The sequence below is a fragment of the Echiichthys vipera genome (genome assembly GCF_963691815.1).
Source record: "Echiichthys vipera genome assembly, chromosome: 3".
Lineage (NCBI taxonomy): Eukaryota > Metazoa > Chordata > Actinopteri > Perciformes > Trachinidae > Echiichthys > Echiichthys vipera.
The window spans coordinates 12,259,410-12,403,588 of NC_139828.1; the positions used below are offsets into that span (position 1 = coordinate 12,259,410).

The 144,179-nt window shown below is 41.2% G+C and overlaps 3 protein-coding genes across 7 annotated transcripts; 1 reads left to right on the top strand and 2 right to left on the bottom strand.

The window, feature by feature from the left end:
• Positions 1–1,927: 1,927 nt before the first annotated feature.
• tle5 (TLE family member 5, transcriptional modulator) lies at positions 1,928–41,774 on the bottom strand. Of its 4 annotated transcripts, none has more exons than XM_083940147.1 (7): positions 40,874–41,774; positions 22,697–22,785; positions 18,144–18,207; positions 13,514–13,558; positions 7,161–7,223; positions 6,358–6,432; positions 1,928–4,933 (listed from the first exon to the last, which is right to left on the bottom strand). In XM_083940147.1, the coding sequence occupies exons 1-7, from the start codon at positions 40,898–40,900 to the stop codon at positions 4,709–4,711; spliced, it is 588 nt and encodes a 195-aa protein (XP_083796273.1). In that variant the 5' UTR covers positions 40,901–41,774; the 3' UTR covers positions 1,928–4,708. The 4 variants fall into 4 exon arrangements, with proteins under 4 accessions (XP_083796273.1, XP_083796272.1, XP_083796275.1 ...); XM_083940146.1 differs by having other exon boundaries at positions 1,928–4,936; XM_083940149.1 differs by lacking the exon at positions 6,358–6,432.
• A 2,707-nt stretch (positions 41,775–44,481) lies between these two features.
• Positions 44,482–84,858, bottom strand: LOC310966687 (guanine nucleotide-binding protein subunit alpha-11-like). The gene is given in 8 exon segments (XM_083940508.1): positions 44,482–49,268; positions 50,451–50,552; positions 50,555–50,603; positions 54,868–54,997; positions 59,471–59,599; positions 60,155–60,309; positions 61,020–61,204; positions 83,692–84,858. Coding segments are annotated over 8 exon segments (1,077 nt in total). The 5' UTR covers positions 83,828–84,858; the 3' UTR covers positions 44,482–49,077.
• A 9,532-nt stretch (positions 84,859–94,390) lies between these two features.
• On the top strand, positions 94,391–115,424 carry LOC310966668 (guanine nucleotide-binding protein subunit alpha-14-like). Of its 2 annotated transcripts, none has more exons than XM_083940481.1 (8): positions 94,391–94,635; positions 94,918–95,084; positions 101,273–101,457; positions 102,153–102,307; positions 104,348–104,476; positions 105,809–105,938; positions 106,880–107,033; positions 112,884–115,424. In XM_083940481.1, the coding sequence occupies exons 2-8, from the start codon at positions 94,943–94,945 to the stop codon at positions 113,087–113,089; spliced, it is 1,101 nt and encodes a 366-aa protein (XP_083796607.1). In that variant the 5' UTR covers positions 94,391–94,635; positions 94,918–94,942; the 3' UTR covers positions 113,090–115,424. The 2 variants fall into 2 exon arrangements, with proteins under 2 accessions (XP_083796607.1, XP_083796606.1); XM_083940480.1 differs by having other exon boundaries at positions 94,929–95,084; positions 112,884–115,423.
• The last annotated feature ends 28,755 nt before the right edge of the window (positions 115,425–144,179 follow it).

Genomic DNA, 144,179 nt, shown 5'->3' on the forward strand with positions numbered 1-144,179 from the left:
TGTTTTCCCACCTTTCAGACAGCCTTTGGTTTCCAATCATTTTCAGTCGGCTACAAAAACCCACCTGCAACCGAGCAGAGTTTTTTTTCAAGGCATATCCAGAAAAGGACACGCAGGTTTAAATAATGAATGAATGGACGGACAGATGTGTTATCATGCAGCTGAACGGTGACGCAAATGTGGAAAGGACCATTTAGAAAGCTCTATTGTAGATCCTAAATTTGAAATTTGGCTGCCATAAAGGTTTGTATCGATCATTGATGAAAAAAAACAAGATGAAACATTAGAAGTTTACCTACTGTAGATGTCAGAATGAACTTGGTTGGTTCAAGCATCATAGAGACTGGAGATGTGGGACTGTTTCTCTGCTGTCTCTAGAAACTAAATCACCATGTACTTATTTACCATCAAGTATAAGACATGTTTACTGTGATGAATAACTTTACTCAAGTTTTAGACCTCTGGAAGTTGACGTTTCAAGTCAATCAGCTGGAACCAACACCTGCCTAAAAGGTTGGATATTTCACAAACTCTTATTTGGCTCTCTTTGTAAAAAAGTGATGAGTTAAAAACATGCAGAGGCAGCAGGGCTCATCTTTAATAACAGGAGCCTTCTGCTTGAACGGTGACCCTGATAAAGTTCACCTGTCTGCAGTAACCAGCAAGTTAGTAAAAGCTTTCTAGCCACCAAACATGGAGACATTCAAAAAGAGTCACAGAAGAACAGAGAAGTTTCTTATGATTTGATTGACTTTATTTGTAAGGCACCAGAAGTCCTTCCTTACTGCAGAACATTTCATATTATTTATAGTAAATGTTTGTTGTACTTTTTTTTTAATAGTTCCTTTTTTTTGTTTCAATGAAGCTATGATTTCAGACACAAAACATTTTTTTTTTTGCCAAAGTACACACTTTCAGGTTTTACATTATGCACAAAATAAGTATTTAAAAAAAGACCTTTACAAAGCTCAAAACGCTTACAATGCTTCACGCTATGGGGGCAAAAAGTTGGGAGGGTGGGATGTGGCATTGGAGTAAAGGGGATTGGAGGGGGACGAGGGAAGAGAGAAGGGGTCAAAGGTCAAAAGGTCGACGTACTGCAGTTTCCCCCCTGGTGTCACCATCGGTTTTGTAACACAATAGCACAAGAATCATCCAGGACAGACAAGAAAAGATGCAGCTATATACACATAAAGCTTTCTATGTATAACTGTATACGGAGGCGAGCGCCTCCAACTACTTTAACAAATACATAGAATTTCATTTGTATGTTTATAACGTCAGCTTTGTAACTCTCGTTCTAGTTCATATCGATTAATATTTAAAAACAAAGAGGGAAAAACAAACAAAAAAAACAAGTGCATTGATCACACAAAGTTTGGACCAAACATTCTTTTGAAAAAAAAACGTCTCCACTAGAAAGAAATCAATCTCGGTTCCCCCGCAGACATGCATTGATGCGTTAGTGTGTGTGTGTGTGTGTGTGTGTATGTGTGTGTGTGTGGCTTTGTCAACACGCTCTGCATATCACTACGAGGAGTACAGTATGAGACACATACAGTATGTGGGAGGATGATGTGCTGTGAGCTTAATTCACAAGCTCAATAGCATGTTAGCTTCAGTTGTTGTTTTAAACACCAACGCATTTCATCTGTGTGTGTGTATGGTAGGTGTTCATACACACCTTGTTTAAGGATTCACACACATACACAACAACGGGCATCATCGAAGGAGTCATCCCACCCAATGTCCGTCATCTGAACTTTCAAGGGTTTTATTCTGAATGCTGTGATGTACAATTTCTTACACTTTTGCTTTCAGAATGACTTCAACAATAAAATGTGCTTTATCATCATCATGCCAAAGATCATTTAGAGGGGCGTTTTTCAAAAAATGTTCACACTTTCAATTCATTCTCACAGTGTGGCCTTAAGTCAGACAGAGAAGGCTGAGAAAGTGTGTGTGTGTTTCTGAATGTGTGTGTGGGGTTTGTATAAAACAACTTCATGCACAGACTGTCTTTAAATTAACAAAAACAAACATGTGACGCCTCCAAATAATCTTTGTAGGTCGACAGTGCCAAAATCAGGGGCCTGACTACCACTGAGGCTACCTCTGCTGGAAATGTATGTTTGCAAAACACACTAAAGAGGGGTACATGTTAAATTTAATCTCATCCTGTCAAAAAAAAGACTTTGACTTGGGCCACTAGACCCATTAAAACCCCTACAGCCCCATATGCCACCCGCACAGGTGTTTACACTTGTTGCCTGATTAGACCTCCTCTTCCTCACACTTCTGCTCCTGTTAGGTCGCGTTTGTGTCTGATCAAAGTTACAGTTTCTAGGGATGCACAGATCCAACTTTTTCAGTCCCAATGCGATACCTGGGCTTTTGGTTTTGACCAAGATCGTTACAGATACCAGTGTTTAGTTAATAAGCTGTAGGCCTCGCTGTGTGGAAGTGACTCTGGGATATTTTTTTTATGTCGCGGGCAACATCGGGCTTGACTTAAAAAGGGATCCTTTATCCATTTGAATCAAGGGTCTGCATCATGACAATGTGGCCATTGTGTTCAGATGAACTGTGTTCAGCTGGAGAATGCCCACATTGCCATGACAGACGTGAATTAGCATCAGCAAAATAACCCTTTAAACATTGCTTTTCTAACTGCGTAAAACAAGATGTCGCCGATAAATACATAGATATAAATTTCAGCATCAGATCGGTGCATCCTTAAAAGTTTCCGACCTAAAAAGTGTTACATAAACATCCAAATTGTAGTTGGGACAGAGGAGATTGTTCTCTGATAAAACAAGTGCCTGAAAGTGAAACAAACATGGATGCCTCGCGTCAGCCACAGTTCAGAGTTAGCTAATTAAACCCAAATGTAATTGAAATAGCACTGTCTATAGTCAGTTCACAGAGTTTTTTAACCTTCACGCGGGCATTTCAACCATACAACTGTCTTAATGGTTCCCTGTGAAGTTTCTCCCGAATGTGGGAAATTTCGAGGGCGCTATGAAGTTCTGATACACACGGTCAGAGTTATTCCCTGCATACTTTGAGCCAACTTCCTCCTGACGAGAGGCCTAATCAGACAAGCTAATTGAAAACAGGGCCTGTGAGGCTGAGGGGGAGTTTTTACTCTTCGGAGCAGCTGTGGAGGACGCTTGTGCTTCATCTGTGTGATGTAATTTTGTTGGGTCATGGAGATTTCCCACTCAGTTGTACGTAGGTGTTAAATCTCCTGTATAATGTAGTGTTAGTCTGTATATGTACAGTGAATCAAAATGTGCGGCCTTTAAATTTACAGAGGGATTAAAACCTTGGGTCCCCATGTGTTTCTGTTTCACGCTGAGATGTTTCCTTATAACAGACCAAAGAAGACTATTTCTCAAGAACTGGATCATGACAGAGACTGGGACTGACTGCATGCAGAGATTAATGTCACTAGTCCAGTGTCTGTATATTAAGTTTGTACACAGAGTGGATAAATAAGCCATTCCCCCTTGTGACACAGCCTGTACTCTGTCATTGTCCTGTCCTTGTTTTGCTCTGAACCCGGTTAGGAAGACACACACTGCCCTCTGCTGTCAAACACACAACATGCACCACCCCCCTCCCCCACGCCTGCTGTAATATTAGTGCACATTAAAGATGCAAAAGATGGTGGAAGGGTGCAGGAGTCAAGCTGCATCTCTGCTCATTTAACTACTGAAGATAATGTTGCCTTTCAGTTAAGGTGCTCGGCGTATATATCTAATGTACCTCACAGGGTCAGGCAAGGAAAACAGGAGGGAATTACCTTCTAAGGTGGGGTTGTTATCTACTGCATGAAGTTTTCCCTCAAAAGGTGCTTTTCCTTTCTCAATATTAGTTTAGGACAAAAAACCTCTAGTTTATCAACTGGAGATGTCATCTCAATACGATTCTGCTCTAAAAGGGTATTTGAAATGTTTTCTCCCTTTAGCCGGGGCACGAGATAATAGTGTTTAAATGGTCCATAACAATCCACCATTTAAACTCAAAGCCAACTGGAGCTTGGAATGAATACATGCAATCTGTACTGCCAAAAATATCAACACTACTGTTCTCTGTCAGGCTCCTTTCTTCAGAAAAGGAAGTTTGTAGGAATCCTGTGTTGTGTCTGACAAGTGTTAGAGCTTGCCAAAGAATCCCTGTGTTTAATGTTTAGCCTGTTTTAACACCTACAGAACGGTGCGTTCAGTCTCACGGATCAGTCCTGCACAACAAGGACTTGCTTAGAACAGAGGCAAGAGGTGGGTGAGAATGGGAGGAAGAGAGGCATGGAGAAAAAACCTAAACTAAACAGGAATAAGAACTGAGAGACAGAGCGACAGGAAGGCAGGAAGGAACAGAAATAGAAAACCATCCTGATAAACCCCCCTCCCCCCCAAAAAAGCACACTATAACTGAAGCTTAATCGCATACTAAAAAAGAGACAGTATTTTGTGAAAAGACAAAGGAGAGAAACAACCCACATATGGGAAATATGAAGGACTAGTCTGACATAAGGGGCAGGTGCCAAAGCCCTCCACACAACGGGAGTTGGGTCTGTAGGGATTGAAGCACATGTTAGCTAAGGTCAGAGAAAGGGAGACCAGGGGAGAGGCTGTAGGCCAAGGGGGCTCAGATCTGGGGATTCAGGTCTCTGGACAAAAACAGAGCTGAATGGGGACACCATCTAATCAGACTTGTCTCCGTCCTCCTCACGGTGGCTGTCTACTCCGTCACGCGATGCTTTCTCCTCCTTGGCCAGCTGGGCTTGGGAGGCCAGCAGGGAGGAGAGGGAGAAGAGACCGGAGGAGGTGGTGACGGCGGGGAGGGTTGGCTGGCTCAGGCCCAGCGGCAGGGGGGTCATGGGCAGGGCCAGGCCCTGGAGCTGAGACAGCTGGTGAGCCTGGAGCTGCTGCTACATGGAAGACAACCAGACACAACTTAGGCACAGCAGGATAGACCCAACAAAAAAATCACTGCAAAACACTGAGGGAAATGCAAAATCTGCAGTGCACAGACCTATTACACATCGCAAATGAGGTTTAATATAGAACCCCCGAGGCACAGCGCTAATAGCTCACGTACAATAGGATAGATGGAAGGCACATATCATGGCTAAAATACATGCTCAGTAGGAGATGGAAAGTCTGCAGCATACATAACTTATTTATAACAGATACAATTTTCAATCTACAGTATATAGCTCCAAGAAAACAAGTAAGAGGGGACAACACTGTACAAAAATGGAAAAACTGTCTCACAAATGGTCCACAATACTGGAAAAACTGTCTCATAAATGGTCCACAATACAACACATTAAAATACACATTAAAAATACCATGGGATACATGTGTGTTTCATTTTAACGTATAGAAATGCACATTGTTATTGCCACGCCTGTTCTTTTTCAGCGCTCCCAGTTGTACACACACTCGACGCCGTGACACATCAGTGGGTAGATTTTAGGACAATCCTGACTGATTTCGCAAACTGTAACTAAAAGCCCCACTGTGCACAGGCTACACCTACAAAGTCAACAGCTCTGCTTTATACTCAGAACCAGAGCTCAAATGCTCCATGTGCTTTAAACATATATGAAGTATTACAGTAACCATAATATTAGCGGCTATGAAACTAAGATATTGATAGGCTTTATAATCAAATTTTGTGGCTGTGCTAAGAAGAGCAGGACCAGTCCTAAAAAACTGCCGTTTGCAAACCAGTATCCTCTGCATCCAAATGCAGCAGACACAAAGACAAAGGCAAGGCGCCTCTTTGAATCGTGCTTCACAGTGATGGAGTGGCTAAGCTAGCTAACACTGAGCCCACAGTAAAGTGATGGAGTGGCTAAGCTAGCTAACACTAGGCCCATAGTAAAGTGATGGAGTGGCTCGGCTAGCTAATACTAAACCTCTGGTAAAATGATGGAGTAGCTAAGCTAGCTCCTACAAGGCTTATATTGATAAAGTGTAGTTGGCTAACATTAAAAGGCACAGAGATGAAGGATTGTAGCTAGCTGGATAATGCCCCATCCATATTGATTCAGTATTTTAGCTAGCTAGCTAATCTTACAACTCTAATGATCAAAATCGTGCCCATGTATTGTAGGGTGGAAGGTTGCACCCCATTTGAATCCAACTAACTTAATTATTAAAGCTAAAAGGTAGGAAAAACGTACATTATCCAACTCATTTAAATATACAGATGTTAAATATTTCATAAACATTAAGCCAATAAATAAAGGTAATTAAAGAAAACAATGGAATTAGAGGTCATGATTCATAATTGTGCTTTTTAGTCATCATAAGACCTTCAAGCTGGGCTGGAACATCGTACCCTTATGATAGAGTTCATCTCTGGGGGGGTGACCTGCTTGGCCCTCTCTATGGCTGCCAGGACCTGCTGCTGGTGCTGGAGATGATGGGTGGGTGGGGGTGAGGGTGGCGGGTGAAGACAAGGGAAGGAAAGCGAGAGAGACAATAAGAGCGAGACAGAAACAAGGAGGGGAGCGTTTGGGGGGAGAGAGGTGGAGAGGTTAGATCAATATCAATAGTCCCAACAGAGACCCGACAACCCTCTCTGGTGATGTACCCCCCCACCCTCGGCCATTCAACTATTCATGCAGACACACACACACACACGCATGCACACGCACGCCTTGTGTGACACCGGTGAATGGATGGTTGTGCTGTAATGGGAGGAGGTCAACGCCCTGGTGGGCAGATAAGAGCATGGCTTATCTGAATCACACAACCATTTATTACGCTGACACACACACAAACATATATAAAGGAAAAGAGGGGTGGGATGGAGGAGGGACGGATGAAGGGAAGGAGGGGAGTGGAGGAGGAGGTCAGAAAAGGGAGGGGGAGGGAAAACTGGGAGGACAGATTGAATATGGCAGAGGAGAGTGGGGGAGGGAGAAATAAAGTGAAAGTGAGTTGGAAAGGAACACAGGAAGCGAGTGATGATGAATGACGGGAGGAGAGACGTAGAAGGGAGGGATGCTGAGCGAGGGGTCATGCAGGTGGCGAGGTAATGAGGCGGGAATGAGGATGATCTCATTCCAGGATGTAAGGAATAGCGCTGAGGGTCAGAGGGTTACTGACGTCTTCGTGTCGGTGTGTGTGTGTGCTTACCTCCTGAGACAGGTAGGGGAGGACTTGTGCGCAGATCCCGTTCAATCTCTTCACGATCTCAGCCTGCGGAAGGAGAGATATTTGAGTTAAATGCTAATACATGCGTTACTCTAAATTTATTTATACATAATAAAAGACCAAAACCACATCTCTTGCTATGACCTTCTCAAACTGGGGCATACATAAGACTGGACGATATGGTCTATAAATAATATTGTGATCGTTTTTGGCTAAATCGCGATATACAAAATGTATCTTGATATTTTGAAAGATCCTCCAAAGACCTTCATTAATGTTCAGTTTAACCCTTTAATGCAAAGAAATAATTCAATTCAATTTTATTTATAGTGCCAAATCCTAACAAAAGTTATCTCAGGACACTTTACAGAGTAGGTAAAGACCACACTCTATGACTTATTTAAGATTTACATAGATCCAACAATTCCCCCGTAGAGTACGGTGGCAACGAAAACCTTCCCTATAACAGACAGGAACGTGGGACAGACCCAGCTCTGTGGAGGACGGACATCTGTCTTGACCGGTAGTAAATAGTAGGCTATCGATTCAAAAAAGGCAATTGCATGCACATAGGCTTTTAAATGCTGTTAAAATAATTTGCAAAATGTTAAGTTATCTGCCTGTTTTTTATATATTATACAATCGACAGGAACTTTTGCTCGTCAGATCTTGCAATCCTGTGAACATACATATTGGTAATCTCCGACTCACTCTCGCCAAGACGACGTGGGCTACCAATCCAGCCGACCTGGAAGTGCGTGCAGGCCGGGTTGAGACTGTAAAAAAATCTGAGCGGAGGCTTTACCACCAATCGTCTCTGGCTAACAAAATGGATGAACTACAGCTGCTGATCACTGCTCAAAATGGATTATGGAACATCGTAACAGGAACATGGCTCAACTGCAGCGTTTCTGATTCACTGAGCCAACGCGACGATAGTGTCCTCCAGGATGCAACAGCTGTTGACTCTGGTAGCCACGTATAAACTTGCTTTGGTGTTTGTATCTGGATGGCTGAAGGAAATCGGGAAAGAGTCTGGAGAGTGAAATAAACACACGCCCAAGAAAGCAGTCTGGATGGCAGTCGGAGTGTGTATGCCAGTCGGCACAACACCGGCCCTTAAAAAAATGACATGACAATATATACTTGATGTCTGCGATTGTCATTTGATACATCCTGCATTGAACAAGCTGTGATACATCAAGTATACTCAATATATCGAGTATATTTTTGATATATCGGCCAACCCATGACACGCATCTTGCATCACACACACGTGATATATCGGAATACCATTATTAACCTCATTAATTAAGTCGCTTGTAAGTAATATTCTTTCTCAAACTGTCTGACGCAAATGCAAACACATACACAGGGAAACAATCACACATGCAAGCGCATATATACACACACCCTTTCCTCTTTCTCATCTTGCACATTCCATATCTTTCTCACATGAAGGTCTATTATCACATTTGGTTGGTAATCATCCAATCCGTCTGAGATATGCAAAGCAGCAGTAATTGTGTTAGAGCCTAATTCCTGGCACGATGAGGAGAGAGGGGCCCTCCTAACAATCATTAGGCATGCAGAGCACAGCTCCCCATCAAGCGCTTCCCTCCTATTCGCTCATTATTACACATACACACTCCCTGACATCTCTAAAATGTCTCTGCGGGCCTCGCTCCATGCTAACTATGGCTCTTCCTCTTTTTCAGTGCCCTTTATGCTGCCTCTCCCTGTTTTTTTTTTCCAACCCTGCCTCTGTTTCTTCTTTTATCTGTGCTCTCTGGTATCCTCTTCTCTCTCAGCTTTTATCTGTCTGAACGCTTCTTCCTCTCCTTTGTCCCCTCTTTACATTTTACTCTGCTTCTTTCTAGCTCTTTTTCTATTGCTACTGAAGCACACATTCAGTGACAAAAGTGTGTGTGGAAATAAAGCATTCCTAGTCATAAAACTGGGCTAGGACACCAGACAAATACATCAAGGATGTGCAACAGACGGATTTCATTGCTGTTTGGAGATGTCTTTGCTCCTTTTTGCCAATTTAAATAAGCTTTATCTTTTGTCATTTGAAAGTGTAGACTCAAAGGGAAAAGCAAACAGATATAAAAATGTGTTCAAGTTGATTTAAAATGTGTTTCAAGAAAGCATGGAAGGCAGCCTAAACAAACCTAGCATTTCACAGACTTCCTGAGGTTCAGTATTTGAGTGTCTTGTGCTACTGCCTTCTGCCAGGAACACAACCAGTCATGAAACTTGCTCATCATGTTTTAAATACCTCAAAAGGACTGAAAACCTTAACCTTATCTTCTATTGTGTGCAGTCAAAATCTGACAAGCAGAAGTAGAACTGCAGTTTCCCGGATTAAAATACAGAGGAGCCGATGAGCACCTCCGCAAACTCCAGTGCTAACATAGAGAGTCTATGGTTACTATTCTTGCGGCTGTTAAACAGTGGATAAACTGTTTTTAACATTGCAACCGCCATGAAATTACTAATTACACTTTCAGAATTGGATCGATTCGGTGACATTTTGGAAAGTAGTGCTAAACAGGAAGTTAGTCAGCTTGGACCGGACCTATCTTGTGATTGGTTATGCAAATTTGAATTGTCGAATGGAATCGAAACAGCCTTAAGATGGAAAGGGAGTGTTACTAGCTGACAATTCTGTCTGATATCAGGCTTTAAAATATCTGAAAATAGTGAAAAATACCATTTAAATTTGCTGTAGTCCAAAAATGGTTTTGCTAGTCAAGAATCTGTAATAAAAATTGTGTTTTATCCTGGTTTAGAATGTATAAGGCAGATTTCACTATGGGCACATCAAAGGCAAGACACTCACAGGTCTGAATATGTAAACGGTTGTGTCGGGCATTTAATATAACAAAATATGTCTTGATGTAAAAGCAAAATAATTAATTTTGTTCTTGCCCATATTTCTCATGTAGCCTTAATAATTTCTTTCTTCACACATAATTTTCCTGCTGCATTTGGTTCCAATATATTTGTGAAACCAGAGCTCGCTCAAGCTTCTTAAAGACGGGAATGTCGGCCGGTTAGTTAGTGCTTCCGCAGGTCTAATAATCATTCATCAAAATAGTGAATTTTTCAATTAATGGACATTATATCAGCTCTACTGCTTTTAATTATATGAAGGATCTAGATATTTACAAGAGTAACTAGCCCAGAGATTTTCAACAGTTCAACCTTCACAAGACCCCTCATTAGAGAGGAATATGCTGGAAATTGGGAATACTGTACAATGTGAGTAATGACGACTACCTGTACATTAGACACACAATGAAAGTGGCTACACTATATACAACATACACAAAATATAAGTAAAGGTTTATGTTGCCAGGGAGGAAACACATTCACGACTACACACAGAGGAAAAAAATCATGTTGAGAAAACAGAACAATAGAAAGACAAAGAGGGAGCCAGCAACAATGCGGCTACATTCGGCATATTCCCAGTTCAATCCACAACACAACCTTGCTTCTCCACACAAAGGCAAAACAGGGAGAAACAGAGAGAGAGAGAGAGAGAGAGAGAGAGAGAGAGAGAGAGAGAGAGAGAGAGAGAGAGAGATAGAGAGAGAGAGACGGAGAGAGAGAGAGAGAGAGAGAGAGAGAGAGAGAGAGAGAGAGTGAACAGACAGAGTGAAGAGGCATTTTGTGAATTGAGTGGGACAGAGTGATCAAGAGGGAGCAATTGAATGTGTGAGAGTGCGAGAGAGAAAGAAAGAGAGGGAAATAGAGACATAGGTGGAAAGAGAGGAGGAGCAGAGGAGGGGGGAGACTGGCTGTGCACAATAGGACCAGACATGAATGCTCCTCAACACTCGTTTCCACACATCCCCTTCAATTTCAACTCTCTAATGGAACTAGTGATTCTCTGCACCCACTCATACTGTGCACAAAGAAAGCATGCACACACACACACACACACACACACAAGCAGGATAACAGGAGCACACATCTACAGGAACACATAACTGCTTATGAACACGTGCCACCAACACACACAAAAGATGAGGGTCTGCGCTAATACACACACACACACACACACACACACACACACACACACACGCGCACACAAATAGACATGAATGTCACACACACACAATAGGAAAGTGCATGAGCAAATGCACAATATCACACAATATGTGGGTACACTAACAAACACACACACAACCACACTGTGACTGTGAATTTTATCCCTGTCAGATAAAGAAAAAGGGTGGGATGAACTGCACACATAAGGCTGTGTGTGTGTGTGCGTGCGTGCGTGCGTGCGTGCGTGTGTGTGTTCAGCATGCATCACAGCCGTCTTGTGCTTCCTACCTCAGTTTGTGTGGGTGCATATATGTGAAGGTCTTTAAATCATAGAAGCTGCTACTTCTGTGTGTGTCCATTTGTCAAAACATACTCGTTTCTCCCAATATGGCTGTCAGCGCGCGCCGTCAATCATAAGACAGTGTGCGTGTTTGTGTGTGTAGACGGGACAGCGCCAGATGAGGTCACCGATAAGGGCTGGCCCTTTGGAGGCCCATCGCTCTCTCCCTCCCACAGGCTGAGCATAAATTACTCCCTCAGCTTCGTCCCCACAAACTGATGTATGGATACCGGCTTCTCGATTCTCCCCTGCCTTTTCTTTTTCAAAATCACCAACTGATTCTAGCTGCACTGTCTTCACTGGATTTGAACCGTTTTGGAGGCTGCTCTTATGTTTTCCACAATATCCACATACTAAAATAAAATTTCCAAGACTTGGAAATATTAAAAATTCACTTCCTTATAGAGATTTCTATGCTTGCCATCACTAACCCCCACCCCCCGGCGCCTGCATTTCTACACACAGCCTCAGGTGACATCATTCAAACGTCGCTGAACACTCCCAAAGTGAAGGGAGATTATCTCGGTAATTCACACCTGCCAATCAGTGAGCTGCAGGTGTACAGTGGGGGGGATGGTGTTGGGAATGCACAGCTGTGTCTGCATCAACAGAATAACAAGTGAGACGAGTTATTTTGGATGTTCAAAGGTTGTTGTTTTTTTTACATAGGCATGTTAGGTTACTGGAACACCTCCAAGGTATGATATCTATGGACAGCTTCTGCACAAAAATGCATATATCTTACAAATGTACGCTCGCTCGGGTAAAAGTCCTGTGTTTTAGAACCTATCCACCACCCCAACCTGCCTCTTTCGAAGAAGATCAGCAGTGTTATACTACATCCCCTGATTTAAATATCGAACCAACACTGTGTTTGGTGAAAGTGCTTTTAAATATTTAGCACCCCTATCTTGGAATAAACTACAGGATCATTTCAAACTGGAATCCCTCATCAGCATGGACCATTTCAAAAGCAGGACTAAGGACTTTTTAAATACAATTTGCTGTCTCTGAGCAGTGATCTGCTTTTTTTTAAGCAGTTTTAGCAGTTTTATGTTTTATTTTGTTGATTTATCATGTTAAGCTGTGTGTCATGTTTTAGTTGTGTGCTGTTTTGGTTTTAAATGTGAAACTTTATGCTGCTGTCTTGGCCAGGACTCCCTTGGAAAAGAGTTTTAAATCTCAATGGGAATATTCCTGGTTAAATAAAGGGTAATGAAATGAAATGAAAAATATGTGGAATATTAGTATATTAATAGTTTTATATATGAAAAGTGAAACAGAACAGCCTGAAGGTTTGGATGGCCATGAAACTCTCCCATCACTACGAACTGCAATGATAGACTGCGATGAAGGACTGGTAGCCCTCGACACTTTTCCATCATCAAGTTTAAAATGATGCAGTCTGCACCACTAATGGCAAAAAAAAAGAAAAACACACTTCTGTATTAGATGAAATCAGTTCTTTGTTCCTGATTCCAACAACAAATCCTTCTGAAATTGCTGCAGCTCTAATCTGTGGCTCTTGCTGGTTTCAAAATTATAGATGCAAAAGTTGAAAATACTTCAGAGGAAGAACAGCAACAGTGCAAAGTAAGACCAGATATTTATTTTCATGGACAGATGACGAAGTGGAACTGTGACTGAACGTAGAACATGAGTATTGGGCGGTAACGGTGACAGTGATTAGGAGTTGTTGCAAAGCAAAAATGGTGACATATTAGAGCGGTAACTGGAGCTTTATCCATCACCAGAGTAAGCCATGTCAAAGGGAAAGGAGCACCCACACAAGAGGCATGAAATCATGAGGTATGCATCTTTGTCATTTTTAAACTGATCCTACTCGTTATTTATTTAGGTACACATCAGGTTTATGTGTTGTGGGTTGGAAACAGAAGAGTTTTTTTCTCATAAGGATTAGATGTAGACTGACCTGTTTGTGCATCTCAATATTGAGCCCGTAGGACATCTCGTAGTACTGAAAAGGAAGAGAGAGGAAGACAAAAAGAAAAAGTAAGACCTACAACCTTCTGCACAGAAGCTCCGTGCTAAAACTTCATTACATTTCACAACATTTAATGTGAGTGATAAATCATCAGACAACAAAAACAGCCCCTGGATGTGGAGTGGAGAGTAGTGCTCCCTGCGAAATACAACTTAAAATACATGCTACAATTTAGAAGATTTTCAATCCTAAAGCTAAAATCTAGGTAATAAAAGCCAAGACTGAAGATAAAATATCCTTCAACACAACGTAGACCCTCAACGAAACATGAAACATGTTTGACATATTAATAACGTATTCTCAATCACAAATACACAATAATGCACACATACAAAGAGAAGAGAAGACACACAGCTACAAACAGGAAAAAGAACCGAGAGAGAAAAGGCAGGAGTAGAAAAAAAGCCTCTGTGTGTGTGTGTGTGTGTGTGTGTGTGTGTGTGTGTGTGTGTGTGTGTGTGTGTGTGTGTGTGTGTGTGTGTTCAGTGTTAATGAGAGGGCCACCCTCTAGGCGTCAACCCTGTTAATCACCCACTCTGTCTGCAGGGGGGACTGGCTCTGTCACTGGAAAACAAACAACACAGATCGCTCACACATAAAATGTGCACACACACACACGCGCACACTCACACACACACATTTCTGTCACTCGCTTGCTCTCACTCCCAAGCCATTGTTTTTTTTTCAGTTCGATCTCACACTGGCACTATCTTGTTGGTGAATGCTCGTGCAGGTGCATGTATGGACACACTAAACACTACAAACACACACACACACACACTCTTTTTCCTCTGTAGCTGCTCGCGCCCACGTGGAAGCTCCCTAAAGTAATTACAGCGCTGGGGAAATGGAGGTGCTGCCGCTGGCCTGAGGAGTGGGGCAACCTGATATGCTATTAGAGAAGGAGCGGGGGGAGGGGAGTGTTCGTTGTGGGGATACAAGGCCAGGCTTGCCACTGATGGAGTGGACGTGCGATTGAAAGTGTGTGTGTGTGTGTGTGTGTGTGTGTGTGTGTGTGTGTGTGTGTGTGTGTGTGTGTGTGTGTGTGTGTGTGTGTGTGTGTGTGTGTGTGTGTGTGTGTGTGTGCGCGCGCCTGTATTTGTGCGCGCATTGGGAGTGTGCGAGTGAAGGAGGAGGATAAGTCATAGCGCATTCATAGTTCAATCTTATCCCTACAGTTTGAGCTAAATCTGAGGACAGTTTCGCCCGAGGAAAATCCCTTTGTACTTCAGAGGAAAAAATAAATAACATTTAATATCAAAGATTTGACGACCCAAACTTACTACTAGAGTAAAATCTGGTTTATATTGCTGTGTCACACAAGTATCACATTCCCAATTATGGATGTCACTATGAAGGCATGTTAATATAACATCATCTATCATCTCATCTTCATCCGCTTATCCGGGGTCGGGTCGGATAAGCTGTTAATATAACCAGCTGGTACAATGTTTTAAATGATTCATTTATTTTGATAACTTCACTTGAAACTGTTTGCACCAAAGTTCTTCATTAAAGTGTACAAAAATAGGCTTTACCACGTGGTTATCATTAGACTATTTATTGAATAACCAAAACACATGCTATATAGTGACATATATCATTATGGAGACATGAAATGACCTGTATCGAGACAAGAGATTTTGGCTATATAGTCCAGCCCTAACATGCGCCCATTACGTTACGTAAAACAGTGTTTATTACAGTCATATTACGGCTAGCAGTCATAGAAAAGACTATTTTTTTGGGCAAAAACAAAACAGGAGCCAGCCTCAGTGCCGTTGCCAGTACACTACAAATCAATACAAATACCAAACCATGATGAAAAACCTTAATTTTCCGTTCCTTACTGATAATATCAGCCTGTAGGCTAGCAAACATCCTGGCAGACATTTACCCAAACATCAAAGAAACGGCGTTGGGAAGCTGGGTTTCTGCAAACCATGTAAACGCTCAATTCAACTATTAACTTGATCTAGATTATTTACAGTAATTAAACATTCTACTGCAAAAGTAAATACATTTAATTGTAAATGTCGTTCAATTTGGTGATGGAAAAAAATGTTGTTATTTTTTTATTACATCTGCCTGTGCTTTCCTATCCGAATGTGTGTGTACAGCTGCTATCAGGCAGAGTGTGCGTGTATGTGTGCGTGTGTGCGTGTGTGTGTGTGTATGAGTGAAATAGTAAGCACTCACACCTGTCTGAAACAGAGAAGAAGTGCGCATGTGAGTGTGTACATATGTGTGTGGCTGCTGGCTGGCTGATGGTGGAGAGAGCAGTGTGGCGGCACAGATTAGATGAGATTAAAGCCAGTCAGAGGATCAATTAGAGGCAAAACATCAGACGGCAACACAGCCACGGCCAGCAACAATGAGATTAGCCCTGAGGTGGAGCAGAGAGCGCGCAAGCACATCTGTGTGTGTGTGCGCTTGTGTGTGAATGTGTATGTGCGGAGAGAGATGGGGGAAAGAGAGGAAATGAAGGGGGTGGGGGGAGAGAGAAAGCACATATACAGTTTCATCCAGACACAAAAAAGGAGTGACTAATAAAGGAAAATTCCAATTTATTGTAACCAAGGTCTTTTTTTATAGTTTTAGCTAACAGTGGTTATATCATTGTCCTAACCAAATTAACTACCGAGGCTCCTTGCTATGTTGATGGAACGGGAGAAAGGTTTAACCAACAAGTCCTCTAAGTCAAATGACAAAATATTTCATTGTTGGAAAAATAATTCGGTTTTATGAGGAAACATTTTGGTTATGGTGAGGTTTAAGCATGGAAAACGACTTGGTTAGGGTGAAACGACCAGCATGGCAAAGTCCCACATTTTGTTCAACCATCCAGCCCGATCTTTTCCCCCACAAACTTTCTGTCTCTATAATAACGGCACCTGACTTCCTTCTTTGTTCCTGATGGACATACCTCGTGTCACTTAAGCATAAACTATCGGCATACGTGACTATCACAGGACCGTGGTGCATCTTAAAGGCACCAGAATCTTTCTAGAGTTATTCTTCAAATTAAACTGCCTAGCCTGCTCCATTTAAAAAGATCTGCGCCAATGTAGTGTGGTGGATGACAATGGGTTTGCTTGATACACAGAGGATATCCTCCCCTGCGGGAGTTGTGACATTAGTAACAGCACAACACTCTCACTCCACATCCTGTCGATTAACTTCTGTTTAAAAAAAAAAGAAGCAAGACATTCCAGGCGGCGGAGGTGGGTGTCAGTTAATTATTCACACACTGGCAGAGGCCTATATACTCTACTTCCAAATGATTATGAACTTTTTAAAATAAAAAATATGCGTACTCCCACACGCTTTTCTCTGCTTTGTCTGGTCGACAGAGACAAGGCCGGTTGGTTTGGCTGCCAGTAAACTCTTCATATTACAATTCAGTGAACTAAATATATAAGTGAATGGTCTGGGACACAGTGAACTGAAGCATGAGGGCTCCCTTTTCTATTTGTTGATTATCAAATCAATAATTGTCAAAATGACCAAGGATAATTATTATTGAATTGAGAGATTATGACCACATTGGATTTGTTTAAAACTTGTATGATTCTCTGACAGCTTTTGTTTCCTGCCTAGTCTGACTGGTGTTGAGCAGCATTCATGCCCGGGTATCGTTCAAAAACGTACAATACCAATACCCTTACCCTTAAATTTTAAACCTTTTACCACTTTATTAGATACCCATGTTGTGAAGCATCTCACCTAGCTGAAATGCTAACTCAAATACCCCATATTCGACTTCACACAACAGACTGTATGGGTTGTAGCTAGCGTAGTAGGTCAACCATACATCACATTAATTCACAGAACACAACAAGTGATTAGCTGCAAGAAAAAATTAAAAATACTCTTTTTCCGAGATCTAGGTAAAAAAAAATGTATGCAGGTATTGTTTGACTGGAGATGTTTCTATTGATCAGGGGTGCCCAATTCCTGGCACTGCCCTGGTTGTTTTAGCTTTCTCCCTGGGCTCATGTACTCGATTCTAACGATGTGCTCGTTATCAAGTAGCTGAAGCTTGTCACAGGTTTGTTAAACGTTAGACTCGGGTGTGTTAGAGCAGGGAGATACCTAAAACATGCAGGACAGTGGCCAGATACTACTGGGTTATTTTGGTTGATACCATATGAAAAAGTACTAGGAGTACCAATGCCCAGCCCTAGAGGAAGTGATTTTCTTTTTTATTTGTGCAGTTTTTGTGAGTACATAGAACACACAGCCAAAGCTGTAAAAATAAGATCCAACTTGTAATGAAAAACAATGACCTTTTAAAACAAGACATTTTTTAAAGGAGCAGCAAGAAGAAAGACATATGAGAACAATTGCACTAGGAGGAGAAGGTGGTGGAGGAAGTTAGAGGGGAAGAGAGAACGGAAACACAAGAACCACAGTTAATCATTTCTTTGCATACAAACAACAACAGCTTTATGTTAAAGTCAAACATTACAATGGTCAAACACACTGTGGCAAAATGACACTAATCATTATCTCTGGTGCAAAACACACACACACAGACACACACAGCTTCACTCACCATGATATAATGGCGCTGCATCTCCGACTTCTCACTGGCCAACTTGTCACACTCAAGCTTCAAACTGGGGAAAGAGAGAGAGGAGAGTCAGATCTTGTTAGTCAGCTCGACAGTCTTCTCTCCAAAGTGCTGACACCAGGTGACTTCTACCCCCTTTATCATCATCTCCAAAGGCACCATCATCACCTTCATCATCTCTTTAAGCCTCATCACTGCCTCCCACCTTCATCCTTATCAGCACCACCTCCATTGTCATCATCTCAGCTAACACTGCCAACTTGATCACCATCAGCGCCTCCATCATCATCATTACCACCGTCATCATCCTCACCTATACTAGTTGCGGTGGCATCATTTTCATCGAGCTCACTAAGGTGTCGATTAACAGAAGGAGGTCAAACTGAACTCCAGATATGGTGTCTAGCCAAATGTCTGCTTTCTGAATCAGAAAAGAGGCAGTGAAGCAAAAAGTCTAAATATAGTGTTGGGAGCGTTCCCTGCGACCCAGTCCTCGCGACAGCCATTAGCTGTAATCATGTCAAAGCTGATGTCACGCAAGGCGACAGGACAAAGGAGGACGCGTCAACAAGTCACCCTGATCGCCAAATGAAAAAGACAGAGGAGGAAAAAAAGTTCCCCTCGATGCCTTTTGACTGAAGCAGCCAGTTACAACGTGCCAGTCTCAGAAGGCATCATCTGATGTGAGGACAGGATAAGACTCAGATCAAATAAAGATATGCGCAGGCACACGGTGGATAGTTCCAGATTTAGGATAAGTCTGAAACCTGTTTGATGGTGTGTGTATATTTATGCTGGGGTGTTCTTCTCAGCTGTCTGCAGGAATGACAGCTCGATTACAGTGAGCGCTGGCTAAATCTTCATCGTTGTTAGACTTAACTGGCAGACTGAACACAGTATTACACAGGGCCAATAGTGTGAGCTGACATATACACATTATTGTTCTTCTTCTATAATTATCGCATCAGTTGCACTGTTGGCTGGAGTCAACTTCAGTTTTGGTTGAGTGTAACACTAACATATAAACTAGATATGTTATTTGATATTTAAAAGAGTTAAGTCTATGCTTGTGCTCATGTTTTATATATATATGCATTTTAAGGCCCATCTGATATGGAATTTTTAGGCCAAATAAAGAATTTTGAGGGGAAAAATTTGACAATTATTGTTACGCGCTCAATATAGAAAATGTTTGGGCTGGAATGAAATGTCGACGTCTATGTCGGCTGTCCCCATCAATTCAAAAATATGTGTTTTTCTTACATTAAGTCCCCTAAAATGTCTATACGGACTCATATCTGTGCAAAGTTGGTCCCCCAAAGCATCGTTTTCTGCGTTATATGTTCTTTAAAAAGGGTTTCATATCAGCGCATATTGGAAAAAATACCTTACATGCCAATACCAATAGATAGTAAAATATTTGTGATAAGCCAATATCGAATATTGGTCGCCTGATATATCAGCATGGCTATAATTCATTTTGTGTTATTAGTTCTTCAGTTCATACTGAAATAATTAATCCATCTATTTCTAATCCTCACAGAGGAACTGCAGGCTGTTCAGCATGTATTGGGGACACATGTTGTGGGCTAACGCAACATAAACACACATTTCACGGGACAATTTCTCAAAGAACCCAAGAATCCCTCCAAACTCCGTTCAGAAAAGACAAGAGTGTACATTTAAACTTAGAAACTACTTGCTGTATGTTGACAGCCCCACCATAAAACCTCCTGCTTGAAATATCTATCCAGAAAAAGAGCACACAGAAATCCTATAATGACCCAGAATCTGTCAGTCTGTCTGCTCTCATTGTGCTCCCAAAAGCTCTCATTATTCAATACACAAACACAGAATATCTTTCCAAACGTAAAAGGCAGTAGACTTATATCAGCATCCTGATGTGTTCTGAATTTTGCAAAATGCAACTGTCGGTTACTCATTCGCTGTGATCAATTACATTCACAGAAGTCTCCAAATAAAGACAACTCCTGTTTTTGGACCTTATGAAATTGAATGAGGAAATGCAATGGCCTCATGTGCCATTATCATTATTTGAAAAAATTGTTAATTGCAGCACATTAAAGTTAAAAAGGCTTTTACCAATTTCAAATCATGCTGTAATTAGTCTGCCTCACAGTAATACACCAGATACTTTTAACAGTGGTGACGTCATTGTTTTTACAGATATTTCTGCTATCTGCGCTGCATTTACCAGAGATCGTGACCAGTTTATATACACATTTATATATTTTACTTGTGTATTCCTGAAGCTATGGCCACTGATGCTAACTGTTTTTCCATCAAACTTTTTGATATTTCTGAAAACGAGGCAATCGCTTTATAAGCATAAGAATGTTTTCTAAGATATAACTAAAGCCCCTTTCACACACACAAACCTGAAATTATGTAGACAGGAACCGGCAGGGAAGTAAGTGTGAACCTAAATATCTTATCTTAGGCTAATCTCTGTGGGCTCATGGGGGAATACAGCAGCCCATTCTCCGGTCTGTTGTCGGAGAGACTGAATGGGGCATCTAGATGACGTTTATATCATGCGTCGGTAAACATTGGAACAAAACAAACATTCAACGGTAAAGAAGGGTGATGGAATGGAAAAAAATGGTATTGGAACATCTGTAGAACAGTTGCAGTCAGAACCACTGCGTACTGTCACAGGTGCTTGGACGAGGCCTTAAGACCCAACACACAAATAAAAGGCGAGGATGTGTTCTGCTGTATGGGAAAACAGTCAGTCCACTACAAGATGATCACAGTTGCTCATGCCATGGCACGCAACAGATTTCCAACCTGATCAACAGTCATGGGGGATGGGGCAGTCTTATTCTGCCACCTCTTCCCCTGTGTATATAAGCAGCCTCCACTTATCAAAACCACCCCCCTTCCCTCCTACATAAAACCCTCCCTGCTATCCCTGTGTAGGCTGTGTGGTGGGTTGTCATGACGACAGGCCTCCCCGCTGCCAGCCTACCTGGGATTGGCTTTGTGCCTCCTCTGACTGGTGCTCAGCAGCCCCCAGGCCTGCACTGCTGCTCTCAAACGACACTTTGATGGAGTTTTATTGCAGATTCTTCCGTCTCTAAATCGCTCCTGCTGTCATCTTTATTTTGATTTATGTATTCCCTGATCTATTTATGCATGTGAACGAGGGGAGGGGAGAAGAGATGGGAGAAGAGGAGGGGGGTGGGAAGAGGAAGACAGCTACAATGCTTGCTACTATACCCATGGGAACGCCTGCGGTACATTTGCCTTTTAAAGGCTTCGGCAACAGACAAGCACGGCACAGCAGCAAAACGCTACAAAGCCTTGTCTGTGGCTCCGGAGCCCCCCACCCCATCCCAGTCCTCCTCCTGAGTCAATAGGCACTGTATGCATGTTCTGTATGCTCAGACAAAAAAGGTATTCTTTCAACTGCGCCCTGGCTCTCTGAAGAGGGTTAAACGGTGCTGCTCACCGTTGTGGGAATTACAAAGACCAAAGGCGAGGAAAAAGACGTGCCGGGTGTTATTGCCGCTTCAGAATCCTCTGCAAACAAGAGCGATCAGACCAGAGCAGGGATTTTGCACACAATTTGTCAGGCTTTCATCTGCCTTCGCCTGTCTCTGTAACTGGCAGAGGCAAGCCTCTGGAAGGTTCTGGGAGAACAGGTAGAGAGGAACAAACCAACCTCCTCAGGAAGGAAGGCGGGCTTCAAAGACCCTCACAAAAAGAGGATCTCTCGCTGCGATGCAGACCCTGTGGCGTCCCCCCTCTTTATAACTGCTATCAAACAGATCAGCTGAGGTCGAACCAGGCACTTTGGAAGTGCCTCAGACTTCTGGCACTGTAGCAGTATTTAAGCAGTAAAGGGAGATCAATGACTGAGGGTAAACGAGATTGATTTAGGTATGAGTCAATAAAGGATATTGCCTCAGTGTGGTAGAGTTGGGGAATAATGGAAGAAAGGCCGACTTTAAAAGATTTTCTGCAAACGCTTTATTTTACGATTTTTATGTTATTTCAAAATAATTTGTTTACAGCTTTCTAGAAAGAACTAATGGCATTTGTAATAAAAAGTGGGACGTGACAGAGAGCTAAAAGCTACAGTACCTCAGCATTTAATAGGAATTTATTAACTGGAAGTGAACAAACTGAACACAGTCTCTATTTAACCTAGAATTAGTGTCAAATTCTAGATTTCTTTCCAAGGAAATTCCTATGAAAGATCTCTAAAGTAAAAAGAAGGCTAGTTTCCGAGTGTATGTGACAGCATTGACACATTTGAAATTAAGTGTTGAAAAAGGCCATATAATCACGTTAAAACCCATTCATGGCCAAGATATTGCAGCTCACTTTTGCAGTTTAACATTGTGGCTCTTACAAAAAACATGCGCAAAGAAAAACACTAAGTGACACATGTATAGCCTGGAGATATGCTCCTTATTTCAAAGAGCTGCTCTCATCAGACTATGGTATGCAACTGCTTTTCCTTTGTATTTGTGTGTTTGTTTGCGTGCAAGTATTTCTGTTAGCACCTGTGGTATTGTGCTTGGAGGAACTGGAACTCATCCTTGATCCTGTCACAGGAGTCAGAGGTTGTGAATTTCAGCTGCTGCGATGAAGCCTGCCAAAGAGAAAAGCACAAGAGAAGAAAAAGTTAAAAAAACCCAAAAAATGAAAAGAGAGAGTGAGGACGATGGGAAAGAGAGCAGAGTGAGCGAAATAATTAAAAACATGAACATGAAATCAAGCAGTTTTCAATTTGACGCAGTCCAATGGGTACGTCTTTACTAAGAAATGGGTTGCCAAGTGTGTTTCCACACACAAGGGGCATAATGCATAAAACCTGTGTAGATTCAGGACTAAAACGGTGCATGCACAAAGCAGAAACATGCATACCCATTGTTTCTGCCAGATTGTTTAAACCCCTGTGTATGCACTGTTCTGTTATACATCTCAATCACTAAATTATGCGTCTGCACACAAGCCTAACCCACACGCAGACAGAATTAGCCATAAATGGATGTCGACACACCCCTATTTAACCTTCTATAGACATAACCCAGACTCTTTCTGTCCTTGGTCTGTCTCCGACAGCGTCTTTAAAGTGCAGAGGCAACCTTAAGAGTTATTACCCATGGCCATTACGAACAAAAGCATATGTTGTGAGCCACAACAATCTATTGATTTATGACACATGAGTGAGTCGGTTATAGTGCAGTGTGTGTTTTTATTCCAACATTGCTATACCAATTTGGACGAGGAAACTTACTTGCTCATGCTAGTATATCTTGGTAGTATAAATAATGATGCCAACACACAATTATAAATATTATCATAGGGAACTTTGTTGAGACCGTGTTGAGTCCTTTGAGGTGTTAAAAAGATTTAGCTCCAAATAAAAAGTCTCTTAAATTCCAGCGTTGACGTAATCCTTCTCTTTTCCAAGTCATCAAACTCAACTGTTCACTCACATAGACGTGCTTGTACACATCTTGTAAAGCATTAGTGCAGTAGGTGTAGGTCATAAGGATAAAATCTTTTATAACTATGCTATGAAAATTAAATTGTGGTAGCGATATGCAGTGTATTATATTTGAAGTCAATTGAAACATTTTACATCTGCATAGATTCAACCCTAAATGTTTGCGTACGAACAAATGAGGGGTTCATACAGCAAATAATATTGCAATTTATAAAGATTTGCAAACGCCTGCCAGTGCGCATTTTCCTTTTATGAATCCCAAATCAACTTTAGCCTCATATCCTGCCCTCTACACACTCATTCAAACATAAATGGTGAATGCAAAGCACTAAACGAATGCCGATGCACAGAAATTAGCCTGATCAATGTTGTTGATGGTGAATCACGGCAACAACATGAGGAAGACCAAGAAAAGGAATGTTTCTGACAGAAATCCAGGCGTTTGGGAGTGAGGTGGTTAGAAAACCCATAGTTTGGTGGCTGCAGCAGTGAGGTCACAAACAAAAGGCAATCGAGTGGCAACATGTTGCAGCTGTGATTAATGCAGTGAGTTCATCAGACAAATAGTACCTGAAATTAAAAAAGGAGGGTCAGATCTAAAACTGGAGGAAAAAAAATAATAACTGTATCCAACCATCAGAGTGTGTCTGCTACAGGGCTGGGCACACCCGAGCTCACACTGCTGGATTGCTACCAGATTATTTTGGTAATGATTGCCGTGATGTGGCCTTGTGTAACCTAGCACTAGCCAAGTGAGGGTTAGTGGTTAATTTGATGGATTGCTATACTCTCAATGTTAGCTGAAAGGCAGATTGGATATAACTGTGTACCAAATGACACCCATGTCATGTCAAAAAGACTTTTGGGTCTCACACAGCAAGCTACATCATCGCTCTTTCTCCTAGCCTGGTTGTTGCTATTAGCCCTTATTGTAATTCTGTCCACACTATATTCCCCAGGCAGCGGTGGATGGCCTGGTTGTGTGTTAGAGCACAGCAAGCATCAAACCCAAATAGGAACTAAATCTCATTATTTCTCAGCAGGCTGCATAATGGGTCAGGTGGGGAAAGAAAAAAAAAAATCGACATTTTCCCACTACGATTGAGCAGGCACAAAAAACCATCAGAAATCTGATTGCAGCACTTACGGGAAGCTAGCCCGCTGCTGTTAGGAATGACCTGACGCTTTGTACCCTGCTCCCCACGGCATGTCGCTCGGCTTCATTTTTAACTACAAATAGGCTGCTTCGCATTCACAGAACCATGGCCAGAAAATATCCTAAGCAACAGGATTGCTTCAGGTTGTAGAAATGAACCTGCTTGCTTCAAAGGCTGAATTATTTTTTGCTTTGTGGCTCAGTAGGCAGTGCTTGGCTCTAACATGGTTAAGGACTGGGGATTAATTCTTACTAAGACCTCCTGGGGTAAATAAAGTATATATATACACGGCATTATATCAGTGTGGACATTAAATTAAATATTTAAGATTATGTTAAATTAACAATTAAGTTTGGACGAGACAGACTGACAGGAGGTCTTTAAAAACACTGCAGAACAGGAATGAGCACACACATTGAACTGAGTCATTACACTTTCAAATGTCACGAGAAGTGCTGACATTATCATGCTGCCGCCACAAACAGACACCCCCAATCCACACAAAACCAAGCCGCTGCTCGGAGACAGAGGCTGCGTCTGTAAAGCAGAATAACCTTTTCCATTATCTATCCGGCCGATATGGCATGGACCAAACTTGGCAAACAACAGCTCGGCTATATGGGTCCGTGCCACACAGAGCCTGTGTCAACACAAGGCACTTAGCTACAGGCAGCCATGTAACTTACACTGCAATAACTGTTTGCTGCACTGGTGTGGTTTCTGAACACTGTGTGCGTGCGTGTGTGTGTGTGTGTCTGCCTACAGGTTACCCCCTGTGCCTGAGGGTAGAGTTGTTGCCCTAGATCCAATTTCCTCCCTGTGTAGCGCAGTACGCAAACGTTTAAAACACCAAAGTTTCTCTCGGTTAACAGCTCCAGGTAGTGAATCTGTTCCACAGGGAATACAGAGGTGGACTAAGTTACCAGAATTTTAAATCTACATACAATACTGGCATTAAAAAACAATACTCTATACCTCTTTCGATGCCACGGCAAAAATAGGATCACCCCCTAAGTGGTGGACCAACTGACACTGGCATCCCCAGATCAAATTTCAGTCAGAAGAATTTGTAAACTTACTGCAGCGTTGGCTTTGTTTTCAGGGGATCTTATCACTGATATCATGACAGTGTGAGCTCGAGAATAACAACCCTTTGTATTAGTTGGTAAAAGGCCTGATATCATGAGAAGTTCTATAAACCATAACATTAGGTGGGGCCCAACAAGTTTTACAACTGGCTACCGCGCCATGAGCTTTTGTTTGTCTAAAGGGGATGAAATGGTTATTAAATGTTTAATTATGTTAACTGCAGCAATGATAGACCAGTGTATATAACCAAACATAGGTTATATAATGAAATGGTTACAGGGCATGTTTTAATGTGGGTTAAACCAGACCCAGGAAAGTAGTTGGCTGTGGTCAACATCTGGCTGCCTTGGGCAACAAGATAACTGTCCCACTTTGCCTTCTACTTGAAATGCCTCACATTTCTAACATAGATCACAAAATGATGTATTTACTGACCCTAGATCAAATGTGGCCATATTTGCCTTGTGGCTGGCAATAATTTGAAAGCTTGGCTGGAGGTGCTGTTGATGTAGCTCAATGCTACCTCACAACTAGGGCTGTTGCAATAGCAGCAATATTACTATTAAGTGCCAACTGCAGGGGATGCCAAGCAACCGCCATAACTAATATGTTAACTTTTTACTTATTGCACTTCTGCTAATAGGACAAGAAGGGAACCGGGATGATTTAAGCCACAGTTTTGTTGTTAATTTTATTTGTTGTTAAAAATCACATCAAAGACGGGGACCGTACACCTATAGGAGAAATCCTCGCACCACAATCTTGCTTAGTGTAAAGCCCGGTTCGGACCAAAGATTTGCGACGAGATGAGATTAAACTTGCAACTACTTGCAATGTGCATGTCCGCAACGTCTGAAACCTTCCAGTTCACACCAGTGAGACGAGACGGTGCGTCATCTCCAAAGCAACGACTCTCTGTACCTCCGTTGAAACTTTTAAGGCTTTTTTCCAAGCTGGATATCATTTGTAGCATCTTAAAATATGAATGAGGACTGAGATAGCGAGCTACTTGCTACAGCTGCATTTCTAGTTGTGATGAAATGGAGAAAATACCTTTCTCAATTACGGCCCTTTCTCTCCATATTTATTATAAAGCTCACTCGTCTCTTTTTCTTTCTCTTGCTAGCTGCCATTTCACCAGCTGACAGTTTGCAACTTGCTACGTTAAGCATAAATCTTGGGTCTGAACTGGGCCCAACAAGCAGCACACAAGTATTATAATAGGACATTGTTTGGTTTTGCTAATGATGTAACATATGTTGCGAAGTACATTCTACCATTCTCAATCAAGGTCAGCGTTAAACAGCCTAAATCCTGGATAAAACGTCTACCAAAGCGCACAAGTTTGAGAACAATTCTCCCAGTGCTGCCCTGATACTTTTGCCACACCACAACCAGACTTCGTAGGTTTCTCCTGTCTCCATGCAATATACACAGCTAACAATGTTTATTATCCCGCTCTGTCAGTGACCAAAACAAGGTGCTCTGTGGGGGCCCAAGAGCCCACAACAGATGGATGCCCATAATGTTAATGAAATACTGCCGTAATATTGTGACACATGCCATCTGCTGTGACAAAAAAAAGGTGCCTGCGCGCTGTGTGAGTGAAAATGTGTTTGTGCAAGAGAGAGGCTAGGCTAACGTGTGTGTTTGTGCGTGTGTGTTTACGCTTTTGTTTGTGTTACAGAGGAATAGCCTAGACAGTGTGAATGTGACTGAGAAGGATGTGTGTGTTCGCTCAAAACAAGAGAGCCTTAACATTGAATAGGTGTATGTGTGTGCATCTGTGTGTGTGGGGTGTGATAAGCCTCTATGTATGATGCTTGGCTGCCAGAGGAACAAATATTCACTTCAATGAATCATACGCAAGATACAACAGCCCACACACACTATCCCTCACATGAAAAATTTGCATAGCACACACACACAGCACCTAAATGTAGGACAATCTCTAATTTGATTCTGCCCTGCTCCTTTGAGACGTAATTAAAGCATTAAAAAGCTTTGTGCGCTGGTGAGGCAATTGAGACAGTCTTCAGCGAATAAATGGGATTCATCGTTTCAGGAAATTGCTGCCCCACCCCCATCCCCCACCCACCAACCCAAAGCCCACTCATCGTTACCGCACACACGCACACACACACGTCCTGGCCTCATCATCTGGTCCAATCCATGTGAAATCTACTGTGAAACATAATGTCTATTTTAAATAAGAATCAGGCTAAGGCTGTTTCTGCTCCATAGATCAGTCGACAAAGGCGATGGGAAGAGATGGAGATTACAGGGGGGGCTTGGGGGGCGCACACACACACACACACACACACACACACGCACACACAAACACACACACACACACACACACGCCACACTACACTGATTAGACACACCAACAATGAATACAGTACATCCAGTAGAGTATTTGGACACACAAGCAGAGCACATACACAATTACAATGCACACAGACAATAACAGCAGGACACATTGGAAAACATCCTCCTCAGTATAAATCCTGCCTGAGGGAAAAGGCAGTGTGGGGATTGTATTTCCTGGAGCACTGCCTAACTGTTTACATCTCAGTTGGAGTGTGTTTGTGTGTGTCTGTGATGGGGGCAGGGATGGTGCCTTGGCATTGTAATCACCCACTAATGACTAGATGTTATCTCACTCCCACTTTTAAATGAATGCAGAAGATCTACAATGACGAGTAGTAGGCCTATTTCTCAACACCAGGCTGTCCGTTTGCTCCTTAGCGACAGTCCCACTGCTGCCATTTAAGCCATCCACCTCCTCTGTCCATCTCTGACACAGACACGTTATTATTCAAAGATAACGCAATGACTGAGAAGATGAGAAAGTATAAACACAGGGGTAGGTTAAAATCTCGATGTGAGTGCAGCGTGTGTGTGGTTTGGTAAAATGTCTGTGAAAAGTGCTGAGAGCAGGTTAAAAAAAGTGGTGTTTAGATGGGATGCATTACATTTGGAGTAATTCAACACAACTCTGCAATCCAAAGATATCCCCATTTTCTGGGCCCATTTCCTCTCAAATAAGTGTCTTCATGTAGCATTCAACCTACTGAAGGGGATAATTATGTCTGGCTCTGTGTATTGGCGAATACAACACGTGGGGTATGTGTTTAACATGTAGGCAAACCTGACATGATTCACTGAGCCAGACTTTGAGGGCTTAAGCCTTTTGCTAATACACCAGCACCAAACAAGATCACATCCTCCATCTAAGAATAGCTCCGAACAAACAATTCCATCTAAATATCCCAGATTAGTGTTTGGACTAAAGCGTATGTGCCCAGTGATCTGAGAGAGGGACAGGGCTGACTGGCCCGCGTCCAAGCTCTCCCCAGCCAACTCTGTCTGCGCCAAGTGCGCCTTGCTATGTTAGCTGCTCAGTGTCTGTTTAGTTTATGTGTGTGTGTGTGTGTGTGTGTGTGTGTGTGTGTGTGTGTGTGTGTGTGTGTGTGTGTGTGTGTGTGTGTGTGTGTGTGTGTGTGTGTGTGTGTGTGTGTGTGTGTGTGTGTGTGTGTGTGTGTGTGTGGAGGCTGAGGAATAGGATTGTGTCTTCAGCCGCTCTGGACAGGGGCTTTAGAACGCAGGGAAGGCCTAATCCTGTTTGGGCCACGAATTTGATTTTGATTATTATCTCTCACGAACCAAGCCAAGGCTTACCCCATTTCTGCAGCGTTATCCCCACTACACACACACAAACACACCTCCCCCTCACAGCCCAACAGATTTGACCTCGTTAAGACGCTTTAAAGGGGATTATTCTACTTTTATCACTTCGAGTGAAGTGCCCTTGCAAACATAGGCTTGGCATGGCTCAGCGTCCCTCCCCACTCTGCAGAACTGTCTTGACCCCCTGTGCAAGGCCAACATGGTGCTCAGTGCAAACACACACAAACACGACACTTAAGGCACACTGCCCTGCAGGTAGAGTAGTGTACTTTGCCCACAAACACACATGCAGGCATGTACACAAACATAGCAGAAACAAGGTGGGGGCAGGCATACTATAACACACACACACACACACGTACACACAGGAAAATAGTGCAGAGATTGCAAAGCCATGGGAAATGGGCAATTTGTCAAGAGTGGGGAAAGTGGTGAGGCCGACAGGGCTGTGGGTTTGGAGACCATGGCTGAGATTAAAGCCAGCCTCACAGAAGGGGGGCTTTAAGATTACACCCAGTACGGTTGTGCAGATGATTGATGCCTGCTTGTAAAAACCAAGGTTATTACTTACAACAGTGAGCGAAGGAGGGAAGACATGGAGGGAGGAAAGGAAGATTAGTCCCAAAGTTCACAACAAATAAGTGGACAATGAAAGCAGAGAGCTGGAGTGCCAGCATGAGGCTGACACCAGGGAACTTCTGTTTCATCGGCCTGCACTAAAGTTCTAGTGTGTTCACATTTTAAAAGTTTAAAAAAGGTAGAGCTATTTTTTCCCTTGACTCCAAGCCAATTAATTTTGGAGTACAAGTCCCAATCTAATCTCTATATTATGCAACATTATAATGAAATAGCTGCAGGATTTAGGCCACGTTCACACAACACAACAGAACAGTGTTAATAAAACACAGGCTCTTCATTCATTTCAACAACACCAGTGCAGTGTTTGGGAGGTTGGGGGCTGGGGAAGGCACCTTACTGTAACCACTCAAGGGGCTAATAAAAAGGTATATCGGCACTGTGAGGACTGTGGGCACGTTGCCCACCAATGTCTGGTCATTTATACTGAATATAGTCAGAGTGTCTCCAGGAACAGAACTCTCAGCCACCAATCTACGCTCTTAAGGTGCACTCACACTGTCCATTCGTACCGTGTCCCGTGCTTTACGGTGATTGTTCGGCAGCATCATTTTATGTCCGTCGCGGGGAACAGACGCATATAAATAGACATCAGGAACACTGTCAATGCTGGCTCCGGTGCTCGTACACATGCGCACGCTCGTGCCCGTACATGTGCATTCGTGCTTTACAAAAGCCCACCTCTCTCAATTGGGTCACGGCCGGCAAGTGTGCTGTGCCTGGACGCGGTAATTTGTACTCACACTGGTCAGACAAACTAGAATTTAGCCGTGAAGCGTGTGAACGGTACGAATGGCCAGTGAGAGTGCGCCCTAAGCCAATAGAATTTCCGGGTCCTGTAGCCAGCCGGTCTGTGCGACACTGTCTGCGTTGTTACAAAATCTTAGAGGTTCATGGCTCAGCACGTAGACCCTCTGCGTCTCCCAGGCTACAATTGCGTAATATCGCCGACCACATTGCGCCGACCTTGCTGACCGCAAGAAGCATGAAACACGTTTTAAGGTGAACTAAAGTAGTGCAGAGCATAACTCACAGGAGCATTGAATTGAGAATAGCTGGTCCATCTTAAAAGTTGGCCCTAAGCTGAAGTTGTTGTTAGCTTCAGGGCTAACTCTTCTCTTTAATCAGTACGTGACAACCAAAGACACAGGGACTTGGCTTGGGTCTTAAGGAGAACTTGTAACATTATGCATGCACGCTAACGTTACTTACATGTTTAAGTTGGGTAATGTTTGTCATGGACGAGTGTGGCGAAGTTTTTCTTGCAAAGTTTGCATGTGACCTCCTTTGGGTCATCCTTGTTCTTTTCAAAGTGATCCCATATTTTAGACTTCACTGACTGACTGAGTGTCACGACTTCCAGTATCTGGCCCTTAAAATCAAAAGCCTACAGTCACATAGATTTTCGCTTAGTTTTGACAAGAAACGGCTACAAATGTTTTTTGTTTTTTTTCTACGACCATCGACCAATGACATTTTGGTCTGCTAGTGATTTTTTGGTCGACTATTTGGGGGCAGCCCTACTAAATATGGACTTGCTGGATAATGTTTGTGTTCTCACTGGTACCTGTAGCAACACACCCACACAATGCAGCCTCTTGTGTTTTTTTTTTTTTTTTAAAACACAGATCTATTTTCAGTTTGAATACTTGCTTGAAAATTTCATTGGCCTGTGGCACAGTTGACAGGGTGTCCCGTTGAAAATATCCAGCATGTTTAATAAGGATGGGACTGGTTGCACTCAGGACTAGCGGGGCACCGACCTCCCAGCATGGTGGTGACAACACCTGCCAACATGTCTTCCAAATACAACAGGATAGAAACCAGTCCTTTTCTCATAGTGGACATCCGTCCTCACCATCTCCCCACTGCTGAACGCGGGAGGTTTCATTGTCTTGCTGTGAATCCTCATGGTGAGATGTTGGTGGAGATGAGGTGGCAGCATAGAAGTAGAATGATAGAACAGATATTCCCAGTCAAATCAACATAGCAGGATGGTCAAAGCAGTCATTTATATGTTTTATGTTTACTGTTTAGGGATGAGCACAAGAAATGTTTTTCCAGCAAGCCAGCATCTGACTGCGTAAAAGCCACACTGGCTGAATGTGATAATATGCTCCTGAAAAATCTACATTCCCCGTCTACCAGGAGATGCAACATGTTTAACAAATGAGGAGGCAGCACATTCACTTCTCATGCCGTCTCCCCGACCGTCCGCCACACGCACGCACGCGCGCGCGCACGCACGCGCATTTCCTCTGAAGGTTAGCTCCAACAACACATTCATTTAGATTTTTCCAGTAAAACAAAAAAGTTGGTGTTGTATAAATAAAATGGCTGCGTCGCACTGCATAGTGCTGCATTGTAAAAACAAAAAAAGAAGGTTGTGTTCCTTATTTTATTCCTCTAGTTCCCTCATAAGGGCGAGTATTCGATGAATCGATTACTCAAGTCCATCCATACTACTGTTGCCATTGCAAAGCACTGTGACCTCTGTAGCAGGCCAACTTCCGCATAAACTTTTGGATAAACCGATTGGCAGAAAGTTGCAGACTCAGTGAGGTGAGGTTAAGCAGCAATGAGCAGCGGAGTAGTCGAAGTAGGACTACTGGATTTAATTGCTTCTTATTTCTATGTGTAAGTCCTCAAATTCTAGTCATTAAATGATAAGCCAAGACGGAGCTCTCAAACTAGTGAGCGTGACACACTTTATGGTCTAACTGAAGTGTGTTGTCACCATAAAAACAAACATTAACCAGTTTTTCTTGAACTAGTCAAATGACCACGGCATACTCGTTGTTGCATTTCGTTCAGGACTGAGCCTTATTGCTCTTAAGCACACAAACTTAGCAGCTAATTCTCTTGTCTGAACTGGTGCAGTGCCTTTAGTTTTGGCAGGTCTAGGGGCCCTGGCCAGGGTGGGCCAATCCGGCAGCCCCTTGTCGAGCCGCTTTGTTCCACCCCATCGCACCGTTCTGCTCTGAGGAAAGGCTGCCCCGCCCACCACCACCACCACCCTCCCTCCCTCCTTCCCACCTCCTACATACTCCTCGTAGGGAGCTACTGCTGAATACTGATGCAGCCGCTCCACTCCACACACCCCCCATATTCACTCCCACACACAAAAAAAACCACACACACACCACCCGATGAGCTCTCGACTGTGTATAAGTGTGTGCGAACGTGCGCGTAAACACAAGCACAAACTCATTACCATTTTATTTTTTCCACACGCACACAAACACACACACACACAGTCGACATCTGTTTTTATTTACATTCAAGTTTGCTGCGGTACTTTTCGTAAGGCAAAGCAGCCCAAGCAGACAAAGAGGTACAGATACAATTTGAAAATCTTATTTTCATCAGCGTTTAGGGGGAAGCTGTGGCTAATTACATGGGAACTTTAATTTTGAGAAGGTTCTGGGTTATTTTCCATAGTAAGTTTTATCTCATGACAACAATAATCCACACAATAAGCAGCCTTGTATTCTTTTGCCTGTACTATATGAATATGCCACTTGTTGATGTGGTCTTTTAATCTGTAAATTAAATTGATTTAGTGGATTTAAGGGTCAATACAGATTAGCCTACTCTTCAGTTATTTCTGTCCAACAGAATACATAAGCACAAGGTGAAAGTGTGTGGCTGATTGGCCCAGCAGGGACTACATCATTCAACATGTCAGTGGTGACATGTTTTCTGTCGCCTTGATTCAGTATTTCCATCAAGCCAGAGGCTGCTCCGATGAACACTGTGAACACCAAAGGGATGGTGCAGAAAGTGTTTGTTTTGCTTTAGCTGTATTCATGCTAATGTGAACACAACACAGAATGCTGTATAATATGGAGCACCAAACACAGACCTTTAGAAAAAATGCTCTCCAAAGAGAATGTATTGGGAAAATGGCTTACGACTGTCATATTAGGCACTTCAGAGTCAATGAGATCTGCTCACTTCATCATGTTTGCTTCGTAAACAACTAATTACATTTTGGACATGGTAGACTTGACACTTGACATAGATTTTATAAAGCTGCTAGCTCATGCGGCGTAAGCATGACCAGGAAAATGCACATTTGGATTGGCAGAATTTCCACTCGCCGCCTGCATCCTTCATGAGGGACTACATCTGGCACTTTACCATCAAGTGAGGCACAATATGTGTTAACACCACCCTAAATTAAAGGGGATACTTTCCCGATTTTAAACCAGCTCTGTGTCATGGCAGTGTAGGCAGTGGTTGCAGACGTGGTGAACATCCACACGGGGGGAACAAACACCGAGGGGTCTCACCAGTCTCATGTATGGAGTCAAACAGGTTGAAAGTGCGTATACACCGGGCATTCTGTGTTTTAGAGGTTAAGATGCAGACCGTGAAACAACTTCCTCAGTAAGAGTCCAGCTGGGGACCTTTGTTGCCTCTCTCTCCCCCATGTTTCCTGTCATCTCTTTACTGCAACTATCTAATAAAAAGGCGTAAAAAGCCTAGATACAATATTTAAAAAGAAGGGGTGCATAGGTCTTCTGTATAAAGGGGGTACAAGTCAGAGTGTTTGAATGTGTATTCAAATGTATCTTCTCTGCCTACTTGAGTCCAAGTCAGTGTGTGTGTGTGTGTGTGTGTGTGTGTGTGTGTGTGTGTGTGTGTGTGTGTGTGTGTGTGTGTGTGTGTGTGTGTGTGTGTGTGTGTGTGTGTGTGTGTGTGTGTGTGTGTGTGTGTGTGTGTTTAAGAAGAGAAGGGCTGCACCAGTCTACACCCCTCCCTTTCAACCAACCCCAAAGCATTTTGACAATCATCCACTGTGGCCCTTCACAAAAATCAACATCACCTGTGACCCATGGCCTCAACTGGGCCACTCAAAAGCAGGGCCTCCTGCCGGGTGGGGGTGTTTGGGGGCTCTGCGGGGCTCTGTTTGTCATGCTAATCAGCTGGCCTAACCTTAACGACCCAGACATCTGCTGGCCTGCGTGTGTCAAGCCCCACATTCAATTTGTTCCCCAGATACAAAAAGCAGATAAGACCCTTGAGGCTGGTAAGAATTTCTGCTTGTGTGTGTGTGTGTTTGTGTCTTCGCTGTTGATGGGTGAAAGGGAAAAATCCTTTTATTTTTATGCATGTACTAGAGCAATAATTACCAGCCGAGAAAAGAGCTAAAGTGTATGTTCGTGTGTGATGCTGTCCTCGTGCTTTCTTCTGTGTGTGTGTGTGTGAGTGTGTGTGCACTTCAACGTCTAGAACACCCCACCAACAAACACACACAAACACGTGTGTGTGTGTGTGTGTGTGTGTGTGTGTGTGTGTGTGTGTGTGTGTGTGTGTGTGTGTGTGTGTGTGTGTGTGTGTGTGTGTGTGCAGCAGAGCGACAGAGAAGGGGTGGGGGGAGTTTGTTTAATGGGCGAGACAGGGGACCATGGGGATTAAGCTCCCCCCAGCTGGAGGCTTTAGAGGAAAGGCTGGGGGCTGTCCTGTTAATTCAAGTGGGCTTAATAATGCCTGTGCACCCTCTGCCCCTGACCCTCCCACCACTACATCAGATCTGGGAGGAAACGCATGATAAAGGGAGACAAGCAGGAGGAGGAGGGAGTGTGTCTGTGTGTGTGTACAACCTGTGGCCATCTCGACAGTGGAGCACAGGCTCAGGAGACTTGAGAGATTTCGACTCCATATTACTCGCGCTACTCTCCGGCTTTGACACCAGGCCTTTCTGTTGCTCCACTTTCACGCACACAGCCAGCTTTGTTGAAGCTGCATAAGGATTAATCAACACCCAAACAATATGGCAAATGCTATCAACTGGGTCAGGCACTGTGCCGCTATCAAATAAGGCCTTTTCATATTGAACCAATGAACTGTGCCCGTAACCTGTGGCAGTGGATTAAAACGCACCCATTTGACTAAAAAAAAAAGAGAGAAAAAACCCACATGAATCCTTCTTAAACCTTGGTCTTCTTTGTGTCTAAATGGGATGAGAGCTGAAATAAACAGATATAATAACAATATTGTAATTTCACTATATTTACAGTTTGTCAAAAAATAAATCTTGGCAAATCTATGAAATGGTAAGCACTTCTACTAGGCACGACTATAACATTTGAATACACAGTATGTACAGTATATACCCGTACATCTACAAACAAAATGTCTTATTGTGGAAAAATGCGGTGAACCTGATACGAGCGTCTCTGGAAAGAAAGCTGCGTGTTCAGTTAAAAGCCATAAGGTACTTTCACATACACTTTACATTAACACAATAAAGGACCTAATGTGTCCAAGCAAAGCAACATCGTCTGTGATTCACACAGGAAACGCCTTGGCATTATTTTAATGCAGTGTAACCACACACCACCACCGCCGCCGCTGCCAATGCAGCTTCCTCTGCTGCTTTTAAATTAGATGCATCACGCATGAGAGGATCCTTGATTGTGCATAACCATAGTGGAAATTGTGACGCTTTTGTTCACATCATATGGAACTTGAACACAAATGTTACTTCAGAGAGAACAAAGGAAAAATAGAAGGAAAGCAGATTTGGTGCTGACTGAGACAGTTTGAGAGATCCATCATCTGTCGTTATGAGGCAGTGCTGTTACTCTCTCATCCTCCAGCTCCTTATCTTTGACACTCATATCTATATGAGTGTCACACATTCTCCCCATCCTCGGGTCCCAGTGACAGCAGCAGCAGCGGCAGCAGCTGAGGAGGAAGAAGATGTGAAGAGGGACGGTGTGTGTGTGTGTGTGTGTGTGTGTGTGCTGTATATTTATCTTTAAAGCCACAGTTGGGGGGTGGGCGTCAGTACACAGGTGTATTTGTGGGGGGTTTGGAAATGGCTTGTTGTAGCAGGTTAAGACTAAAGCAGCTGCAGAACGAGCAAAGAGACCCCGCTTTTAATCCTGTGTGTAGGGGCTTAATGCTCCAATCAAGCAGCATAAGGGCAATCAATTGGATTAGAAAATAACCTCCTATCAGCCAGCCAGGCAGGCAGGAGTGGAGTGGCCTAGCTGCTCTCACCTTGAGGAAGGTGACTGAGTTCTCACCCCATCAGGAGGTGACGGCTTCACCACCCCACCCAGAGGAAGGCGGGTGGTAAAAACAGGGCTCTAATGATGGGGCGTTTTGACCAGGCAGCTCCGTTGAGTTAAGGTTTGTTACACAATGACCTGATACTAAAAAAGGAGGAGCTGCAGTCTGTTGATAAATGCTGTCCATCGCACGTCAGAGCAATGCAGGAGAAAATTTAAAACTAGAAAAAACATGGTACTTACATGGTTAACATGGCTCTTACCATCTGGTAACAACCCCGCCTACATTTAAAAGTAGCATCTGCGGCGGAAACCCAAAACAGATCTAGTGTTTAGGTACATGTCTGTACGGGTATGGGTTCTAAAAGTACTATACCAAAAGCGTTTGATGGAAACACGGCTTAAGGTGACATCTCGTCCCAGTAGTTCCCTGAAATTAAGTGCAGGTAAATAGGATTCCTTGCTTTAAACATCAAACTGAACAACTTTAGCCTTGGGATATTGCAAAAACAGCAGCCATACTGTACAACCAGACTAAAAGGTTTTCTTTTTAGGGGTCCACAGGCTATAGAGCACATATCGCAAGATGTCACGTCAGCCACTTCTCTTTTATAACTGTGGGCATGTCAACTAGCCAGTTGCAACCTCCGACTCTCTCTCTCTCTCTCTCTCTGATTTACATAACATTGTGCCAAACAGCACTTCATTTTTGTCTGTAATCAAAAGAGGGATCCCACAGATTACAGTAATGGCGTTTATCCACACCTGGTAAAGACTTCCTTTTCCACCTCTTAAAAAAAACAACTTTAAAAGCTTCCAGGTGAATTTCACCAGGATTTTTTTTCACCTGCTATCCCACAATGCTTTGAGAGGCAATAACTTGTGTGAAATAGAAAATGAAAAGAACCTGTCTTTACGTCGCACCACATTCAGTAGGTAAACACAATCCAAACGTTGCATCTACTGTGACATGGATCAAAAGACGGTGAAGCTACTTCAGGAAAAAGACTGTTGAAAACACGTGAATGCTATGAAATGGTCACAGTTGAGTGGTTGAGCAGAAGTATGAAATGCACAAAATGGAGTCTCTGAAGTCTTCTGTGTCCAAACTGTGTGCTTTCCATTTCCAAAGATTGTATTTAATGAAGTGACAGATATTTGAGTGAGGAAATGTTTACAGAAAACACAGCCAAAACTGGAGCAGGTTCTTTGAGCGAAGGGGTAAAAGCGACGGGTTGTTTATCTGTCCCATTCTCGCAAATGTGATAGGAACGCCTTGAGGGAATTTCTTGAAATGTGACACAAATGTCCACTTGGACGCAAGAATGAACTGATAAGATTTTGGAGTTCAAAGGTCGTTTGGCCTTAGCTCAAAAATTCCTACACTAATTATGACAACCTCTCACAAAAATGTCTAATAGGATACAATGATGACATTTTGTATCCAAAGGCCAACTTCACTGTGACATTGTGACGTTCTTCAAAAACGCTTTTCTGTACATTATTCAGCGCCTTAACTCAAGAAGAGCAGGGGAGACGTTGGTTGGATACTGGTGACCCTTAAATTGAAAATATGGTGATTGTAAAGATCTTCTGTGCTGCCTGGTTGAAGATGTTTGTGAAGCATCCATGTTTCGGCAAAAGATACACAATAATAGAACCTGATGATACAGTCCTTTAAAAGTCTTTACTACATATATTATGCAAGTCTGGAAATGGCCTTACCTTAAGGGAATAATCGTATTATTGAAGTTCCCCACGTAAACATGAGAGGGGGTAATATAAAATGACGGGAGTAACTCAACCTCCAGTACAGTAGGTGGCGCTCCGCCAACATACAGCTGATCGGAATACGGCTTTATTTTCTGGTTCACCTTTGTCAAAATCTCAACAGGGGGGGGGGGGGGGGGGGGACGGCCGACTTTTGGACAGAATTACGACAGAAACAGGTCGTCTTGGTAGTGATGTTTCTTGCCATGGCTAAGTCCTCCCTCAGTTTAAAAGGTAACACTCTATTGTTGTTAGTTTTATACGTTGTTTCCGGCGCCGTTGCTTCCTGGTTTACTCTATTTCCAGGCACATGCGCAGATGAGAAACCTGATAATAATCCGGGTGAGATGTTCACATTCATGAGAACTCTGGTTGCTAAAGGAGTTATCTAGGTATGTTAACTGGAGCAAGAGAAGATTTTACACGGGGTATGGTGTTTACATGATGTTTGGGAAACCGGAGTATGCCCTTAACCCTATTATAATTTTAAAATGCACGTAAACGCACTGATGGATGTAAACTGCAACTTGACCGGTTAGTGGTAAATCCAGTTTGATTTGCAGTTGGAATTATTCAAATAACAAACAAACATCCTTTTACATCATCAGTTTCACAACACTTGCGTTGAACTCGTCAGGAGGAACAACTTATACAGGATTTCACTCATCTGACAAGCCAGGCCAGAGGTTCCCCAATCCTTACATCCTGCTGCCTCGTCTGAGAACACACATCAGCAGCAGCACCACAGTCAGGCTGCCACACAGACTGACTGCCAAAGGGCAAAACCCATTCATGTCACAAAAGACATTCAGGTTCGAGCTTTAGCAAACAACTCTTCCGCTTTGAGAAGTAAAAGAAATAGTGGTGGCGACAAGACGTTTCCAGGGAGAAGCAGAGGGCACAGTCCCTGGCAACATAACAGTCTTCTTGCTGTTGTGTTTAAGTGAGCCGGACTGACACAAATACCTTTTTGTTAGACGTGCCCTTGCAAGGGAAAGGTGAAATGGCAGCCAAAACTAGGAGGTGAACGCAAAGGTGAGCCACCACATTTGGGTTTCAGGCAGGATTCTTGTGGCCCCATAAAAAGCCAGTGGAGTTGACTTCCCAACCCGAAACACTTGGCTGAAAGAATAAACGCTCCAAAGCAGCACGGACACCACTGGATATTTCCACAGTGACAAGTAACACAATTCTGCCAGTCACTTAACATAAATGTTTGACCAATGGGCTGAGAGGCCTCATCTCCCATGAATACATGCCCTGGACTGAGTTTCTGTTACCATGGAAACTTGAGATTAAGGGGAACAGAGATGTGCGCCATAAAAACACCCACCTGCACATAATAGTGTACACACTACAGTGCATTTTGAGAGGTTCAGTCACCGTACCATCACGGGGAAGACACCACTTTGATCGTGTCCCCTCTCGAGTAATGATTTAACAGAGCTACAACTGCAACCATATAAATGCATACTTGGTTTTGGTATTTAGGAGATTGCAGCCAACTGAGAATACACTGATGCAAGGGTATACAGAAATTAGCGTGTTTGATTTGGAGAATCAGGGAAAACTTTAACAGCTTAAATCCCAAATACAAAAAGGTTCTCCCTCCTGTCTGTTAATACAACCTACAACCACACATCTTCTGCAGAACTTACCAGAACTAAACAGGGCAGTTATAAAACATTACTAATGTCCCCTTATAATACATCTATTCAAATTACAACATGCTGCCATAATAAACAAGTTGCATGCATAATGCCCCTACCTAAACTAACCTGCCTTGGGGTAAATCAGGTAAATCAAGTGTCTAAATTCTGCACAAATGTCAAATAAATAATAAAAAAAACCACTTACTGAGTGTCTTGATTGTGGAAACATCATGTCAATTCCTTGTTTGTTGCTTTCCTTGCCAAACACTGATCAACGGAGTGCTCTTGTGTTTATATTTTTCCTTGCGTTGCTCCTTTGTCCAAAGCTAGCCCGATACAGGAGCTGTCCAGCGATAGCAGGATGACTAGCTCACGGTAGCTAGCGACCCCCCCTTAAAAAAATTAACAATAAGCCGAATATAAGTGATGCACTTTGGCTGTCGTTTGGTTTAAAGAGTCGGTGTCTTTGCTGTACCTGTCCCGACCCCCGTATTTACTGTCTGCGAGCAGGAAACCACCACCAGCGCTTGGTTCCTCACTAGGCTAAGCTAAGCTAACTCTTCACAAGCTGTCAGTCAAAATGATCCATCGCAGTTTGCAAAAAAAAAAAAAACAGCCTTCCGCCTTCACGCCCGAGCGGCGGCCGCGGTGATGCGAGCTCAACGGCTGTAACTGTTAAATTAAAAACGTTACGCACACCGTCGGTGTTTGGATTTAAAGCTAAGCGAGCAAAGGGGAGGGCTTTTACGGGTTCTTTGCCTCCCTCTCTTCGCCCCGTGGTGCTCCTTTTTGAAAGCTTTCGTTTCACCAAGCTGCGAACACACTGATGAAAAAGTAGGGGGGGGTAAAAAACGGTCTAATTCTCCGAAATAACAAAATGTCTGCGGGTTAAGTTGGATCCAAACCGTTCGTTCGTTCCGTCCAACGGCTACAAATGAGAAGTCGCGCCGGTGAAAAGAAAACCTGTGTTGTCGCCCGAGCAACTTCAAATGATACCGACCCCCGGGTTTGACTTGAAGTGTTTGAATCCGAGGAGAAACGGTGCGTTTTGTCGGCGTTGGGGAAAGCTAGAAAGTCAGTCCATTCCTGGAGCTGGTGGTGGTGGTGGTGGTGGTTAGAGGAGACGCTGCTGAGCTTTAACGCCCCACACAGAAACACAAGCGGATAGATGAGCGGGGACCCGCCGCGGTGCCGCGCAGATCTACACGCCGAAGATCTACCTCACCAGCCCGGCTGATGTCTGGGCAACTAGCGCCTCACGTGGACAGGTCACGACACAGTCCCACAGAGTGTGTGTGTGTGTGTGTGTGTGTGTGTGTGTGTGTGTGTGTGTGTGTGTGTGTGTGTGTGTGTGTGTGTGTGTGTGTGTGTGTGTGTGTGTGTGTGTGTGTGTGTGTGTGTGTGTGTGTGTGTGTGTGTGTGTGTGTGTGTGTGTGCAAAAGTACTCATGCTGCAGAGTGTCCCATTTCAGAATATTAGATTATTAGATTATAATTATTGGTAGATTCATGTAAATATCACTTTAATGCTGCAGCTGGTAAAGGTAGAGCTAACTTTATTTAGTTCATATAAGCTGTGTAGCTTCATACATAACTATCATGGGTGCACATCCTGGATTGATCAAATGTATTTTCAGACTTCACATTCTTCACACTTTGAATGAAATGAACAGGTATTTTCTTACACAGACGCTGATGATCAGCAAGCTTTAAAAATAACGATTTCATATTTTGATATTAATCATGCAGAAAGTCCCACATACTGGGAGAAAAGGAAGATGCTGAGAAGGATTGGGGATGAGTAGACATTACTGGTGACCCTTAAAATGATGACTCACTAATACACCAGTTAAGTAAGCAGTGATACGCGCTGTTTAGGACAAATGAAAGAAAGGAAAGCACAGTAAACGATTGCATGTGCAATACTTTTTAAATGATGGTGAATCAATCCTGACCTTGGATCTGCACCCCTTATAACTATATATGTGATTTCCTTTGTTGATAATAGTTTGTATAATAATCTGAATCTGTAAAGTAACTAAAGTCACCAAGTAAATGTATGCTAGTGGAGTAAAAAGTACAATATTTCCTCTGAAATGTGGTGGAGTAGACGCATAAAGTAGATTAAAAAGGAATTACTCGAGTAAAGTAAAAATACCTCAACATCGTACTTGAGTAAATGTACTTAGTTACTTCCCATCACGGCTACAGTAATATTAACATTAATTAACATGAATAAATATTGCACATGTATGTTTATTTAAAAGATTATTTTGGATACAGCAGAGGGGAGAGGAGAGGGGGAGACCTCCAGAAACTAGACCCTCCTCTCCATCATGTGAGGTGGCGGGGGCTCGCAACATGATATTCTTTAAAAATATGAATTAAAATCATTATCACAACTTTCTGTTTCCAGTCATTTGTTCATAAGTTGCAGTATTATGGTTACATTTTGATTTTAAAGCAAGGAAGCAGATTTCCTGTCACCATAGGGGAGGGGGCGCATAAGTCTGTGTCTGGGGGGTCTTAACCCCACCAAAACTTAATTTCCTGCATTTGAGTTGATTTTTTTATGCACCGATTTACGGCGGACATGTCTTTATGTAAAGGAAAACACCAGATAATTCAAATGAAAAAAATAATAATTATATGACTAGAAGAAACCTTGACTATTCTCGAAATATTCTCTTTTTTTCATTATAACTTTCAAAATCTCATTCATTCATTCATCTTCAACCACGTGTCCCTGTCGCGGTCGCGGGGGGGTCTGGAGCCGATCCCAGCTGACATCGGGCGGGAGGCAGGGTACACCAGATTATTAATATTTTTTCTAAAAGTGACTCTGATACTAGAAATTCAGCAATTAGTCCTTATTCGCACTGTAATTTGCGTCTTTTTTGAAGCTTTTGCCGTGTTCATTCCATCTGTCGTTGCTTTTCAGGCTGCATACCCCACAGTTTGACTAGTTTCTCAGATAGCCTCGCCCGAGATAGAACAAAACATGACATTGTTCAATTTTTCATTATGTTGATATGTCCCTTTCATGAAAGAGATAGTCCTAAAACAAAAAGTTTATACAGCAGAAAGTGCTGAAAAGGATTAATATAGGCCCGTTAACTCGCCACATGGGTGAAAACGTGACATTTTCTGTGACGATCCAGCTGGTGTGACAAACAGGGATCACTCCATACACTGTTCTTCTGATTTAAAAGGTGTGCAGTCTATAACTTATCAATAAAATCATATTTTACATGCTTAGAAATGATGACAAAATGAACACAGAATATAAAAATACAGACAACTAGAGTTACCAGGCAGTGACTAATATTTACATGTAAAGAATAATGAAACAAATAACATTTTTCAGCCATTTAAAGTCGTGTAACATGACTTGGGGGCATGTTTCCACAACATAACAGCCAATTCAAAATACTCTCATCTATAAACTACCATTTGAGCGTTAATATGATCCTGGACACAACTCTCTGGTGGCTGTTATTTGCTTTGGGGAAGTTTTAATAGAACAATTTATGATATATGATGATGATGAGATAAGAGTGGTAGTTCAGTCTCAGTTTAAAGGAGAATAGGAGAGTGTTGAATTAATCTTCCAGGACATTTTCTCTCATTTTCCACGACTGGAAGTGTTTTCCCAGGTTTCCCAGGATGCGGGGGACCGAAGGGAAACGCATCCATAAAGAATTAAACAGGGGTCTGGGAATTGTCACTCCGAAAAGGAAAGGATCAAGGATGCAATAAGAGAGTATAGGAACATATTTTATTCCAATTTAAAACATTTAAAGGAGAAGGCTATGAAAATCATTTCCATGTTTGAATGAGGTTCAGGCAACAGTGGTTGAAATGAAACATACAAAAGAGAAATATGGCTAAAATACTGTAAATCAATAACCATTAGGACCCTTTTCATGAGGGTGTTGCATGAATACAGTATCTCACCCACCCACTCCCTCCCCAACCTGACACATGCAATTAAAATGACATTTATCTTAAAAACAGCAGTTCATCATTAATCTTAAATATAGAATAAAATTGTCCTTTTTTTTTTAGTTAATTAATCACATACTTAAGTGTTTATTTGTTTTAAAAAGTGGACCATGAAATTCACAGGCCCTTTGATTTTTCACAACATTGGCACTTGTTAAGAGTCTGGCTTTACAAAGAAAGGGGATTGGCACACTCATTGTACAGAATTTACATTTGGTATACTTAAAAAAAACAAAAAGAAGAAGAAGAAGAAGAAGAAAATCAAACAAAAATACATTACTTTCAATTTGTACACCACTACACAAAGTTTATTTGAACTCTTTTAAAAAAGTCTGTCATCTTAAGTGGTCCTAAATACACGTGTTAAGGTGTCAGCCTTACGAAAGAAACAAAATAAAAGATGCAAAAATAGCTTTTAATATCACTGTATGTCCATCCCTCGTATCAGAATGGATCTCAAGCATAAGCAATAGCCATCAAAAGTGTACACATACATACACACGCGCACACACGCACACCTCAGAGTACCAACGAGCGCGCTTGAACGGACGTCTAAGTTGCATGAACGCAGGCCCATTGCAGTGGTGCAGTTTCAGTGCCTTCGACCCAGGGAAAGAATACACAGTCCAATCAAGTAAGGGAAACAACAGAGAGCGGAGAATGGCGGTAAATACACAGCATATTCATTCATTCATTCACTCGCGATTATAACCACCAAAATATTATAACGGCCATTTCAGTACCTTCACTTGGCAAGTCTTTCAATAAATACATTAATACTGAGGCTTAACACACAAGCTTCATTTGGAAAGAAAAAAAGACACCATCATGTAGAAGTGGACTAACAAAAGTTTTACCACACAGCTCTGGGTCAGGTTACGGCTAATTGTTAATTTTTCATACCTTTTCTGCGGCTGATTGATTTTGTTTTGGCACAGTGTTTTGTACGGGATTGTCGTACAAACAATTTCTCCACAATGTAAAAGTAAACACAGAACAAATAAATGGAAAAGGGATTTTAAATAAATGACCCAGCTCTGCCGTTGGGCTCCAATCACTGGCAGTGTAACCACGTGACTTTTTCTGGCTGTGAGGGGGCTAACCAGACAAGGCATGGAGTGCACATGAAGTCAGCATGTGAGAACTGATACAATAAAGTTATTACCACATCGTGCCAACACTGGTCCCTGAAGTGGTCGCCTTCATTTAGTTTATCATCCTCATATCAGTCCATTTGCTGCACAGCATCTCATCTACAAGAGAACGGAGTATAAAACACCTCACACACACATTTGCCTTAAAGTGGGAAGCCACAGTTCAGGGGAATGAAGTGTGCTTCCCCTAAACCGCAAGCACACAGATGTCACTATGTCATCCCAGCAGTGAAGCAGAACACTATACTCCTCCTACCCAAGCTCAGTTAAAGCCTGTCAGCTAGTTTATTCATCCAAATGTCAAAATACATAAGCGCTTGGTTTTCTTAATCGCCCTATACGTGGGACAAACAGGTGAAGAAAAGGCCTTTAAATGTTGCCCGAAGCACCAAAAAAATCAACCCACTACCAATACATGCTGGGAAAAACAAGATCTCAGCCGAAATAATTCGCCAAAACTCCAATTACTGTTTCAACTCATAGAAAATGATGGCACTTAGCATACGCGCACGTGTCCCTTCTTCATTAAATGTCTCAGGATGCACAGAATCTAAACGTACAAGATAATGACTTTATCAACACCATGTACACATTTGGGACTGGGACTAAAATAAAGGCCAAGTAAAACACAGGGGGAGTGAATTCCCCTAAAAGTCAGCAGATCGCATTGCTTTTCTGTAGATAATAAGATTTTCAAACCCATTGGCAAACGATTTAAGATACACAGAGGGTAGAGCGGCAGGATCTGTAATACTTTCTTTGATGTTAAATCCAACCCTTCCAGCGCTTCCAATGTGCACAAAAAGGTCAAAGTGTCCCAAACACTCCCCCAAACACAGCCACAGACCAACATGGAAACACTACCAATGAGAAGATAAGCCAAAAATGCATAACCACATAGTGGAAAATATAAGAGGATAAGCACAGAATTCACCAGAGAGAGGATGTTTATGGATAGCCAGGACACTAAAAACGTGCTATTGCACCTCAAGAAACCCCACTTCTTTTGAGCCATTCTCCTATAAAAAGGCAAAGAGATCGTGAACAAAGAGCAAAACAGCCACCAGACTTCCCTCAGGAATGTCCCGTAGGCATCTGTGGACTGCTGCATTCCTCCCTCACTGAACCTGCGGCCAACAGGATGTCAACACACTCTTGATTCATAGCCCCGCCTCGTTAATTAATTGCACCTTTTGCTCTATGCCGTCCATAGAGTCCTTTCATTTCTACCAAAGCTGCTAGTAGTAGCCCTTGTGATGAACAAGTTATGAAAACTTACCTGAATTACATTGTGAAGACAAAAGTAGCCATCTATCAACGTTCATAATGCTTAATGGAATATTTAAACAACTACCAGGCAAGAGACACGATATGGGATTGGTGCCAATAGCCAATACATATCCTCAGAAATTACACATACAAAAAAAATAATTGCAAGCATCCATGAACAGTAAATATATTTAACCACTAAGTTTTTTGTTTTTTCCTATTTGCATAAAGCACAAACCTGACCTTGAAATGTTTGTTTCCATTGTCAGGGATTTCAAAACAGAACTGCAACAACGAAATATATGAAGTATCATTAGAAAGATCGAACACTTGTCCATAAAATAGTTTTGATAACAGTATAAAATCTCCTCCCGTCTCCTCGGTTGGAAAAACTTTGAGCTGAAACTAGGGAGGAAGTCTCATTTTTACTGTATCAACAATACGCAGATCTGATTGATAAATTAGACGTACAAAGAACAAACTATTCTCTTGCTATCCATTACAGTTCATCAAATGTTGGCAGAATAATACGGCAAAATAGAGTGGATTACGGAGAGAAGCCATATGGATGATCAAGACCAACTAACTGGCAGCGCAAAGACTTTATTTCATCTACACCCGACTATTGCACTGAACTAATCTGGTCTCATCATTCGCACGTTGCGCACAGGAAGATTATTCTCACCATCAAAAGGGAACAAAGAAAACAAAATCACAGTACTGACGTGATTCAGACAACGGTCGACTGAAAAAAATGCCACACAAAGTGAGTTGTTATGCCATCAACATCTGAATGAGCCACTTAATTAATTAAGCACTTAATTTAGCCAATACCAGTTTCCAAATATGTTTTGTTAGTATCAGAACCACTTAAGGGATGAACATGATACAGGCAACATCATTATATTTACAGAAACAAAAGTACGTTTTAATTTGGCAATGTGATACAAAATGACAGGAGTTGATATACAGTATGTAAATACCGGTAGTGTTGTCTCTCAAATCTGTTGCGTGATGTATGTTAACGCTTTATAATGAGGTGCAGTGTAAAAAGAGCGTTGCATTCCTTTGAGCAGTCATCTTATGTCCAATGTGAATTGGAGAACAATCGCAGTAATAACATAACTGAGAAGTTGACATAGCTGAAATTTTAGCGTCTACAGAGTGTGAATTGTGAAGTCGTCTCTGTTTAGCCCTCACTCTGTGTGAGCAGCATGAAAACTGTATTTACATTCAGTAGAGCTTCTGTGCTCTGATTTGGGGCAGGGTTAACAAAAAAAAAAACAACACAATTCAAGACCCAGGGGAAACAAGTACCTCACTGCACCCCAGCACTGCCTGATAATATATTCCTATCATCATAATTAGTTACCCTTTGCAGAGGAGCAGAGTCCAGGCCTGCAGCCTGGCCTTGTGCCCTCATGCTGTAGTGTATAGCATGCATGGGTTAAATAAGAAGAAGGGGAGAGAGCCCTTTGTCCATAAAAGCTTAGTCTACCCAGAGAAGGCCCTCTACCCACCTCGAACACATGAGCACTGGTGATAATGTAGTGTATAGAAAGGAAAAAAAAAGTGAGCAGCGCTCAGGCCTTAACGAGGGCCGAGAGGAGCCCCGGTGCAGACCACAACCCCAGGAGATGAGGACAAATGGAGGGAGTGTTATATCTGTGTGTGTAAAAGAGGAGCAATTATTAGAGCCATGAAACGGATAACCATTCTTTAAATTAAAAAAAAATTGGGCAAACCAACAACCGAAGGACAGAACATGGACAGTGTTTGTCTGGTAAAGTATAAAGCAACGTGTGACTCTCTGAGCAGCAGTGTGCTTCATGCAGATGTGTGTGTTTCCAGAAGTGGACTCTGCATTGTGTGTGTGTGTGTGTGTGGGTGTGTGTGTGTGGGGGGGGGGCTTGCAGGTCTGTCTCTCTCACTCTCTCCCTCTCCCTCCCTTTCCCTATCTCTCTCCCTCTCTGTTTCTCCGTTCACACCAGGTTGTATTCCTTAAGGTTGAGCTGCAGGATGGTGTCTTTGACGGCGGCGAAAACGAAGCGGATGTTCTCCGTGTCTGTGGCGCATGTGAAATGGGAGTAGATGATCTTGTCACTGTCTGGGTTCAAGTCCACAAACATCTTCAAGATGAACTCCCGACCTGCTTGGGCGTCCCGCTGGGGGCCTGGGGGAAGAACAGATGTTATTTTTTTTTAGCTGCTATTTAGCGTTACATTAGCACAATTTAAACATACAATATGTAATGTTCTGCAGACAGGGGTCTCTCAACCAAAACAATAACAAAAGACGCAGTGTGGGGACGTTGTGAAGTAGCGTGGGATCATTGCCTTCCCCTTCTTTCCAAAACAAACGGGCCATTAAAAACCAGTAAAAACGCTGAATAAACACTTTTTCACATTAACTGATTGCTTATGTTTACTTTCTTTCTTTTATGTAGGGGTTGCCGTGGCATATCATATTTTTTATTTTATATTTTTGAGTGTCATAGTGTAGTTTGGCAGACACACACACAGGCCTATTGACTTACATTCATTCAACAACTAGAGTACCGCTGGACACCAAACCCTGAGTAACTGAACGTAACTTCAGTAACACAAAACTTGGTTGATACGTTTTCTAAGCCATAGATATTTATGATTTCTATAATTGACTTTAGAAGGAAGCCATGAACGATGTGTTTGATCCTCCGTTCTGTGGGGACTTCTGTGGGGCCACGGAGACATGCTCAACATTGTTCATCTGAACACAATGCCCACGTTACCATGACACACACCTGGATTCAAATGGGTAAAGTATCTCTTAAAGTTTCAGACGTCTGATTAAAAAAACAGTTAAAATTTACAGTCAGAAAATACCAAGATCTAAAAAGTGTATCTTAACTAAACAAAATATATGACGAACAGTAGGTCTAGCTGTTTTTAGACATTTAAATGCATAAAGTTACATATTATACATTACCATTAACTGTTGTGTTATTTTATCAGTAGTTCATTTTAACATTTCTCAGTACGGGTTAATATGAGCATCCAAGGATTTAACTGCCAGGTTCAGTTAAGTATCAGTTTGCATTGTAGTATTGCATTTTAGCCACAGGGTGTCGCCATACAATCAAAAATAGTGAAAAGGTTTCTGCCTCTGAGAGCAAATAAAGATAGTGACACTGTTGGGATACAGCCACTTCCACTGTTAAGATAGCAAGCAGCCAGTTTGATGTTCGTAACGGTAAACAGCCTTTAAAAACAGTCAATTATCACACTACACAAAGATTCAGGAACAGGCAGACTATATAAAATGTATGTTCTTGTTAAGCTGCCTAATAAAGTAGAAGGTCAGAAAACAAAATCACCATCAAACTCTGGGAAGTAGTCAACCAGGTGAGAATACATGATCTTCTCCTCCAGCAGGTCCTTCTTGTTGAGGAACAGGATGACGGAGGAGTTTTGGAACAGGGATATGTGATGATGGTCCTGAACAGAGCTTTACTCTCCTCCATACGATTCTAACGAGGGAGAGGGAGATGGGAGAGAGAGGATGAGAGAGAGAGAGAGAGAGAGAGAGAGAGAGAGAGAGAGAGAGAGAGAGAAGAGAGAGAGAGAGAGAGAGAGAGATGAGAGAGAGAGAGAGAGAGAGAGAGAGAGAGAGAGAGAGAGAGAGAGAGAGAGAGAGAGAGAGAGAGAGAGAGAGAGAGAGAGAGAGAGAGAGAGAGAGAGAAAATAAATTAATACGAGGTTAGGATGTATTCAGAATGTCTCAGGACTCACTCTACACCACACTACACAACACGATAAACATTGTCTGGCCTAGAAACAGACGCTACATATAAATTTTTATTATATTATTAAGTATACGCATTTCATTTTCAGGATTATCTCTATAGCCTTTGGGTTAATATTCAATAACAGCCCCAAAACTGAACAGACCTTTGTGCGTCTCTGAAAAAAGCTTCCAGAGCAGCAGTTACTGAGATGTGAGGAAGTACAGCCTTTATTTCCTTGTTTCTGGTTGCAACCTTTGGGGGGTGGTGGTATTTACCTATATCTGTATTTGATGAAACTTTGAAGACTTAGCCAAACAGAGGTAACAGCAAGGACCAACAGAAACAAGTGATTTCAATCGCAATACAGTCTACCGGCGAGCTGGGTCTGTCTGACGTTCCTGCCTGTAATAGGGAAGGTTTTCGTTGCCACCGTACTCTACGGGGGAATTGTTGGGTCTATGTAAATCATAAATAAGTCATAGAGTGTGGTCTTTACCTAGTTTGTTAAGTGTCCTGAGATAACTTTTGTTATGATTTGGCACTATAAATAAAATTGAATTGAATTGAACAAAAATGCAGCATGCAAGTGTTTATTTACTTAAACCTGTAATAATGTGTTACTTTATTATAGGTTGCTAACATTGGTACTATAGCATATCTATAATTATTGGCTAATAAGCAAAGCCAATAGGCTCATTGTTTCGTGTAACCCTCCACGAATGCACAAAGTCGTTGTTAGGTTGTATTTGGACATTTTGTGTTTGTATTTGTCAGACAAAGTGTTTTTTCTGACACACGACCTTAGCTTGCTATGTTGGTGATGGATTGTAGTTGGATGGCATCAGCCTGAATGCAGGATTTACAGTGAATACAGGGTATTGTAGTAACGGATGAGTAACAGTCAGGGAACACTCAAGATTGTCAAAACAACCCAAAACAAAGCACAAGACTTTCCGTGTTATACTTATTGAAGATTTAATCATCCAAAGAAAACTGTCTAGAAACAGAGAAAGCTGGAAAGCTACTCATGCAAACTAACAAAAGCTGAGAGCTGCTGTCAAACATGAGTCTTCTCCCTCTTTCTGAACTAAACTCCTTGCCAGCATCACTTCCACAGTTTAGTCTTGGTGAGTCATAATGTGATCCTGGACGTGAGCCGATGAAATCAAACATGCTTGAAAACAATCTCGTCAGGCTCCGACTGGTCTGAAGGGTCAAAGTCTCTGTCTCGAGCCCGTCAACATGAAAGGATAATCTCTACAGATTGGGATGCCTGAACGCTGCCCGGCCTCAACCGTTTCAAAAAGAGCTCAGTAACAGCATCAAAATTGTCCAGCGGGGCCTAGCTCCTGTGACCAAGTGACACATTACAAGTAGGAAAAGCAAACAAACACCCACCTGCAACAATGACAACATACTGTATTTCTTTCCTTGTGTGTACACACACGGACGCAGTGAAGATAAAGTACAGCATAGCCTTTTTAGCACATGCACTGCAAAATCTACAATTATCTAGACAGGTTTTACTCTGCCAGGCCCCTCGTACAAAGACTGTGTAATGTCCGATTGTGTGAACTGAGCAGCTCATTGTCTGGAGAATTCACAGCCAGCGAGTGGGCCTGTTGATGACATTTCTATTATACGGCAAAAACAAACATTCAAGGGTGAAGAAGAAGGGTAATTTACACAAAGACAGCAACGCTGACGTTTAGCCAGAAATGCAGGAACTTCTGTCTGTAAGAGCCGACGATGAAATCAAACCACACAGAGTATTTACAGTAAGTGAAGGCTCGCCTGGCACGGACAATCTTCTGTTTGTGTGCTGCATGTGTGGAAGTGAAACTTCGGACAATGTCCGGACCTGATTTATTCATATGAGAAAATTAACCTGACCTGAATTTCGTTCCTCCTTGCTTCCGCTTAGCTCCACTCATATCTGGGATCGCTCCATAGGAGAGGTGTTTGGGGACCAGTGAAAATGGGGGCTCGCAACGAGGAAGTTTGCTGTGCGCAAAGTTGCCTTTTATACGCAAATTTTCCTTGCACAGAAGACATTGATCATTTACGGCTGCTTAATCCAAGATGTTGGCTGTTCTGTTTTGGTTTTCCCTGCGTCACTCTCATCAGCGTCACAGGTTGTTTCAATGTGAGCGGTTGAACGACAATAAAGATGACAGAAAAGTGGTTTATCCAATCATATGCAAGGATTTTTGAAAAGGCCCAGTCTCCTAAAACACCTCTCTTATGTCGCGATCCCAGATGGATGAGTAGAGCGAGGCGGAAGTAAGGCGGAACGAAATTTATCTGGCGAGAGTCAGGTTATGAGAAATTGGCTTCTGTGTGCATTGACAAACTGTGGCACTGTTGACCATGAACCTGTGGTGATGTAAAGAAGATACAGGGCCTGTTCTCATCTTAACATTAACATCCATCAGATCACAAGTGGACAGCTCTCAGTATATCTATTCCCACCTGCAGCAGAACGCATCTCCACTGACCACTCGTGACCTGATTTCACTTTCCCACTCTGTATATAAATAAACATAATTCTTTTGAGATAGATAGCCTACATATTTTAATAAGAACTTGTTTTTATTGCTGAATTTCAGTTGTTACTCTTATACAATTCATTACTACAGAAAAGTGAGATGATCCGTGTGCCAATGGACGTAACTTTTCCCCCTCACAAATAGAGGTTTGCATGTCTGGATTTTTGGGTGCATTTTATGAACATCAATAATTATTTACATATTTGTGAATTCAGGCACATTTTATTAACCTAAAAATTATAAGGTTATTGTCTAACAATGGCCCCTGGGGCTGCCACTTTCCAACTGCAGAAGAGCTCCAGAGAGCTGAATAAGTGAAAGAACACAGACACATCATTGACAGTTTGATAATAAAATCCAAAACACACAATTCACTCTCAGTGAGACATGAGAAATACTTTCAAATTAATGTTTAAAAAAACTGCCAAAATGCACAGAGCTGCCTATGGTTCAAAACCAGTGAATGACAACATATTTATGCTTATAGCTGAGTAGGTTGCCACTCAATATGGATGAGAGACGGATTGCGTTCCAATCTCAATGCGGCCTGAGTGCATTCACACCTGTACTTAGAGCTGTCCACTTGTGTTCAGATCACTCAGGACGGATGTTGATGCCAGTTCTGAACGGGACCATAGTGAGTCAAGCTAGCAGCTGGATTATGAAACCCAGTTGTCATATGACCAGGTCAGAGAAAAGGTTTGTTGTCAGGAGAGGAGCACAGGGCATGCAGGGGCTGATCACATTAGCTGTATTAGCGATAATTCTATCGGAGCAGTCAGAGGGGACGGACCCGACGACATGGACAAATTAAATATCTGCAGAGTAAAGAGATAGAAGACCTCTTTTCTGTTTGTTGTGAGAGACTTAAAAGCTGTGAACACAACATTGACCTTAAAAAGTTGATATGGTGAACATGTTAGCAAACAGTTGCTTATTTGCACATCCAGCAGACACAGACTGACATTAGCGTTCATTTAAAGTCATGTTTCTGGCCACCTGACCAACGCAAGACCAATATCCTTTTTTATCGCCTTTAGTCACCACCAACTCCTGAGAGAAACATTTGGCTCCTTCTAGCTGCTTCAATGCCCCAATATGTTTACCAGCTAGTCGCTAAGTAAGTGTGTCATCTGTTTGCAGAACAGGTAGGTTTGGTGTTCATTAAAGTTACCAGCGGTAAAACCAAAACAATAAGCTGAGGGGGACTGTAGAGTCTGGTGATCATTCTCTGCAGGTTCTTCACTAAGAGACAGCTTTTACAGACATTTGATCCGTGATCAGCTTAATGAGGAGCTGTAGCTTTAACTGTGAATGTTTGCAATTTAAGTTTGAATATCCCATTACGATATTCACCATTCTGTTTGAGTTGAATTTAAAAGAGTGAAAACCTTCAAATGTCATAAAATGTTTGTGTATGCACTAAACTATTAAGAAATCAATTTCCGTCATCTCACCTCATTGTCCGACTCCACAAGGACCTGGTCGTACTCGCTGAGTGCCACCAGAAACATGATGGAGGTGACGTTCTCAAAGCAGTGGATCCACTTCCTCCTCTCTGACCTCTGACCCCCCACATCCACCATCCTGATTGGAAAATGACGAGTTAAAACAGAGGGACGTCAAACAGAAGGCAGAAAGTATCACATGAAAGAGAAGAAATGACAATTAGCTCTAAATCTAAACATGCCACTGGGGAGTCTTTAGATCTTCATTGTTTAACCTCAGAGTAGGTGGCATCACATATGTTAGCGTGCATTTCAAAAAATGATCTCAAAGATGTAAGTTTTGTTAAGCTCCGAAGACACCAGCTTAAGGATATGGGACATCTTTTTTTCTCAGTGTAAAGAGGCATTCATCTTGCAAAATGTCGCCTACATTTTTATTTTCACCAAGCTCTTTATCTAGACCGACGTCAATCAATATATTTCAAGGCCAGTGTGGTTTCACTGTTGCCATTTCTTTAACATAACTTATTATAACATCACATATCTGATGAGTTTTTTTGTAGCTCAAACCAAACACCTCTTTTGCACTGAGAACACAAACAGAAAAATCTGCAGCGTGAATCATGGAGAGGATAGAGCAAACCTTCTCTACAATGAACTGAAATAACTACAAAGAAGTCTGTGTGTGTGTACAAACAATGCCATCCTTCTCTTCTTTCTCTGAAAAGCAGATGCTGGAGATGCCATGCAGGAGATGGAAAGTAGTAGTATAAAATATGTTCTTGTTCAGAGCCTTTATAAAACAGTGCTAAATGTGAGGGATGTGAGAGGAGGAGCAACAGATAAGAGGCTGGAGGAGGACAAGTGGAGAGGTTCAAAGAAAAGACATGAGGAAAAAAATGAATATTAAAGAATAGGGAACACACACTGAAGAACGCGGGGAATTGAAACATGAGCTTTCACACTTATAGTTTGGTAGACTTGACGCAATTTGAGGGTGAAGTTTTATTAATTTTTTTGCACATTTTGGTTCAGTCGGGATTCACATTTCACTTGGTGTTTCTAATATTTGATTAGGCGCTGAACAAAATGAGCAGATCACAAGACAGCGAGTGAAGAGGACGAGCCCTGACATTAGATCACGTTTTCACAAAAAGTGAACTGGACTCAAGTGCACCTGGACGCATGTTGTTCGCAAGACCAGAGACCGGTTGTTTGGTCTGCACCAGATTGAGCTTTCACACCATCTTAAACCAACCAGACTATCCGACAAAGGCAAGGCACGGCACCTTTATTTATATAGCGCATTTCATACCAAGGCAACTCAATGCGCTTTACATAAAGGCATAACATTTTTTAAAAAACAGTATAAAAAACACAGTTAAAAACAGGAGGAAGGAAGAATAAAAAAGTAACATGTTTTTAACCTGGATTTAAAAGTGCTCACTGTCGGGTCTGATTTCAGTTCTGCTGGTAGTTTGTTCTATTTGTTTGCAGCATAACAGCTAAATGCTGCTTCACCATGTCTAGTTTGAACACTGTGCTCCATTATCTGACCCGAGACAGTAGATCTCAGAGCTCTACTGGGTTTATACTCTACTGACATGTCATGAAAGCGCCCTAAGCGTCTACGGCTTAGTATATGGGTTTTAATTCTGAGGGAGGAGACCTGGCTCTACTCTTGAATAAACTGGTTTTAATGTGTGGATGAGTTTTTGCCTCATATTAGTGGTAAAAGCAAGAAAAGGGAAATCAATTATATAAAGGTCATAAAGGGCAAAAGTCCTATTGTTTTATCTGTTCATATACTCAGTATAGTATGTTCGTATTATACTAACTAAATTAAGAAAATACAAACTCAGACAAATAAAATTCTGATGAAACTCCTCAGTTAAGTCTGTTTAACTGTCTCCACAAAATTTCACCCAAATATCATCCAAAAGCTGAAACTTTGATCACACAACACAAAGGTGAACCCAGTCAGTGAGGCTGCCAGAACGAGGGAGGGCATTGATAAATGGAGCCCTCCAGAAGAGCCGGACTAAAATAAAACTCCTTCACATCAGACAACCTCCTTTTTTCCTCTAGCAAGGATGAGTGACCTACTTAGTACGATAAGCTCTCCTATGCTGGATAAGCCAAGTGAAATTACATTTTCTGTGACTTCAAAAGCCAATTAAAAGAGAAGGAAGCAAGCCTAATGGAGATGTGTCTATGAAAGGCTGCCTTGTTGCAGCTACGGCCCTGTCAACTGCAGGCAGAGGCAGTATAACGACACGTGCTTGTTACTATACACGAGGCTGAGGAACTTCTCGTCCTGCATCAAGTATCTTCCATGTTTAATAACAGGAATATGACAACTCATTCTCATAAATCTCAAAACTAAGAAACCTTAATAATTGTGCTTTTGTTCCAATAAATCCTGACACCTCACATTCATTCTCACTTCATATTTGTATTTTCAGTCTCTTAGCACAAAATTGATGTCATTGAGAGCATGTAGTGATTCACCATCAGCAACACAGCCAAGCAGAGTGGAGCCTATCGGCTAGCTGCAGCAGGGCTGCTGGGAACCTCTTCAGCACAACCTCATTGCAAGCAGAGTTATTTCTAGCCTTGCCTAGCGTAGGAGGGGGCTGACATGATGGCTTCCTATCGATTCACACTCTTCTGTAATCGCTCTTGTTCCTTGGGTCGAACTCTATCTCCTCATCTTCTCTCTTTTTGTGAAAGGTGGAGGAGGAGGAAGGAAAGCTGCTCTACGTATTGGTGGCGGTTCCTCCTAAGACTGTCTCTGTGCCAAGTCCTGGAGGCTGTGTGTCTGGACTACACAGAAACTATTATGTAAAAATGCTGCCTTTAAGAGCCTTTCAGTTTCTAAACATGCAAACTTCATAGAGTATTTGGCATTTTGTATGGCTGAGACTGCAATATAGATACTATTATAGATTAATATAGATACATGTAGAAGTATGTATGTTTTCATAAGTTATTTTGCAAATTAACTGTATAGTCAGCAAATGGTGAAAAATGTCCTCCAAGTTCCCCAAGGCAAAGTCAGTAAATTGTTTGTTTTGTTCTACTAACTCGTCAGTCTACTACAGTATTACACACAGTACTATAATAACACAAAAAACAGTACATTTTAACATGAAATCAAACCCCATCTTAGGTACTATTTTAAAATCTGAATTTTTTTCTGCAATTGCCATTCAAAGCATGGATATTCAGCAATTGCTTGTCTATTTAATCATTTCTATTGTTAGTCCTGAAGTCCGTCATTCTTGTGCTGGATTCGGATGCCGGCCTTAATACAACGGATTCATAGGAAACGATGCACACGTGTCATCGAGCACCATTTTTTATCTCTTTAATATCAGCCCCATTGATTACTGTTACGTGTATATTACATTGTTGCTATTGCAAACGGAAAATCGAACTGCTGCTTTTCTACAAGCAACATTAAAAGTGTTCAACCGGCAAAAGAAGTTGCGTTTTTTTATTGTGAATCAGCCACAAGAAATGCATGCATTTGTCACCGAGGTTAGCATTAAAAAGTTCATTAAAAGCTGCAGCGACTCAAGGAGTGTTTTCTGTAGTATTAAACCCCATGTTATGTTACCATGGTAACAGTGGGTGTCTCCGAACTAACCAGGACTGAAATCTTCAGGATTACAACTTTAAACAATAAATCAATTATCAAAATAATAAATTAATTTTGATTGACTACTCGTTTCAGTGCTAGTAGAATATACTGCAACATTGCACAGTAAATGTAATTATAACATGTAATAACATAATGGATTGAGGACATATTCAGACAAAATGGGGACGTAAAACACTGCTGTAGGCGACAAACATGTTGACTCACTTGTAGGGTACAGAAGTGGGGTTAGTCAAAGTACTTTAGTTCTTCTTCTACCTGAAAATGATGCTTTGCAAGTCGAAAGGGTATTCTATGATCCCAGTGGTTGGGATTCGAACCCTAAGCACGTCCTGTTGGGTTGGTAGATAGGACGGTTCAGCAATACGATCCAGATCACTTAGATAGCTAGAGACAGGAAGGACAACAAAAGACAGAGAGAGGGAGGAAAGAGAAAGTGAAGCATAACAGCAGATATAGCACACCCCCTCCAAAAGCAAGTGGATCAGTCCAGATGTAACCACAGAAAACCATTCCCAAGAGTTATGAGGGGATTAGGTGACAGTTTGTACCTCTACCCCCGAACTTTCTCTTAGAAATTCAGCTTCATCTTTGATGGCAGCTCCCAAACACAAAGCATTCCTCGATGTTATCCTCTGCTCCCCCTCACAGTGCTCAGGAACTTTTAACTTGACTCAAAAAGATGATTTAGCACTCAAGAGGCCAACTTTCACTGCCTGGGTGAAAATAAAAATTACTGCCTTTCTAGCAGGATTTGACAGGAGGGTTGGGGCCTGTTCTTGAGGCCAGCGTTTGAGAGCGTACCATCAGGGATGTGTTAAAGTGCTGAGCCCTGCTGTGCGGCATAGAGTAAATGGAGATAGCGGCATCGACGGCTTCCAGCTGGCTGACCAACTGTCGAGCAGCTAGCCAACCAGTGACATCATCTGCAGCACTTGACACCAGTACCTGAAGATAATATTCTCCAGGTCAAACGGGTACTCAATGATGCCGGTAGTAGGCACTCGAACCCGCAGCACGTCCTGCTGAGTGGGCATGTACCCCGCTGATACTATTCGTTCTATATCGTTAAGGTAACTGTGGAAGAGGAGGGGAACATATGACAAAGTGTGGGCAAACCACCAGTGTCAGCAGTACGAGACTACATGCAAACTCAAAGAACAGAAACAAAACAATTTCTTTCTGGCAAAAACACAGTCAATTTGTAATCAACATTCAAACAAATGCATATAGCCGGCAGTAGCTCATAAAAAACAAATGCATTTATGCATGAGCTTCAATTTTTCCCCCCAATCCTCAACTTTTTTAGGAGCCATTTTAGTCTGAAATGGATTAATGCACCTTGGAATTAGCTCTGATATTATTAGCAGTCGTTTATAAACCTGCCAGCGCTTTCTCCTTTCCTGAACTGTCTTCCCTTCTTCCGGTCTAGTGCATATTATTACAGGTATAAAACTGCTGAACAAAGCTCTATTAACAACTTCTTAATGCATCTGTGATTCCATTCCAATTATTTACCAATTTCATCACATTATACTGGATATCTCTGAGGTCAAAGTTGCACAGTGAAACTGCTTCTGTCAATAAATAATCAGTCAGTCGTTCAAGCTCATCAATAGATGGTAGACGTACTATTTGGTTGAGTCGGAGAGCTGGTACTCTCTCCTGCGATCATAGGCCTCCTGGATGCCAGGGTCAGCCCACAGCATCTTTATGGCGCTGGTGTACGGCTGCTCGAATGACGAAACCTTCTCCACGTCCACCTCGCGTACCACCTGGGCATTATTCTGGGAAACAAGGCAAAAAAATTTCACTTTTAACATGTGAACTTATGGATGAGTTGAATTCATGTGTGACAACCTTCAAATCTCAAGGTGGGTGGAGTCAGAACTTAAGAAATCTTAAATGTGAAATCAATAAAACTTGTGCAAAAAATAGTGAGTTCTTGTAGGATCCCAATACTCATAGTAAGAAACTGACTGAAGAGGTCTGTGAATGTTCTCATTCGTCCAGGTCATCGTTATCCTCAAAGCAATTTCAGTCAAAAGCAACTGGACTGGTTGTTTGTCTAGGAAGACGTTTACCTCTCATCCAAGAGGCTTCATCAGTTCATGTACACATCTGACCAGGCTAACCAGTCCCAGCCTGTTCAGATGCCTTGGTAAGTTTTAAGGGTCTTTAACCATTTCAATACATAAGTCAGTGCTCATCTGCTTGATGTAGGTACTCTTGCCAATCTCTCCTGTACCTGAAAGGACACCAGACTTAACAACGAATGTCCCAAAATTGAACCTTCTTTTTTCATACTGTATAATACAGTTTTATTATAAATCATTTGTTGTAATCTATAAGAGTTGACATACATCTCTTCATTGACTCACTCTGGTCAACAATGGAGGTTCGGCTATTGTTCGGCGCAAATATAACCACATATTTGGCTGTGGATATCCGCTTCAATAACATCACACAACAATAAAACCTAACACTAAATACACACCTTGTTCTGTTCGTACTTGTACGGGATCTTGAGGTTCTCAGTTGCACGGATCATGGCCTGCATTGAGGTGAAGATGTTCTGGTAGACCAGTTTGGTGAAGCCCTTCTTATCTTCATCTGTGTAGCCTGACCCATGGATTATTCTCATCTGCTTGATGAAGGTGCTCTTGCCACTCTCTCCAGTACCTGAAAGGAAAGGAAGACAAGAAGACACAGGCGGTTAGGCAACAATTCAAAAAAGGGTCCAAATGGATACAGGAAATTGCTGACAATGTGAAAGGTATGGCCCTGGAACAAAAGCGGAAATTTATAGCAACTAACAGTGCTGACCTACAACCGGGGGAAGAAATATCCAATGCTAAGTTAACAATAGTATACGAGATGTGAAACATTTGTTTGAAAAGTGGATAAGTAACACAATACCCAAAGATGATTTCTAATTAGGGGTGTTGGAATTAACCCATTTTGCGGTTTCATAAACCGTGACAATTACAGAAGCTACGATATCTGTGGTGTCCTGATTGCTGCATTGTTGCCCTGTGAAAACGAATCTTGCAAGTCACGTTATTTGCGTGCGGTTGAATTTTATCTCATGAGTCACGTAACCTGTGTGCACCAACACGTGCCTTAAGTTATATCCACCAAAAAAAAACCACTGTAAAGTTATAAGCCGTAAGATATAAAATAAGTTGTTTCTAGCGGCCTCTTTGGCAGTAAGATGTAATTGCAGACGTTGTTGCTATTCTGTCAGAGCCCTCCATCTTGTCGCGTTCACGGTTGCTATGCATGTTTTTTTTTCTTTTTTGTTAACTTTACTGAAACACATTCAACTCTCTACTTCGAGTCCGTCCCCTACATGTTACCCTCTTAAATCCATACACACACACACACACACACACATGTTCCTATTACACTTCTGCCCTTACTACAAGCCTGACTAAAAAGTTGGAAGTTTCGTCTCCGATTACAATGAATCGCAGAATAATCGTTAGATCCATCTGCAGACCAACTGTCAGAGGCGTCACTAACATGGCGGCCTATTTACATCTAGGGAGGGAATGTCGCCAGAGACATGCAGATTGTAATACTTGGCAAAAAGGCAAGTACAAGTGCTTTCATTAGTGGGTCATATGATCAATCGCCATTGTTTTAACTCAATATTTGATAGATAGTGGCTTGGTGGCAATTAACTAGATGAAAATCTTACGGGTTATATCTTTAAATCGGCAGCGTGGGAGCATTTTGGATACCTACAAAATGGTCAGGGAGTTGTTGGAGAAGATGGATATCCAATCTGCAAAGTGTCTAACACTTTGAACATCATTGACAACAACATCTTCGAGATAATCATCCGCTGCTTTATGCTCAAGTCAAGGTTAAAAAAAACAAAAAAAACAGCAAATATAACGTAGCTGAACTGGACCAAAACAGTTCAAACTCATAAGTGCAGTTCACAACCTGTTACTGTTTAGTTTCTGAGGTTTCCATGGATAGGTAGTAGTCACCACTCCAGTTCTATGATCACACTTTTTTTAATATAACAAAGGCTGGCATGTTTCATGTGCAGGACCAAAAGAATGCTTGTTCGTCTTTTTTCTTACATAGTGTCGAATAATAATGTCTGTGATTTATACCCGTGAAAAGTGATATTTCCTCTGACAATAATCGTTTTGTCAAAACGCAAATCGTGACATCCCTAGCTCTAGTCCAGCCTCCATCTTAACAAATACATTATATATACACACAATAGACTGTATGTTTATGTTCATGTTTATTTTGCACACACTTGTAAAATAAAAAAACCTCACCTAAAGAAACATTTAAAGATCATATACGTATAAATTAAAATAAAAAATAAGAATGTGTTCTCAACAGAGTCAAGAACTAACTTGGTCAAATTGTAGCCTTTCTATATTTCTGTGGTAATAAACTTGCTGTTCCTTTTTTTTTATATTTGCAACAGGCTGACCTCGTCTGTCTACCTCCAACCTGCTGCGGACACACAAGACTGTGAAAAAATCCACACCATCATGCCCCCGGGCAGTGGGCCAGACCTCAATGCCAACTCAAGTTTCTGGGTTTTACCAGCAAAGGCTGCTGAGCGAACTGGCCATTCTTCCACACAGTGTCAAGTCTCAGTTCACTTATTGTTTAAGGACCTTTCTATTCCATTCAAACAGTAAAACATTCTGTATCTGTTACAAATTTAACTAACTAATGACTTCTGCAATTCTGGTGATCATGAAATGTATCTGTTATATAGGGTTATATAACCCTGTGTCAGAATTTAAACCAGAAGTCTAAAATACATAAGGAAAAATGTTTGTGGGCCTAATCTGTGGTCCATCCATGGTCTCTTGTCATCTTGGTTATACTATCCCAATCTGTGCCATGTACCAAGGCCATGTAATCATTGTTCTGTCTGTGGTTACCACAGAGGACCAACTGACAGTCTGGCTAAGTGGAGCAGCCACATGAGGGCTGCACGTCTCACCTCAGCTCAACAAAGAGCCGGGTAAATCCAGTTCACTCCTCAAATTTTTTGTCACAGTAACCATGCATATGCACACATGCATAAACACAGAAAGACCTAGTCATACAGTGGAGAAGAAAACTTGCTTGAGCATGCAGAAGGAAGAAATACACAGAACCCCGACAATGATCCCTCTCACACTAACTTCTCTCTGTGAGCTTCCACAGCAGGTTCTGTATCTTTATATGGACATATTCAGCGAGCAAACTACCACTCTAGGCTGAGGGGATGCCAGAGTCAGGATGAGAGCTTCAGAGTTTTGTATACGGTGGTCATCAACTAAAGAGGAACATTTAAAAGACAAGGCAGGTAGTGAACCTCTAGTTTCTCTCCAGAGCGGTGCTCCTCTCTTCCACCCTCATTCCACCACCTATATTCTTCCTCTACAACCCTCCTGGAGCTCTCCTCTCTCTCTCTCATTCACGTGTGAGTCACTGCAGCTTCAGCTACACATATTCTCTGATTTCTATCTTTCACTCTTGTCTTTGTTATACTGATCTCCACTAGGGCTGCCTGCTACGGACTTGAGTTATGAATTAATAGTTTAAAATACTTGTTATAATGTATAAAGTTCCCAATACAATTTAAAATATATCACGGTGATGCCCCTCAAAGTGCAGCTAGTTGTTTAAACAGTTACAGAACCCAAGTATATTTGATTTACGTTACCAATGTTTGATATCTTTTATAGAGATGTACAGATGCACCTGGATCGGATATCGGCGCTGATATTGACTAATCAGCCGGATCGTATATTGGATGAATGAGGCTGATCCAGCATTTCGATCGAGTCATTTCTTTTTTATTAATATCATACACAGAAAGTTAATTAAGCCATTGTTTGTTGGGTTTCAGGCAGCTGCTATATTTTATATTACATTTTATAATATCTGTTTGGAGAGCACTTTACATGGAAGTGTTATTTATTTCTTTTTGCTGCTAATTGACTCTTTGTTATTTGTTAATAAATAATACTAAGGACATTTATATCTGTGTTAATTTGTTACCTTTTTTTAACAAGGCTAAATATTTTTGTCAAGCCTGATGCCTTCACTCGCATTGTAAGGTATAAGGTTCATTCATTTAAAAGTAGTATCGGATCGGTATCGTGTATCGACTGATACGCTCAGCCCAGGTACAGGGCTTTTTTCACCAGGAGCACTGTGGCCCCCAACTGAAAATTTTTGGGGCGCAACTAGAAGTTATAGGGGCAAACACGGTAAATCAATAATAGATGCAGAAATTACAATGTGCTGTTTCAAATTCAGTGCATTTTTATTGTGCACTTTTGAAGACGCAACATAGAAGGTAAACTGACATCACCATCGCTGTCATGAAAGTACAATATTAAAAAATATACCGTACATTCAGAATAAGGGGAGTGACGAGCCGATACACGATATTGAGTCCACGAGAACGAGATGAGATTTTAACAATATTTCGAAATAGTGTTAAAATCCGTGTAAATACATTTCAGTACATCCTCCAAACTGGTCCACTGAGGGGGGCCTCGCTGTCTAAAAGGGCCCCGCCCGGCGCCTGACAATACACGGCACTGCTTTGGAGAGAACGAAAAGCGGTGTGACGACCATCACTCGCTCATCTCACAGAACAGATACGTTAACATTTTAGTAAGTCGATCCGCTCACAACAGAGTTTTCTCCTGGTGTATGTGTGTTTTAAACACCGACAGAAACTTGCAATCCTGTGAGTCGCCTCACTTTTGCCAAGATAAACTAACTTGTAATAGGCTGAAACTACGCATAATTTCCCTCACCGCACATTGGCGAACATAATGGATGAACTACAACTGCAGATCACCGCTCATAAATGGATTACGGTCTGCAACATCATGATTTTCACAGAATGGCTCAACGATGGCGTTTCCTCTTTGAGCTAACAGGACGCATGCAGTGGACATGTTTACCAGCCGGCTCAACACCGACGGCTTTAAAAAATTACATGACAATATTTACATGAATATTGGCATTCGGTAATTGAATATATCCCGCATAGAACAAGCCGCGATACATCAACTATTTTCGTATTATTGCCCAAAAATGCTAATCCAAAAATGGGCAAAGAGGTGGCGCGTGGATGAAGCTGAGGCGGACAGAATGAAGCCTACGGTCTATGCTAGCCTCCTGTGACCTCATCAACCTGCCACGCAAAGCGTCCTTGCCATTAATTATGCAGAACTTTGAGCCTTAATATAATTCAAATGGCTGAGTTATAGCAAAACCATTTTTGCACACACTTTCTTATTCCTTTAATAGGCTACATCAAATAAGAAGATATTTTTCTGTAAAGTCAATTACATTCTCCTTGATGTTAATTATGGGCTGTGGCCAATTTAATGTCACTGTTAGAGGAAATACTGCGGTTAAGTCACTTGTTAGGATATTCACGTTATTCATGATTACCCCGATAATTAAAATTTGCTACGATTAACTCATTGTGAGTGTTTTTTAAATCACAATCTGCGATAAAAACTATTATTGTCCCATCCCTGATGTTTACAGCCACACTGTGTAGGCAGAACTGTAGTGGCTGATTATATAATGGAATGTGCTTTGTGTGATAAAGTACAGCTTCTATTCCCAAGGCAAAGTAGCTGAAATGTTTTCCAAGGATGACGAGAGTCAAGTTTGACTGCCGCTGACAGAAGAGCACAGTTGAGTGTACAGTGAAGGAGTGCCCTGAGCGCCGCCTGCTCTCTAACCAGGCAGGATCTTTCACTGTGGAAAGCAGGTCAGGCAACATTGGAGTTTCCCCTTCAGACAGAATATGTCTTTAAGAGGGGGACATAAATAGCAATTGTCAAGACACAGATCTGGAGAGTTGACTTTCTCATTGACTAAAGAGCTGAAAAGAAGGGAGGGGTGTGACTGGATGTGAGGGAGTAAGAAAAGAAAAATACTCAGACAACATTTTCTCTGCTTTCATAATTTCCAAGCAGAAAGATGAAGGGAGTTAACATGGGATAGATGCATCAGATGCATCAGCTTTGGTGGGTTATTGAGTGTGTGTGTATTCATGTGTACGTGAGAGACATACACACAGACGGACAGACAGACAGAGACACAGGCACAAACACACAGAGGAGAGGGGGCATGTCTTGGGGCATGATCAGCTTAATTCAACAGATCCCATTGTTCTCCTAGCTAACTGGAAAACCCAGCAGAAGCATTTCTCACGGACAAGCTACTGTACATTCACTGGAGCTACTCCTGAGGGGCAATGCTAGTTTCCATGGCAACGCCTGTACTGGACTCATAAATACATGGCAGAAAACACCAGCTGATAGACTTCAGTACGTCTCCACAGAGCCCAGTCAAACATGCAACTTTAGCGTGCATTATTTAATCCCCACAAGGCCCTCAGTCAGTTCTCCAGTAGCCTATGGGAATTCAAAAGTTATGAAAGCAAATATTGGACATAAAGATTAGAATCTTACAAGCCGCTTATTCTCCTACCTGAACTTTCTATCTGTATTTGTGAACCCTTAAAAAGGGTTTTGAAATTGCACAATCAGGCATTCAGTTGCTTCTGAGATTCAAATGTTTATGGCCATTATTTGCTTCCAATGTAATGACTACAAACTTAAATAAAGACATTTTTTTCTTGCAATATCAGAAGAACTTTTAAGTTGTAGAATGAACTATGTATACTTCATAAGTACATACAGTGAATGTGCATTTTGTCTAACATAATATAGACTTTTATTAAAGATGTATAAACTCAGTTGCCAGTTGTTAGGTACACAATGTTGAAAACAGTCATGTAATAAATCCTACTTTCAGGAAGGACATAATGTTCTATTTTTGTTGAAACTTAAAAATAATAAATGGGGTGAAACAAATATTAGGAACACTCCTCTCAATAAGATTCAACAGCACCAGAACCTGCATCCTCTAAAATGATCATACAGTTGATTTAAAGAGGACATATCGTGCTCATTTTCAGGTTCATACTTGATATTTTGAGTTTCTACTAGAACATGTTTACATGCTTTGAGCCCTCCACCCAGAAAGCCCAGTTTGCTCTAATTGGTTAAGTAAAATACATTCTACTTGACGTTGGCTGTGGCCAATTTAATGTCATTTTTAGAGGAAAAACTGTGGTCAGTTCACTCGTTAGGATATTCACGTTATTCACGAATACCCCGATAATTGCCAATAGAAATTTTAGATATTTATATCTGTGTTAGAAATGTCAGAGTACACACTATTTTAATAATTATTAATGTATAACTAGTTTCAGTAAAGTAACGTAGCCTACAGCTTACTTATATGGTTTTTTTTCTGTTTTAAAGGAGTATCAGTTCTGCACTTATACACACAATAAGGTTGGGGAATAAAGATTTGTCTAAACAAAGCACTTTCAGTATCTAGTATGAGTCAAGTTCCAAAAACGCTGGACTCTGCATTTCCCTTGATGCAACTCAATAACATCTTTTCAGTAGACCCTCCCTGCCTGGTGAATTCCCCGTTTGCAATGCAGGGTTTCTGTTACTAATTTTTAGTCTCCACCTTGCCATTTAGACTAGATCAGTGGGTCCAGCGAAAACACAATTATTTTCATTCATTTTGAAGGGGGATACAGCGTTTAGGATGTGATAGTGGGGGATGCTGAAAAAAACCTAGTGGTGAAAAGTTGAGACAGATTCATCAGATCATGTAACCAGCAAGGTTGGTTGGTGTGAGAGTCCCAAACAGTAAATGGTAAACATCCCTGCCACTATCACTGCCACAAGAAAGTTAAAAAAAACTCAACACAAGCACTTAACTGCCAAGGAGTTTGTTTAACAGCTGATTCTTTCCTGCAACAAGCTCCAGCTCAAAGCTCAGTCTCTCCGTCTCTTTTCTTTCTCTCCATGAAATGAAGCTGCCTTCAAGTGCAGTCAAAAATATAAAGTCTACATTAGGGGGCTAAAGAATGCAACAGGCCATTTAAGTGACACTCCCACCACTACACAACTTTGCGGTGAGTTGTCAGAGCTGCCTGAGGTTGTGTAAATGCCGCCTTAAGATAATCCGCGAAGGTGTGATGTAGAGTTCACCTTCACAACAAAAACTTCTATCCAAGGTCAAGCCCTGATGCACGTGTGGAAACTGGCTCCTTCTCGTTAAAAAAAAAAAAAAGGGTTGTCATTTTGAAAAAAGGCAACATCGCACACAATTGTATCATAGCTAAAAGCCACCGAAGACAAAAATCCACGTGACTTTGCATGTTCATGTACAAAGCTGATACATCAGAAGCATCACAACATTATGGTAAATGGACTTGTACTTATATAGCTTCTTTCTAGTCTTCTGACTACTCAAGGCGCTTTCAGTGTTTGTCACATTCACCCATTCACACAGACATTCACACTGATGGCAGCGGACATCTACATACCATCTAATCTGATCTAACCATTCACACCACATTTACACACTCATTCGCAGCACAGGGAGCTATTCGGGGTTCAGTGTCTTCGACATGTGGACCGGGGGGGAGATGGGGATCAAACCACCAATCTCTCGTACAGAGGATGACCCACTCTGCCACCAGGCCACAGCCGCCCCATTAGGATGCTTGGTCCCATACAGGCGTACCAGAGACCTTGGGCACTTTTGAAATCCCCAACACAGCAAAGCCAGAGGGAGCAGGATGAGGAGAAGCCTGATAATCACATAGCCATGACTGTTAACAGAAGGAGAACCATGTCACTCTGCCCGCATCACGAACTGACCGGGGTATTAGTCATTCTGCTAAATAACCATTAACTCAAAAAGAACAGGAAAAAAAAAAAAGAAAAGAGTTGAAACAGATCTGTTTCACTGGCTCCGGCCAGCTGGAGGCCACGGCAGACATTTCAGCTGCAGTTTACATGAAGAGTAATAACCTGAAGCAGAGTTTGGCATCCATGTTGAAAGGGAAAGAACAAAAGAGAGTCCAGGAGGCAAGAGGGAAAGGAAGGAGGTGCAAAGTGTGACAGAGTGGAGGAGACGGGAGCTCTTAGTAAATGATTCCTTAAAACAGGAAGCTATAGCCACTTGAGCTCAGTGTTGGGAATGGTTTGCTGAAGGCCTGTCTGACTGTGCAGGAAATAAATGACTGAATGACCAGCGGCAGGAAGTTCAGGAACATTACAGGAAGTCCGAGTTCTCGGTTTAATTCCTGTTGTTGTTTCTGCATCCCAAAAGGTTCCTGCTCCCCAACCGGTTCTGTTGGACCAGGAACTATTGGGGCTAACTTTGCCATAATGAGAATCACCAGTTTTACGACTGCCACAACTTATTCATAACATTTATTCATAAATCAAGCAAGCACAAACTGTTTAAGTAATTAATAATGCATTTACTTTAATACTTTATTTACAATTTGGAGGTAGTTCACTTGAATATTTTTATTTCAGGGGGATATAGTGCATTTTTCATTCCACTGTGTTTCTATGACTTAATACTTTGCAGATTAAGATCTTAGAACACTAAACCCACAATGATCCTATAAAATGGGCTTATATTATGTCACAGATTAAACACTGTCACAGCTTAAACTACACTTGTGTCAGCGTATTTGATCCGATGCAAGTCGGTACATCATTAAAAAAATGAATCAGACCCTTGCTAAAAAAGTAAACAGGTGCCATTGTAGCATTTTCAAAAATCCTTTTTACTTGATTTAAGCATCACACTAGTGGAACAGTCACAAAACACAACATAAATGTCCAATTTTCTGATGTTTTTACCTAATCTTTGTGATTTTTGTGCATCGAAAGGCTGATGGACGGTTTCAGCATCTGCAGACTAAAAACACCATTTGTTTTATTAACTTACTTATTAACCTACTTTATCAGTGTCACAATAATACTTGGATTGCCATATTGGCTGATGCTTCAGTCTACAGCTGCTACGGATACAGTAACTGTTGCATGCTTAAGAAGAGTGTGTGTGAGGGGGGAAAAAATTGTTTCATATTCATTTCTCATGTCAATGTTCATGTCACAAGATGGAACCTCCTCCTACTGGGTATATGTAAAGCTACAGAGACAAAACCACATGGGACACATGGAAGAAAAGGAAATTAGTAATAGGTGGACAACAATACCAAGGACGGTGGAATAATGACACACTGTATTACAACATAATTTATGCCACAGAAGTACTGGCAAATGTATAGATACTGACACGTGTGATGGCTGATTACAAAAAATTGTCATCCTTGTATAAAATGGGTCGACATGACAAAAGTAACGTCTCTACAATATACTACTTTCAAATACAACAGCTCCATTAAGGTGACCCTCCCACCACCACACAACCTCGCGGTGAGTTGTCGGAGCTCCCTGAGGTTGTGTAAATGCCGCCTTAAGTTATATGTTGATTAGATGCTTTTCATTATAGATTTATCTGTCAATTACTTTTCTTGATTAACTCCTCAATCATTTGGTCTTTAAAAAGTCAGAATATAGTGTAGTTCAATAGTGAGTTAAAGGAGTGGTCTTCAGTTGCCTCGTTTTGAACCAATCAAAAGTCCAGAATACAGTTGCCTTGGAAAAGCCCCCAATACTGTCTAAAATGCTGGATCGGGTCCTGGCGAGTTTGTGAATCTACACACTGATCAGAGATCACGTGATGTAACCCCCGCAAAAAACAAAAAAAACCTTTAGCTCTATTCAGGACGGGATTTGTTTAATGTGGGGAAGTTTTAGTCCCGTCCGAATGCGCCATTTTTTAGTAATTTTTCCAGAGAATGCAAGTCAAAATTACGGCGATTTTACCTTCTGTAAAAAGGTCCGGAATAAAAACCTCAGGTAAAACTAGTCTGTTCTGAATACGACCCTGTGTAAAAGATATGTTGATATACCTTCATATCTGATCAATACATAGTTTCCACATTTGAGCATGAAGGCGCTTGAAGAAGCACTTGTATCACTTTTTTTAGGTAATCGATTCTGTCCTTTAGTTTCGTGTTTACTTAATTTTGTCATATCAGGAAGCAACGTGGCACGCACATGACACTGAGGTGACGTAGTGTGGAAATTGAGATACCCCTTCCACCCCTGTTAGAGTACAGGGTTTTCTTAATCCTGTGCGAATTGGCCATTTATATTACAGACATCCTGAGGTGAGACTATTTTACCCCATGTCCCCACATTAAACTAATCCCGTCGGAATAGGGCTTTTAAAGTTGTTTCAGCCGGATAAAAAGGCTGTTTTTACGTAAATAAATGATGCTTTAACAGCAGCAGCCTACACGGCAAGTTGAGGTGTGCTGCCACTGGCAACTACTGTTTTTAGAGTAGCGAAGAAAATTATACTGTATTTCCGTTTTGGTCTGCTAACGGAGGGAGTAACGTTGGTCAGAAATAACATAAGCAAAATATTTTACACCGAGAAAAAAAAAGAATCCCCCCTAGTAAAGCAGCGATATGTATTGTTTCCGTATGCAAGGCTTCAGTTTCGAGGGGCGGCACTAGTGTTGCCAATTTCAGCTGCTGTCGCACTACAGTTGGAGCGAAGGAATTGGTTTTTTTTCCTAGATTTATTTATGTTTTTTTTCAGTGACTGTGCTGCAGTTTTATAAACACATCTGTCGTTTTTCATTTTTTAAAGTTAGTTGGTTTAAATCACGACATCTCTTGACAGAACACCACTGGAGCGAGAGCAACAGGTCAGTAGACTATAAAGTGTTTAAATGTTTCTCTGCTTCACACCGTGACATTAACCTGACGAATTTCGTTCCGCCCTGCTTCACTCATACATCTGGGATCGCTCCATAGGAAAGTGATTTCAGGAGGCTGGGCCTTATCAAAAATCCCTGCATATGATTGGATAAACCACTTGTCTGTCAACTTTATTGACGTGCTACTTCGACCACTCACATCGAAACCAACCCGTGACGCTGATGAGTGACCAAAACAGAAGAGCTGACATTGTTTCCACAAACGAAAACCTTCAGAGCCGTTCTCTGGTGTTCTTTTAAAGAAGAAATATTCGCTAGATTGGACAACACTGATGAAATAGCAGCATCGATGTTGACGTCTGCTTCCTCTCCACCACAGTCGTTTCTCCACTACGTCACATCTATAAAACCCCGCCCCGCGGCCCTGATTGGCCTGACCATTTTTGCGGACCCTGAAATCACTCTGCTATGGAATGATTCCAGATGGTTGATTGAAGCTAGGTGAAGTAAAGACGGAAGCAAGGCGGGACGAAAGTCCTCTGGCGAGAGTCAGGTTACCGTGACATGCCTGTGTGTGCAAAGCCGGGCAACGGTAGGGGAAACACTGGTGTGAGTCTGTTAAAAGGATAGATTTGTTCTACAACTGTAAAATATAATGCCTCTGGTGCATGTCTTTGGCCCATGTCATCATCTAATAAAACATTTTTATTGACCTCAAAATTTAAATCTCATCAATCCCGTAGTTAGGGTTAGCCGATGGGCACCAGGCACCGAGCAGACACCTCCCAACCAGATGACAATGTCACAGCAGTTACATCCCAATCTACTCACTGACACACAAGGCGGCCCGGATAACGATGGTGGGAGGGATGAGGACCAGAGCCTTTCCTGTGCTGCATTTGAATGTTTACATTGTGTCTGCAAGTGGACTATAAGAGCACATCTACATCTTCATCATCTATACTGAGAGACAGGAGAATGAGAAAGCGAGGGGCCAGCCAGCACAGGATCTCTATTCCAATTTTGAGAAAATTCTTGGCATCCAACTAAAGGACTTAGATGCCAATCAATTTAATCATTTCGCCTATTTTGGTTCCCATTTAATCAAAATACTGGTTGTACTGGAACAGCAGTATTTTCCACTGGACAGAGATTTTGCTGCAGTTTGAATTCCCTAAACTAATTGTGAAATGTCTTCAACTTTACTTCCTCCTTCCTAGACCAGGAATTAGATGGGAACTTGCACACTGCTGATGTGCTGCTGTGTAAACATGCAAAAGAACTTGGAAGCTTTTTGTCTTTTTGGGTATCCAGACCTGTGTGATTTTCATATGCACACACGTACAGACACTCAACTGATAAAACAAGCGCCACAACTCGTTCACATGCTATTAAGATCAGGTCATTAGTATGCCTCAGAGTCATTACACTGAAACAAAACACAGTTGCTTCATGTACAAGTCATCTTTTTTTGAAAATAATAAACATTTGTCTACATTTCCCAACCCAATCAAAACATTAAGCGATATGAGAAGGTTTTAACGGGACCAAACATATCTGTAACAAAGAGCCAGACAGGCGGTGACGTGAAAAGCACTGGGCAGTCTTTCACAGGCCTGACTGCCACATAACTGCAGAAACTCTGGGTGTGTCAACATCAGTTTGCTCAATCAACAGAGCCGCCAGACAAACAGTGCAGAACTACGAACACCTACCTGTCTTGCCTTCGTACCACACTGTGAAACTCATTTTTTCATATAGCAGGCACAGAAGCTCAGGACTGCATAAATATACCACTGAAAAAAGGGTTGGGACGGCTGCTACAGTACGGCTATACTTCTGAAACGTCAGAGCAACTAAAACCAAGGAGGTATAAAAACAGTTAAAGAGGATTTTGAATTCTGTAAAATAAATGAATAAACATACATCATAAAACCCTGCCATATCTATTTCTTAAGGTCAGAGGGAAATTCTTCCTGTGTTCATCTGCAGCCTTTTCACACAGACCCGTTGATATAAATGGGGTTGATAAGAAAAACGTAAACACTTCTCAGTAAAATGAAAACAAATTAGGTTATGTATTAATTGTTTAATTTTTCAAATTACTATGTTTGGGTTTTGGATCGTAAGTTGAACAAAACAAGCAAATTAAAGACATTACAGCGGGCTTTTCACTTTTTATAGTTTAGTTTTTACGTTTATTGTATCTGACCAACCAAAACCCAAACTAGTTACATTGAACTTAAAGTGATATCCCTGTGTAAATTCATCACAGGCTCTTTTTAGTCAAATACACTCATCAAAAAAGCCATCGAGACAATTTTTTTGTGTGCACGAACAGAGAAATCCGGGACAGTCGCTAACAGCCAAATGCGGCTAACACAGATTACCTCGGGTGGTGAGTTGAACACATTAAACGGCTTTTTTAAACACTAACACTGCTCCAAATAACCCCAAACTTCTGCAGTAGCATGAGAAGAGTCTTTACACATTTACTGAAGCACTGTAGTTAGTTGTTTTGAAAGCCTTACCTACTCAACCAGTAGCAGCTCCTCTCGTGGTAAAGTCCATTCAAGTCGATTACAAATACAATCAAAAAGGAAGGAATTGATGATTTATTCCAGTAAAACACGAAAACGTTGTGATTTAATAATTTGGTGAAATATAAGTTCATAATGGATCGTAAAAGGTTTAGAAATTTCCCACACAGCTTTCCCTGCAGCACCGAAACATTGCGTTGATTCCAGCGGGCGTGTGTTGCCGGACGCAGACAGTGAGTGCCGGCACGGGTAAAGCCGACTAGCCTGCAACTTGAAGTGAAGAGAGACAGAATGGTTTGTGTCCGTATCTTTACCGGCTGCAAAACAAAAATAAAAGCTTACAACTCAAACTTTTCATTGGCTGCCACTGCGGTACGATGACCGTGCTCTGATAAACCAGTGGCTTATTGTTTTGAATCTGGATATTGAGACGCCCATCAAGGCTCTTAGGCAGAGGGATTATCGTGTCTGCAGCAAACATTTGGAAAAAGACGACTTCAAAATTCCCAGAAGAGCTTCGGACCCAAAAAACGGTTCTTGAAGAAGAATGCAGAGTGCAGCAACTGACTACGGATAGACTGGAGGTAAAGATGTTTCACCAAACTGCCACAAACCACAAAGTTTCCGTGTTTTTGCTGGAATAAATAATCAATGGGCTCCTTCCCTCTGGATTGCATTTGTAATCGACTTGAATGGACTTTACTACGAGAGGAGCTGGTACCGGTCAAGTAAATAAGTCTTTCAAAACACTCTTAATAAACTCAGATGTCACTTTACACGTTGTTGATGCTTTGGTTAATGTGTAGGACCTCCTATAATGCTACTGCAGAGGTTTGGTTTTATTTGGAGCAGTGTTACTAGTTTGTGGTTAGACGTTTGAATGCGTTCAACTCGCCGCCCCGAGCTAATCAGTGTTAGCCGCATTTTGCTGTTAGCGAGTGTCCCGGATTTCTCCGTTCGTTGTTAGTGCACGAAAAAATTGTCTTGATGGCTTCTTTGATGAGTATTTGCCTAAAAAGAGCCTGGGATGATTTTACACCGGAATTTCAGTTTAAAATAGTGGTGAAAAGCAGGTCAGCCTAAAGATAACTATAATCAACTAATGCCCACAATAAATCCCAGATATAGTATTGGAGATCTGCCAAAATCCTTTCAAGAAATCCGTTGGCAGATCTCCGATGCACCATTCTACGTGGACTTCTGCCACAGCGACAGACCAATGGTTGAATGAAATGGGTAAAGTATATCTTTAAGTTCATTTAGCACGTTAATTTTACTACCGTTGACGGCCATTTTTTCAGTTGTCAGGATCAAAAAAGTGGCTGACGGTATGACACTATGGTACAGCGGCATAAGTCGATCTCTGGGAGCTTACGCTGGTCACAGCTGTCAATCATGACAACTCACCCTGTTTTTCATAGCATTAATTGACTAATTAAAGAAGTGTGATTTTTTTGTTTCGCCCATGTCCCATGGAGGGCGCAGGATTTATGGCCTATACTGCAGCCAGCCCACAAGGGGTGTTCAAGAGGTTTTGGCTTCATTTTTAGTTAGCTGTCAAGCCGTCCATATTTATATATATTCTGTGTGTGAAGCATATGTGAAAAGGAAACTCCGAACTATGTCCAGAACCAATTCTCCTGACACGGTCCGGAGTTAATGTGAAAACGGCTTTAGACCAGCAATGGCCGGCAATGCTTCCTGTTGACAGGAAAAATGTGTGTCATAATGGGTCAAGAAATAAATAGATGTCCTGGCTGTAATTGATTGAGCAGTGTAATGGAAATGTATTCAGTATCCCACTGATAGCTGGGATGTACAGCCAGGTTGAAAGGGTTTGCTCTGTTTAGACACAATTTAGTCCTAAGTGGAACTGAACTGAAAGCACACGTGACTTTCATGGTGGATAGAAAATAATTTCAATAAAAACCGATGCATTTGGCTAAACTAACTGGCAGTTAGCTGGCACAGTCACACCAGATTGCCAGGTCAGGCTGTACGAGTCTAGCAATTTGAGATTTCTGGGAAATAAGATCACGTGGGTGATGATTAGCATTATCAACCTTGGCTGACAGTCAGACATACAGCTGCGGGAGTATGGATGCAGGAAGGCATCTGCCATCTCTGCCTTCTGCAGTGCTATTGTGCCTATGAGGATAGCGGGAGTACCACAGGGCAGCCCTGTGACGGCCCACGATGCCACAGTACAAACACAGACAGACACTTACAAGTCTCTTTTGGGACATTTTATCCTCTGTGTGTGTGTGTGTGTGTGTGTGTGTGTGTGTGTGTGTGTGTGTGGGGGGGGGGGGGGGGTTGTTCGTCTGTACAGTCTGCAGTTTTGTTATTTCTACAAAACTCTGCCATGCCTGCCGTTACCTTGGCAGCAGCTAACAGGGATCCAAATAGATATGGCTAACACAGGGCTTATCTGCGTGGCTTACTGAAAGACTTGCTAAGAGAAACCATAATAGGCGTAGGTAGGCTCCATGCATTAGACATCCTTGGGTGTTGCCAAAAAACAAACACTCATTAACCCAGATACTACCGACCTGTTTGAGCGGTGTGCACATTGACAGATGAAGTGTGTGTTCAGTGTGTGTGTGTGTCAGTGTGTGTTTGTGTGTGTACAGCATCCTGACTCCCATTCCAATTATGAGTTCAGGTAAATACCCCGTGCTGCCTGGGGCCTTAGCTCGTTCAGGTGTACAGAATGTGCTCCTGACGCCATGGATTTGGGTCCGGCTCATAAGTGCTGATAGGTGCCCTCTTTCTCTGCCGTTCTTTACAGGGAGATATTCACAGCGCTGTCTGTGTATCATACCCAGACAGGCATGAGAATCCATATTTGAAAGGTAGAATGACAAACTAGATTAAAATTCAAACAATTTTAGCCGTGAGTTTTTCTGTAGATGTTCCCTAAACTAGACACAGCATTACTGCTAAGTCGTGCACCAACACCCGCTTCTTCAAAATACAAATGTAACGGTTTTACCTGACATTAAGTTCTTAGATGCTCATCACAATAAAACTGTTTTTCTATCTAACAAAAATTACAAAAAAAAAAGCAATATGTGTATACTGAGCCTCTGGCAGCATGGCATAACTTTGTTCTGTAGAAGTAAAGTACCTTTAATCAACACTTTAATATGAAGAATGGATTACATAGTTACTAGTCTGTGACATGGTTGATTCGGTGATTAACTCACTATGAACTGATCATTTAAAGAAAACCAAATCGATTATAGTTGTATTTTTTATGTTTAATGACTTGGTAAAGAAACTGCCTTACAAAACCCTGCGGTGACCCATTATGTTGGATGTGTTTATTTTATTTAAACATATTGACTGCTAGTTTTCCCTTATTTGCCTGCATCTTTTTTAAAGAAGGTGACAGCCCAAGTGTGCACGCTCACAGAGTCCGACACTCCCAATTAAATGTGATTGAGCCATTTGTCAATATTTTTTGTAGTGCCACTTTATCAAAATGTAAACAAACATAAAACAGCTGAGAAAATCAAGCGTGAATACATTACATACTACTTTACCTCTTCCAAACCATCATGGGAAATTAAAACTTGAGTATTATTTTACCCCAAATAGAAAGTAAGAGAAACGATAATAATAAAAGTTAAAAAATCCATTAATATACATTTTTTTAATATTGCACTATCGATACATTTTTGCAGGCAAGGTGGGTTGGTGGGGAGTTAAACTATCTTCTATCCCAATATAGGTAATTCCATATCTAAATAACGTCAATTATGTCAAAAATATGTATATGAAATAAACTATTTGAAATCACCACATGGTAGAACCTGTTTTTGTATACTTCTGTGAGAATTAATACCTGACAAATGAAAGTTATTTTCTCATTTTATTAAGACAGTTTCAAGTGAAATTAGGGAGAATTTAAAAAGATTCGGGGCGTACTGTGATGTAAAAACCACAATCTTCAAATGCTATTCCAATATTTCACATCAGATTTTCTGAGAAATTTGAGTTAGTATAAAGTCATTATCAATTTAGATGACGCTGTATATCATGAGATATGATTTAATTGTGATAAGATTCCACTGGAAGATGATGCATCATCATATTGGATTACCGCCCAGCTCTATGGGGAGTGCAGCTGTCTTAAACTTGTCTGAAAATGAAATAAAAGTGGGATGGGAATTGATAAAGATTTTATTGATACCAATGCTATTATCTATTATGCTTACCGGTCCAATTCTTTATCTATCCCTCATTGATTATTAATCAATTTTCTGTGTGGAAAAAAGGTTTTCATTCTGAACACAGTGTAAACGAGCTGAAATAACATTTGTACAGCATTCGGTTTTATGTTGGGGTTTGGTAAACCTGCCCGCGTGGCATTAAAGGTATTATAACATCTGTGATGGACGTGCTGCTCAGTTCATGAGCTGTGTCACTCGACTGTCAAACACATGGGACTGCTGGAATTCAATCTTGGCATATTGGTATTGCAACCAATAATCAAAATTCAAATAAAAAAAAAAAGAAACTGAAACTTGGAGACATATCCAATCCAATGGATCCAACGGATGGGACAATTGGACAAACTGGTTCTCGATTGCCAACACTCTTCATGTAGGATTCACACCTGATGCAAGTCAAATGTTCTTGAGCTGTCGGCTTAGTAACAATGTTGTACAATATGAACACACTACCACAGAAGAAAAAGTACATAGCATTTGTGCAGTACTTCATAAGCACACGTTTTACAGGTTTTCCATCCATATGACTAACTTAACCTTCAGTCAACAGTGGATACACATTGCAAAAGTTAAAGTTGCTGTCAAGTCATTGTTTGCACACTGCACAACATGAACTTCTATCTTTTCTAACACCATCTTCCTACGCAATCATTATGACAAAAAACTTTCGTGTTATTAGACACCGTTCAATCTTGCAAAACAAGAAACCTCATTAGTATGTAGTTAGGTTTCTTGTTAGAATAATTTGCAAGAACATGAAGATACAGTCACATTAGTCACGAAGAAGAAAAGTGGCGTTTTTATAGAAACTGGTCAAATTCAAGATCAGGGGGAAACAAAAGGGCCTATTACTGTGAGACCCTTGACATTGATCAGGAACCTAACTTATCATCAGATCCCCTTTGGCCTTAAGTGTACATGCATTCAGTTAGTGAAGATATACAAATGTGGCAGCAGTTTGACAATGTCGCACTAACAAACACCATCATTCCCACATTTTGAAAAAAACATCCGATGTATTGAAGGCGACTCACAGACTGGTGTTACTGCAGCTCTCCGGGTTCTGGCTGCACACATTTAATTACTTGTGACTTTCATTAGCTACAGAGCGCTCCTCTGACCCGGGCTCTTCCTCAGCCTGCAGGTCTACCAGCTAACCACACCACTGAGGAAAGCCAGCCTGTTGCTGATAAACAGCTTGAATAATTGCCTTCACTTAAACATCATACAAACCAAGCAGTGCTCTTCATTATAGATCGCAGATACGCATTTCAAACTGCATCCAACCAAACTGTAAGCATTTAAATAAAAAGGTTTCCATTTAGAATAGCGTAACCAACAAATGTGAGTCACAGCAACACCAAGGTTGAATATTTTTAGCTGAAGTTTTTCTTTGTTAAAGTTTGTTTCTTTTCCCAATCAGGGACAAAGATAAAAATCTTACTGTGAATTTAGGAAGCCACGAGCCGCCACTGTAGAGAAAAGACTCGAGATGTAACATGCAGCCAAAACAATAATAAAAAGCTACACTATGCGTGAAGGTCTATAAAAAAGATCAAAGAGGTCCATAATATGTTCCAAATGAAGTGAGACAACTTGTGTGCACTACAACTCACACTGCAAAGTGCTTAGATCCTTTTCACACAAGCTAAAATTATGTGGCAGCCGACTCCCACCACAAGCTGAAACAAAAATGACTCCTGCAATTTGTACTTCAGCATTTTCATTAAAAACAATTGGGTCGCCAGGACGGAAAAGGGATTTCTTCCAAATCAATCTCCTTTCAATGAGTCACCATCCCAGCCTCTCATCTGAGAGCAGGAAAACAACAACAATATGTTTCTTCGCCAACAACACTTTTATATTTCGAATCAATGTTTGGCAAATATGTTGGCCAAGTGAATCAACAGATGCCTTTCTACGCGTTGCCAACAGTTATTTCTTAGCCATTTTACAAGTAGAAAAGCAGTGCTTCGTTGTCACATTGAGACGTCAACTTACGCCAAAATAAAAACAGATCCCAGTAGTTGATTCGCTCTTATTTTATATTAGTTACATAGCTAAGCGCCGATGTATCCGGTTTATTACCGACAATGTCAACTGGAGGTCTTGGTGACATATGAAGTGGTGGTTAGCAACATTTATAAGTAACTCCGACTTATTCATCAGCCAAATATGATTAGTGGTATCTAGAGCCCAAACGATGAAATCTGTATTTCATTTCTCAAATATCAATATTGGTATTGGTCTAAAAAAAAGGGGGACATTGAATCTTCCAGGACATGAGAACCACCACCAACAGAAACGCAGCCGCACACATGTGAGTTGTCCAGATCCCAAATCCAACTGCAGCTGTCTTTGTTTTCCCAGGCTACATGCAAAACATGTTTGGTCTTACTCAGGGCTGCACAATAAATCTTTTTTTTTATTGTCAACGCAATATCAACTTGGGCACACATCGCAAAGACACTCAGGGATTTTTTGAGTTAGTTGAAAGAGAGTATGAGGAGAATCATCAAAATTATAACTTTATCATGACATAAAGAACATTATTGTAATTTTTTCTCAGCCATACTCTAGTTCAAAATGGTATAGTAATGCACCTGGTCCTGAAAAGTAATGCTACAACAGCAGTGAGGTATTTATTTTTTATCATTTTAAACAGATTATACTAATTTCATACACAGTTCGAGTGTTGGACAACCAAATTAAGGGGGCCATGTAAAAACTTAGTTGTGCAGCGCGGTACCCGTCCCTGTACTGTAGCAGCTTCAACTGGTTATAATGGACGCACTCGTATATACGCCGACACAGATATGTCTCGGATAGGCCAACATCGGCCCAGCGACATATCGGTCTGTCTCTATTTTCGAGAACAGAAGTGCTCACCATCTTATTGCCAAACAAATGAACTTCTTGCAGAAATTTCCAACTGTCAAACATTTTTGATACCAAATCACAGCATGCATTTTTCTTGGTGAATGAGCTGCCTGCAAAAGTATTCAACCCCTTTCACCTTGGCAAATGTCAAAATTCTCATTAGGGGCTGAGCCTTAGATCCTAGAACCGCCCCTGGGTTAAAGGCAAGTTAAGGAGATCTTGTCCTGTCCCACCTCGGACTAAAGTTCTTCCTCTGACATTCATTTAACAATTGTTCTGTGGGTAGATGGTTACTTAATGTCATATTCTTAGCTTAATAGTGATCCACTACTCTACTTGCCAATAAACATCTCCTTATGTCAACAAAGCTATAATAACGTATTATAAGTACATCTCCCCTGAGGTTCTGACAATGATATGACTCATAAACATGAATTGTTTGAGAACAGAGTAAACACTGTTGTTTCTTATAAGCTGCTATTCCTTTCAGTGTTTGAAGTTGTTGCAGATATGAGTGAGATCATCCTTAGAGTTATTAAAAATATACCTATAGCATGATACTGAATCCTTGCTAGTTCCATTGATGCTGTTTGGAGCAACCCTAACCTGGACTTGACTTGAGTGGGGAATAAACACAGTAACAGCTTTCTCTGTCAATATAATATAATATATATAATACATAAAAATGCACAATGGCTCTACTGCTACTCTTCTTCACACTTCATAAAAAATGAGTCTGTGGATGTCACAGCATAATCTCTGGAGAACAGCTATTTCCCAGAGTGGACAACCTCATCTTTTCTAGACCAGACACCAAGAGAACGCCGTCTCTGTTGTAGCATTATTAATTAAAGCAAACTCTTTTTCTTTATTCAAGCCATGTTTCACTGGCTTGGAGGAACTACAATAATGTGGAGGAAGGAATAAGAGGGCACTGTTGACAGCTGGTTGACAGAAGCTTTACTTCTGAAAGACCTCATGCTTGATAATCTAGATGTAATTCAGAATAAGTCTGACTTCGTTTTGAGTTCATTGGAGAAGCTTGTAGATTTTATATGGACTTCAAACAGAGCTGATTTACAGCAAGGCCCATTTTCTAATGCAATAGCGTGTCTATTTATGCGAGTTGTAGTAAAGTCACACAATAGCCAAAATGAAGCCAATAACCATCACGAAACTGGGCTGAAACGCTGACATGAAGTCAAAATACCCTCCAATACATGTTAGTAAAGAGTCATCGGGAAGTGAAGACAATCTCCTGTCGTTGTTATCTTGTGAGTGGTCGTCTTACTTGTCCGTGATGTCAAAAAGGCTTTCACTTTAGCTTTGGACGTAAAAGAGAAGCCAGAGGACTGTGACACAAGCTGGGATCCAATAAGAGCTGAGGTTTCCCAGCTTTTCCCTGTTACCTTCTCTGACATAAGAAGGTAGCTTTGAAAAAAACAGTACACACACCATGTTGGTTTTCATTCAGTCAAAAATTTAAAAAATATTAAATTTTGTACATTATTATTGGATTGAATGAACTGTATATCAATACGTTTCCAGAGTCAATGGCTGCTCTAAGCTCTTCCACTACTTCAACATGTGAACCACATCTGAATTGGGATTTGCATATCCCATCACACGCAAATCCCGTGGTGACCAGGTTAATGTGGTTTGCGATTGTCGGTGCAGTGTTTTGCATGCATAACCTTTTACACTAAAATCAATAAGCTTACACTATCTGGTTTGTGTGTTTGTCAAAAATAAGTGGGGATGAAGTGCAAAGTGTCCACACATGCCAGTGTTTAGATCATGCAGGCTTACCCAGCAGAAGCAGCTTCAGCTCCCGTCTTGCATCCCTCTTGTCTCGCCGGAGTTGTTTCTCGATCTCAGCGTTGATTCGTTTGGACTCTTTCGCCTCTTCACTCAGGCAACAAGCCATCATGGAGTCTAAAGTCATCACCGCATGAGCTGAAAAGCCCGTCTGACAAGGGGCGCCCGGGCTGCACCTCACTCACAAAAAATATCAAATAAAATGAGCAACAGCCCGTTTTCAACAAAGTTATATCCAGATAATGGGGCTTGGAGCCTTTTCCTGTTAGATCTGGCCCTCCTCGTTGGTGGTAAAACTGCTGTCAAGTGTCAAATATTTAACAGCTTTTGGTCAAAGTCTTTTTTTTTTTTGTAGATCCTCAGGCTACAGGGACTGACAGCTGCTCACAGAAAATGTGCAATGCCCGCAAACATCTTAGATGACTACCAAAGATGAAAATAACCATTTTATTTCATGCACTTTGCAAAAAAAAACAAAAAAAAACCCGTTGACAGCTTGTGAGCTAAGTGCTGCTAACGTGACAAGTTGATGGATTCATCAGTGCCAATACTTTGGTAGCTATTTAGCCCGTATAGTCTAAACACTCGTGGAAAAATGAATTATTTTAGACTAGTAACTTCGGCTCCCAGACACAGTGGGACACTACAGGCTGTCACATTTGTACAATACCCCCTCTCTGTTGGTTGTTGCCCGGCCGAGTACAACAAGGCTTAGCCGCCCCGAAACCAACACTGTCCGCCCGCGCAGTGATAACGAGCTCCCGTCAAAACTGTCCATCTACTGAACACACAAGATAAGGCTTATAAAAAAAAACACCTGCTGTCTCAAAGCACTCGAAGAAAGACAACCCTTGTGGCAAGAAAATATCGCTTCACGAGCATTTATCTTCCTGCAGACCCGAGGCACCCAGTGACCAGTGGAGCTAAATGGGCAGGCTAACTGTTAGCTCGCTAGGTTAGCTCCCTGGAATAACTGCAGCCAACTGGCTTAAGAACCAGAAAGCTTGTCCTGACAGAGGACCTTCATTGTGTTAAAATAGCGTTCTCCCAAAGAACCGAATCCTTAAAAATGCCCCAAACGTCTTAACTGACTCAGATGGACCCTTGTAGTCCGTGCATTTTATCGCTCCTGGTGTTTTTTTTTTTCCTGGCTCTTCGTCACCCACTCCTCCTCAGCCCCGGTGTGGCGCTGCGCTGCTGACGTCGCTTGGGATATTCATTGATTGACAGGAAGGCAGAGCGAATGACAGCAGAGCGTGTGGGCGGATTAAGGCGGGGCTTCACTTTTCCAAGTTTGCCTGAGAGGAAGTCTTCCATTCGGAGGCGTGTCAACGGAAAGCAACTGACATTTGTGCTGCCGGGCAACGCCCATCTATCTGTCAAAGACCAGCACAGCCTATGGAAAGATGTTTTAACGTTTAATATATTGGTGATATCTGTAATTCAATTCTTCCTTGTAAAATAGAAAATTTCAGATTTCAAAAATTACATTCTTACTTTTTTTTTATTGAATTTTGCAGACAGGTGAAAAAGAAAAGAAGAAAAATTACTTTTATTTATCCCGAAAGGGAAATTCAATGTTTTCACTCTGTTATTATTCATGTTACAAACACACAGTCCCGAAAATACATACATGCACAAACAGGACCTATATACATGCAATTAATGGAGCGATGTCTGAGCGAGGAGGCTGCCAATGGCTCAGCGCCCCGAGCAGTTGGGGGTTCGGTGCCTTGCTCAACAGCACGTCAGCAGTGCCCAAGAGATGAACTGGCACCTCTCCAGCCACCAGTCCACACTCAATTCATGGTCCACTAATGGACTCCAACTGGTAACCCTCCGGTTGCCAGCCGAGTCACCTATGGTCTGAGCTAAGTACAACAGTTGTATAGTGCATCAGTGCGTCTGCCTTAAAGTGAAAAAGAAAATACCAACATAAATCCCACTATCCCTCCAACAACCCGTGTCAGACGTAGTCACAATAACCAACTAAGTTATCAAATAACATATAACATAAGTAGGTCATTTAGGTACAGTGAAACAAAATAGGGTAAAAACTATAGCTAATAGCAAAAATGATTCAAGTACTTCAAGAAAAATAGAAAAAAGGAGTATTAGGAAGTGTCCTCAGCATCATCAGGAGTAACAGTGAGACTATTACTATTAAGAGCCAGCAGTGAGTCCCATGTCACTCAATCAACCAATGAATTATACTTTATTCATCCCCAAGGGGAAATTCTTTTACAAAAGACAAAGAAAAGTTTTGTGAAATAAAGTCAAAGATCCCCTCTGTGAAAACCTTAACTTCTCTCACCTTAGACATTGTAAAATTTCACGTATCTGACTGTTGTGAGTCGGTGCAGAAACATGTTTAACATGAGTATATCATCAAATCAAGTATATCATCTTACGGCATAGAAAAACTCCCATTTCAAATATCTACAATCCAGTTGTTAATAATAGTCATATTTTTTATTCAGATATCCCAAATGAAAAACCAATCCAGATTAAAACGTCTTTTTTAACCAGTAATACTGCACATAACACCAAACCTACGGATACGTACAACTGCAATGCTCCTAGTAAGAATGACATTACACATATATATAGAAATCTAAAATGTAATTGGGGATATCTAGAATTGAAAGCCCAATACACATGAATGACAAACGTGACGCCATTAGCATGAGTAAGAATGATGTTGAGAATATCTGAAATTATTATTCTGACTAGTAAGAATTCAATGACCAGGAGAAATGTTGTTATGGACCTCTAACATTGCCCTTAGCTGATTTTGTTCTGCTTAATGATGCTGCTATAGGCCTAGTCTGCCGGGGATAATACTTTTCCTGATCCTCTGAGCTTCTCTCCTCTCTGTCTGTGTCATTCGTGTCTCATCAATGCATGTTCCTGCTGCTATTATAATTTGTAACCTAAGCTGTGCTTGTTTCTACTATTCTGCTGTATTAACTGCCATAACATATAAGTCATATTCACATTACTATAGATATTACTATAGTTACTGGAAGTCTGTCTGTCTCTGTCTTTGTGTCTGTCTTTCTCTCTCTCTGTCCATCTGTCCGTCTTTTCTCTCTTTCTCTCTCCTTTTCTTTCTCCCCAACCGGTCAAGACAGATGTCCGTCCTCCACAGAGCTGGTTCTGTCTGACGTTCCTGCCTGTTATAGGGAAGGTTTTCGTTGCCACAGTACTCTACAGGGGAATTGTTGGGTCTATGTAAATCATAAATAAGTCATTGAGTGTGGTCTTTATCTACTCTGTAAAGTGTCCTGAGATAACTTTTGTTATGATTTGGCACTATAAATAAAATTTAATTGAATTGAATTAACATGTAATAACAGATAGGAGAAGAAGAATGAAGAATTAGAAGAATTCCATTTTATTTATCCCACAAGGGAAATTCAATTTTTACACTCTGTTATTATTATTATACAGGTTACACACACAGGCCTGAAATACACACATGCACAAACCTATATACATGCAATTAATGGAGAGATGTCAGAGCGAGGGGGCTACCAATGGCTCAGCGCCCAGAGCAGTTGGGGGTTTGGTGACTTGCTCAACAGCACTTCTGCTGTGCCCAGGAGATAAACAGGCACCTCTCCAGCCACCAGTCCACACTCCATTTGTGGTCCACACAGGGACTCAACTGAGTCCCCTATGGACTGAGCTACTGCCGCCCCAGGTGTGATTATATTAAATGTTGAAACGGCCTGGGGCCCCAAGCAGTTGCCACCTATAATGCATAAATGGGGAAAATTTTGGAAAGACTTCAGCAAGAAATTTTAGGAGAAATCACAAAGACCAAGAGTGCTGTTCTCTCAATCTTTTAAAGTGGAGGTAAGTTCTCCGGAGTAATCAGCTCCAACAATTTCAGCTCCTTCTAAACATTATTCCAGGGAGAAAGGGCAGTATGTTTAAACATTATTTAAAAGTTCTAACTTTGGGGATTAACATCTGTAAAATATTATTAGAGCACAGGCGGTACTGAGTTTGTTTTTTACACATGTAGATAAGAAGAAATCAGCCCAAGGAGAAATTCATGTATTAAAGCCAACCAGTGAGATGATACAAAATATACAGTATACTTCTACTTCAATGTCAGCTCTGGCTTTCTCCCAAAACGAACACTTTGTCAACAAACAAACCAGGTAGCATCACAGATACTGTCAATATTTGAAGTGGCTTTTCCTGATAGGACATGTAAAGTGTCTCATGGTTTCTAGGAAACCCATTACAAAACAGAAAGTGTCATATTTACTTTGTAATGTGACACATACGATACAGGAGCAAGTCAAACGAAAGAGAAGTATATCATTTCAAAATCAACAGAACAATTAAACAGTGCACCTGTAACAGTAATCAGCTGAATGTCTATATATTTGTCCTGGTTTTGATTGTTTGTCTTTGCCTCTTATATAATTCTTCATATGTTAAGTTTTAAACTTGATAAGGTCACATAAGTGTTCATAAAAGTGGTAATACCACATGGTAAAGATACAAAGAGAGTCCTGCATTCAACATTTACTTGAGAAAAAGTAATGTTATCAACAAAAGTGTCAAAAAACAAACACTCATTATGCATGATAACTCATTGTGAAGGGTTATATTTATATGCCATAATAAAAATGTATCTATTACGATGCATCATATTTTACAAGCTTGTCGTATATCTGCAAAGGACTACAGTATATATGTCCTGTAAATGTAAAGTAATGGAGTAGAAAGTACAATATTTCCCTCCGAAACGTAATGTAAATACTGAAGGCCCTCAGTATTTACATTTACTTTACGTGAGTAAATGTCCTGAGTTCGTTTCTACAAATAATTTGCATGCTGGGCTGTAGAATATCCTGTTTTGTGGTGGTTCAGCTTTAGTGAGTAATGATTTAGTCCACGTACAGTCGAGCAGTTGTGGAAGAAGTTTTCCGACACTTCTGACCCCCCAACCCCCAGAACGTCCCAACCGCTCGACTCTACCTCAGCATTGGACTTGCAAAGTTAGGGCCGATTTAAAACAGTAGGTGGCGTGTTGAGCCACTTTCAACCCATGAAATGCAGATTTTTTTTAAATAAATTTGGTGAGAAATGTGAATAATAACACCAGCATCGATGTGTTTCATCACAGTACAGTCATATCGTTTAGTTTACAGTTAATTAAAACATGTTAAGGGGTGAAAACCTCCTTAAAAGTAATGCCACAATGTAAAATAATGTAACAAGTATTAGGGCTTAAGTGAAACTTACATTTTACACACACACACACACACACACACACACACACACACACACACACACACACACACACACACACACACACACACACACACACACACACACAATATTAATGTCATATTAATGTGTTTTTATGGATATTTTAAATAGAAAAAAGATGCAGGTAAAACAAAATGTGCATGCAAACCTCATCCCTGTGGGCAAGGAAAGGTCACAATTGACTTTTTTCACACATTAAAACAACAAAAAACACACCCAAAGGACATCCAACAGGTTAAATGTACACACACAGAAAACATCAGTAGTTTTTATATATAGTCTTCAAAAATGTCACATTAAATAAGTGTAGAAGTATAGTTTAAAAAAAGAAAGAAAGAAAATAAATAAGTGCTGTATTTACAGTATTACAGTTTCTAAGAATTATCTTTTTTAATCTAAATCTCATGTTTTTGACAGCAGTGCATTCCCAAGTACTTTTGCATTCCTCTCGCTGCACACCAAAACTTAACGCGAGGAGACGCAAATTCAATTGTGAGCGGACATAAAAAAGATCCGCACCATTGTCTCTCAGGGGCTCTGACTGACCGACCGTGGCAACGCTGTTTTGGAAATCCTGGAGCCGGTTTTTGGATTATCACCATTAATTAATGCATCAACATGAAGCAGCATTTTAATTTATAGCTGGTGAAAGTTACAGTGATTCATATTTTCACAGTAATTAGTAAATGTAGAGATAGAGAGTGAAAAGAAGGCTAGATATCCCCCAAACTGTAGAAAAGAAAAAGTAAGAATCAGCAGGAAAAGTAAATGTAAGTAAAGCACGAGTACTATAGTGCTTGAGTAAAAGTGGTTAATTTCCACCACTGAAGTAAAGAAGTAAAACTGTGAAATGTTTTAAAAAGTGAATTGTTTTTTTTCCTCTTCTAGGTCAGTTAATGACTTATTATTATACGTCCTGTCTTCTCTGACACTGATTATGACAGAAATGAAGGCTACCCACAGCTCTGTCCCTCTGTAGCTGAGCTGCTGGCAGACAAACTGTTGAGACAAGTGACATCTTGTGGATGTGCGGTGTCGTCGCAAGAGTGAGGGTCAATAAAACATAATTAGGAATCTGGTAAAAATGTGGAAAAGTTTGAAGTCCTAACACAGAAACGAGCACTCTCTGTGTTTGACAGAGCCTCTCTTTTTTATTTTTCCAAGCAGGAAATGTTTAAATATAATAAATATTTGGATTATGAAGATCCAAACGAATGCCCTGAGGCTTAACAAGGACTTAATAACTTTCTGCCACGTGGACTACTCCTCATTTCTTTTATTATGACTCTTTTATTAAAAGAAACTGCAGTCAGTCTTAAACAGCTCATTTCTTGTAAGTGTCTGTCTGTGTGTCTGTATCCTGTTTGTCAAAACCAAATTACTTTCAGGGACTAGTAGAGTACAGGTGTGTTGAATTGAATTGAATTGATGTATTGAAATACATGGAGTACATTAGTCTATAAGATGTGGCTTCAGGTAATAAAGGAATTAAATCAAATCAAATCAACTACCATTAAACATTTCAATAATTACTGTATATTAAAAAATACTTAATATAAATCAACTTATATATTATTATTATATATCATAGATGAAACTACCCAGCAATATACAAAGTAATTCAAATCAGCTCCACCTTCACCAGTTATGAACGCATCAATGTGTCATTAGTTATAATCCAACTATATATGTTGCGCTGAAATGTGTCATTCTGCATACTGAGTACTTTATTTTTGGTACTTTTGTTCATTTGAACTGAATTGCTACCCGACAGGGGCAAGCGGTTGAAGATGAATGGATGGATGGATGGATGGCTGCATGGATGGATGTTTGAATGATTACTCTTGCTGATCAGCAGTTTGCACAAGTGAATTGACTGTTAGAAGTGAAATTATCAAGGTAACAGACTGCTCACTCATCTCCAGTATGTCGCAGTGTTACAGATTAATCATTGATCATCATCTGTTTCCCACAGCAGCCAGCGACAGGGGACAAAGTCTCTCTGCTGTAAGGAATCATCCACGAGACGATACGACGCCTACAGAGCCGGCCTTATTATGCAATGCGTCGTATGATTCTTGGAGAGTCAGATCCACCTCTGCCGTCAGCACAACATGACAGATATACAGTATGAGGCAGGTACTTTCCTGTTACTGTCAGTCCACGCCCACTTGATATGCACCCTTTGTCTTTCTGTCTTTCTTGCTGGCTCTTTGAATTTTTCAACATCAATTTCATCTTGACATATTGCCATAATAAACACATCCCTGATACCAGATATTCTATATAAATGGAAATAAGTCACAAAACAGGTGTGATCTTATTGACAAGTTACTAAAAAAAAATACTACTACTAACTATAATACTGTAATAATACATTTCCTTTCATGAAACAGATTTTGTATGTATGACATGATTTTGTCTGACTTATATTCAGAAAACTCAGAACAAAGCAAAACAACACATAATTTAATTTATAAACTATTATAAAGGACATATATATACATGGACTTTCTAAGATATAAGCATATAATAAAAAAACATTAGATGTAACATATGACATATCCGTGTGTTGTACTGTTAAACTATATGTAGCATGTCTCAAATATCACACACACACACACGCACACACACACACACACACACACACACACACACACACAGTGTCTAAAAAGGGCCTCATTTACAGGAACACCTCTGTAAAATAAAGCTCATGATGTCTAATGTAACACACAATTCCACATGAAACAAATAACATGACACTATCATGAGAACCCCCCCCCCCACCACACACACACACACACACACACACACACGCGCGCGCGCGCGCGCGCGCGCGCACACACACACACACACACACCCACACCTCTTCGTCTTTGGCCTCACCTTGTTCCCATGGTAATGCAGAGGAACTCGGGTGATCTCAATATGAGACTGAAAGCCTGGACCAACCGGTTCTGCAGGGTGAGACAAAAGATTGACACCCAAATAGCAGCGGAAGAAGGAGTGACAAAATACCTTTTGTACACTTCATCTCTGCTCTGAAAACACTTACGGGCTGATTCACAACCTGCTGCACTCTGAAACATGTATGATTCCTACATGATGCGTTTGTAGTCATGAGTTTAGAGACTCTGTTGTGTTTACTTGTATGCCCATTGTATTTGAATTACATATAAAGAGTAAAATATTTAGCTGTTAGTAGTTTTACATGGTTTATATTGTATACAGTTGAATATTTTTGGATGAATATCAGCAGGTTAGGTAGGCTAAGCACAAAATAATAAATGAAAAGCAAAGTTAAGTTGAAACTTTCAGCATATACTGAAATAATAATTCTGTAAAAAACTTCTGTGTCCGTGATTTCACCCGAGCTCAGCTGAAACATGAAGCAGGCGAGCCTCTGCAGCTGAAACTTTATCCACAGCCCAGCGCATTGCTTGATACAGCTGTCAAACTAAAGGTAATGAAAGAATAACAACTTCCGGTATGAGCGTATCAAAATAATGCTGTTGTCTGACCAGCACTTTGGTCATACAGAACACCAGAGAAAGGAAATGAAACACCAATGATACCAATCATACACCAGTTTGTTACAGTTAATCTCTATTTTTAAGTAAATAAAAGAATCTTAAATACATAAAAATATTTATTTCTATATCTATATTTCTTTATTTCTATTTCTATATTTATGTATAATGAAAGTATCTTGCACGGACAGACAGAGAGAGCGTCGCTGCCACGGCTGGTAACACAGTTAGCATTTGATTTGTTAGACTTTTGTTTTGTTTTTTGACAAAAACGGTCAATAACCTGAAAAAAATGCTCCAACTACATCCTAAGAGTTCCAATAATTCCTCCATGAATTGATTCTGAATTCAGAAATAAATACACTCCCCAAAAACAAAATACATGTATTGCCGTGAGTATCATATACTGGAGTTTCAGAAATCAAAGACAGCTTGAACTGGGAACTTCTGCAACAACAACAGACAGATGCTATTATATCTAAATTGCTGTCAACACACGCAGCGGTTTGGGCTGTTCTTACAGCATTGTGTGCTCTGCATCTGTTCACGTCACGCAAGACTCGCGAGCAGGTTATTTACTTTGGAACAATATGGCCGAGGAGTGGTCAGTATCAACAATGAGTCACATACTGTCGGTCACATACAGCCTACCCTGTACCTGTCACAATGCAGTGATGTCATAGCTGGTGTTTTTCCTGCATTAAGAAATGCTGTTACAAGTGAAAGTCAATCATTCAAAATGTCAAAGTATTTTATTGAAGTATTCAACAGAAAATGTGCTTTAAGCATCAAGAGTGTACTCATACGCAGAAAACTGCCTCTTTTATCATTATAATGGATTATTCTTACTGATAATATTTAATGCTGTAGCCTATCAAGGTGGGGCTTACTATTTTTATATACTACTGAGTAGTTTATTATAGACTGCAACATGTTTTACAAATGAATCATATTGGATGCATGACGTTCCAAGTCATTTTTTCTCTGGCAAGTCGAGTACAAAAACACAACTACTATTATGTGATGTTTTGAACTCTATTGTATTATTTACAATGATCAAAATCCAAGCAATTTACTCCGTTTCATCATCTAAATGATTATTTTATGCAAACTTGTCAACTAGCCATGGAGGACTAAATATGACTTGGACAAAAAAGTATTTTTCTCCCCTTTATAAATAATAAATATAAATTAATAAATAAAAACAGTGGCTGAAACTACCAGGCTTAATTAATTAATTAATTTGGTGATTAATTAATGCATAAATACATGTATAACAGAAGGCCTGTACACCTGTATAAATACATAAAATAATAAATAAATGAATAAATAAATGTATAAATAAATACAATTAAGAAATAAAAGAATAAATAAAAGCTTTACATTTATTTCTACATTTTTGTTCACATACATTTATTTGTTTGTGTATTTCTGTCCATATGTTTAAGAGGTAGGAGGCCCCATTTATTCATGCATTTATTTATTTGTTTGTACATTTGTTTCAGCATTTATTTATGCATTTATTTATTCATTTATTTATTCCTGTATTTATTTATTTGTTCATTTGTTCATTTGTTTATTTATTCTTGTATTCATTATACATTTATTTATTTATGTATTTCTGTGTGCATATGTTGAAGCGGTCCCATTTAGTCGTGCATTAATTATTGAGACTTAAATCCTGTTTAGTCCTCTATAACTAGAAACAGCATGCTCTTATTGTCTAGCAACAAGCGTCTCACTTCCGGCGCTGCCGCGGTGGTTTGCCGCTCTCTTGCCGCGTCGCCGCCCGCAGCGCATTCCTGTTACAGAGTCTCCAGCGCAGCACAGAGACTGCGCATTCCTCTGTAGGCGCGGTGGACTTTCCCGAGCGGCAGGTTGATTCGTGTGGGCAGTAAAGAAGAAAAAAAAAAGAAGAAGAAGAAGAAGGAGAAGAAGAAGAAAGTGGCTTTATCTCCGTATCGCGAGCTCATGACGCTGCTCGTGCGCCTCAGCGACAGTCACTGTTAGGCGGCAGTGGACCGGGGGACACGGTGGGAAATGGACCGCGAGAGTCTATCAGAGTGTGAACCTGCTCGTTTTCAGCGAGTGTGACGCACTGATTTAGTAGGTAAGGAGCTTTTATTGTTTCCAAACTCCTCTCAAACAAACCTGAAGTGTCAGAGCAGCTCAGCTCAGGTGAATAGTTCAGTTCAACACCTTTTAAAGTTCACCTGTTTACACACGCGCTGATTACACTCAGCTACAATGTCAAAGTGAAGATGTCCGGGGGTGTGTGTTAGAATAAAGCCCCGCCGGTCTAATGAGTTACCTAGAGAGTAAAAGCTATCAAATGCAGTGTATTGTGAGTCCTTATCGGCTCATTACATTACAGCTGATTATTCATTAACAGTGTGATTTCAGTGGTTTTCGGTGCCATGGCGGGCTGGTGTCGCCGCATGTGTGTGTGCTGTATGTCCGAGGAGGAGAAGACGAACATGGCTGTGGACAAAGAGATCGAGAGGATCCTGAAGCAGCAGAAGAAGAAGGAGAGAAGGGAAATTAAAATCCTGCTGCTGGGTCAGTGACTGCACACAGAGCACCCTATTGTTTATCTTTTGACATTAATAATTGGGCATATGGAGGGGTAGACAAACAAACAAACAAAAAAATCAGTGATGACACTTAATTCTAAGGCAAATAAAACACAGAGAAATCAAAGAGGATCACTATATAAAAGCAACGCCCGTCATGCAAATCAAAACTGCTTGTCCTGTTTGTTTGGTAGCCCGCAGCTGAGAGAGAAAACTATGTCAAGCATGTGTCACTGTGAGTATGTAAAGTATGGAGCACATTGGGATTGGCTGAACCTGAAAACCACTGAAACCTACAGGTCCACTCTGCAGCTGGTCGGTTGACTTTTTGATGACCCGAGCTTTGATGCTCCAGTGGAGTCAGATATTAGCCCCAGCTGACAGGTCAAGAGTATCAAGAGTATTAGTGGGTGGATTAAAGAGGGGGCTGAAATTAGAGCTGAAACTATTAGTCGATTAATCGAGAACATTTATCCGCAACTAGTTTGAAAACTGATTTTCTTTACCACATGTGGTAGTAAACTGGACACACACACTGGACTAAAACCCGCATTAACATCTGGCTTTTGTCTTTAGAAGTATTACTTTATTAATCCCACAAGGGGAAATTCAACGCACACACAGGACCTATATACATGCAATTACGGGAGAGAGATGTCAGAGCGAGGGGGCTGCCAATGGATCGGCGCCCCCGAGCAGTTGGGGTTTCGGTGCCTTGCTCAACAGCACCTCGGCAGTGCCCAGGAGATGAACTGGCACCTCTCCAGCCACTAGTCCACACTCCATTCATGGTCCATACAGAGAGTCGAGCCGGCGACCCTCCGGTTCCCAGACGAGTCACCTATGGACTGAGCTACTGCCCCCCTTTAGTGGGAACGGTTACGATTGGCATTTATTCCCAGGACGGCTTCATGGAAACATGACACCAGGGTGGACGTGATAAGTTTCTCCCTTTTTCCGGTGCGCGATGTCGTGATATGCGTCACCTCTGTTGGAGTACTTCTGTCATCTCAGTATGGGTCGACCAAAGGGGTGTAATGGTACACGGTTCGGTACGTACCTCGGTTTTAAAGTCACGGTACGGTACAGGGCATTTCTCCGAAAAATAAAATTCTTCTAAATAATTGCAACTGCAACATTAACTTAGCTGGATGGTGCCTTTTTAAATGCGTGTGCATGTTCGTAATTAACCTGGAATCTGAAGTTATTCCACACTTGGTATTTGAATGACAGGGGGACGCCTGCAAGCTCTGGTTTCATGTAGTCGTTCGGCACGCAGTTCGCTCTCTGTTCGCTAGTCATTGATCCACGCAGTCACGCTTGTGGGGTAGCGGGGCGTCTGTGCTACGGCTGCCTTCTCTGCTACTGTCACTCGCTGGCTGCTACTGCGCACCTGCGGTCCGAGCCGGAGGCTGAACTCTGACTTTAAGTTGTAAGCACTGCACCTCAAAACAAGACTGTACATTTGTCATATTAACGCTATATGTCTGCCACATTTACGGACCACCTCTGTACCCGTCCAGAAGGGCCTGTACCGCGACGGTTCGGTGCGAATACGTGTATCGATACACCCCTAGTCGACCAATATGAGTTTGTTAATGGTCGATGCCGATGACCGATATATAATGCCTATATCGTTTGTTTGCATTTGATAAAATACAATTATTTGACAATAATTAGAGGACGTTGCTGAACTTAAATTAACTTATTAACAGTTATTGTCTGCATCATCTCAGTTGTAGGCGACAAACGGATAGTTTTGACGGGACAAACGTCTTTTTCGTTGTCATGTGGACAGCCCCGCAAAGGCTTCACAGTTACACTTGCTTACCCTCCCATAACCATACCAAATAATTAATCTGATAAATGTTGTACTCATACGTGGGTTTTCGAGGCCTGTAAACTGGTTCAGCTGATTGAAGGCTTGTTACCCTGATGCGGATGTCTGTCCGTAGATGGCGAAACTGACACAAGGGAGAGTGCTAACTTTGTTCTACAGCAGCCCGCACCAACATGGCGGCCTGCACGTGTCTGCAGACATTCATTGTTATTCAGCCTCGTGAGCGCAGACATCTCAGAAGATTATCTCAGAATGGCATTAATCAACCCCGGTCTATCACTACATCTCAGCCTCAAATTACGTCCGTCTCCGCCCAGCAGCGCACATCGTTACAAATGAGTTCAGAGACTGAATTTACCTCCCGTGTGTTATTGTAAGCTGCTGGAAATTCAATTTCCTTGCGGGAGTCCTCCCAAAGAGATCAATAAAGAGAAGTTAGTCTCTAAGTCGAATAAGTTACGCATAAAAAAGAAGTAACCACTGTTACATTGTCACTGGCCTCCATACGTCTTTCTACTGTTTGCAAACCCTTTATTCCAATGCAGTTGTGATATTTAACATTACATGGCTACTTGCAATAGGAAAGGAGCCGATTGCCTATTTTATCAGGGCGTCCTGCGTTTGCTAATGCTAATTTCGTAGTAAAAAGGGAATGAACGTCTGTGGCTTTTGGACTGTTGGTCAGACAAAACCAGCAGTTTGAAGACATCAGACCAAAGAGGGATTGATTGAAAAACTAATTGGCAGATTAATCAACAAAGAAAATGAATGATAGTCGCAGTCTAACTGAAACTATTACAAATTTACTCTGCGAACACAAACCTGCAGTTGTTATTTTTGTTGTTTTAAGTCATTAACACAGGAGGTACAGAGAGATGCCTTTGATTCAGACTTCCTTTGGCTGATATTGTAAAATAAATATTTCAATATAGTCTTATTTTAGGGCACTATGAACAGAATTTTCACCCTAATAATCATCAGTGCAGTTTCTCAATACTCATATGAATCAAAGGATTCAAAATCACATTTTTAAAAGTTAAACTGATGTTTATCACATTGAATTAAATGATATTTTTAGTGTAAAACATCCTAATTTTCTTTTAAAGAGAGCAGTGAAGTAGGGCTGCATCTTGCTATTATATGTATTATTGATTAATCATCTGATTATTATATTCATATTTTTACGATTTTAACCAAAGGACCAAAAGTCCAAATTACTTTTAATGACTTTAACCAATTAATATTAAAAGCTTTCTTTCTTTCTTTTTATTGACTTATCAATTAATTGGCCTTTTTTGAACCACAACATTTTTAATTTTATTTGGGGCTTTTTATGCTTTTATATTTTGTGCAGCTGAAGATTGACAGGAAATAGGAGGTAGAGAGAGAGGGGATGACGTACAGTGAAAGGGCTGCAGGTCGGAGGTGAACCCAGGTCGCTGCGGTGAGGACGAGGGCGATGAACCACAACATCTTGAATCGTGTGCAGCTGGTTTCCTGCAGTGGTTTATTGTTTTACTGTGAAGGTGGGCGACCTCGCCTAAGATAACGACACCCACCGTCTACATCATAAAAAGTAATAGGCACTGATATAAAACACCATTTCAAATGGTAAATACCTCGTATATGACTAGTTTATTTAGTGTTCATGTTTAGCAAACTAAACAAGACGATAACAAGACGAGATGCATCAGGATCTCGAGGGGGTTTACCACCTCTGGTAAATTTCCTGGGGGAAACCCTGCAGTCATACGGCGAGATGGTCAACAATAATATTGAATGATTGCGCAGTCTTATTTCCCGTATCACGGTGTAGAATGACGGGAAACAAGTGTTTATGTATGGGAACGGGACTGTCAACAGGACTGTCTTGAACGCATTTCCTTGCACCACAGTCCGGTTGGAGGATTATCGGCTATTCTCCAAAAGAAATGTTGAGAATTGACCACAACCACAAGCACCAGAAGGCACTCACCACCTCTCCATACATGTGTATCGTGAATGTACAATATACAAACAGACAACTTGTTTTGAAATACATACATATGGATAAAGGAAGCTGAATCCATATTGTGAAAAGTGAGATTTTATATAATTTATTGTATTACAAAGCAGGTTGAGGTGCTTTATAAATACTGTGAAAGTAACAAAACGTTCAATCCACAGAGAAGCGCACACAACCCGTATTCACAAACTGTGCTTTTAAACGAGCTGTCAGGACTTCTTCTTTGGTGGTTTACTGGTGTTTCCTTCAAGGGCTGTTTTCTTAATTAATCTATGAAAAAAAATGTGAAAAAATGCAAGTTGAAACATCCCAAGGTGGCGTCCTTACGCTGGTTTCGTTGGACCAAAAGTGAAAAACACAAAGATATTTAAGTTCCAATGATATGAGACAAAAAGAAAAGAAAAGCGGCAACTTCTCACTTTTCAAAACCAGCGAATATGTTTTTAAAAATGACTGAAATTGTCATTTTACAGCTGCATTGCACAATTATTATTATTATTACACATTATTCTAATATCAAACAGGCGCAAAAAAGTGAACAATGTGAAATGTTAAATACTATATCTGAGGTAAGGAAAGTAAAGTAAGTCACAGTTTCGTTCCCACCTAATGACTTCTGTACGGTTGTGATGTCACAACTATATTAAATCTTTTTATCTCAGGCAGTTTGACTTTAATGTCTGAGTAAGAGGAAAAGCAGCAAAGAGTGAATGTGCATCTAAAAGAGAAACGTCCGGTTCAACCGCGTCGGTCCGTCACCTTGTTCTTCTTTGGTGGTTTACCGGTGTTTCCTTCAAGGGCTGTTATCTTTTCATCCCTTAACTGCATAAGTAGCTGAGAAATGAGGCTGTAATGACTCACAGCATCGTCTTATTGAAATTCACCTTCTGACAACTTGGATCGTTCGGCTACTGTTCTCTCCTAAAGAGTGAATTGATCATTTAACAGCATAAACTTAAATTTAACAAAACCCTGATTTTGCAGCATTATTTTTTTACTTGTCGTAGCAGGAAACACACATAGGTGTCACTAACAACAACGGCTTCATATTATTAATTAACACTGCTTTTCCTGTTATGACATCTCAAATGCTATTCTATATTTTGTAAACGTAAGGTTCAACCTTGTTCCTGCCTTTAGTTCAAAAGTGCCTTTTTGATTGTTTTGGCCAACGTGTGATGCTGCAGGACAAACGCAACATTGGTCTTTTAATTTACTTACTTGATGGGGACATACGTTCATTTTCAGTTTCATACTTACATTTTGGGTTTGTAGAACATGTTTTTTTTGTTTAAAAGACACATTATTTATTATCTGTGTCTGTCCGTGTGTCTGAATATACCTGTATTCACTCTCTGTCTGATGCTCGGTTTTAGACTCTGTCTTTTTAAGATCCCCTCCTGAAAAATCACAGTCTGCTCTGATTGGTCAGTATTTCCGGGTCTTCTGTGCTCTCGGTGTCTGCGTCATTGCAGCCAGGGGCATGACTGTAACAGCACTGCAGCATCCTTTTCTACCTATATATAGTATAGTTGTGACATTGCAAGCGTACAGAAGTCCTGACGGCTGGTTTAAAGGAACAGTTTCTTAATACGGGCTGTGTGCATTTCTCTGTGGATTGAGTGTTTTGATACTTTCACAGTATTTATATAGCACCTCCAACTGCTTTATTATCCGACAATGAAATCTCCCTTTACAGTAAATTCACTCTCCTTTTAGCTGTTTTGGTCTCTACCAACACCTGAAGGATATATTTGTCCCTTTAGCTGCAACACTACTTTTCACCAGTTAGTCGTTAACTTTATCTGCTGTTTGGTTCTAAGCAGTTTGTGTACAACAGTGTGAGCTTTTATGAAAGAACCTACACATTAAAGAGGCGGACTGACAAACCAAAGAAATGAGCTGAAAGATGCTAAAACCCTCTGTAGAACAAAAGGTATAACTCTCTGTGGGTTTGTCACTTTGAGCAGAATGTAGGTCATATTATTAAAAACTGGAACCTAAACAGGTAAAATTTAAAGAGCTCTTCTAATTCTTCCTCATTTCAGACGGGTCTTTCCCAGTTTCCGTGTCTTTTTGATTGATAAATGTGTAATGTGAATGGTCAATATGTTTAGTAAAGCAATAACAAACACATTCGCAGCTACAATTCACCACCTGCATGTCTTTGAACTGTGGGGGTAAGCTGGAAAACATGGAGGAACCCATTGAGACATGCAGAACAAGAATAAACAGAGGCCCAAACTAACAAACATTGAGGCGACGGTGTAAACCTCTGAGCCGCCCTATTTACCGAATCATGTAATGTAATTTTTTTTTATCTCCTCAGGTACGGGGGAAAGCGGAAAAACCACCTTCATCCGACAGATGAGGATCATCCACGGACGAGGCTTCTCGGAGGAGGAGAGGAGGACCTTTGCTAAATGTATCTTCCAGAACATCCTCACAGCCATGAAGGCCATGACAGGAGCCATGACCACACTCAAAATCCCCTACTTCAACCCTGAGAACGAGGTAGACTCGCACTTAACACGGACCTGAGCACACACGTAAACAAACACCAGCACAGGTGGGTGGGCGGGCATCAGGGCGAGAGCACTCACCAGAATCGTGAGATTGTGCCCACATGAAACCAGAGGCATTCAACACAACGGCACAGAAACACACACTCAGCATGTTGTAAAGTAGAAGCTGTCAGAATACCATTGGTGATACCATTTTTATCCTTCCCGATACCTTTACCCACACCTGAGCTTGCATATCTGTCAATCCAGAGTACCGCTCCGATACCAGTGAGTGAAAAACAAAATAGATACATACGTGTATATATATATTCTTTTTCAAACAGTTGTATATTATGAACCCTGTATGGATGTGATATGACTGCTATCATTGTTTATGACCTGCTCAGGTTACCTTCATACAGAGAATGAATGCCACAGTCAGTCATAATGGAAAAAGAACAAAAATGAACTACTTTTAAGTAGGTTTGTTTTCGGAGCTAAATAACCTGGTATCAGATCAATGCATAGACTTGCATACATACTCATACCAGCATTTTAGGCCGTAACAAAGGCATTTCCGATATTGGTCGTATCGGTATCGGAACAACCCTACGGAAAACATGTAACAGTCAGATTCAGAGTGTTGTTAAACGCCACAAACACGGTAAAGCGCAGAGCTAATTACAGTCTCTCTCTGTCTTTCAGATCTACGGCAAGTGGTTGCAGGACATAAACACGGTGCAGGTCAGCCAGCTGGAGCGGGGCTACGTTGACGCAGTCCGCCGCCTCTGGGCAGATTCAGGCATCCGGGTCTGTTACAGCCGCCGCTGCGAGTACCAGCTCCTGGACTCTACAGAGTAGTGAGTAGCTGTGTCTGTACACGCTACCACACCCTGAGTTAGGGCTGGCATTCAGAGGGTTTCATGATCAAACACTGTCACATTATTGCCAAAGATGATATAACAACAAAGGAATCCATGACAGACAGTGTTAATAAAACACAGGGCATCATAACGGTAACACACCTCTTAAAAGACTGAATAGAAATAATCTGCACTGTACATGTATTCACTGCAACCTCCCTGACAACATTAGAGACATCTGGGATCAGACAGTTTGTGAGTGCAAAGAGTAATAAGCCCTATTCACACACTTTATGTGTGTGACCTTATGTGATTTAAAAAATACCCCTCATGTCTGTGTTTCGTGCAGCACTTTCACACAGGATAAGCAAACTTTGTATTTTGTTTGAATTTACTGACAATATCTCCTTGATGAGATGTCAAAGCTCTGTCAAAACTCTGATTTACAATTACCAGCGCAGCGCATACGACCCCAAATCATTGAGATGCCGATTCACACAGGATTAATATTATCACACAACATTTGTGGCGAAATATAACTTTTTTTACTGACATGGCAGATTCACACGGGATAAAAATCACAGAAGACTGCTGTAATTAATATAAATTACTGGAGGTCCCCATGTGATAGCAGCTTTAGCTTTAGCTTTAGCTATATTATCATGACTATTCAGACTTTAGCTGCAATCAACGTTTATTAATTAACCTATGAAAAAAAATGTGAGAAAATGCAAGTTGAAACATCCCAAGGTGGTGTCCTTACGCTGGTTTTGTTAGACAAAAAGTGAAAAACACAAAGATATTTAAGTTACAATGATATGAGACAAAAAGAAAAGAAAAGCGGCAACTTCTCACTTTTCAAAACCAGCAAATATGTTTTTAAAAATGACTGAAATTGTCATTTTACAGCTGCATGGCACGATTATTATTATTATTACACATTATTCTAATATCAAACAGGCGCAAAAAAGTGAACAATGTGAAATGTTAAATACTATATCTGAGGTAAGGAAAGTAAAGTAAGTCACAGTTTCGTTCCCACCTAATGACAGACAGAACGTGTGGCGACATACTGTTGTATTGTTTGTTAATGCCACATCTGACCGTTGCACCAAAACTCACAAGTGGAATGCCACTGCAAAGAAAAGGCCGTCAAAGTTATTTTAAGCGTGTGCTGTCGTTTTTTTAAATGAAAATGTAAGGAGGGCCTGCGAAGCTGTGTGTTTTTAGATTCTCAGTTGCAGTTTTATTTTTGTAATTCCACTAAAATCTGTTCATTACATTAACTCCAAAGAAGGGATTCTTTATTCTTGACATGGCCTCACTTTGTTTTTACCTTTGTTTCGGCCACACACGTCTGTTTTTCATCGTAGCATTCAGAGTAGGTTTCACACTTTGTATTTTGTACTGAGACCACTGGAGGGGGCTAGTTCTTTGCAGACTACTGTATCCAGCCATTTTTCAGCCACAGTGAAACCACCAGTTAATCAAAGAGTATTTGAGGAACCACAAACAACTGTCTTGTGAGACCGGTAACATCAATCATCTTTTCAACTGATAAGTAAAGCCTGAAAAAGTCGCGGTACAGGGCTACCCTCAGGCTGTTTTATCAACATGAAAAGACTGTGTGTGAGCCTCACGCTCAAAGTATCTGATGTGTCACAGAACAAAGGCTCAGACTGCCTCTAGTTTTCTGTTTTCTATTGCTGTTCTGTCCTGTGTTTACCCAGCAGCTCAATCCTCCCGGTGTGTGCACGATAAGAGACAGGCAGTAGTAGCTAATGACAGCTTGTATCAACAGGAGCCATAAAGCCTTCGTCTGTACACAGGGTGATATGGACTCACTCCACTCCCTTCTTGCATTTTTAATCACTGTTTTTTTTTTTTTTTTATCATCGTAAATCTTGTGTCACTTCAGTTTGTTTAACGCGGTCGAGGCTGGATGTGGAGTAAACAGAGAAGATATGTTTTACTAGAGGTGTCCTGATGTGCCAAACAGACTCAGCTGTAAAACTTCTTCTTCTTCTCTCTTTTTAGCTACATGAGTAACCTGGACCGCATCTCCGCCCCAGACTACATCCCCACAGAACAGGACGTGCTGCGAGTTCGATTCCCCACCACGGGCATCCACGATTACGCCTTCGAGATCAAGACCATCACTCTAAGGTGGCCAGTGTTCACATTACCAACCTGTCAGCGATACTAGAAAAAACAAAAACACTCTTGACTCTTGTAGAGGCTTTGTCTGCTCACGCCTGTTTGGACGCAACAGGATCACATTTCTGAGTTAGTCTATACAAAGCCTGTGCCGGGAAGTGAGGTGTCACTCTCTGGGTTTATTTATAAAGCGTTGGCATTGTGTCTGCCTGAAACCACAGGGGGATCTGACTGAGCAGACAAAGATCAAAGTTTACTATAGAAGAACATAGTGTTCCCAAATTAAATGACACCTCCTCTTAAATCATGAGCTCAGAATTCAAACTCATTAAACTGAAGAAAAACAAATCCAAGCCAGATCCAGCGTTCACTTTCAAACAATGCTACAAAAACGACTCCGCCAAGGCCAACGGTGCATTCACATGCTCCTCAGATGGCCCCATGTCAGAGTTGGGAAGTTGTTCTTCTGACGTCGGTGTGTTCATAATGTGGAAACAACACAGACGCTGAAAGGAATATGTGTTATATTTTATTGCTCAGAGTGTTTAAACAACACGTCGATAGCCGTTTTTTCAATATTTGCATGACAAGAAAGAGCAAAGGAAACGGATTAGGTGAGCCATGAAATATGATAGGGAACTACTTTTTCTGATTACCCCTGCTCCACATGCATGCTGCACAAATGCCCTATCTCGCAATGTTATTGAAATTAAAAAAAAAGTTCTGTACTTGGCCCGTTATTCCGATCTGCTCTGAAATTGAGTGTGTTCTTCCTTGGCCCATAAATCACCCTTCCACTAAGTGTCATGAAAATGGGGTCAGTAGTTATCTGGTAGTTGTTGCTGGCAGACGAACAAACGAACCAACAAATGGAGCTGAAAATACGACCTCCTTGGCAGAAGTTATGATTGTCACAATCAAATGTTCAGACCTCAACACGATGAATAAATCACTGAGAAAAACATACACTATATAATACTGCAGAAAGTGAGAGTTATACTATCAAATAAGTCCATCTAGACCAAGACTTCAGCAAACTTAAACATAAAACACATTCCAGTTTTTGATCATCTGTTCGTCAGATTATTTCAGGGCTTTGTCCAAAAATAAAGTCACAACCGTAAAGTTCTGACTCCCACTTTTAATTTGCGCATGTTTCTGTCAATATCAGGTGAACAGTGTAGAAATCACGCAATTTAACCTCATAGTCATAGATTTATTTCAGAAAGTGAGAGGACAGAACCAAAACAACAACATTTTTTTTAATGTTTGATTCCTTGTCAGAGGTTCTTGTCCCTGTTTTTAACTCTTCCTTCTTCCCTCTGCTCCGGCCCGTGGCAGGATCGTGGACGTTGGCGGTCAGAAGTCGGAGCGTCGGAAGTGGATTCACTGTTTTGAAAACGTCACCTCACTCATCTTCCTGGCCTCCCTCAGCGAGTACGACCAGGTCCTGGAGGAGAGAGAGACCATTGTAAGAGCACTGAGAAACCTTTCGATGTTCCTCGCTCAATCTGACACTGGAGAAGGTGGACAAAATAATAAAAACAACCTCATCTGTCCAAACTTAGATCCTTTGCTTAACCTCAAAGCAATTTCAGTCAAAAGCAACTGGACTTGGTTATTTTTCTAGGAAGACGTTTTCACCTTTCATCGTCCAGTCCCAGCCTGGTCAGATGCGTACATGAACTGATGAAGCCTCTTGGTTGAGAGGTGAAACGTCTTCCTACAAATAACCAAGTCCACTTGCTTTTGACTGAAATTGCTCTGAGGATAACGATGACCTGGACAAATGAGAACATTCACAGGCTTATCCTTTGCTTAAGTAAACGTAGTATGGCCAGAGTAGAGCTAGCTCTAACTGCGTTATAGACGGTTTGGTAATTTCATCTTGATGCATCATATTTCATCAATGCTTTAATTAAAAATCTGAATCTTCAAATTAACCAGTAGCTGAGGATTTTAGATAAGTGGTGTAAAAAGAAAAATGTTTACCTCTGAAATGTAGTGCCGTACATCCGTCTTCTTGTGTCTCTTATCTGAACCTTTTCATTTCAGTAGCAGTCATTTCATCCGTCCACCAGCAGGTTTCACTCTTGCACAAGAAAACCTCCCCTCACCGATCCTTCTCCTGAACCTCTCCAGCCTTCTGTTTGTCCCTCACTCCCATCCTGTCGCTAAGCTGTTTATCTCTCTGTCAACACATTCAGTTACCTCTCCAACAGCCTGTGTGCTCCAGACCCCCCATAAACTCCCCCATCCCTCTTTAAAGGACTGCTCTCCTCTCTGCTTCATCCTCAGGCGTCCAGATCTGTCTTGCCATCCCTGAGAACTTTTTCTCTCTTCAAGTTAAAAACATCTCTCAAAAACTCATCGGTGTGATTGATTTCCCTACAACTCTGTCTCTGTCTTCAGAACCGCATGCACGAGAGTCTGGCTCTGTTTTACACCACCATACATTCTCCTTGGTTCTTCAACACCTCCATCATCCTCTTCCTCAACAAGACTGACATCCTGGCTGACAAAGTCCAGACCTCCGACCTGCAGAAATACTTCCCCAGCTTCACAGGTAAGCTGCGGATGCATGTGCTTGTTTTATATTTTATTGTAGGGTTATATATTATATACAAATAGCCACCACTTTTCAGGCTAGAATATAACAATAACCTTGATGGACTTCATGGTCCCAAGTAGATGAATCCTAATCATTTTAGTGGTCCCATTTTTTCTCTTGCACCACCAATGAAATGTGTATCATGATGTAAAAACTTTGGGGTTCCCCCAAATGTTCCATAATATGTTCATTTTCAGTTTCATACTTTATACCGTCTGTCTGAATCATAGACTGTGTACAAAAGTGAAGCTAAATCACCTCCATTGCCCCTCTGGTGGCCGGCTGCAGTATAGTCCCACCCCCTCCATGTTAGCAGATGGAACATGGACCAAACTAAAAACAAGAGTAGTAGAGATGGTTTCTGTCAATGTAGGTTTTTTTTTTTTTTTACCACACTGGTGTTTGTTAAAGTGTTTGGTTTTAAAAACGGGCTGAAACGTCATAATTGACAGCCTTGATCGACTCGCAATTGGTCCGGGGGGCGTATGGACATCACTTTAGGTGTGTTTCCACTATGTGACTACCCTGAATGATGCGGGTATATCTCGCCAAAACGCCCCTAATTTGCATGGGAGTTGCTCAGGAGGCCATTTGACCGATTAGAAAATGGCCCTGTCGGAGTGCAGGGCCTCTTTTGTCCCCTGAGATATACCCGGTTACTGATTGGATGTAGCTTTCAGCGGGATGTGGCGTGTGGTAGTACAGTCGCCACAACAACATGGGGAAGTAAAATAGAAATGTTTAACCAGTGGTGTAGAAGAATGCAGCGAGAAAATTATCTATCTTTGTCCGTCAACAAACACTTTTACAGCACCTCTAATATTTAAGGTGGAGTGTTTTTTTCATGTTACTTGTACATAAGTTGACATTGTGAACAGGCCACTTTAAATCAAACTATATTTACTATTCTGTATTTCTCTTGAGGTAGAACCACTGCTGTATCACTGATCAGCTGATCACCAGCGATCGAAACCCATTCACAGTAATACGTCAACTCCGGAGTCTCATAAATCCCTCTCGTGTCTTTTGTTGTAATGGAAACACGGCGAGTGAAAAGCCATTTAAGAGGGCGTGGACTGAAACTTTCCAGGAGGCCACTCTATGGGGCTAATGGAAACACGCCTTTTGACCCAATTCACTCGTTCAAGGACCCAACATAGCAAAGTTGGAGACACAAATCAAGGTTAACTACTGGTATAGCACTTATTATTTTATAATTAGAACTTGCAAGCTTCACAGAGAACAATTAAAAAGAGAGAGACTTGAATGTGTGAACACACTTTCTTGAGGCAGGTGGTGCATGAAACAATCGCAACTGTGGAAGACACACATGCATTACCCCCATTCACACTGCCTCTTGGTTGCGACGCTGTTTATAACGCCCCGCTGTCTGTGTGAAAGAAACAGACATGGAATGAGGGCACAGATGTGTCGCGCTTCTGAGGCGGCAAAAGAGGTAGTCCCAGAGTCGAGCTGACGTCTGTGTGATTGCTGGCGTGGTGGAACAGCACACAATAGTGATGCGTGAGTAGAACCACAGGCAGGTCAAAAAGTGACAAAGCAGCTTTCAGTGTCCTAAAATATTAAAAACTTACAGAAGCATTGCGTGCAATACTCCACCGTCTCTTCCCCTCTGTCTTTTCTCACTCTCCCTCCCTCTCTCAAACACACACACGCGCACACACACACACGCACACACACACGCGCGCGCACACACACACACGCACACACACACACACACACACACACACACAGAGCAGTCTATTCTCTATCTGTCCTTCTCTCTACTGACAATCGTGCTGCTTTAATATATAAAGCCGGCAGTTTATGGGTGGGGTCGGCTTTGAGTAGTTGAGTTGGTTGCTTCCTGAATGCCGGCGTTCTTTGTAAAAACACAACTTGTCTAACAAAAACAATATGTATAACTTCAACTTCTATTCTTGCACAAGATATTTAAATCCAAACACTTTCAATGTCTATTCATGACTATTTCAAAAACTTTCAAGGCCGTCATTTTTTTCCCCCTTCAAACGCACAAACGTTGAAGGATTTTAAGGACCCGTGGGAAGGCACTACGAGATGAGCTACAAACTTGTAATCAAACCGATCAAGCAAGTTTGTGCATACCCATGATAGTGTGCGTTAAATATTAGTGGGTACACTGACTCAAAAGACAACACTAAGGCGATCGGAAATTTCTAAATCAAGTCCAAGGCTTCGGTGAAGCTCAAAGTTGGGGTTCAAACGTTCACAGAAGAAACGGCAGTAACAGTATTTGAGGGAAAGCGTGGGGGCAGCTCCAAGTCAGCAGCAGATTTTACCACCATCAACAACAACAACAATTACAGCAAGACTGCAGGTGTGTATTCTTATCAGTGTGGACAGGATCATGTCCGAGACCAAAGAGGGGAGCGTTGTGGTTTTGCTTTGGGCACGCGGCCGTCTCATCACACCCTACTGCCCCCGCTGAAAATAACGAACATTTTGAAGAAAAATTTAATTTTAGGAGTGATTTCAGCTTCAGTGCTTCCCTGACCATGAACCCTCCATCACTGTCCTGGTGTCAGCAAAGCCAGCAGTAATTATATATGTTTTTAGCTAGCTCCAGGTACTTGGTGTGCTAAATGATGTGGCTGCCACCTTTAGCTCTGCTAGTGTGAAAGGCTGTACAACGTTGACCTAACAGTCCCCACCTCTCCCCCGACCCCACACCACCACCACCACCCCCCTCTCCCCCTCGGTTACCCCTGGCAACCACAGACTGATACTGTGCTTTACGTAAGACCTGCACCCCCGCAAACCACCGGGGCTGTGTGCGTGTGTGTGTGTGTGTGTGTGTGTGTGTGTGTGTGTGTGTGTGTGTGTGTGTGTGTGTGTGTGTGTGTGTGTGTGTGTGTGTGCAGGGAGGGAATTAGTGACTGCAAGTGATTTTTTTGTGTTGTGTGACAACTGCGAGCCGTTCCTACCTCCGTCTGCTAGTTGCTGCTGCGGCCGTGTTCCTGCGTGGAGACTCTGTGGCCCTTCTCACCGCGGCTGTAACTACATGTGAAGGCTGCTGTTGTTGAGTCATCCTGCACTCCTTTAAGAAGTTAACTAGGACTGTAGTCAACCAAAGAAAATATTGGTCCAAAAATCTTAGCTACTGTTCAACCAAACGAATTCATGACGATTGGGGGGAAAAAAAATATGCATGTTACCTGTAGATTCAATAAATGGTCCACGGTGCACTGAGGGAATTCAATCAAATCAATTAGTTGGTTTGTCTATAAAATATCATAAATACTGTAAAATGACAGTTTAAATTTACAACAGCCCAGGGTAATCTATGCTCTAATCTATTCAACCTATGGTCCAAAACTCAGAGTTGTCCGATTTACTATCAAATATGACGACATATTAAGATGTTTAAGGTACCAAACTAGAGCTGCAACAATTAATTCCTCTCTCAATCGACACAATTGGAAACTATTTTGATAATCGATTCAATGCTTAAGTATTTTTTTTTTAAATTACCGCATCTCAAACTCAGGGATTTACCTAATCGTTTTCATAATCCACAGTGCGCCCGTTTTACTTACATTTACGGCTAAAAACAGATGTGTGCGGACTGTAAAATGTAGCACGTGTGAGAATAACCTTAGATATGGTTGTTTTCACACAGTAGCTCCCGTGATTTCACTACATTTTTATTACAATGTGTAATCTTCTTTCTTTGCGTTCTCCCAGGTGACTGGTGCAAACACCTGGTTTATTTCCTGTAAATATGAATACTATTCTGTTTTACACTCTGAATGAATACCATGGCTAACGCTTTTTTATAAATGGAGGGTTGTCTCTCCAGATTGCAAGATTTTAAATTACTGTAATTGAAAGTATGACATCAACTTTTAGCCTTATACACTTTAAATCAGTTTAAAGTATAAATTCATTCATTCATCTTCAACCACTTGTCCCTGTCGGGGTCACAGGGGGCTGGAGCCGATCCCAGCTGACATCGGGCGTGAGGAGGGGTACACCCTCGACAGGAAGCCAGTTTATCGCAGGGCACATAGAGACGCACAGAGACAGACAACCATTCACACTCACATTCACACCTACGGGCAATTTTGGTATCATCAATTAAAAACACGTGCATGTTTTTGGACTGTGGGAGGAAACCGGAGAAAACCCACGCAGACACGGGGACAACATGCAAACTCCACACAGAAAGAGTCCCAGCTGGGATTCAAACCAGGAACCCTCTCGCTGTGAGGCGACAGTGCTAACCACCTCAAAATATTAAATAATTATTAAATACAGTTTGAAACAAAAAATTAAAAACCTGGTGTACTTTTTTCATTCAAATGACTTAAATCAGTTTGCTAGTGAATGTCTCTCCCTTTATTAAGGAAAAACAGATTATTTGGTTCATCTTCATTGTGACCCTAAAGTTCTTTATGCGCTCCTGAAAAAGTGAGTGCCCTGCAGTTTAAATGAATTTCTGAAATAATGAAGGACTCGACCTATAATATAAAATAATTATGAGTTGCAGCCCTAAACACGAGACCCCTCGGTTCTACCTCACGATGCCTTTGTGTAATGTTGCTGTGATGCTCCAAACAACATCATGATGACACGACAGACGTACTTATCAAGTAATAACTATTTACTGAAATAATAGACAAGAAAACTCAACGAGATTTCCGATTTACATTTCTGTGATGAAAAACGGCCTGTAATACTTTTCATTCAATTTGCACTTTAATGTAACGTAAATCACACCAGCAGGGAAATGATGAAGCAGAAGTTTAAAATAAACGTGCTTTAAATATTGAGGGGGGACGTGACTCCCGTTTAATGTGAGAATCATGACGGATTGCTAAAAGATGCACAAATATCCTGAATGTTGACTGGGATTTACTGTGGCTGTGCTTTAATGCTTCAGAAGGTATTAAAAATATGAAAGTGAATCCAAGCTAATCAAATTTTACAATTTTAACCCCAGTCGGCTTCAATAACTCTTTAATGTATATTCTCGCTGGTACATGCAGCTGTTTCCCGATCTGTTCATATTCCCTCACCATTGTCTGTCTGCTGCTTACTGTTGTTAATATATATATATATTCCCATTTATTTTCTTGTTCTCTTGCTGCTGCTGTGTTGGTCTGTCCATGTTACTCTTGCCTGGTGCTTGTGTGCTTCCCTGCATGTCATATATGTAATGCTTGTTGTGATTGTAAGTAAGTAGTAAGTGTGTTGGAAGTGTTTGCTGCTGTCTTTTCAACAATCTTTTCAATTCCTTTTTTTAGTCCCTACCGCCCTCTCTCTAGAGGGTTTGCCTTTTGTTTGACTTGCCTGGTTAAATAAAGGATATATAAAAAAATCAAATAAAACAATCTAGTCTCATCTACGGTATATGCCCAGCTGAATAAAAATAGAATTTCCTTAAATCTTCCTTTCTATTTATTCATTCTTCCTCTCTCAGTGCTTTTTTGCAGCTTAATGTATTCAGACTGCAACAAATAATTATTGTCATAGTTGATTAATCAGAAATTTGTGAAAAATGTCTGTTACAGTCACTCAAAGCTCAAGATGACATCTTTGAGTAGCGTGTCCTGACTATCAAATGTCCCAAAATCACACAAGACAAAGGGAAAAAGTGGAACAATGGATTATTTGGTATTTTTTCTTGAAAGCAATGAATCGATTATAGCTAATTTTCTGCCTGATAACTTCTTGTTTCAGCTCCAGTCCCAACCCAAATTCATCTTTCACCTTTTTGTCGTCCCGTTGCATCCCTCATGTCCCTCTCATCTCTGTTTACAGGTAAGAGGCATGACCCCGAGGACGCCAAGATCTTCATCCGCAAGCTGTACGAGCAGCAGGCCATCAACCGTGACAACAGGGACGAGTGGAAGACTCTGTACCCGCACTTCACCTGCGCCACAGACACCAGCAGCATCCGTAGAGTCTTCAGCGACGTCAAGGACACGGTGCTCCTCAAGTCTCTCAGGGACTACGGCGTCATCTGAACCTTTTCACACGGTGGTGAAAAAAAGCAGCAGGAACATGGTGGTTTTTGACTCTGTCTGCATTATTTACTTCTTCTGATGCAGGGCGAAATGTCACTTTTTTTCTACGCTTTTTTTCTAAAGCGACAGTCAGACCAGTGTCCATCCTGGATGCTTCTGTCCACTACTCATCAGGTCTTAATGAAGAAGCAGGTTTTGTGAGCAAAGCGACACGTTGGTACTCCTCCCTCACCTCACCGCCTGCTTTTTCCTCCTCTTCCTCTCAAGTAGAAAACGTTTAGGGAGATTGGACGACATGAGACTTGGGTAATTTCTGATCAGGGAGCGAACAGATGGTGAAAAACAGAACTGGTTCTTGACTCTGCACTATTTACTTCTACTGATGAAGGCCAAAATGTAATTTCTTTTTCTGCGTTATTTTTTCTAAAGCAACAGTCTAAACTGATCCCTGAGCGATCAGATTCTGAGTGTTTGGCTCATGCAGCGATCCATAAACGAATTGATGCTATGAAGTGCTGTGCCGCCATTAACGGAGTAATGACTTTGACGCGTGGAGATGGGGCCTCGCTTGTGTACGCCACTCTGTCACTCACTGGATTTGAAGCCCTGCAGGTACATTCAGGTCCAAACACAAACTGTAAGCACACAAACACTTTCTATTATGTAACATGCAATCTACTGCACCTTTTATTATCAGACATCCTGAATTGGGGGGGATTTTCTCTCTGTGATAAACGCCACCACAGAGTCTTCGATTGTTTCACAAACACCGCGCTCCTGCCAGAGAGCCAAAATCCCTATTGATTCCAGTTATCTCACAGGGGCAATATTCCACTGGCACCGTCTCCATCAGTGACGTACGTGTAACCACCACCTTTTGAGCCCTTCTTGCGGTGCCGTAACAGCAGTATGCGATAACATCCTTGCTTCCAGTCAGTAATAGCGTTGAGTCAGAAAAGATCTCAATGGATGTGTTGTGGATAAAAGGAGACTTCAAATGGTTTGAAACAAATGATTCAACAAATGGATACTTCTAGCCTCTGTTCAAGAGTTTTGCAGTTGTTAGTTAGCACCATTTCTTCTTTTTATAACATGTATTTTCCTCTTTAACTAATGAATTTGCATTTTTTTTTTTGTCAAACACATGTGTTTTGTTGAAGACAGCTCCACAGGTTCTTTCATGTTTTACCACAGATTTTAAGAAACGCTCCAAAAGCGTTCTTTCAGCCCGCAGCTTTGACGTTTTTGTCTCCTCGCACCGCTCTCATAGCGTTGTTTCCATATGCAACAGGCAGCTGTTTCTAATTATAATAAAACCACTTTATTCTACCTGCCAAGCATAAAACAGCAGACAAGCACAGTAAGTGACTAGCTGGTGAGCACAGTGGAGCATTTAGCAGCTGAAGAGCCCGATATTTCCCTCAGGAGTTGGTGGAGAACAAAAACAGCTAAAATGAGAGTGAATATTCACCAGGTTGCCAGGATCACCACTAAATGAATGCTGATGTTGCTCTGTAACTTCTGGATGTGTAAAATGGTGACTGTTTGCTCACAAGTTTGCCATTTAAAATTAAAAAGGTGTCAATGTTGTGTCTTGAGCTTGTTTCCACTGCTCCAAAGTGACCAAAAAGTCAGTTAAAGCTGATTTAAGTGCTGAAATGTCTATTTTTCATGGGTCACAGCCTTTTTTGTACTTGTACTCAACATTCGGTTTCGATGCAACAATAAAGCCAACAGCATATTCTACACTGCTCAATGCAATTAATACACTACATTTAAAATCAATACGAGCACCAATGACAGTCTGACACATTTTAAAAGGTCATGACTGAAGGAAGTCTGAGGAAACAGCTTGATTTACACAGCGAGTTCAAATCAATGAGGGTGGGAAAAAATAATAATCCAACAGCCGATCTGCCGGGTAAAGGGTAAAGAATATTAATATGAGGTGGCAGTGTGAATTGTCTGTGCGTCCTATTTATATCAGTGTGTGGAGAGGGGACTTTTGTAAAACTGATCAGAGGCGTGAGTTCATTGAATGTTGAGTGGAAAATGACATTGAAATTCATTAAATGAACTGACCTTGATGAGAGGCTAACATTAGCGCACAACATGTCTGTTATGTGGTTTTAGCTGCTCTTTTGTTTTTTGTATATAAAGTGTTGTGATCTCTACACTGCCACACAATTTTAATGCACATTTATTTAGTGATGACTACTTTTAAATCTATTTGAACTGCTGTGTTTTTTAATACTGTTTACCAACAGCACAAACTGTGATCGTCTGCTTTTTCGGCATCGGGAGAACTCCTCTCGTACGGTGACAGTGAATTATTTTGTGTAGACTCAGGTGGAGGAGGTGGGTGACTACTTTTTTTTTATCTTGGTAATATTAAAAACAAACTTTCAAGTACGCACACCTCTCTCTTTACTTTTGTTGGACTTCAATGTCAGGTATGGACAGAGAGAGTGTGCTTGTCTGTCTGCGTGATGTGTTTTTCTCTGACACCAAAACAAATATGGCCTCGCCGGCTGCAATCACAGTTTTCAAACTAGAACTACAGCCTCTCTGTGTAGTTGCAAGTTGCAGTTTACAGCCATGTCTGTCCAGGCTCATATAAAAAAACTGAATTCAATAAAAAGTATGAAGTATATTTTTTGGTGAAATGGAAGTTATCACTATGTTGGCATGTATGATTTCCAGTGAGAAGCATGCTTCTTCACGTAGAGACTATCTGTACAGAGGACTGACAGAGAGCCTCCTCACATGGTGCAAAGACAATCTTCCAATGCCAGACCTAACCCTGGAGAAAAGTCTGGCTGCACAAGTTAACATCTGGGATGGGGGAAAGCCTTCTTGCCTTTTTGTACTATTTAAAACCAATCACAATCAACTTGTGCGGCGCTAAGCCCTAGATGCAGCGATGGTGTCCTTTCAACAACAGATAGCTGAAACAGTGTAAGGGGAGGAGAATGCCGGCTGAAATAAGCGGCCAACAGCAGGCTGTATCCCAACAGTCAACATCTGATGAGCCAGATCTGGAGCTCAATATCTTGTGGTGGACGACCAGAGATAAAAGGGGGCCCTCTGTCCTGCTACCATGGCTGCTGAATATCCCTAGATATCACCAGGTTACACAAGAATCCCAAAAATCCAACTTGTCTAGCTACAAGTAATACATTTGAGTCAGGCCCACAGGAAGTTTGCTGGGCTTTGGAAGGAGCTATGGAAGGAGGCTAGGACACCAAACAAAGATGGCCATGCTTTGGAGGTATGACAGCGTGGAACAGAGCCGAACACAAAGAGCCGCCATTTTTGTTTGGTGACTAAGCCTCTTTCTACTAGTCTTGCACTTAACGCGGAGGTAGTGCCAGTCATTCAGGTATTTTTAGGCGCGGAACCGGCTTTTTTTCGGCTTCATGTGCCACTGAGCAGCTTTCATAGGATTGAACGCGGCTCGGCCTCGAACACTGTATCCAGTTCACTTAATACATCCATGGTTTGTGTCAATCAGCGTCCTTTAAGGCTGAGGTTTAGGTGTGTGTGCTGAGCAACTGTTCGTTCAAACAATGGCGCCCTCCGAAAGAGGTTAGTGTAGATGCTGCAATAGCATCAGTCATATCAGAACAGCTTCAGCAAGTTTGATGGACAGATGGTCCATCCAATCACCTGACAGGTAGAAGCCTGCGCTTTTCTTAAGAGTTTTAAATGACGGCTTCTCAGATGATTCTGTGTAAGAAACTGTCAGGTTATCATACAAGTACCATAGTGTACAAATCTCTAAAAAAAACTGGACTCACAACACTGAAGCCCTCTTCAGGAAAGGGCAGAGCAGACTCAGATCATTCAGTGTGTGCAACAGACTCCTGCAGATTTTCTTTCAGCCAGAAGTAGCCAGTGCTCTGTTCTCCGTGGTGGTGCATCAAAGCTTGGAGGTCAGCGGTCTCAACAAGTTGTTAAGGAAGGCCATCCGGCTGTAGGTGATCAGGTTGGAACTGGACAGTGTGGAGGAAATGGCGCAGAGGGGGACAACGAACAAAATCAAAGCTATCTTGGATAACCCTTCTCACCTTCTTCGTTTCTAAAATGAGCTGTGGCAGACTGGCAGCGTGTTGCAGTGACAGGGACGAAGGACAAGATCAAAGCCTGGGAGTTCTTCCTCATCTGAGTCGAGGGTTTTCTGTTCAGACTGTGAAGCCCATTGAGACACATGAGAGAAACAAGAAAATATCCATCCATCCATCTATCTATCTATCTATATCTATCTATCTATCTATCTATCTATTTATCTATCTATCTATCTATCTATCTATCTATCTATCTATCTATCTATCTATTTATCTAACTATCTATCTATCTATCTATCTATCTATCTATATCTATCTATATCTATCTATCTATATCTATCTATCTATCTATCTATATCTATCTATCTATCTATCTATCTATCTATCTATATCTATATATCTATCTATCTATCTATCTATCTATCTATCTATATCTATATATCTATCTATCTATCTATCTATCGATCTATCTATCCATCTACATGACCACAGTTTGAAGTGGGCCTTTGACCTTTTGGATATAAAATGTCATCACCTCATCATTTTATCTATACTGTATTAGAAATATTGTGAAATGTCATAATTAGTGTGAATTCTTGAGGTATGGCCAAAACAAGCGGATATTTCTCTCCAGGTGTCCTGAGATATCATCTACAGAAAAACCAAAAACATAATGCTGTCGCCGGCACAGAGACTTAAAAAACCCCTGTAGGATTTGCATAAAACTGACACATGGGTTTTTTCACGCCGCACTCATTTCCATAAACTTGTAGGTGTGTGTTCCCGGCGTTGCAGACTGCGAGGGTTCCTGTGTAAATACAGGTGACATCTATTAAGGAGAAAACTTTCACCATGTTCAGAGTCTGAACATGTAGATTTGACAGTTGAGGGCAGTTCGGGCTTTACACAGCTAGAAGATATTTGTTTAAACCGTCTTATTCCTCCAATCTGCTGGCAGAGGCAAAGTAGTTCCTCATTAGCAAGTGACAAATTGCTACTCTGAGCAAAATTCAGCCCTTCTGCGAGCAGGAATCCACGCTGTGTGACACGTGTTTACATAACAAATATTATACAGATAGACAGGTAGTGCAGAATGTCCCTGAGTAATTTCACTGTAAAACACACACACACACACACACACACACACACAGACACACACAGACACACACACACACACACACACACAAACACACACACACACACACACACACACACACACACACACACACACACACACACACAGTGGCTGGTAGTGGCTGTCAGAGCACCGCACACATGCTGTGGCCCTGGTGACTGTCTTATACGGAATACTTGACATTCTTGTGTGTGTGTGTGTGTGTGTGTGTGTGTGTCTGTGTGTGTCTGTGTGTGTGTGTGTGTGTGTGTGTGTGTGTGTGTGTGTGTGCGTGTGTGTGTGTGTGTAACGGTGCCACGGCAGTCCCTCTGCCTCAGTCTCACAGCTGTCTGCAGTAAAGGTGCCGACTGTTCACACGCAGGACAGAGCTCCCGCCTTTGAATTATTTATGATTTAAAGTTAAAAGTAAAAAGTAAAGAATTCCTCCATGAGCAGCAGCAAGTTGAAATATATATACGATATATGGAGGGGGAGAGAGAGAGAGAAGGAAAGAGAGAGAGAGAGAGAGAAAGAGCGCACTTTTTCTTGCTGTTCCGCTGTTCCCCTGATTTTGTCATGTGGAAATAGATCAAAACCTGCCCATCCATTATATTTATTTAGAAATACAGAAATAATTGTTGTTCATGATTTTGATTTGAATTATGCACACATTTGTGCAAAGACTCAGATCACTGCAGTGTCACACGTCAAACTTCACTCAAAGCAGACTATGTGAATATATACAGGATTTAATTAGTAATTATCATTTGCAGAGGATGATGAAAAGATAACACCTTATAAATATATTTTACACAAGTCAGCCATCTCTATCTGCTGTCATTGAGTCACACACACCTGGCGTTCATCCTGACAGCTAAAAACACACAAACCATGTTTCTTTAAAACCAGTTTCTGCACAAAACTATCGTCTCGTTCAAATCCACAGCAAGAAAACATTTGTTTAGTTTCCACCTATACGAAGCCACTATGACTGACTTCCTCATCCTCTGCCTCGGCTCACAGGGCAGCACGGTTCCCGTTCGGGGCAGACCGACCCAATTTTGCGAGGCTGACATCTAATATGATTTATTTATCTGGGACTGTGTGTGCTGGACTCCTTAACATCTGCTGTGCTGGAGAAGATTAGAGGATTTGACAACAAGTGGGAAGCCTGGGCCTTTGGTAGCTTTTGCTAATAATTAGTTAGAATTTGCTTATGTAAATCTCAAACCAAATACGCACAAACTCCCTCAGACACACCGCTGCTGCTGCTGCTGCTGATGCTGATGTTCCCATCAAATCCACTCAACTCAGCTGAACCCCGGCTTACATTTGTTCAGCTCCCCTGGGTGCTGAGCAACAGGTGAGAAGTCCAGCAGCTTGTGTGATCTGGTGTGCAGAAGCAGAGCAGAGATGTGCGGCGCAGGTTAGCCGGTGGGCTTTTTAAAACCTATTTTGCTGCCTGGTTTGTTGCTATGGACTGTCTGTCGCTGATAAGAGCCGGTCAAAGCTTTTCCATTTCCTTCAATGTTCCTCAAAGCAGATACACGCCTGTGCACTTATCAAACATATGCTCCACATATACAGATGCACACACAGATTCTGGCGCGACTGCAATCACAACAATAACCTGTCAAGATTAGTGTGTAAAAATAGCTGCAATGATGTAAACAGCTGTAGAACACAATGAACCCCAACACAAAGCCCTGCAGCAAAGTGAGGGTGCTAATGTTCAGAGAGGCGCAGATTTGACTGTGCGGTGATTGCTGAGGCTGTAGTTGGTGTTGTTGAATTGGATTGCATCACTGTATATTGTGAGATCTTTGTACTATTGTGTATCCACCCTGTGCCTTTTCACTGTGGCAAGGGAGATGTGTTTTTCAACAGGTATTTTTTTTCAAAGCCATTGCACCATATGGCCCCAAAGGGAAAAAAAGGGGCTCATCAGCAGAAGAAATGAATCAATTTGCCAGCATGAATCACCACTCAGTTTCCCAAAACAGCTCCAGCGTTTGCAGCGGCAGCTGGCAGCCTCGCTGTGTGCTGTTTCAAAACATTGCTGAACTCAGAGGGCGCAAGAGTCTGAATGCTGTGCATCGATCACTCCTTCAAGATCTTGACCTGGTTTAACAAGAAGTGTCTGTCACATCTGAAACCCATTTTTTATAAAGTAATACGATCTTTGATGGAGATGTCACAGCTAATAACTCAGTTGTGGAAGATGATGTGGTGATGAGAAACATGATGGTGATTATGGTAAAAAGAAAAAAAAAGACAAATAGATGAAAAAGAAGAAACCCATCTTTTCTGTTGTGCTTTCTGCTCAGCTACACCTGGCTCGGACTGCACCTCGTGCATTAATGGGCTTTTGAGGAACTGCTGTAGGGCTTTGGTCTATTAATGTGGAGGAGGGAGCGACACACAATGTTCCCAATTAAAATGAAGATGAATTGAGCAGCCGGCCCCCTGTTGTGGCTCTACTTTTGTATTTGTCTCTAAATCTCTGCCATACAGACAGGTCATTAAGCACTAAAAGCTGCTCTGGTCCCACAGCGTCTGTGCAGCCTGAACACATCACATCTGAGAGCACTGTGTGCCGTACACCAGAGTTGCAAGGCTGGAGTGAAGTTACTGAACATACATAATTCAAGTCACAGCTTCTAAAAAAATATGCTGCACTGTGGAAAATTGTATCCCCGAAAGTTTTCAGGAACCCGCTTCGTTTGATTTTCATTTTGACCAAAGGATATTAATTTTCTTGACTTACAGAGCTCTCTCTCAGCGACAGGTCTTTTGAGCAATCAGACATTTTAATATTTAATATTGTTGTTTTTTATTGATACAATAAATACAACTAACTTCATTTTCCATGTGCTTCAAAGAGGAAGGAAGGAGCAATCTGTTTTAGACCGGAAAGTCTGTCGTGATAATGTGATGTTGAAGCGACCTGATCGTTGCCACTCAGCCACCAGTTGTTTCTAACAGCTCGAACACGTCCGTAGTATTTTCATATAATGGACAACAACAAGTTGTGCTGCTGTGACTGACTATGTGCATCACATAGCCCTTTGTTTTCTTTGTCGCTCTGCGTGGTTCCACCCTGATCACTTAATCTAATGGAGCACAAAGCCAAAGGAAGAGAGAGACTGGTCTTCTGCTCTTATCTCCCTTGGGGCTCAATGTTACAGCATAAAACACACACACGCACACACACACAGACATCTCTGCCTTACTCCCACGCAAATAATTAGCAGCAAAGTTTCCCAAAAGTTTTTTTCAACGAGCTGAATGCCGTTTACCCCATTATCCTCCCTGACCGATGACACCAATTCAAATGGAAAAGTACATAGAGATATATTTGCAGACGGGGGAGACACAGGCGAGATATGAGAGCCACATCAGGTCAGCAGCTTCGGTCTTCTCAATAGAGGGTTTGTCTTGGTGGCCCACTCGTCTTCCCTGAGGGAATACATTGTCTGGTTTAGAGCAGCAGTTAAGGCTGTGAAATACTGTAAAAGCTCCAAGTTGTAGTAATCTGTAGGGAGTGGACGGGTATGTCTGAAGTGAGGGGGGAAGAAGGTGCAAAAAAGAGAGTGTTTGCAAGTGTTTCGAACAACAAACAGTTGTTTGTTTTACAGGAAACAAGTGTCATAGAATTAAAGGTTATTTTATACAGTAATTTCCAGATGACATAAAACAAATGCTTCATATGTTTAATTGTCTCCAAGATCCATGATGTTTCAGCTACATGTACCTTTTCTCAAACGACTTTAATTTTAACAGTCCCGTTTGGCTGCTTATCCCTGTTTGTATTTTATAACTGTTTGTTTTTCTTTTAACGTGACAAAAGAGTTTGTCGTGGCTCAAAACCTACGGCAATAAAAAAGTTTGGTCTAATCTTTTGGAATCGTAGGATCCGCAGGTTAATTCAATACCTGATATTTTATGATTCACTGAAGTAAAGAACGATAGGAGCTGAATATATCCCCGTTTTTGTTATCTTCATATCTTTGTTTTCGTGCAGGACAACTGTGATTCAATGCTTCTTGGTTTGGGAGGGGAGAGGGAGACAACACCTAACTGAGATCTGCTTTCTGACTCTAATTTTCCTAGTTCTGTCTGCTCCAATCTGTCATCATGTGGAGGAATCCCAAAGATTGGCAGGCAGCAGTGAAATACAGGAGTTGTACAGAACATTTTTGGCTTTTTGCGCAAGTGAGCAACTTTCATAGTTGAACGGGGCTCTGCTAAAAACGTTGCATCTGTGGCTGTGCATGGTTACGGTTGCTTTGGGCAGTTGCTGTTCCGGGAGACAGGTTTAGCAAACAGACATTCATAGACCGTAGTAAGTTCAGGAAGTTTTCCTGAAGCAAGCTCAGCTACTAGCAGATACTTGTTGTGAGGAAGCGTAACCTCAGTAAACCGGTAAGAGTTGGTACATTATGTAAGCGATTTCCATCAGAGAATCGTTTGTTGTTTGAGAGGTTGTTTATTTCCAGTTGAACATACAGGTATGTCATGTGTATACTCTGAAATAAACATAATGAAAAAAGAGTCTTTGAATAAATCAGCCGTCATACTATAACAACACTGTGTATAAGCGTTTCTCCTGTTTAGCACATAGGCTTGAATATGAACAGATTATCATAATAGAGAGAACAATAAACATTTCACCTACGCACTAATTAGGAAAGCAACACAGCATTAGCACACACACACTTCTGGCGCACAGTAATCAACAGTTAAAAACCACATAGAGATAGAGAGAAAGACGTAAACATCTGTTTCTGGTGCCAATAAAGCCCCTTTAAAGTGAACTGCATTGAATTGAAAGAGAGAGAGACAGAGAGAGAGAGCGCTACAGTACAAGTACAATTGCAAAGGCAATTATTTTTGCGTCATGATTGATAAGAAGACAGACATCCTGTTATGTATAATGGCAGGTTTTGTTACCATAGTGGGTTTTGTGCCCATATGATTTGAGCTTCAGTTTCAGTTTGGGGGGAGACGTGCCGCCACAGCGCTCAGCTCTCAGTCAAGCAGACAGGTAGACCTTTACAGACGTGCAGCCAGAGCACACAGGGAGCAAGGTGCCTGACTACTGATTTATATCCATTTTAATCATCACTCACCTGTCAGCGATGTCATGACATGTACACCACTGATAATGAGGTAGCTCTGTCTACAAAAGTAATTAAGAATTCAATCAACTACGTTAGCAAACTGTCTGTAAGAATGCTAAACACTAGAATTTACGCCTTACGGTTGTACGGCTCTGCCAAGCAGTCACGTTGCAGTTTACGTCCAATATCTGTCCTGACTTACGTAAAACCTTAAAAAGCTTGTGGAGCGTAGCTGCTGAAACTATACAGCCAACTGTTGGATCATTTTGCAACTTCAAACATTGTAGATACTGCCGCTGAACTATCGTTTCTCTCTTCATTGTTAATTTCAGTAAAAATGTGAGATGCTCCAGTAGGGCTGCAGTAAAGGAAATACTTTTGCTTCATTAAAGAGAGATAGTAAATATAAAAAAGATAAGACAGCTCCCTTAAACTGAAAAAACTGAAAAAAATGAAAAAACCTTTCTTACCGTTAAACTTCAAAACCTTGACACTGCAAACTTTAGGACATGTTTAAGTACTAATTCATCTGTTGTATCGTGATATCATTATGGCATGAAAAGAAAAAACGCAAACTGTTTATTACAAAAATAAACACAGCACCAAAGATTTTACCTACCACATTCAAAACAGGTTTGCGGGTATAACTTTTGAACGATATGACGCCATTACATGATAATTCACGGGGTTGGTCAGTCTTATGTGTTGAACATACTGACGAAATTTGACGTGTCAGACCTGCGTGGTTTTACCAGCAAATCGCTGGGTTTCACTCGTCCCGTGCTTAACTCGTCCCGTTTGTCATTCGTACCGGTGAATTCAGCACCCCTGCCGTGAAATGCACCCCCTTGCATTATAGGTGATATTCTGGATCAGAAGGCTGTTGTTTCCACCTAAATGAGTAGTTTATATACAGGTAACCCACAATGGTCAGAACATTGGTTACTTACAGTCTTTAAACTATTTTTAAGAGTTTAAAATCACAAACCCGGATAATAGCGAACACAAAACAACACCTTTTGTATGTTCTGTGTAAATATACTGCAGCCATAACTACAACATGAGTTAAATGGATCTTTTGAGCAAGTTGAATGTATTTGACTGAGCGTTTCCTAAATATAATACCAACTTTTCTTGCAATTCATAGGTTCAAAAGTATGTGCTTTTAATTGGGTTACCTGTATATAGGCTACTCCTACAGGTGGAAACAACAGCCTTCTGATCCAGAATATCACCTATAATGCGATGGGGTGCATTTCACAGCAGGGGTGCTGAATACGGCAAAAAAACATCTCTCCTGTACCAGAAAAACAAAACGTGTCTGCATGTGTTCTCACGTAATTTGCCTGTGTGACGTGCATGTGCACTTGGCTGGCAAAGCTTTCGAGGAGAAGTAAAACCTCTCCATGTTTGAGTGCTGCACAGGCTCCTGGAATGTGATAGAAGTAATTATGGCACTCAGCGGTGCATGAGGAAAACGCAGATAATACCAGCTCTCTGAGAGAACTCTTCAACGGTGACTTTGCCCGTCTGTCCTGCAGGCTGAGGAGAAAGCCTGACACTTCTTCAGTGAACCACTTAAATGTATGTAACTGCTTCTGACTGGTATTCATATTTAATTTACATAAAAATAACTGACAATACATTTCAAGGGGAGAAGTCTTGTGAAGCCAGTAACACATTTTACTGTCACTGTTGTATCTTGCTTTCCAGTATTTTCACAACTCAGTTACTTGTCAAACCTTTATTCATCTGTAATTACTCATAATTTTGTGCTCACAGCGACAGTTTGCATCCCTTTTGTAGCTACGTGGCATCGTATTCCTTAAATTAGTGCAATTAAGCTACTGTCAAATGGTTTTTAGCTGATGTTCTTTTCAAATATTGATTTGGCTTAAATTCTCAAAAGAACAGAGTAATTTAATTTGATGATTTCATTTCGTTTTGATGCTGATGATGATCCGAGGGGGTAGAAACTAGAACGTTGGGAAGAGGCTTTGTACTCTGCATGCAGTGTAATAAGTATGTTACTCTGGGTAAGTTGCAGAGAACGAAGTACAAACCTAATGAATAAGTCAGTAAGTCAGTCCACAATGTGTTTCTTCTGCAAGCCAGTGTGTGACTGCTTATTTGTCAGAGCTGTAGGGGGTTAGCAGGAGCTCTGCATTTCCTTCCAGGGGAGGGAGTAATGAGAATTACAGAGACAGATGGCGTATGTTCTGTGGCTGATGTTTCTAATAGTGTATTCTAACACCTGGGAGCCAGAAAGAGCCTGAATACCACTTTGGATCCCTGGGTAACAATTATCCTGAGCTGCACATTATTGAACTGTGCCAAAGCAAAACGATGCAGCAGAAATTAACAAAGATGATTCAAGTGACCAAAATGTACACCACGCGGATAATATGTGCAGAGTTTAATCTTTGGAGGGGGCTGGGGTATTAATGTTGAATGAGAATCAGCTGTCCAATGCGTCTAATAGGGTTGGACGATTGGTCGAATATGTTGTTATTGTTTTCTGTGGGCGATTTGAGACAATTTTATCAGAGACAGCAGGGGAAATAGTGCGTAAAGCCAGCATACCAGTATTCAAACTCTGTGAATGAATTTATTTTCACCAAACCATTTGGTGATTGCTGTAACAGTAAAGTAAGTAAAAACTAAGATATTTATTTTGTTTATTTCACAATTGAATGAAGATCACAATGCAATTATGCTACTCTTAGATGGTGAAAGAGAGAAACTTGTTAATGTGTGTATTTTGTTCTTTTGTGGGAAAGAGGTGGAGGTGGAGGTGCTTTTCTTGACATTTTCTATTATGAGAAAAAACAAAACTTAAAAAGCTCGTGGAACGTAGCAAACTCGCTGCTGAAACTACACAGCCAATTACTGGATCATTTTGCAACTTCAAACATCGTAGATACTGCTGCTGAACTTGCATTTCTCTCTTCATTGTTAACTTCAGTAACAAATGTGAGATGCACCAGTAGGGCTGCAGGAAAAGAAATACTTTTGCTTCATTAAAGAGGGATAGTAAATATAAAAAAGAAAAGACAGCTCCCTTAAAACGAACATATAATTGGTTTCCTTTAAAGAAAAATCTACATTTGTCAAAAAAACAGCAATATACAAGTACCAAAAACAGGTCCACTACATCAAACTTATAGTGAGCGGATTTTCGTAGGTGCTTTCCAGCTGCAGTGAGGCAGAGCTGGCTTAAAATCGCCAAGTGTCGTTTGTTGATGTTACCTTGTGTAGGGTTGCTCTGTGGACTGCCTGGATGCGTAGACTAGATGCTTTCTGTCATAATTAACCGCTCAGAAACACAGCGCGCCCCTTAGCTAAGTTACATTAAATCAAATTAAATGAACTTAAACGAGTAAATACCTGTAATGGGCTGACAATCTGTGCAGGCAAAGAGCCCCTATCCCTCCATAATACATAAAGAAATAAAGTGACTGTTTTGTTTTGTGTTGTTTTGGCACATACAGTATTAAACTCAGTTTGTCCTCATAACTTATGCTCCTTTCACACATGCACTGCAAACCTGAAATCATTTAGACATTACCCAGCTGAGTTGTACTGTATGTGAGAACACAAATGTCCTAATTAGTTGGATCGGACATCAACAGCTCCCTGGTAAAACAACTGTTTAATCTTAAAGTGAACCCATGTGTGAATACAGCCGCTATGTGGGTGCGTTGATGATGTTTTACCATAGGAAAAACCTCTGAAGGTGAAGAAGAAGGGCGATTTACACAAAGACAAAAATGTCTAACTGGAGGGAGACAAGATTAAAGAACTTCTGCCAGTAAGGGCCTATGTCAAAATAGTCTAACAAATTCAAGGAGCTTTTTTCCAGGCGCAACCCCTCGTCTAAACCAACCAGAGTATTTCCAGTAAGGGAGAACACATCTGACAGACAAGCTCCTGATGTGTGAAACTCCTGACATAGTTCATATCTTGAACTAACTGCATCAACCCAGAAAACATCATAAATAAGTTATAAGTTGTACAAAGATCTCTGCACGAACACGGTAGCACAGAACAGCAGAAACCCCATCATCCCCATCATTGTGTCACCAGGTCTTTGGGGCCCAGAGGGCGAGCTGCTAAACTTGGCTGCACGTCAGCCTTCAGGATAATAAGTTGCACCCACACACGGCCTTTGTTCTCGTACTTTGTCTGGGTCCACATACGCAGGAGGAAGTGGGAAAGGTGTTATAGAATAATAGAACTCTGGACCGGTGCGACTTCACCAGACTTCACCAGAGTACAGCACGCTAAATGATGCGTCATAATAGCGGCTCCATAATGATGATCTAATTGGGCTCAAAAAGCACAGCAGGGGCATTTCACATCAATCTTTTTTCTCCTGGCACTCTCTCTTTCTCAGGCTGGCCTTCATGCCCTCCCTCCACTGGTTTCCCTTTCAGTCTTTCAGCACCTGTTCATCTCCCTCAGAGCTTTTATTCCTCCCTCTGTCTGTCTTTAACCTTCACATCCTCTTCCATTTTCTCAGTGTTTCAGAATGAGGAAGAGCCACACAAGAAGCAGACAGACAAACATGCTTCTCAGTGCAGTCGAATTGTGCTTGTAACAGAATCTGCATCAGGGACAAGATTAACCGATTTTGTCATAACAACAGTTCTAATGCTTCGGTTAATGTGTGTTAATGTGTAGGGACTCTTATCATGCTACTGCAGAGGTTTGGTGTTATCATGAGCAGTATTAGTGGTTAAAAAAGACATTTTAATGCGTTTAACTTGGCGTTATCCGTGTTGGCCGCAACAGGCTGTTAGCGACTCTCCAGAAAATCTACATTAATAGTTCATACACGAAAAAAATTGTCTCGATGGCTTATTTGATGACCCAGTTTGCCTAAAAAGGGATGATTTTACACCGGAATTTCACTTTAAATCGGCAGCATAGGAACATTTTGGATATCTACAAAATGAAATGGGAGTTGTTGTATAGAAGATAGATATCCAATTTACAAAGCATGTCGTCTAAAAGTGACAGCGAACGGTCCAACACTTTGAATATGTTCCAACATCTTTGAGATATTCATCCACCCCTTTATGCTCAAGTCGTAGTTCACAGCGTGTTTACTTTCATATGCCTACTTTCTGTGGGCATATGTAGTAGTTACCTGGATGTAACACCAGTTCTATGAGTATGTGCAGAACCCGCTTTTTTCAATATAAAGTAGGCTGACACTTTTATGTGTAGGACCAAAAGAATACTTGCGGGTCTTTTCCTTCCATAGTGTTGAATAATAAATTCCATGATTAATAATAACTGTGATAATTTCCCTAAAACAATAATCCTGATATCAAAATCTCATATTGTGTCATTCCTACTATGTACTGGAATATGTGCACAATGATAATTCACAGTGGCCATCTCCACAGTGTGATGAATACACACACTCAGAGTCAAAGTCAAAGGCTAAAAAAACAGCACTGAGCTACACAAAAGCCTCTAACCGCTGTGGCAAGATGGGTTTTGTGTCAGTGGAGAGAAGAGCATCTCTGATATGGTAATCTCTATTGTAAACAGCAACAAAGACATCATGGAATATTATATACATGTAGACATACAGTTGATATTCAACTAAATGAAGTATTTGTGATTTAGTTACATGTCAACTTAAGTCACAGCTATTTACTGGACACTTTAAATTGAAGAGGAGATTGAATGTAGGTTGAGAGACATATAACATTGGCTTTATGCAGTACTGCATTCGTATTAAAGAGTGTTTCTATGTCCATTTATGTCAAACAGGGGGAGTGGAAAAGAGACTTGTGCATGTGCCCCCAGCTCCACAGTGATGTAGATTTATAAAACAGAAGCAGGTGTATGTGCGTCTGAAGAAAATAATGCATATGCATATTTCTGTCTTTGTGTAGATTCACGACTAAAACAGTTGGCACAGAGTTTTATGCATCTGGCCTCTGGACTCCTGAGTCTTTTGGAAATAAGACTTACGTTTTACTTATATGTTGTGGTGTTATACTGGATGTTTTGTAGTTGTTTATGATTCAATGTACTCCCTCTCATAGTGTCAAATAAGGTAGGAAATAAACAAACTACTAAAAGATATAACAAGTCAACAAACTTGTTTTCTAATGCCCCCGGTCACAATTCAATTTGCAGAGGTCTCACAGCAACCAAGATAATTAACAATAAATTAAACCAACACGCTAAATAAATTAAAAAAAAACACATAGATCTGCATCAGACTTTAGTCCTTTTGTATCTCTGAGAGCATCAACACAGATGTTCATTGTAATTTCGGCAGGCGTGGTGGCTTTGCTCCAACATGTGCCTGCCTCCCACAGAGCTCAGAGCAATTAAACTGGATTTCCTATCATTGCAGTATTGTTTGAGCATACACCAGTGTCTTCTTTGTCTGCTCGGTCATGGTTATGTTAATTACCCATGTCTTCTTCTGTTAAGTTTCAAAAAAGCAAGCAGGAGCCAGCGTACCAATTTAGTCATCATCTAAAAGTTTTTTTCTAAACTTCTTTTAATTACTGGTAAGAGCAACTTCACATCAGGCTCTCTGGTCTTTAACCTTTGGTTCTTTGTTGCACCAATAATCACATCCAACAGTGATGTCACCGTGTAATGAAGTTCACCTGCACGTCACAGAGAAGTTAAACCACTGGAGGGATTTCAAATCTTGTGCACACAAGCTAATAGATGTGTCAGCATTTCAATTCTAAATCAATGGAAATGAGCTTTCACTTCCTATCACTGAAATCAAAAGCAAGATCAAGGATTCTCCCAGTTGTTGTTTTTTCTCTTTTTTAAGAAAAGGCTCAGATGTTCCCCGCTTTTCACAGAAAGAGTCCTATCTTCCCCGGTTTTGTATTTTTTTTCAAAACCAGTGCCTTATTCCCCGGCAAATAGGCGTATGTAGACCCTAACAATACCCCCTTACCCTGACCCTAAATGTAACCCTAACCCTAAATTAAATCAGCAGAGGCATAGGCTTATGCTACCGGGGAACATAGGGATGACCCCCTGACCAAAGGTCTGCAGTGTACTTGCCATGGCCGGAGTTTCTCTGATGTCGGAGAAGCAACAGTAAGATACTCTTGCTTCCCTGAAGTCTACAGTGTGACAACATTTCTGCCTTCCCATGAGTGTAGATAATGAATGGTAAAACATGGTCAACAACGGATCAATCATCATCTAACTTACTCTGTTGTTGTAAAGTCCCTTTAGATTATTTATTTATTTAGTATTTATTATGATACAGGAGGGAACCACTTGTTCAAAACAACATTGGCAGTTAGCTTAGATGCTACAATTGTCAGACCCAGGCAGGAATGAGGACTCAGATGCGGAGGTTCGCGGATCAATACTGAATTTATTAGCTTGACGATAGGAACGGGGCACAGAACATAAGCCACCAACAAAAAAATCCCTCCGCACAGGAGGAACAAAACAAAAGTCGCCAGTAATAAAACAAAGTACAAAATAAAGACGCTCCGTCCAGGAGGAAAACACAAAAGGCAAAGTTAACAAATAAATCTCAAAACAAAGTCGCTCCGTACGGGAGGAATAACCAAAAACAAAGTGAACAAAATAGATAAAACAAGGACGCTCCAACCGGGGGGAAAACAAAGTCACAAGAGAAATCAAAAACTGAAAACTTAGGAATACAAAAACCTGAACGTGGAAACAAAGAACTCGAAAGCATGAACAAGACTGTGGGACAAAACGCTGGATACATTAGACACAAGGTACGAAATAATCATGCACGGAACAGGAGGGAAGACACAGACTTTATACACATGAGGGAAGGGGAGCCACAGGTGGAAACAATCGTGAATCAGGGAATGATGTCAGACCGGTGACACAAGAGGAAGCCAAGTGACCTGGAACGAGAGGAGAGTTATCTTTCATAATAAAACAGGAAATTCACAAGACAGAAACCCAAAGACAGGACAAACCTCACCGCGGCGTGACAGCAATAGCAGCAGTTTTATCAGACCTGTAAAGTATTTCTTCATTGAAAGAAGAGAACAACACTGAAGACTTTTCTCAGTGGAAAAGATGTTTTTGCTCTTCTTCTGACTGATTTCAGCCAGAGTTTGATACACAGATGGTTCATCCAATCACCTGCAAGGTAGCTTTTGAAGGTTCTTGTCCTTTCCCGAACAGTTTCCACATAAATAAAAATAAATGCATGATCCCTGATTCACGTGGGAACTGAAAACATCTGATTCACTGATTCAGTGGCTCTATGCTCAGTGGTACAGTGCACAGTCTCTGCTGAGGGTATAATTACAGAGATAGAGGAATATAAGGGTGTAATTACCTCTGGAGCAGGTTCACTGCAACTGACTGCCCCACAAAAGTGTGTGTATATGAGGCTGAATTAAGGGGTTGTGACAGAGGGGCTATAACCTGCATTCATCAGAGCAGATGCAGAGCCGGGTGGCCTATTTACATATTGTACACCAATGGTTGTTTGATGAGACGAGGTTCATGAGCCTGACCTTTCATTTGTGTATGGTGCTGTGATGAGGCCGCTGCTATAGTGTAGGGAGGCTGGGACTCATGAATACATGCAGACAGACACGTGTTTACATCAGATACTGTAGATTCAAACTCAAAGTGAAACAATATTCTGACACGTCCGCCATTAATTCACTTTATTGCCTCAAGTTACATAACAACAGTTATCATCCTACCCTCATGTCTGTAGAGCCGTTTTCTCAAATGAACTCCAGACAAATTTTGATGAATCAGGTGTGGACTCCCACATGTACCACACACACACACTCAGACGCGTTCTCACTTACTTGACGAAGAGAACCTAAATGAAAACAAATGTTTTACAAATATTCTCTCATTTCATCTACACTGTTCACCGTGTGCACACCCAGAGATACTAATACGGTCGCATTGATGCTGTAGGCCTTCTTTTCCTCCACACGGAACATTGATCATGAATCGGAAAGGTAATCGATGAAGAATATGATAAGCAGAATCAGAGCTGGCATTGGTATCAATAAAATCTAATCAATTCCTATCTTTCAGCGCCTAGGTAGAGCATGCAGCTGGCGTCAGTCCTTACTGACAGAAGTTATCTCTTCAACTCTCTTTTCAGACATTTTCGTTGCTGTCTTTGTGTAAAAGACCCTTCTTCTTCAACCTCCGATGTTGAAGCATCAACTACACACCCACTCGCTCGTGATTTCTCATCCTTTGGGCTCAGTTGGACATCACATGATGATGTATCAGGGAGCTGGCGGGCTGCCATTGGATGTGTGATCGTGCTGAGTCGGGCAACTGATTAGATTTTTTGGTTGATGGAAAAAATGTAATAATACCCAATGACTGATAATTTGAGTGACGAACGTTTATCACTACATAACATTCAAGCATTTTCACTGTATCAATTTAGAGATATTCCAAAGTAAAAGTCCCACATTTGTGCTTTGAAAGAGCTGAATTCCTGAATACGTGATGTGCTATAAAAATACATTGCTCTGTAATTCCTGACATTGACTGATATATTGACTTGAGGACTACATGCATGCTGAACATTAAAAAAAACACTTTCAGTTTAGAGATTTTCCAAAGAAAGAGTCTCTCGAAGTGTTTAAAAAGTGAAAAAGTTGCAATAAATCGCAATATCGAATTGCAATACTTGTAGAACCGCACATATTGACACATACTGAATCTGCGCCCAAATAAAGTGACAGTGTTGAATCGAGAGAAAAACACAAGTGTGAACCAACTTTGCCACTTTGTAGAATCAGAGGAGAAAACACTGGGCACCTCTCTTCTCGATGGACTTGCCAATTCCAGCTAAAACCAGATAGAGAGAAGCATTAAGATGGTAAACGATAGACACAGATAGAGAAAATAGAGTGAGAGAGGAACACATATTTCAGATGAGTGGGGAGGAGGGGGTTGGGGTGGGCATTTAAATGCACTCTCGACCTTTAAAAGCAAGACATTACGGAGCACTTTCCCGTTCCAAACAACACTGTAATAACATTTTCCACGCGGCCCTGGATGACCTGCAGGGATGTGCCCATTGCCATGTTTGTGTCGCTGTGTGTGAACTCGAGCATAAGGTGAAACCTACTTCAATGCATTAGAAATCTAGTCTGGTCTATAGTGCTTGCTAGCAATACTTTATCCATTAAACAAACTTCATCAAACAAATCATCCTTATCTTGAAAACAGTGTGATTAATATGTCAAAGTACAATGTGCAATCACACATGTACCGGCATAATTATTGCACACATTATCTCATCGTTCATCTCATTATTATGCTCATAAAACAACGTATAACTGTCTCCACTATCATCTAAGGCTCTATGTTGCAAACTAATAATGAACAACAAACACATTAATTTAACGACGGAGGGTTACTCGAGTCCTATAATAAATCGTGACACCTATATTTTAGAAATGTTGAATAATAAGCTTCGGGTCGTGTTATGCTGCCAGTGAATATCTAGTGTTTTTGGAGGGTACGCTGTCATCTCGCCCGCGGTGCTGAATACCTCTGCAGCACAGACAGAAATTCCAGACTAAAGCACAGTGCAAATGAACCCAGGTATATAGAAGCAGTAGACGCTTCAGGGTGAAATATAATCCCTAAAATCCATGAGCAACCACAGAGGCATCTTTCATAGGGTCTCATAAGGTTACCACACCATACCATGCTCCTTCTAACTCTACCCGAGGCAGAGGTCTTACTGTGTTTACCCAGAAGCAGAGCATCAGATAGGCTCCTCTGTGTCCTGTCTGGCCCCCTCAGTGCTATAACAAACCTCTGTGGGCCAATTAAAGCAGCTTTCATGGATGTGATTGGATCACTGAGCTTTGATGTGACAAGAAGAAGCACATGCCAATGTCAATACTGTATTACTGGGGAGTCGGTACCAGATTTCCATGATTAGTGATGTATCACAGCCTCAGGGCCGTACCGAATGTCATGTTTTTTTTACATTCAAAGCTTCTGCTGAGGTTTTCAAATGAAGCTTCCCATTTCTGTCATCATATTTCATGGTGTCGTCACCCTAAAAGAAATTAAATCCTCCAATACAATCCTCAGTTTGGTTGCATTCATGGTGTTGGATTGCTGCTCGACCGTCCCGTTGATACAGGTGCGCGCCTGCTTTTGTATGTTGAAAGCGGGAGAGCAAACAGTTTTTTGAACACAGTGAAAATGTTGAGTTTGAAAGTTTAAACACCAGCAAAGATGGAACTGTGCAGAAATTGCAGCATTCAAAGCTTAAATGAAGCTTCAAGCTATTCGTTACAGCCCTGGTTTGAAACGGTTTTCAGTGAATCCTGACAACTGGATTCAAGACGTTCATGTTTTGCTCTATTTCAATTTTTACACATTGTTTTATGTACGGACTAAACTAACATGATACCGTTTGTTGTATTAATTAGTGAGCTTTGGAGGTGTTGTAGGAGGATTTTACCAATGAACACAGCCAGGGCGACCTTTTGCCGTTTAGCTTTGTGTCAAGCTAAACTAACAAGCTGCTGGTTGTAGCTTTATATTTACCCAACATATATGAATCTTCACATCAAGAAAGCTAATAAGCAAATTTCACAAAATGTAGAACTATTACTTTGAGCTATAGCTTTAATATGTGTACACTAAGGTTGTTATGATACCAGAATTTTAAACTTTTATATGATACTGTTTTAAAGAATGATACTTGATATGAGGGACGGGCACGAGCAGTTCATACCAAGATCGAGGGATCGCATCAATTCCTCGAGGGCCAATCGAGTACTTGTTACAAATCTATCTTCCTGCGGGAATAATGATGCACAGCAATACAGCCTAACACCTAATGTTTGTTCTCAATCAAAACAGTCACAGTTACCACTGAATGATTTATCTTTCACAACCACACCAACTTCTAAACATTATTTCTTTACAAAAAATTAATTAAATCAGCGTTGCATTCTGTTACTGATGAGTCCCACTGTGGAGAACAGGCGCTCCGCTGGCACAGAGGTGGCAGATGTCCGCAGCTGATGCGTTGACAGAACGCTTATTTTTTTTGTACCGGTGCCTGCTAGACTTCCACCACTCCAGTGTTTTTTTCTGCGGACGAATGCATGGCTCACTGAAGCTTCTAGCTCGTTGACATCCTCAATTTTTTTTAATAGGCGTCCACCCCCTCTATGTCGTCTGGGCCTTGCACAGTAACCCCGTCATGTAGCTCACACAACCTCCCAAGGATGGTGAGACAAAACGCTGGTTCCAAAAATCAAAGGTTTTTGGGTCTCATGTCAAGCGCAGAAGCAAGAGGTGCACACACCAAAAAGCTTGAGTGCCATTGTTCATCAAGTTCATTTGAAACGAGGACTACTTGAGGAATTGATCCCTCACGCCCATCCCTACTTCATACTTCTTTCAACACCACAGTAAAAAAGGAACAAAAAAGATTTAATAACAACCTGTACACAGTGCTAGTACAGAAAAAGTAACTTCTAGACGGCAGGGGGTACTTAACGACAAGTTCAAGTGCACCTGAATGCAACACGCAGTGCTGTCAGTGCCCATATGCTTTAATGTTCATTGTTTGTTTACATAACTCACAGGGAAAGCAAAATGTTGCCACACCTGTGATCTTTGGATTTGGTTGTTGTTGTTGTTTTTTTTTATCGCTCTGGTACTTTTGATAATCCTGAATGTATAATTAACTGTATCGTTTTAAACGTGGTATTGATAACGTATCAAAGTAATGATACTTCTGACAACCTTAGTGTACACCAACATTTTAGTTAGGACGATAACACAATATTTGCTTTGAATCTGGTAACAAGTAAAAACAGGGCAATTATCACCAATGTGATAAGACATATGTGATTATTCATGTTGAGAGCAGTGAAAGTCAACAGTATGTGGTGAATGCATCATTAATGGGCCACTTCTTAACACATCTTCATTAGCATCACATGCTTGGCCAAACACTCTTTTTTTACAGTTCTCGGTTTAATAACATGCATGCTAAACAAAATTTGCATCCAAACTGTTTTTTTAAATGATCTTATAGTTCAGTTTTTAATGGTTACTACTGAAAAGTTACAGTTCTGTCATAATTATTCTTTTTTAAATAATCTCAGTGAAAACTGACACTTTCCTGGTGTAATCAGTCTCAGTCTGCTGCCGCTGCTCTAAACCAGAATGATATTAGGCTTTTAGAGATAACGAGGTTTCCCTTCTTCTCTCCTTCATCATCAGAGGTGTAATTAGACAGGTAATGGAGACAAGAACAGCTCCGGGCCCATCGTTCTGAATCAAAAGAGTCATTACATTGCAAATACTGACCCTTTGTTGACTCAGATGCCTAAAAGAGTGATATCATTTTAACTTTTAAAGCATGAGAGAGACACCAGAGCCCAGCAGAGATGGAGAATTTAGATGATAAAACGCACTTCTTAATTCACAGGAGGAGGAGGAGGCATGTCATGAGTCGCCTCGGATGAATAAAACAGGTAATAAAATTGGGAATGAGGCCATGATGAAGCTTTTGGCCTGCACCTTCTCCACCTCCCGCCCACATGCATCAAAGCTCGTCCACCCACTCCTCTTCCCTCTCATGAAATGGCACCGACTGTCTGCCTTTCTGCGTCTAGTCCAGTGTCTCTCTGTTTTTCTCTTTCATTTTACCCCATCTCTCCTTCTAACCCACCCCCACCTGTGGCTGTCAGGCTCACTCTTCCTCCCTCTCATCAGTCAGACAGTGAAGCTGTATGTAGCGAAGACAACAGCAGGGGAGGTAAGGGCCATGAAGAAATGCTGGGAACTTAAGAGACTATAGAGTGACTGCAGAGGGCTTCAGACTGTAATAAAAGAGAATATTTAGACGTGGATGGGCGTTTCAAGCTGAGCACAAGCTGTGGGCGCTATAGTAAAGCTCCTTTTTTCCATATTGAGGTTACAACTCAATTTGAAAAGCTGATGATAGAAGATAAACAAGCCAGTGTGAATTCATAAATAAGTTATGCTTAATTGGAAGAAAATCACACAATCCTAATTGTGGTAATGTATAAAAGCTGGGGCTAATTTGTCCAATAAAGGAATATGCTGGTGGATGAATATGGTCCAGAGTCCAGAGCACTTTGCATAATTAAACAGCGATGTGCTCATGTGCAGGAAGCCATTTAAAAGACATTAATTAAACCTTTACAATCAGTGCAAATGAACAATCAACACAGTTCATAAAGTGCGGTAATTTGGAGCACACACTAAATACACACAGCCAACACTGTAAAAAATGATCTAATAAAAATGTTCAGTGAGGCTCTATTCCCTAAATATTTCCGCTACTAAATAGCCTGTGTCCTGCAAACATCTCCCTCTTTGCTTCTTGTGTGTTTGTGTAGCCTGGTCTCTTTCCAGGGGGTTGTGCGGATCAGGCTCCAGCCGTTCAAAGAAACCTGGTAGCTGCTTGACATCCTCCTGGATCCATCTTTTTTGTATAGGCTCATATTCTATGTATAATTGTGTCATATGGGTTGTCTTTATTGTGATGTTATAATATTGGTCTATTCTGTAATCACTTCAGTTACTCTGCCGGAGGTTTCTTCTAGTTTTTTCCCTGTTAAAAGTGTTTTTTGGCCAGTTCTTCCTTATCTGAGTATGATATGTTGTACAGATTTTAAAGTCCTCTGAGGCAAATCTGTGTTATAAGGCACTATAAATAAAACTGACTTGACTTGGTCTAAAAATGTCTTAATTCTCATAGATGACAGTTAAAAAGTTGAAAGCACTTTACAAGAAAGCCTTGGTGGATAATATGAATAAGGAGAAGAACAAGTCACGTTGTTAAGTAGTCGTGCTGTCGCTCTGGTCAGTCTTCATGGGAGCTTGAGTTTTTTTTATGCTAACAATTTAACCATCGTTGAGTTAATAATCACTTCTAATCGCAAGGGCTGTAATGCTGATTCATCTTTATATGTGGACAGTAAACCACAGGAGCACATTTGATTTTATTTAAAAAGACAGATGGAAGAAATGCTTATTGAGAGTTACAGAAGCTAATGGATCAGATAACCCAGAGGCCACACAGGATGCAGGCTCTCTGGCACCTGTGGCTGTGCACCAACAAACTATCATGAGAGCCTTTTAAACACTCTAATGTAAACAATACTCATCATATCTGAACTGAATATCTTGTCTGTACCTTAGCTGGCCTGTCGTGTTATTCTTCATATTCTGTGCGGTGGTAAACAAGTTTGTTTTCGAGCTGTCTTTGACGGCAACCGCTTTCCAGCATACTTTTCAGATTGGCGTCTTTTGAGCAACATCAGTGTTTTCGAAGCCAAACCACCTCTATACGACTGATGATCAACGTTTAAACGCTATTAAATCCAACGATCCAATCCAATGATTACGGGGCTGGTAGAGTTTGTGTTTTGTCTCCTGGCGCACTCATTTAACTTCAGCGTTTCAACGTTTGCTAAGTTTGTTGTTGTTGTGAAGCGTGAACACGGCATGTATAATTAGTCTGCATAAGCCACAGTCAGGGTTGCGAAATTGAGATTACATTTCCGAGCCAGACACACACAAAACCCTGACAAAACCGCCCAAATAATAATTTGGCTGAAAACAGTCCAATCTGGCAACAGCGACGGTCGTCTGTCCTATTAGGCTTGATAATGTGTGGCCGCTCAAAAAGGCGTGCTTTGATTGTTTTTGAAGTGAGGGACATACTCGATATTGTGATTTCACACATCGTTGAAACAACAATTAAGATACAATACGTAAACAATATCACATTCCTACCTGACACCCCTACCAATCACAGAGCTTAAAATTCTCTATGTGCGTTGCTAAAGCTATGCTTTGTAGAAACCTGAACACATATTAAGCAAATTAAATCTGTTCACTTTAATATTCTTATATTTTTGGATTCATTCAATGTTTTGTTCCCAGTTGCAACATCAAAGAGTTCTGAATTTGCAACAGCTGTGATCTGTGTCTCTGACTGGTTTCTTTTCCATAGCAACAGCAGCTGATGCTCATGGGTATTGTAGTATTTATACTAGATACTGGCCATCATCAAACAAGACACAAGCGCTGATAGTACTCCATAATATAAAGCTAGTACTGGAGAGCCATGTGTTTGTTGACTTTCACTTAAAAGTTAATTTAAAAAATCTTCCTACTTTGAAACATTTTTACCTACACATTACTGAAGCTGAGAAAGGATGGACTATGTTGTCCTAAATACAAAGTAAGAGCGTAAATGGCACGTTAATAATGTTATTTGAATAATTATAAACCTCAACATTAATGCAGCCACTTAAATTCAGAGCAAAGTTGTTCCCACGCGAGCAACAGGTAACCACAAACACACCTGTGGGTTCTTTCTTTTCATCAACTCATTACTTTTGGTTTGATCCTCATATTTTATTAATGTTCGGCTCTGGTAAATTGTACTGTCAATATGTTAAGCTATAACCATAATACAGTGTTACCGTGGCGACAGTCAATAGTGAGCAAGTATGATGTCATTTCAACACAATACTGCTACCCTACAGCCATGACACTGTAAGGAGATGGTGTGTGTGTGTGTGTGTGTGTGTGTGTGTGTGTGTGTGTGTGTGTGTGTGTGTGTGTGTGTGTGTGTGTGTGTGTGTGTGTGTGTGTGTGTGTGTGTGTGTGTGTGTGTGTGTGTGTGTGTGTGTGTGTAGCAGAGTAGAGGTGAAATTAAAAAGAGGATTGGTAGAGATAGAGCAAAAACGAGAGGATGAGGTTGAGAAAGCAGAGAGATAATGCTCCCTGTGGGGGACAGAGGAGGGGTGAGGAGGACGAGTGAGAGACGAGTATTTTCTAATGGAAAATCTGCCTGCAGGTATTCATCCTTTCTGCGGGCAGATCATTTCAGAAGAGACAGAGGAACACCGATGTATCCAGGGCGTTTGTTTTATTCCTGTTTTAAATTGAATTGAGGCATTTACTGTTTCCCTGACTTAAAGGGAAATCCTGATATATGATCCCATCTGTGTTTCTACAACAAGTTTGTGGCTCTGATCAACATTGTTGCAAAGATAAGATGAGCTGCCTGTACGGTGAGGAACCACGGTTACAATCCCTACAAAACAATTGGTTTTATCACTTTACTTTTTTAAAGTAGAATACAGAGCTGGGTTTTAAAAAAATGAGGCTGGAGTGGGCTCTGATACTGAAACTAGATGACCTAAGGCATCCATTGTCTACGTCATGCTAGTTTGCTGGAAAAGGGGCTAAAATAACGCTCCAAAGTCAGGCTACCTTTTGGAGAGGGAAAGTCAGTTTCAGGAGTTATGGCTTCAGGCATATATCATCTCTGCACAACAGAAAACACACACTTCTTTTGGTCAGTTATACTCACAGACTGTGTAGACTGTGTGTGTACTTTATTGTGTTGACCGCTGTAGTGCGTTCATAAAATGTTTAATAAAACATACATTGATGTAACTGCTCTGGGGTCAATTCTTAATTTAAACATTGATATTCAAATGATGTATTAGGTTAGTAGCCTCGTGAGACCGTCCTGAGTTCGCAAGGTCCATTGTATTTAACTCACAGATCAGTCTGGTAACGTGCGCCGGAGAAAAATTGGAGCCGTTTGTCAAGCGAACGTCGAATAAGTGAGTTTAAGTGTGGCGCAACGCATGCAAATCCGACCTGATCTTGATACATTTTCAGACAGCGGTAGCCCTAATTCTGTTAGCTGACGCTTTTTTCTCTTGGATCCATCTGTTGGAATATGGACCGGGCACCTGAAATTGTGCCTTTTACCCGTAAATTAGCATTGCACAACTGGCAAAGATCCTTTTCCGACATGTTAATAACTTTCCGAGCTTTGCCTCGACGCTCTAATCCTACGTCGTGCGCTTCATTGATCCGATTGGTTGTTGTGGCCCCACACACAGATGGTTTATCCAATCAGTAACCAGTATTTGTCCCTGATGGAAATGCTGAGCAAATGCAAATCAATCCATCTGGTGGAGTTAGGTTAGCAGGTTAGAGGATTTCTCTCAGCATTAGTTCTCTGAGAATCTATTTAATTTCATATCAAACTGAATAAACTAGCCTGTAACCAGACGAATCTGCTAACCTCATGTGTCGACATGGACTGTCATCAAAGCCTCGGACAAGAAAGCAGAGGCTGGATTTCACCCTGTGCTCAAACAATAGCAAAACTGATTCAACCACAAAAGCTGAGAAACCCTGAAAGAAAGAAACAAACCCAAGAAAATGTTCCTGTTTTACTAACACTGGCAGAGGGCCAGAAGGTCAAATTGGTCGGGAATCTATGACAAAAGTTGACAAAAACAGTCACCTAAGTTCAGACATTTTCATTCTTTACAATTAATTTGTTTGAATGGACAAGCTGTATACAGTATATATATATATTATATAGGTCATATAGGGAACGTTTGGAAACTACAGATGTCAAAGGTGGAGGTGAAACATTAGGAAGGATTGGTGTAAATCTAAAAGACCTTTACACACCGGGGGCATGACAAATAAACGATAGGAAATACATACATGCAGGTAAACTGCTCCATTTAGAAAGTAGTGTGGACGCCAGGCGTAAACGTAGCACAAGATATGTGTTTATAAAATAACACATAGCACTGTGGTTGTAGCGTTAGACATTGAGGAAGAATCCCTAATAGAAAAAGCAATGAAATCATGTTTTGTACTGTAGCGTTATATCTTAAAAGATAAAAAAATTAAAATGCTGCACTGATGTAAGGAAATGTAATCGGTAAGTGAGGTTGTTGTGTGGAGATGATCCATCTAGATCCATCTAAAATGGATTAAGGTTGATACATCTGAGACATTTAAATAAAAGTAATTAAAACTCCTTCCCTGTCTTGTATCCGTTTGATACTTTAAGTTCTGCATGTAAGCTCACACGGGTCTATTATTTGTCCTTAAAGTTCTTGCTTAGGCGCTCAAGCTGCAGTTATTACATCAAACATGTCATGGAAGTCACAAATATATTGAGCAAGACGCTTATGTTCAGCAGCCTTTAACAGACAACATAAAAACCTGAAGTATGTTGCTGTTTTTTTCATGAAAAAATAACCTGCATTCAGTTGTCTGTGGCCTAAAGACTGAACAACAAAGCAACACAAAAAACCGCTGTATTAACATTTAATACCGCCCTACATGCACTGTTGGGGACCAATCCAATTCAATATCTATCTGGTATTAAACGTTTCCTCAGTTTGCCATTTTACAGCGTTTAACGACTGAACAATGGGTGAATAAAATTATACAAAAAAATCAATTTGGCTTGATGAAAACTTATAACTGCAGCATAAAATGACTGCTTGATCCAGCAGGGTTTCACCTGAAACGCTAAGACATAATTTGGTAATATACTCTTCAACTAATTTAATTATGAAGACTTTAATTAGCTTTTCAAGGGCACCACAGTGTGCCCTTTTAAGAATAGTTATTGCACACCACAAAAACACATTTGAAGACCTTCTTCCAAAAATGTGCTATTTTAAATGAAAAACCATCATGAGGTGCAGCTCATTATCTGTGTTATTCAGCTGCTGCAGTTTTGTTGGCTCATCTTTACCAATGGTGTTTGTTATTGTGAAAATGACTGCAAATTACATCGCCTGTAAACAGTGAATCCTAAGCTGCCGCAGTGTAAAGTGAATGCTTAAGCAGAGTAAAAGTGACAGACTTAATTAGGCAGGTTGCAAAGGAAATCTATACTCCATTGTCTGTCTGCTTTTTAGGAGCATAATGCTCTCAGCTCTGCAGAGAAAAGGCAAACCAAATCTGCAGCTAATCCCCTCATCACTCCCCTAAATCTGCAGCAATAGACCACGTGCCCAGATGTGTCTGGAGGAGAGAGCTGGACAAAAAAAGAAAGAAAAAGAAGGCGATGGAATAACAAGAGGAGACGAATCAGAGATGCAACAGGTGTAGCTATAACAACACAATTGAAATATTGGTGTAAACTATTACTTTAGCTTTGCACAAAGACTGAAAACAGCCTGGGTCAACCAGCACCTCTAAAGCTCGCTTATTAACATTGTGTCTTGTTTTGTTAATCCAAACAGTATCCAGATTAAGCAAACAAGATGAGTATTTATCAGTGAGCTTTGTGTTGTTGTTCACATAGGGCGCAAAAATTTGTATCACTCGTGAGACGTGTCGGTGTAGAGCTCAAGTCACCAACAACATTTCCTTCCATCATCAACCAAAATAACCCCTATTGCTGCTCTGTACCTGTTGTGGAAGTCCAAGTTACATCAGAAAACCAAACGGCATTGTCATATCATCGGTCAACACAGTCTCACACCCAACGCGTAAAAAAATGACGCTTACATTGGAATGAGTTGAAAGCCCTCTGCATCGCGTTTGTATGTTTAAGGAGACCTTTTTAGTCAGTAACTAACGCCAAAGGCCCCTGACCAACCGTCAGTTTTTGACGCGTCGGGTGTGAGACTGTGTTGTCGGTAGGTACAGAGTGCACTGAACAGTGCATTTCATGTCGTCAGTCTATTCTGATAAAGCCCTAATGTAATGTTGTGTTCTGGCTCATGGAAAGACTGAAAATGGTCTCATGCAGCAAGTTCTGAGAAAACAGTTGAGCCCAGAATGTGCAGCCATTTAACTCTGCGTGTGTTCAGGATGTTCATGGACACCAACATGCTGTGTCGGACTAAAATAGCTAACCGCCACTCAATGTCCTCCACATGCAGTTGAGGAAGTATTTGGGTCTCAAAAAAACCCTTTCAACTCTC

Excerpts from the sequence above, each read along its gene's own strand:
- tle5 (XM_083940146.1), bottom strand. The coding sequence starts at position 40,900 with ATGATGTTTCCACAATCAAGACACTCA. Across the intron at positions 22,786-40,873 it reads TTCCACAATCAAGACACTCA|GCTTCATCGCAGCAGCTGAA; the intron begins GTAAGTGGTTTT and ends TCTCTTTGGCAG. Across the intron at positions 4,937-6,357 it reads AGATGAACTCTATCATAAGG|CAGCAGCTCCAGGCTCACCA; the intron begins GTACGATGTTCC and ends TCTTCCATGTAG.
- LOC310966668 (XM_083940481.1), top strand. The coding sequence starts at position 94,943 with ATGGCGGGCTGGTGTCGCCGCATGTGTGTGTGCTGTATGTCCGAGGAG. Across the intron at positions 95,085-101,272 it reads AATTAAAATCCTGCTGCTGG|GTACGGGGGAAAGCGGAAAA; the intron begins GTCAGTGACTGC and ends TTATCTCCTCAG. Across the intron at positions 107,034-112,883 it reads ATACTTCCCCAGCTTCACAG|GTAAGAGGCATGACCCCGAG; the intron begins GTAAGCTGCGGA and ends CTCTGTTTACAG.